The 144,179-nt window shown below is 39.3% G+C and overlaps 2 protein-coding genes across 2 annotated transcripts; one reads left to right on the top strand and one right to left on the bottom strand.

Annotated features, from left to right (window-relative positions):
* The first annotated feature begins 33,383 nt into the window (after window positions 1-33,383).
* LOC128741974 (protein 5NUC-like) lies at window positions 33,384-78,041 on the top strand. Its single transcript, XM_053838126.1, has 5 exons — window positions 33,384-33,690; window positions 75,577-75,909; window positions 76,186-76,336; window positions 76,406-76,662; window positions 76,726-78,041. Exons 2-5 carry the CDS (start codon window positions 75,668-75,670, stop codon window positions 77,930-77,932), a joined length of 1,857 nt encoding a protein of 618 aa, XP_053694101.1. The 5' UTR covers window positions 33,384-33,690; window positions 75,577-75,667; the 3' UTR covers window positions 77,933-78,041.
* Window positions 78,042-91,063: 13,022 nt separating this feature from the next.
* LOC128739513 (uncharacterized) lies at window positions 91,064-139,015 on the bottom strand. The gene is made up of 5 exons (XM_053835007.1): window positions 138,829-139,015; window positions 103,521-103,703; window positions 103,271-103,463; window positions 103,030-103,182; window positions 91,064-91,685 (listed from the first exon to the last, which is right to left on the bottom strand). Exons 1-5 carry the CDS (start codon window positions 139,013-139,015, stop codon window positions 91,064-91,066), a joined length of 1,338 nt encoding a protein of 445 aa, XP_053690982.1.
* Between the last annotated feature and the right edge of the window lie 5,164 nt (window positions 139,016-144,179).

The raw sequence follows: 144,179 nt of genomic DNA, 5'->3' as shown, positions 1-144,179 counted from the left end.
GAATGAATGTTTACAATTGCCATCCGAGTGGAATGCTCGTTTTTGAATAGCACCTCTTCAGTTTTCCCACGGAAACAGATCGACTTCCGCCAGTTCGAGCAGCTTCCAAATCCAGTGTCATAATCGTAACATTTTAGTGCCTTTTTGCGAATTCAACCGCACGCCATGTGCATTGTTTCGGTAGCTCAGTAGCTCGTCGACGGTTGGCACGGTTGATCCCGAAGGATGCAGCACCACGACATTCACGACAAACTTGTTTAATCTCTAACAGCTGTTACTGGTTTTGATCATGATACGGGTGCTTCTGGATCCGATTGCCGAGGCCGGTACGATAGGGTGGACGTTCGAATCCGAGCTGATGGCACCTTGTAGAGCAGCGCACGTAGTGGCACTACCGCATTGCACCCGTGCCAGTTTTAGATTATCAACTGAGCAGATTGGAATTGCAACCTCGGAATGGAATTCAAGCTGTGTCACGTTACGTTGGTCGGCGCTGCCGAAGAAAAACACTCTGTAGTGTAGTCAAGATGCTGCTGTTCCTGTGGAATGCATAGAGAGGAATTTTTACTGCTGCCAACTTGTAATGCATCTTAATGTTAGCAGCAGCCCATCACCAAGCTTTTATGCTAGAGATCGTTCACGTTTACATAAGTTTTATTTATTCCAATTTGTTGTTTCGTCAATTGAAGGATTGCTTTAACCTTTTACCGTTTTTGGTATCAAATAAAAATGTAAATTTATTATTTACTTTTATGATTTAGAAAGATTGTCGAGTCTCATTGCAATTGTAATTTGCTGGGTGTGTAGTGATCACTGTCAGTATGGTGCATTGTCACAAAAAACACTTGCATAAATTTTAATTTTGAGTATATTTCATGTAAAATATATCCATAACATTTGTTTTAAATTAGTCCAATTCAAATCTTTCTCCTTCTTTGCTTTAATTATACCAGTCACAGTCGTTGTTGAAAAGCGTTACAGCCGGCACGCTTGTTATCCTGAGGTATTTCATCCCAAATCTTCTCCAAACGTTGCTTGAAAGTATGCACAGTTATTAATTTAGTGCTCCCTAGTTTGCCCAGTACGTAACCCCATGCATAGAAGTTTAGAGGATTGAAATCAGCCGAGGAGGCAGGCCACTCTTTCGAAGAAATAAAATCCGGAAAATTGTTCTCGCACCAAGCCTGGGATAGCTTTCGCCTGGTGAGACGGTGCAAAATCTTGTTGGAAGCAATATGGTGCATTCTTGTGGTGTTTTTTGACGTCCAGTATGGCCCAAGGAATATCCAAAAGATGTGCTGCTTATAGCCGATCATTTTGTTGGTTGTGGTGATCCTGTAGTAGGAACATTTCTTCAAAAACAGAATTACACAATCGCTGTGCCGCTTGAGCGCCTGCCGACATCTTTCGACTATTGCAACTTTCTGCTTTTCAGTCAAACTGTGCACACGTTGTTTTTTGTATGGAGTCAATCGAAGATAATCTTTCAAAGTATTCTTCATGGTTGACTGCGAAATTCCCAGTTCTTTGGCCATCTTACGTCCCCGGGGCGGACTGGCCCACTGGGCAACCGGGCAAATGCCCGGTGGGCCCCAGTAAAAATTTCGTCGTTACACAAAATGTGATTTTCCAAAATTTTTATTTCAGTTAAACTCTTTCTACGACTCACGAATGTTCAATTGCTGGGGCCCCATGATTTATGAAACCATTTAAGTTGAGCTGTTGGGGTCCAAGCTCCGAAAATATTACCAGATTCAATTCTGAATATTTAAAAATAGAATTAGTATTTCATCCGCAGTTATTTGACTACTTATAAATATCGAACTGTCGGCTTAAGCTTCATACTTAGTTTACTTCAGAGGCGACGGTCCGTTAATGATCCTGCGCCGAATGAATTATGGTCCTCCAGTGCCTTTCTTCAAACCCCTCGAACACCAGCTGAACGTGCATCATCCTCGATAGCGCACATCTATCAGTGCGAAGTCTACTCCGAAGTCTACGGAAGGGGCCGGAAGTTCTATGCTTAAAACAATTTTGGTTACTCTTTCGTCGGGCATTCTAGACACGTAACCAGCCCAGCGCAGACTGTCACACTGTACTATCTTCATTATAATAGCATATTTACATTCTTAATACAGCTCGTGGTTCATGCGTCTGCGCTACACGCCATTTTGGATTGTGCAAAATTTTACGCTAAAACCCCAAGCATTCGTCGATCAGCTTCTTTTAGCGGCCATGATTCATGTCCGTAAAGGGCCACCGAGAGGATTAGTGTTCTCTAGAGCGTCAGTTTATGCGAATTTGCATGCTACGGGACTTCAGCTACAAAATGTAATGCCTGCGTAAAGGCCAATTCGCAGCTGCTGCAATTCGTTTTATTTTGCGACTTACATCGTTGTCACATATCACGAGCATATCAAAATATAGTCAGTTCCTCTTCGACACCAACACCATTTGGATTTCCACGCCATGTACTTCGTTTTGGCGGTGTTAATGGTAAGTCCCAATTTCTCAATAAATGACCTAAAGGCTTCTTTCGCTGCTCTTCTTTTGATTTCGGTGATATCGACGTCATCCGCAAAATCAAAAAGCACGTGAGGTCTCATTTGCTATTCTGACTCATAATTTTTACTCATCCAGCGTCACACGAATCAACGTAACTAGTTCTGTGGGAAAACCATGTCCTAGCGTTAACTGTCACAGCTCATTTCGTTTTACTGAATCGTATGCCACCTTGAAATCCATAAAAACATGATGAATCTGCAAGCTGTACTCCCGGAACTCGTCAGTTACTAGACGCAGGGTAAATATCTGATCCATCGTGAAGCGACCCTCATGAAAACCAGCTTGATACTCGCCGACGAAGAACTCAGCTAACGGCCACACACGATAGGGAGAGCACCTTATAGGCAAAATTGAGCAACGTAATGTCTCGATAGTTTTTACTCTCAAGTCGATGTCCGTTTTTATAATTATGGGAAATGAGGCCAATCAACCACTCGTTCGATATTTATTTTCCTCCCACATTCTGTTCCTGACAATGAGGTGGCGAATTGTTTCGTACAGCTGCTCGCTCCTCGCTTTTAGAAGTTCAGCCAGGATACCATCCTTTACAGCAACCTTACCGTTTTTCAGCTCACTGATTGCTCTTTTGACCTTTTCCTGTGTTGATGGCTCCACAGTTTGGCCGTCGCTCAAAATTTTTATCCTGTACCTGCTGATCTTCGTGTTTACTTCTCTATTCAACAGCGTGTGGAAATACTCTTCCATCTGGTTGCTACCGTCGTTTTGTCAGTAAGCAGATTGCCAGCACTATCATTGCACATCACAGGCATGGCAAAATCCTTGCACCTGACCGTTTTGTGTCGTTGTTGACTCCGTGTGTCGTTGCTGGCGAACCTCTCCTCTGGACTGGCGAGCACGTGCTCTTCGTACTGACATTTTTAAACGGTGGGTTCTTTCTTCCGCAGCTCTACCAGGACGAACCAAAAAGATTCGCGCAGAGTCTCGGGCATTCCTTACATTGGAATCGTGTGAAGTAATTCTGATGAAGTGGGAACCGATAAATAAGCGAATAATCGTTGCCAGATTCAGAACACGGGATAGGAACCTTACAGCAATCCAGTGCTATGCACCAACTATGCTGCCGACCTGCAGGAGAAAGAGAGTTTTTATAACCAGCTGAACAGCGTGGTTGAGAAAATCCCACAGGGGGACATCCAAATCCACTTGTGCGACTTCAACGTGAAGATTGGCTCAAACAACGCGGACCTTGAACGCGTCATGGGACGCCATGGCCTAGGAGAGATGAGCGAAAACGGGGAGCTGTTTTCAAAATTCTGTGGTAATAACAACATGGTCATTGGTGGATCGCTCTTCCTCCATAGACCAGTACATAAAGTCACGTGGGTTTCCCGCGACGGCCGAACAGAAAACCAAATCGATCACATCTGCATCAGCCGGAAATGGAGAAGGAGCCTTCTTGATGTACGCAACAAACGCAGCGCTGATATTGCATCCGACCATCATCTTGTTATCGATAATATACGGTTGCGAGTCGCACGTGTCCAACGACGGGAGCTGCCACCTGGTGGAACCGTCGAAGATCAATATACTGGCATCCAGAACGCCTTCATCACGACCAGTGATAAAACCCTCGGCAAAGCGCGCAGCGGGTGGAGGGAGTGGATTTCGGATGAAACTTGGAGGAAGATCGACGAGCGGAGAGAGTCGAAAGCCGGCATTGAGCGAGCGGGGACCAGATCGGCTAAGACAGCTGCCCGTCAACGAAACGCCGAACTGGAGAGGGCTGTTAAACGTGCGTGTAGGCGGGACAAGAGCGCCTGGACTAACTCCCTAGCCGAATAAGGAGAAACCGCCGCCGCCAATGGTGATATCCGTTTGTTGCACGGTATTTCTCGCCGCCTTAGTGGTGCCTGGATGAATACAAAGATGCCGCTAAAGGACAGAGGTGGTCAGCTACTGACTGACCGTTCAGAACAGCTTAAGCGATGGACTGAACATTTTGAACAACTCTTCCGAGTTTCAAATGTCAGAGACAATTCGTCAAATCGCGTCAACTCGAAAACGCCATCGCTGGATGAAATTGTAGCAGCCATCACGAGTATGAAATCCAATAGAGCGCCAGGGATAGACTGTATTGCAGCCGAAATGCTCCAAGCTGACCCATCTTTGTCAGCCCAGATGATACATCCGCTTTTCAGCAATAACTGGGAAACCACAACTTTTCCGGTGGACTGGATGCAGAGCATAATGGTCAAAGTCCCTAAGAAAGGAGACCTAACTGAATACGGTAACTGGCGTGGCATCACGTTGCTCTGTATTATTCTCAAAGTACTCTGTAAGGTAATCCTCAACCGGATCCAGGAGAAAATCAGCGCTACTATCCGGCGGCAGCAAGCTGGATTCCGTGCTGGCCGATCATGTGTAGATCATATTACAACGCTCTGCATTATATTGGAGCAGTTCAACGAATTCCAGGACTCTCTTCTGCTGGTGTTCGTTGACTTCGAAAAGGCGTTCGACCGACTCAACCACGAAAACATCTGGGGCGCACTTAGGCGTAGAGGAGTTCCAGATAAGCTAATTCATCTAATCGAGGCTGAGTACGAGGTGTTCTCTTGCAATGTTTTGCAAAACGGCGCCTTGTCCGACCCTATAAGGGTTACTGCTGGCGTGAGACAGGGCTGTATTTTCTCACCGGCTCTGTTTCTCATCATTAAGGATGAGATATTGGTTGGTGCAATTGACACTAAACCAAATCGGGGACTGCCTTGGACTCCCTTAACGAGGGGAGCAGCTAAATGACCTCGATCTAATCGACGACATTGTCTTGGTCGCACAACGCCAAAACGAGCTGGTGAGATGACCTTTTCGAGAACTGCCACACAGCAGCTCTTAAAATCAATGTAGCAAAAACTAAATCTACGGTAGTGAACACTGACAGGTGGACACCTTTCAATATCTTGGTAGCCAGACAACGCCCGATGGTGATACCAGGACTGATATAGTCACACGGATCTGGAAGGCCAGGGGCGCCTTTGCAGCTCTGCGAAACATTTGGCGCTCAAACTAGCTCACTCTTCATACGAAAACCGAATTTTCAACTCAAATGATAAATCCGTACTGCTGTATGCCTGCGAAAAGTGATGCCTCTCAGCGAAGACAACGCAAAAACTGCAGGTATTTAGTCGCTACTTGTAATATATCATTGGTGCCTGCTGTCCTAATCACTGGACAAATCCACCGAGGAACTTTATCGTCGATATCATCAACGGTCGGTAGCAACAGAAATTTGTGAACGTAGGTGGAAGTGGATCGGTCACACCTTAAGGAAAGAAGCGAACGAGATCTGCAGAGAAGCACTCGACTTCCGCGTTGTAGACAAGAACCAGTCCTGGCGACAGGTGAAGTTATGGCGGGCAGTCGTCGTTGGCAGCGAAGATCTCTGGTTGCATTCCTTTGTACTGCGGACGTCACCTGCAACACTCTATCGGTTCCAGCAATGAGGAGATGCCTGGAAGCTGGCCACTTCCCGGACAGATGGAAGCGACAGAACCTCGTGCTGTTGCCGAAGCCGGGAAAACCTCCGGGTGTTCCCTCGTCATATAGGCCGATCTGTCTGCTCGATACTGCCGGTAAGGTGCTGGAGAAGGTTATCCTTAACAGACTCGTACAGTACACGGAGGGTACAAACGGTCTGTCAAGGAATCAATTCGGCTTCCGAAAAGGCAAATCTACGGTGGATGCAATATTGTCTGTCACTAAGGCAGCCGTGGTGGCAATCCAGCGCAAGAGGGCAGGTATCCGCTATTGCGCAGTTGTCACGCTTGACGTGAGAAATGCGTTTAATAGCGCTAGCTGGGACTCCATAGCCAACTCGCTTCGGAACGTCCAGGTGCCGGTGTCGCTGTACAGGATCCTGGAAAATTATTTTCAGAATCGGGTGCTATGCTACAACACGGAAGAGGGTCAGAAGTCTGTTCCAATCACCGCAGGGGTTCCGCAAGGTTCCATACTGGGCCCGGTGTTGTGGAACGCCATGTATGACGAGGTGTTGAAGCTAAAGTTCCCGGTAGGGGTGGTAATAGTTGGCTTTGCGGACGATATCACCTTGGAAGTCTATGGTGAATCTATCAGAGAGGTTGAGTTGACGGCTGCCCACTCTATAAGCATTGTTGAAGATTGGAAGCGATCCAGGAAACTGGAGCTAGCGCATCATAAAACGGAGGTTATCGTGGTGAACAACCGCAAGTCGGTACAGCAAGCAAAGATCAGCGTCGGGGACTGCACTATTTCGTCAACGCGGTCCTTAAAACTTCTGGGAGTCATGGTCGACGACAAACTCAAGTTCGGGAGCCACGTCGACTATGCCTGCAAGAAGGCTTCCACAGCTATTTCGGCATTGTCTCGTATGATGTCTAATAGCTCTGCTGTATATGGCAGCAAGCGAAGGCTATTAGCCAACGTGGTCCAGTCTATACTTAGGTATGGCGGACCGGTGTGGTCATCGGCGTTAGGTACCAAAAGCTATCTAGCCAAGCTGGAAAGCACCTATCGTCTCATGTGCTTGAGAGTGGCGAGTGCGTATCGCACAGTTTCACATGACGCAATCTGCGTCTTAGCAGGTACGATGCCTATTGGCATTATCATCAGCGAAGACGTAGAGTGCTTCAACCAACGTGGAACTAGAGGCATACGGAGTACCACAAGATCGGCCTCGATGACCACATGGCAGCGGGCATGGTCTAATTCCACAAAAGGTCGGTGGACACATCGACTTATCCCGGAACTATCTGGGTGGGTCAACAGGCGCCACGGCGAAGTCAACTTCCACCTGACACAGATTCTGTCAGGGCATGGTTGCTTCAGACAGTATCTGCATAAGTTTGGGCATGCGGAGTCCCCCGCGTGTCCCGAATGCGTGGATGTTGAGGAAACGGCAGAACATGCTTTCTTCATATGCCCTCGTTTCGCGGGCGCGAGAAGCAGCATGATGGCAGTGAGCGGACAGGACACTACCCCGGATAACTTAGTCCAAAAGATGTGTTCCAGCTCGGACATCTGGGGAGCGGTCAATGCGGCTGCTACCCAGATTGTACTCGAGCTACAAAACCACTGGAGAGCCGATCAACGGCGAATAAACAGCCTAACTACCATAGTCCAGTAGTTATCTAAGCGAGTGCATTAAGCACAATAGCCCCTCCCTGAAGTAATACCGATAAGGTGGTGCCAGGGGGGATTGAGGCTGGAGACTCGAGTAGGGTTTTAGTGGGTCGGGATCCTCACGCCCCATTAGGGGGGTCGGGATACCTAAACCCCACTCCCTGAGTTATCTTCTCAGGTGTCTGATAGTACCGTATCTTCTAAGGTGCTCAGCAGATTTCCCAACTCGTAAAAAAAAAAAAAAACACTATCGGTTCTCCCAAAAGCATACATTTACATCTGTAATATTGTAAGGCGGTAAGAGTTCTAGCCAATTCATGGCAAAAATGTTATTAGTTTAGCATTTGGAAAGTGTCAGCGATGTGTCCGATTCGATAACCGGAGGACACCTGCCATTTACTTCAGTTTACTACATTTACTACATTTACTTCACTCTGCAAAAAATGCGATTAACTCTAGATCTCCAGTATCTTTATCAGACAACCCAAGCAACCCTTGAGCTACCACCTACCCTTTAGCTGCTTAGACCCACTATCAACAATGACAGCAAATGTTTCATCGCTGATGCCAGTGATGGAGCTGGAAAGTTATTGCTGGTCTTTTCATGAAACAAATACGATATTTCAACCCACTATCATTCACATCGGCAATAGCGGGGTTCTTTGAGACTAGACAACTTAATTGCGCTAGAGTGGCCCTTAGCGAAAACAGCTGATGTTCATCCGCCATGTGCCGACAGAGTTGAATGAGTCGAGTGGTCGTAATCCAGACAACAAAAGGAACATACCAACGCGCAAACGTGAACGGATGTCATAGACAATTTCAATAACTCCAGAGTTTGAAATAGCCAATAAGAGGATTTCAAGGCGTGTGTTGAGTTGAAGCTATTTCTTTCATATTTAAGTGGATTCAATCCACTTTAATGTGTTTTCAGTTTTTCACAATTCAGTTCTTTTTCTAAAAGTTTGAACTATCTTATTCAATTATGATAATGTAACTCCAAAATAATAAATTGAATATTTGTTAATCATTTTTCGATATATTTTTTTCAATTATTCTACAAAGTGCATTTCGGTTCGACAAATTAGTGAAGTCTTAGTTGTTGAAAAGCCGGTCAAGCAGGGCCCGGCATCGTCGAAACAAATAAATGAAACTGACTTTCTCTTACCTTCGCTTCTTACATGAAGTGACTTGCTTCGTTTGTTGAACTGAACGTTTCAAGCAAGCTTCAGTTAAAGTTGGTGGCTGTTTCAATTGACGACGGCAGAAAGTCAGGCACGATTTGTCGACATTGACAAGGTTAACTTTAATATGCGTTGCATTGTAGGAATTGTTACTCAAATTCAATTCATTTGCATTCATAGTTGCTGGTCTTCTTCTGAATATTTGATAGAAAAGTATTAATGAAAAGTTGAAACTGACCGTCATGACGAAGTGAAACCTGTTTTGCTGACGCTGACTGAAGCTAGTTTGAAACTGAAGCGGTGCTGCTTCTGTAGAAACCGAAGCTTCACTGCTTCATTTATGAGTTTTGAAGATGACGTTGAGCTGCCAAGTGCCAATTGAATATTACAGCTAATCTTTTATGTAGGATGAAATTAATCTCTGCTCTGCTAACGGAGGAGGACAATCACTAATTACTAAATTGTCCACATTTTGCGTCAAACGTTCATTTTTTGATCGAAAAGCGGCTGTCCAGCATCAATATTATTCATGATTTTTGGTAAAACACTTGATTAGACTAAGTTCAGAAGAGTTGAGTCCATTCGACCTATTTCCTCGCGGCGTCGCGACAACGTAACGCAGCCTTCTTCCGATTCTAGGGAAGGCTAGGTTTGTGGTATCAACTTAAACCCTAACAAACAAACAAAAATCGCGAAAAATTCTAGTTGACGTGTTTTTGTTTTTGCTAATCCCCCAACTTGAGTAAAGAGGAACAACAAGCTTTGCTTCAAGTCTCTCTTCTCTAATTTTCCGCTCTTCCTCCTTCACGTTTTGGCCCAATCTGTTTGGATGCTATCAACACTCCCGCTACAAAAAACAATTAAAACCTAGGCTGTAGATGAAATATAAATATTGAGTTTCAAACATACGGTTCAAATTTGACAGTTTTTACATGTATTTTACTGCAATAAGATTAATGTTCTTTATAACTTTATAAAAAGTCACAAATTAAAAATGTAAGAAATACGTGTGTTAATAATGAAATTTGTTGCAACAGACAGAGGATTTTTTTGCAATAAATTACTAATATGAGACACTGATTTAATCATAAGGAACAATAGAAACCGTTGCCTTTTAAACTCTTTATGGAACCGAAATGAAATAGCGTGGCTCCTGCTTTCCGCTAGTATTATCTAGAGGTAAAGAACCCTTTATTTTGTTTTGTTTTATTTCTCTTTCTCCCCCTAAGAGACCCGTCCTTCGTCCTTACTATCACATTTCCGACTGTAACCGTTAGTCATCACCCGTCGTTGTTGGGTTTGGTTTTGTTTTCAACTTTTCAACTTTTCCTTTTCGCTACGTTCGCCTTTCGTTCATTAGAATCCTCCGAGCTTCGACCATGTGTCAACAGTATGTAGGTATCAACACGCACCGCACCACAGCATAGCTTATTGGAATTAAAGATGCCAGAAAAGGCCAGAAGAGAAAAAGGAGGGCGAAAAAGGACGGTTGCTTAGTGCGGGAGAAGCCCATATTGTACGGGTGCACGAAACGGCTGCGCTGCTGGGGTTGACTGGCTAGAGAATGGATGGCCCTTGCCGACGACAACACAGTCCAATTTTGGAAATTGAATAACAAAGTCGTTCGGTGCACTTTTGATCCAGCAGCTCGGTCGCACAACAGCTGATCCAAGTGTGTTTGAAGCAATATAAACGGGCCAACTGGCGTAATCTTGAAGCTTTTCATTTGGCTTCAATTTTCGCTCCAGTTGCAAAAAGCAATTGAATTTCCGGCTGGTTTTGTTCTGCGTTTGCCACAAAAGCGAGCAAATTTTCTGATCAATATCGTCCGACCGACCAATCGGCTAGCGCGATGATACCACCGACCCATTCAGAGCAGTGCGACTACAACAGCACATTGCCATTATCGAGTGATGCTGATAGTTCAGAAGGATCAGCCAAAGCACCGAAGCCCCGGCCGCTGCTACTGCTGGCCCATCACATGCACGACCGGCTACAGCGGATGTCCGAGGAGCACAAATTGAATCTATCCGCAGAGGAAGTTTTAATCAGCGCTTATCTAGGGAGCAATTTGATCTACCGCCGAGAGACCGACGTTGCTGGAACCGCCATCACCACTGCCGCTGCCACCGCCGCCGAACGAGCACTGTGAGGACCCATCGAGACGGATCGACGCTTTCGTTCAGGAGCAGCTACGGAGATGCTCTTTGAGTGGTATGGTAAGTGTTTGCTCTTTGTTTATACTTGACATTGTTACCTGACTAACGATAGGCAGTGTGTCTGTTTTGTTGCAGATCTACTTAACGTGAACAAGGGAAGGAACACCTTTAAACACAAGAATGTTATTTGATATTTGAATGATTCAGCCGGTAGAAGCTAAATGAGATTATTTGCTGACATGAAAGAGCTTAGATAAATTATAATAGGCAAAGTTTATTCGATTCGATAGTTTCACAGAAGAGTAGCGTAAGTCTAGTCAGGCCATCAGACGATGATCTCGGAAAGTTTCAGTATCAATACCAAAGTTTAATAATTTAGTCAGTCAACCACAGAATAGTCTGATGTAGGCTTAGTTTTCACGTTTTGATATTATAATGGTGTGCATTTTTACCCAAAGATACTAAAATAATTTTAAAACTTCTTAATATAACTGATGTTTGTCTGTAATTTGAAATATACAACGCCAATCCATGGTAACCAGTAACAGTAAATGCCGTCAAGTTATCAAGAAAGAACTTTCAGAATAACACAATTATAATTCGCAGAAACGAACCATCCTGTTTGGAGAATCCCCTCCCAAAGAATCACCCAAAGCCGTAAGATATTTTCCAAATACACTGAAGTCGCTTTTTACGCGGTTTTTTTACGTGACTATTTTTAAGCGGTTTTCGGAATTTACGCAGTTTTTTTCCGCGGTTTTCGGAATTTACGCGGTTTTTTTACGCGGTTTTGATTTACGCGGGACGTATCCTTCGCGTAAAAAGCGACTTGAGTGTATCATCATCATCATCATCATCAACATTAACATCAACGTACAGCCAATGTTTGCCTTTGTTGTCTACATCCGGGCGATTTCCTGCACAAATTGACAAATTCGATATATGTGCCAGTAGAGCTCTGTGCATTGCATACACGTAGGCTTCTAGGTAAATGCGAACGCAACATGTTCGCTGCCATAGTGATTACACTATGGGCTAAGCGAAAATAATTTTAGATTATATTAGTTGATTACAACAATCTGATAATATTAATAATACCAGATTCATTAATCTGGTAATATAGAATTTCTGTAATAAAATCAAATTTCGACTTATGAAACAGTGCGACACAAAACGGCGACTCTAACCGATTTTTCACATTTTCATTAACAAATACAGTAATCCCGCACGGCAAGACAGAGGTGAAAATAACATTCACTCGTGAAATGACAAATGATCAACAAAGTTCATTTTTACCTGTCGATTTGTTTGCAGCTCACCAGCAATGAGTTATTTCAAGATTAATACTTTGCACGTCGATGAAAAATGTGAATTTCTCTTTATGGATTTGTAGCTTCCCTTGAGGAGTAAACAACGAAACCGATAGCAGCCGAATGTTTTTTGTCCTACTAATAGAAGAGCATACATTTTGTAGAAAAATGTATATGAACCTGTGAATTAATAAATGAACCTGGAATTTTGAAGACAAATTCAACTGGAAAAACTAAGCTGAACTAATTGGAACTCAAACCTGTAAAAGTCGCACTATTTGAAGAAAACCAAAAATAAAAGATAACTAAATTCAGCAACAATGGGATGAAGACTCCCAGTTGACCTCGAGGTATGATGCTGGCCTAATAAGCCAGTAGTCGTGCGTGCGAATCTCGACTGGGAAAGGCTGTTAAAGTCAATATGATCCGTAACAACTGGCCCTGAAATTGTCTTGTATTCTAACAGCGGACTGCGAAGTCTGTCGTATAAAAACAGAAGGTAATAATTTCGATAGTTTCGATAACGGAATGTAGAACATAGGCTTTGCTTTGAGATGAAGAAAATAAGAATTTTAATCTTCTAATTATTATTGCCATCAGGAAATGCAAGTACATCAAAATGTGACAAAAAGCGCTATACCTAATTCAAAAACACATATCTCATGAACCAAACAATGCTACGTAAAGCAAACAGTTTTGCCTTTCTACTATATAAATATATAGTATAAAGGTATAGAAATCACTTGGAAAACCGAAAATGGAAAGAAGGTCCTGCGGGCCGAATGTCATATACCATTCGACTCAGTTTCGAAAACTGAGCATTTTCTGTGTGTGTGTATGTATGTGTGTGTGTGTGTGTGTGTATGTGTGTGTGTGTGTATGTGACGCTTTTAATCTCACTCACTTTTCTCGGAGATGGCTGGACCGATTTTAATGTTCTTAGTGTCAAATGAAAGGTCTAGGTGTCCCATAGGTCGCTATTGAATTTCATACTGATCGGACTTTTAGTTCAAAAGTTATGTATAAAAATATGAAAAATATGGGACTTCATTATCTCATAGGTCCCTTAACCGATTTGAACAAAATTGATTGCATATGAAAGAGGAGCCTTGCAAACCCTTAGCTTCCAAATTTCATGATGATTGGGCTTGTAGTTTGAAAGTTACATAAAGAAATGTGAAAAAATAGTATTTAAAACATATTTTTGTAACATATAAGCATTAATTCAATGAAAAAAACATCACACATTTTATTATTATTTGAAAATAACTGCTGAGATCTATCAAACGAAACCGAGTTATTTAAAATCGGACGGTTCATTCAAAAGTTATTTAAACTTTAACACTTAAGCACCGTATATTAAACCGTTAAAACGTGTGAAATCAAAACAAATGTTGATTGTATTTAATGTGTGTGATGTATGTATGTATGTATGTATGTATGTATGTATGTATGTATGTATGTATGTATGTATGTATGTATGTATGTATGTATATATGTATGTATGTATGTATGTATGTATGTATGTATGTATGTGTGTATGTATGTATGTATGTATGTATGTATGTATGTATGTATGTATGTATGTATGTATGTGTGTATGTGATCCCAAGGAACAATGTGAATTTGATTGTACTCTTATGGTGGTTTTCATGACCAATTGTGGTCTTGAATGCTATCATAAGAGTGTAATAAAACTCAAATTGTTACTTGGGATGACAATTTGCAATTTTTAAATTTGCATTGAAATTCAAGAAAAGATGTTTCTCACTTTTCTGAATCAATTGTCTAAAGTTTTTGAAGCCTCTTACGGAATACGAAATTTGAAATTAAAGAAAAGAAAAAAATTTTACCGACTAAATTCCACTATTTAATATTTATTCGCGACAGATACGTATACGCTTTGAAATAAGACACTGATGAAGCCTGCACGTCGTAGGCGAACTACGTATCTGTTGCAAATAAATATTAAATAGTGGGATTCAATCGAAAAGCTTTTTCTTTTCTTTGATTTCAGATTTCAATTGTCATTTTGTTCACTTGCTGTTACTCACAATTGTACAAGAAAAGTAAACAGCGAAGAAAAGCAGTTAATTTAAGCATGTAGGTCTTTTTAATCAATAGATACTAGAGCTTAGAAATGTTATATGAAAAATAGGAAGTAAACGTTGCACGGTAGTAATTTTGTAAGATTTGTTTTCGTTGATGACATTTTAAAGGACAGATGTCTTATGTCATGTATCATGTTTCAACAAATAAATCAAAAATGACAAGCACTGGAAATCATATCGATCATATTTCCTATTCTCAAGCATGTTTAAGGCGCAGCTTGCACTATTTTTCGACCTCATCTTGTTTTCCTAGCCCTCTAACATTGTAAAAACGAAGCGATCAAGCTAATGACTATCTTTTCATGAAAGTACATTCAAAAGAAGCTTAAGTTTTGATTTTCATGCAAAAATAATTATCTGAAGGAGCGCCAGCTAAGAAAAAGTTCAATTTCTCTTTTTCATATCTAATGCTCTATTCAGTTATTTTTTCTAATTCAGATATATCGCAAAATTGAAGCCAAGCAAACTAATAGTAAAATTTTGAGATTAATCATTTTGATATCCTTTGTCTTCAAAAGCGAAGTATAATAATAATTTTTCTGAACTCTTGTTTTTCAAAGATGCTAACTTTTGAACGCATGGTATTAATTAATTATCAAAAAATCTGTTATGAACACATATTTCATATTGTCAATTCAAAACAAGTTTCGTATATGGCTCTGAAGCCCAAAAGTTAAGGCCGACCGATTATAAAACTAAATAAGGTTTTACAAGTATTTACGCACCCAAGGAAAGAAAATTTAATTATTCTACGCAATACGTGGGTAATTTTACTGGCAAATAAGGATTTTGAGGAATACGGAACGGATATTTAAAAATATAGTCAAGTTAATTATACATAGACGTTCCTGAGAAATTAAATAATGATTATTATGGCAGTAGAAAGGCTAGGTCACGCCGCTAGGTGGATTAATTCGGGTTTTTTATATAAATGCTAATAAATTTTCTTTAGGTATTCACAAATCGATATCCGATGGATCTAGAGATAGCCTGGATAGTCCATCTCCTGCTGCTCTCTAGAAAAAGAAGCAAAAAAATGAAAAATGAGAGAGAAGGAAAAGAGCACGAAGAAAAGCGTTGAAAAATTGAAGTAATAACGGTTTAAAAAGGGAAAAAGACGAGAAAGTAACGAATTAAACCCGACATTAAAACAGCAAAGTGAAAGAAAAAATTGTGACAGGATAGGTGGGAAAACGGGACACAAAAGGAAAGAAAAAAGAAACGAGACAAAAAAGTAAAAAACGGGTTAGAAACCGAGGAAAAGTAAAGGAGAAAATACGGGAGCATAGCAATGGAGAAACGAAAACAGTAAAGGAAGAAAAACGGGATAGAAAGTACAATTAAATGAAAAGAAGAAAATTAAAATATAAGACAAAAGGGATACAACTGGAAAGGAACTGGACGTGACAGAAAAGGAGGAAATGCAAGAAAGAATAAGAACGGAACAGACAAGCCAAAAAAACAATCGACTATCAAACAAAAAAACGAAATAAGAAGAGAGGTAAAAAGCGAACACAGACGAAAACCGGGACCGAAAAAAAGAAAAAATTGGAAACAGATTGAAAATTGACCAAACTCGTGACTTTAGTCATGACCTTGAAATGCGGTCAGGCATATATTAATATTTTGTTTTTTTTTTGAAACGATGGTTCTACAATTGATGAAGCATGAAGTAGTAATGAAGGATTTTTTTCTGGGAATGAAGGGGAAGGGTGGAAAGGAGGGGGGGGGGGTAAATAGGTAGCTATGCTTAACAAGTTGTCGTTGTGACTCCTATCTTTTGTCCAATGCTGGAAGGTGCATGGGTCGAACCAAGCTGTAATCAGAGATTATAACCGGATTTGAACCCACAACACCTGCCAGGGCGTGTCGCTCACTGGTACCCGTGTACCTTTGAACCACAGAGGCGCTGGACAAAAGAAGTCTGTAATATATGCCTAACCGCATTTCAAGGTCATGACTAAAGTCACGAGTTTGGTCAATTGTCATAGGAACGGAGCCTTTCTCCGAAGAACCGCGCTGAGAAACGCGGACTAACACGCTTTCGGACGAACAGCGTCACACGCAGTACCTTGCAAGTCTTAAGGGCCTGCACAGTGTCGTCGTCCTGAAAGTAAAAACATGTTAGATTTAAACTTCTCGGTCGGTGGTTTCTACAGTAGGTGAAGGAAGAGGCACAATTTGTGTCTAAAAATAGACCAACCCATGCCGCTATGGTTAATAAGGGGGGTTTTCCGGAGAAAATCATGTCACGTATTTATACATTTTTGCTTATAACTTTTAAACAAAATGTCGGATCGCAAAACAATTCAATAGTGATCTACAAGACGATAACATCTTTCAAATAAGCGTATTAGCAAACGAATCGGTTCAGCCATCTCCGAGAAAGAGACGACTAAAGTCAAGTGTCACACACACACACACACACACACACACACACACACACACACACACACACACACACACACACACACACACACACACACACACACACACACACACACACACACACACACACACACACACACACACACATACATTCCTCAATTCGTCGAACCTTATCGATTGGTATATGTGACGGCCGTCCGGGCCTCGGATCATCTTCGTGTTTTTCGACCAATTTATAAACCTTTGTTATAGTATAACAAAAGTAAAAAGAGGAAAAACAACACAAGAAAGGGTATACAAAACCAAAGACGAAACCAGAGAAAAGGGACAGAAAAAGAAGAAAAGAAAAACAAGAGAAATGACTAAAGAAAACCGGGTATGACTAAAGGCAAACCGGGAAAGAAAAAGACGAAAAACGGGAGATAAGCGAAGAGAATCGGACTGCAAAGGTGAAAAAGACAACCATAAACGGAATATAAAGACAGAAAAGAACAGAACAGAAAAGACAGAAAACGGAACATCAAATGAAGCAAAACGACACAGACAAAGACCAAAAATGAGAAATGAAGGAGTTAAAAAAGTTAAGAAAATGCGAAAACAAACAGCGAAAATAAAGAAAAAAGAGAAGATAATGGTCTGAAAACAGAAAACAAATACCAAAACCCGATTTAATCCACCTAGTGGTGAAAGGAACCTTTGTTATACGGTCTTACTTGGTATTTGAGATAGAAATCGACACGTTTTCGGAACATAATTCATCTATTGGTTAACGTTGCGTAATGCGTTGGTTTACATAAAAAATTTTTGAAAATTGAATAAGTTTACAAATTTTGAACAAAATAGGAACACTTTTAAATTTTGATAGATCCTTTTTTCATGTAATTGCTGAGTAAGGATTAGTAAGTTGTTATTAATTTGAGTAAGTGCAAATAAAAGTAAGTTGTAAGAGGAAATCTTATTCTTTAACATATACATTGCCTAGTAAAGGTCTAGTTTATAGATTTTTGAACTGTGCATAATTTCTTGTAATGCCATTCTATTTGATTAACATCAATAGAGTTTTCTTGAATAATTTTAATCAATTTTTATTAACCTTCGGTTACTCACGCTGTTGTATTTTGTACAACACGTGTAGGGTTTTCAACGCCATACTGTTATAAAGTTACAAATCGTTGTTTAACTAACGAATATTTTCAATAAACTTATTCTGAGCAAAATGTCATAATTATTCAATGCATTAATAATTTAAATTGTTTGAAAAATAGATCAGCATAAACCGCCATCACAGAAACGAAACAATCAGCATGCGAGGTGTACCGCAATTGACCCCAAGTGGAATTTTCTCTCGTTTCTTCATATGGAAAAATGGTGTCTGTATGCAGCAAAACTAGCCAATGTAAAATGTTTAAAATGTATCCGTCTGCTGGTAGTCGAGTAATTCGTAGTCAAAATTAAGGTATTTTTTATAATCAAAGTTCTACAGTTCCTAAACAAGCAAACATAGAGGTATACTATATAATAATATGCTCTATAACTTTGCAGAACACATCAATGTGTTATATTGACACTGAAGAAAAATATTTTATTTATTTCACTTTTAGGGGGATTAATCAAAATTTGAATTCAACCAAACGATAGAGCTTTTAATTTCAAGAAACTATTCTAAAGGTTCGATAAACCTAAAACCAAGTTTTCCCAGTCAAAACGCACGTTTTCTTTGGTTTGAGGCTATTGTGCGCGCGAGTAACTGTGTTGCAAAAGTTGGCGCGAGTGTTCGAGGGTTAATATCTTTTGACCGGTACAACCAATTCTTATGAAATTTTGCATATATATTCGTAGTGTCAAAACCTCTCGTTTGATATTAAAATAATTGAAATTAGGTAAATTATCTTGGTTAAAATCATTATAAATTATTGTTAATTTTGGTGTGGTGTATACGGTTGCTCATAACTTTCAAATTAAACGTCCAATCAAAAAACCATTCAATAGTGATCTATTAGGATATATTATCTTTCAAATGAGACTAATAGCGCATAAATCGCTTTGGCCGTCTCTAAGAAACAGGCGATAATTATTACCTTGTCAAAACAGGTTTTTTAAGCATAACTGTTAAACTACTTGTTTGTTTTCAATTAAAAATTTCTGAATAATTTAGCTTTAATAAGGGCTTTCATTTGATACTAAGAACGTTGAAATCGGTCATGTAGTTCTAGAGAAACCCGTGTCACGTATTTTTCACATTTTTGTTTATAACTTTTAAACGAAACGTCGTGTCACGAAGCAACTCAATAGTGATCTACTAGACAATAATACCTTTCAAACAAAAGTAATAGCGAACGATTCGGTTCAGCCATCTCTGAGAAACAGGCGATAGAAAAAATCATTACATACATACACACACACACACACACACACACAGACATTGCTCAAATCGTCGAACCCTATCGATTGGTATATGTGACTTGGCCCTCCGGGCCTCGGATCAATTTCGTGTTTTTCGACCAATTTTTAAACCTTTGTTATAGTATAACAAAGGTAAAAAACGAGTGAAAAGAGTGTGGAAAATGAAACTCGGTTCAAAGAAAAACGAAAGAAAAAGAAGGTGCACAGAAAGTGCCAAGAAAAAGGGAAAAAACGGAGCGAAAAGTGGGCTCATTTGTAAAAATGAAAAAGCGCAACAGAAAAGCGGTAAAACATGTGAGACAGTAGAATGAAAAATGTCAATTTTGATTTCAAATAAAAATTCGAGTTTATATTCCGTGTTCATGCCCGGTTTGTAGTAATGTTTCAAGTAAAAAGTCCAAATTCTAAATACAAGGTTAATGTCCAATGTCACGAATAATTTCTAGTTTAGTCCAATTTCAATTGTTAATTCCAATTTGTCTGTCTGTCTGTCTGTCTGTCTGTCTGTCTGTCTGTCTGTCTGTCTGTCTGTCTGTCTGTCTGTCTGTCTGTCTGTCTGTCTGTCTGTCTGTCTGTCTGTCTGTCTGTCTGTCTGTCTGTCTGTCTGTCTGTCTGTCTGTCTGTCTGTCTGTCTGTCTGTCTGTCTGTCTGTCTGTCTGTCTGTCTGTCTGTCTGTCTGTCTGTCTGTCTGTCTGTCTGTCTGTCTGTCTGTCTGTCTGTCTGTCTGTCTGTCTGTCTGTCTGTCTGTCTGTCTGTCTGTCTGTCTGTCTGTCTGTCTGTCTGTCTGTCTGTCTGTCTGTCTGTCTGTCTGTCTGTCTGTCTGTCTGTCTGTCTGTCTGTCTGTCTGTCTGTCTGTCTGTCTGTCTGTCTGTCTGTCTGTCTGTCTGTCTGTCTGTCTGTCTGTCTGTCTGTCTGTCTGTCTGTCTGTCTGTCTGTCTGTCTGTCTGTCTGTCTGTCTGTCTGTCTGTCTGTCTGTCTGTCTGTCTGTCTGTCTGTCTGTCTGTCTGTCTGTCTGTCTGTCTGTCTGTCTGTCTGTCTGTCTGTCTGTCTGTCTGTCTGTCTGTCTGTCTGTCTGTCTGTCTGTCTGTCTGTCTGTCTGTCTGTCTGTCTGTCTGTCTGTCTGTCTGTCTGTCTGTCTGTCTGTCTGTCTGTCTGTCTGTCTGTCTGTCTGTCTGTCTGTCTGTCTGTCTGTCTGTCTGTCTGTCTGTCTGTCTGTCTGTCTGTCTGTCTGTCTGTCTGTCTGTCTGTCTGTCTGTCTGTCTGTCTGTCTGTCTGTCTGTCTGTCTGTCTGTCTGTCTGTCTGTCTGTCTGTCTGTCTGTCTGTCTGTCTGTCTGTCTGTCTGTCTGTCTGTCTGTCTGTCTGTCTGTCTGTCTGTCTGTCTGTCTGTCTGTCTGTCTGTCTGTCTGTCTGTCTGTCTGTCTGTCTGTCTGTCTGTCTGTCTGTCTGTCTGTCTGTCTGTCTGTCTGTCTGTCTGTCTGTCTGTCTGTCTGTCTGTCTGTCTGTCTGTCTGTCTGTCTGTCTGTCTGTCTGTCTGTCTGTCTGTCTGTCTGTCTGTCTGTCTGTCTGTCTGTCTGTCTGTCTGTCTGTCTGTCTGTCTGTCTGTCTGTCTGTCTGTCTGTCTGTCTGTCTGTCTGTCTGTCTGTCTGTCTGTCTGTCTGTCTGTCTGTCTGTCTGTCTGTCTGTCTGTCTGTCTGTCTGTCTGTCTGTCTGTCTGTCTGTCTGTCTGTCTGTCTGTCTGTCTGTCTGTCTGTCTGTCTGTCTGTCTGTCTGTCTGTCTGTCTGTCTGTCTGTCTGTCTGTCTGTCTGTCTGTCTGTCTGTCTGTCTGTCTGTCTGTCTGTCTGTCTGTCTGTCTGTCTGTCTGTCTGTCTGTCTGTCTGTCTGTCTGTCTGTCTGTCTGTCTGTCTGTCTGTCTGTCTGTCTGTCTGTCTGTCTGTCTGTCTGTCTGTCTGTCTGTCTGTCTGTCTGTCTGTCTGTCTGTCTGTCTGTCTGTCTGTCTGTCTGTCTGTCTGTCTGTCTGTCTGTCTGTCTGTCTGTCTGTCTGTCTGTCTGTCTGTCTGTCTGTCTGTCTGTCTGTCTGTCTGTCTGTCTGTCTGTCTGTCTGTCTGTCTGTCTGTCTGTCTGTCTGTCTGTCTGTCTGTCTGTCTGTCTGTCTGTCTGACCGACCGACCGACCCCGACAATTCCGCTTTGTTTTAGCTACGCGCTACCGACAACTAGTTATATGATGTGTAAACCACACAAATTATACATTCCATGTAAATCATCTTGTATGGTATGTGTACCAGAATGCCACATTCTCCTCCTGCGTAAAATGTTTAATTTAATTTACGACAGTCTTTGTTGGTCAATCATAAATTATTTACATTGTTGGTGCAGTCATCAAATTAATCTTGTTTGTAATGTTAAAATTTGTTAACTTTCATACTTAGCCTGTAAAGAAATCGTTCTGTTTTATAATGTGACGACTAATATGTAAAATATTGTCCTAAATTCTTTGTTAGAACACGCATACCCAGCAAACCACAAATCGTATAATAATGTGTGAAAATCATCTTAAATATCGCTAAACAAACTCGAAGTCGTACATAAAGCTTAATAAAGCGTACGCTAGTTTATATTTATTCGTACAAAATGATAGTAACTGATTCACATACGATTTTCGTCACAGAATTGTATAACATTATGGAACTAGTCATGTTGAGTCGGATTTCATCGTATACAAATATTTATGAATGTGAATTGTTTTCATATAATTTGCAGTACGTATATCGCCTCCAAAACTGTACGCATATGCTGGTTTCGTGCATCGAATGCGATTTTTCTAGATATATATCGGTACATATATCATATTGTTACTTTGATATACGTACGAAAATGTTTGCTGGGTAATATCTACCATATCTTGTTATTGGTATAAGCGTCTGTGAACCTTATTTTCCGGAAGTCATTGGTCATGATATTCTACCTATCCATCGTTTTATGGTTTTCAGATCTTAGAATTGGCCTTTCAATTTCATTGGCCTTAGAATCATCTCAACTTAATCTTGACAGGTACTGGGTTTGGGGTTTTCCCGATTCAATCCTAACAAATGTTGGCTGTGGGATTTTCTCAACTTAATCTCAATTTGCTTTGACTATGGAGTTTTCTTGCCTCAAACGCAGTGGTTGGAGAATTCGCGAAAAAATGATTGTTTGAATCGATGAATATCCCTCATGAAAATATACTATTCGTCTGCCTCATTGATAATGTATACATCAGCATTAAATTTTATCACGAACATAACCTCAATGCGAACATCGGAATTCGTCGTTCAAAAATTGAATATTGCGTGTGGCCGATTTAACGGGTGTAGGAAGCCCGGGGACGACTAGACTAGACAAAAGAATGTTATAAAGTGGAGTTAGTTGCATTAGAAGCAGCAGAATGTGTTATTTCGCACTTTTGCTTTGCACACGATATTCGTATATTCAGCGATGATATGAAGTGTGAATGTATGTGGCTCATTAGTTATAGGCGAATTGAACCATTCGCGTCTCGGTTTTCTCATGATATAACCGGTTGCCGATTCTGGGCGTATATATTCATTTTACGAATTTTCCAACTTATGCTCTTTTATGATCTTTTCCCGGCTCGGTCTTAATTCACGTTCTAATCTACCTAATGGTAATTTTCTATACCACCCTACAGAAATTTTTGCCAGTGATCGCCAATGTAATGTTCTGTGATTCACTATCTCCACGAACAACTCTCGATTCTCTTTACGAGGGAAGCTATCAACAGACTCCGACACTTTCTCTCTGTTTCAGTTACATGTTACCGGCAATTACGCAAATAATGTGTAAATAATTCATATTTCACATTCCAGATAATTCCTCTAATATGGCATACATACCGGGATGTCACAATACCATGCTGAAGCGTTTTTAAATTGGGTACTTTTAATCCGCTAGTACGTGAGGCAACTAAGACAGGGTACAACTAGTATTCTATTAGGCACTTTTTTCAATTTTGGAATAACACAGTAATTAAATGAAAAGGCATTTGTTATGTTTTCGAAATTGGGTCAGCTACCTTATGAAATCAAACTCGCAATCTATCGGTGGAAACCGATTTCAATACCAGGATATACAAAACATTCACTTGCACTTTGCACTTACAGGTGCACCTAAACAATCGCATAATCAAACCAGATTGTATGAATGATAAGAGCAATCAGAACTGCAACAAATAAACACTGGAATGAGTGACGACGTGTGACCAAAAGACCGAAAGCCCAATCAAACATTTCTGGTGTTGACGTCGATCGAAGGCTCGAGTTGATAGCCCAACCGACAATGAAGCCTATCAATCATCGATTAAGTATAGAATCCACCGTAGAAGCCACTTAGCTGAACACACGATAGCTTTCAACGGCTAACAACGGGCAGCGATTGATTTATGGTCGTGCATACCTTGGAGGTGCAACAAAATCCATCACCAAGTGGAACGACATCGACATCGCGTCGCTTATCGTACATGAGAATCCTGTCCGATTGTTTACTCAATAGCAGCAGGCAGCAGGGGACGGATATGTGGTGAGATTGCTTTCCATCCTTTCAGGACACTTACATGATTGTGTGGTATTGTTTTCACTTACAAGGAGTATACCAAACGACCCAATGTATCGTCGTCGACGATGGTTTCAAACTGAAAAATAGTAACTGTCGAAAATTAGCAGCTGTGCTCTGTGGTCCATTTTAAATTACAGATAGAGCATGCGGGAGCTGACTGCAAAATGATATACTCACTACACAGTGTATAGATTGAAATGTTCCATTTTTAACTCTGTTTCGATTTTAAATTCCTCCCCTGAGGGGAAAAGGAAGTATTTCATCGAGAGCGGTTCGAGCGCCAGTGAAGGAAAGGCAGGTACATTTTCAATTGAATCTTGTTTTCAGCTACGAATGATTGAACGTGTTTTAATACAATTGCATTTTCCAACATGATCAATGGAAATGTGGAACGCTTTCTTTCATGCGAAATGTGCTTAGTCAATTGGAATAAGTATCATAGTAGTACAAGGAGCAACTTTCACGATACTGAATGTTATTAATATTAAATCCTCTATGTGATACGTCGATACGTCGAATGGTGTATTGAAAAATGCAGAGGGAAATAAGTAAAAATAAAAAAGGACACAGTACAAGTTCACGGGGAGCTCACCAACAGAATACCTCAAGCATCTTTTTGATAACTTGGAAAGCACGTTTTGTATCATATTTCTGTATTAGATTTAAAATTTAAATTCATTCAAAAAATCTTTCACCGACAAAATACTTACCGGTACTATAAGATTGAACTAAATGCTTAATCAAACTAATCTTCCACTAAAATTTTACAAACTGCTAAACCCATCTGCATTGCTGATTAAACCTGACTTGGTTACAGAGCGCTGAGCAGAGTATACAGCAGCAGATGTTAGAACTTGAACTTGAGTGGAGAGCATCATTGCGGCACCACCGTAAAATCTGCAACCATACAACCGTCATATTCAATTAGTTTGAGCTTTCACCAGGTGCCAGCTTGCTGTACATTTTTCAACCACCCCGGTACCGGTTTGCTTCTTCGACATGTGAAAATTTTGTTCCTTCCGAGCTCCTTCAGCAGGAGCTTTCTGCAGAGCGACAACCGACCGGTAGGAAACTGCAACTTTTCAATTCAATTACGGCCAAAGTTGGCCAAAGTACAACCGACTGCCACTCAGCAACATTGTTTTCCTCTTCTTTTCAAAACCGAAACTAGTTGCAGTACCTCTCCACTCAGTCGTCGTACCCTATATAGCACTTTCCCAGAATAGTGTCTCGTCTGGATGCTCCAGAGCCCGGGTCAGTAAGTTCGTAGTGAAAAGTTGGCGTGTGATTTCCGTTCCCAGCGCTCTGGTTCCGGTTCTAATGGTAACCGAGCAAGTTACCGAGATGAATCAAATGGAAAATCTTAGCTTCCGGGATAGTTTCTTCCCACTTCGGGCGGATGATCACGATAAATGCCGGGGTTGGTCGAAACGTTATTTATTGAGTTACTCACTTTTGCTTCGGAACATAATTCTAATTTAAAAGAATTCGATTACAGTTGCATGTGCAGAAAGTTGCGAAACAGTTATTGCCATATTTTAGTCCTGTGAATATTGATGCCAATCAAAAGTTTTCACTTTTTTAGAATGTTCTGGCAGGCCAATAGTTCACGAAAAGAAATATGTAGGGGAAAGTTTTCATTAACGACATTTTTGGTTGTTAGATGATCCATTTTTAACCTTTGCTATACTATAACATATAGCTGCTATTTCCAATACAGATCGAACTAAGCTGAAGTACAAGACGCGCTGGCAGTATGGATTGCGGAACTCAGCTGAAATCCGGAAGCTGAACCCGGTTTCGTCGCGTTTTAGCAATGGTGTGACTATAATGCTCCCGGAGCTCGATTGAATTGTTTTTTTTCCTCTTGAACATGATTACAGAGCATTTCGCCACACTGATAATCATGAAATTACGTTGGCACCAGTCGTTAAGCTTGTCAATAACTTTTTGTAACAGCAGACAGTCTGTTGGGGCACTGAAATGCATCACCCAATTTGACGCATAGTCGTCGAATAGTCTGATACGACTCAAACCAGCAGACAAGGTTTTAGGACACTCCCAGACGATAGAGTTTGACAAGCAGAATTGTGGGTGACGCTATTGTGGCCCAGCTGCTAAATTCTGTAATCGAAACTTGACTTTTTGTTTTTTTATACGACAGAGTTTGCAGCCGGCTGTTAAAGTGCAGGACAATTACGGGGCTAGTGCTATTGACTCTATTAGCAGCGCCGCCCAGCCTTGATTCGAACGTTGAAATGTTCGGTACGTTTATTGTTGAATAAAGTGTATGGTTCGGTACGACCATTGATATGTAAAATGAATCGGTACGTCCACAGTTAAATAAAAGATAAGGATTTGTAAGATCATAGATGAATGAAATGGCTGGATACGCATTGGTAAATGGTTTTATTCACTATGTTGGGTACATGAGTATGAAGTAATTTTACTGGTTTAAGCTATTGATTTATTTAGATTTTTGACAGCTAAAATGGTTGATCCATTAAGGGGAAGGTCGTCAGAGGCCAGCTGCTTTTTTACTGATTTCAGTACTTGTTGCCACTATCGTTAAGTTTATGCTGAGTTGCTAGTAGTAGGTAATAATCTGTTATGAACAATTATGAAACGTAGAATCGCGTATCTATTTTTGCTGTTTAACTAGACCCGACAGTAATTCTATCACATAAAATGTTGTTTACGGTGAATTTTATTATCAGCGAAGCTTATAAGTATATTATCGACGCACTACGACTCTTAATTTAACAGCGAAAATAATTGATCAATTTCACGCTCAAATGTTTACGTTGGCATCACTCCATATGTACGTTCGTTTCCTTGGCAACGTACAACAACGATGGTCATGGATTCGGAATTGCAATCGAAACGAAGTGAAGTTTTTCCTATCAATTCAAGTGAACAGATTGGACAAAATCATTATAATATCTTACTAAATAACTGTTCATTCAAGTTTTTTGTGCCTCAAGTTAAGTTTGGCGAGTGATGTGACGAATGGAACGGCCGACAAAAATTAATGAAAAGTCGACGGCGAAAAAGTGAAAATATTGTGATGAATTTTATTTGGGCCCAATCTCAGTATTTAGCAAGGTGAGTTAAAATAGGTGATCTAGTTTTCACAGTTTGTAGAACGTACGATTGGTTAGCAACCATCGACGTTGTTTATACACTCAACAGTTTCCGCATTGAACATTTCGGTGATCGTCAAGGGTAACCCAGCGGGGATGAAAAACAAATTAGAACATCAGAAAACCTCTCTTGACTAACCTTGGTATTTAGTATAATTTATGCCCCAAAAAGTAATAGAACCTATAGAATACAATGTTTAGTGCTTTGAGTTGCAAGGTCTTATTACGGCTAGCAGGTTAGTTGAACTAATTTTAATTTTTTGTGATGGTTTCCCGGGTCTATGGGAGCATGTTGGTACACTGGAGAAGGGAAAGGAAGGGTGATATTCGGTGCCATGCTGACTGCCTTAATGTACTCGGATGACCTTGTCGTTAAGGGGGCATAATGCTTTTTACACCATATTTTTAGCCTTATTTGATATTTTGTTCTCGATAACGCGGAAGGCGAATCGATTCGAGCTTTTTGCATTCTAAACATTGTATTTTATACTAATATTTACAATTTTGTTTACATATGGGAACCTCTTCCCCCCTCCCCTACGGCTCCTTGAGCATGATCATTCGAAAAAAAACATGAATTGTGGTACCATGGATTGGCGCTCGGGGGCTTATCCGAAATGAAAAATTCAAAAACGACATGAAAATACATATAATTATCTCGTCTTTGACTGATACTTTCTTTTAAATTCGAACGCATAACAAAATGTTGGACATTCAAACATAAAAGTCAGTTTTTAGCCAAAAAATTGACTTTAAACGTTTCTAAAAAATACATAAATTGCAATTATCGAAGAAAGGATGGGTCAAAGACAAGATAATTTTATAAGCTTTGAAACAAAAAGAGAAGCCTTGAGCCGTTCTTGAGATATTTATGGTACCGAAATGGTACCATAATTTATGGTACGGTTGAAAGCCCCATCAAATAGTAAATAAATAAATAAATAAAATATGCTAAACATGTTAATCTTTTGATATCTATACCTATAAAGAAGGATTTCTGTCTGTCTGTCTGTCTGTTTGTCTGTCTGTCTGTCCGTATGTTCCTTATAGAATCAAAAACTACTGATCCAATCGGCGTGAAAATTTGCATGTAGAGGTTTTTGGGGCCAGGAAAGGTTTCAGTGATGGTTAGAGACCCCTCCCCCCACTAAGAGGGGGGGCTCCCATACAAATGAAACACAAATTTCTGCATAACTCGAGAACTAATCAAGCAAATGGAACCAAATTTGGCATGTGAATGTTTTCGAGGACAAAAATATGTTCTAAGGTGAATTAGGACCCCTCCTCACTTTAAGAGCGGGGGCTCGTGTACAAATGAAAAACAATTTTCCGCATAACTCGAAAACTAATCAAGCAAATGGAACCAAATTTGGCACCTGGGTGTTTTTGGAGACAAAATTTTTTTCTATGATGAATTGGGACCCCTCCCCACTTTAGGAGGGGGGCTTCTATACAGATAAAATACAAATTTCTTCCTAACTCGAGAACTAATCAAGCAAATCGAACCAAATTTGGCATGTGAAAGTTTTCGAGGCAAAAATATTTTCTATGGTGAATTAGGACCCCTCTCCACTTTAAGAGGGGGGGCTTCTACACAAATGAAATACAAATTTCCTCCTAATTCGAGAACTAATCAAGCAAATGGAACCATATTTGGCATGTGGGTGTTTTTGGAGGCAACCATTTTTTCTATGATGAATTAGGACCCCTTACCTTTTTAGGAGGGAAACCCAGCAACCATCGAAGCTGAATTAAAATGCTACTGATTTCGTCACAGCTGATTTAACTCTGAATACAGGTGGTAGACGCTGAATAAATTTAAGCAAAGGCCTCTGTATTTTATAAGTGATTAAGCAGCCAACGAATGCGCTGTAAATCAGCTGCTTCACATAATAGTGCTGAATAGAGCTGAATTTATTTAACCTGTGGCTGAACTATGGTTTAGTATTAAAAATAAAAACCTTTTTTCAGCTCTTAAACATCTAAGTCAAGCTTCGGGCTTGCTAATAGCTGCTTTGAAGCTGTAATGTAGCTTAATAGAGGCTTTTGCGCATTTTTAAATGACCAATTTGCACAATGCTGGAAACAAGGCGCACAGAGGCGATATAACTGCTTAACAAGTGTTTTTCCGCCTCAAATAAAACAGGTTGTATAAGTTCTCCAATTTCGGCTGAATAAGTATTATACAGTTTACATAAATTTTACACGTTGCATATTCAGCTATGGCTGAATAATAATGGCTGCTAAAATGTTTATTCAGCTCATAAATGTTTCTTGGGAATACAACGAAATACAAATCTCCTCATAACTCTAGAACTAATCAAGCAAATGGAACCAAATTTAGCATGTGGGTGCTTTTGTAGGCAAGAATATTTTCTATGGTGAATTAGAACCCCTATTCACTTTAGGAGGGGGGGCTCCTATACAAATGATAATACAAATTTCCTCATAACTCGCGAATTGATCAATCAAATGGAACCAAATTTAACACGTAAGTGGTTTTGGAGGCAAGATTTTTTTCCATGATAAATTGAGACCCCTCTCCTCTTTAGAAAGCGAGTTATGACCCATCTCCCCTTTAAGAGGGTCGGCATCCATACAAATGGAATGCAAAATTCCTCATATTTCGAGAACTAATCAAGCAAATGGAACCAAATTTGGCATGTGGGGCTTTGAGGGGGCAGAAATTTTTTCTATGATGAATTAAGATCCCTCCCCTGTTTAGGAGGGGGGCTCCCATACAAATGAAATTCAAATTTCCTTATAATTTGAGAACTAATAAAGCAAATGGAACCAAATTTGGCGAATTTATTTTATGATAGTTAGAGACCTCTCACCCCTGTGGTAGGGGTATGTGGACTCTCATACAAATAAAACAGAATTTTTTGCGAAACTTAAGAACTAATCGAACTCGAGAAATTCGGGACTCTTCCATAAAACATTAGTCAATAACAAGACCACAAAAACTATGTATAGTAACACTACATCATTCAGGACGAGACGGCCGCGAGTGTTGCCGGCGACCCGCCGTCGGAAGCGCCGCCCACTGGGGGAAGGCAACTCCCCGCAGAAATCACTACTGTCTAGGTTTATTGGTTTTCCTAGGTCTACCTGGGTTTCCTGGAACGAGCGACAGCGAGTAAGGAGAGGATCGCGAAATGGTACTTCCCACAAAAAAATTTTCCGTGAAATGGCACATTCCGCTTAAGATTTTTCGCAAAATGATATTCGGCGAAATGTTCTACAATCATGGCGAATATTACTATCCGCTTTCTGGCTATGCAATGAGGGGACAGGGGAGTTGTTTTCTACTTTAGTGTGAGTGAAAATTGCAAATTTGTATATTAAACTACCCATTCCTGATAACTAATAAGCATTAACATAAGAAGCAAATCAGCGTATCTGGCATTTTATACTGCACGTTGTTGTATATTAGCTTTTTGACTGCATAGGTGTTGTAAATTGGCATCCAAAATAGTATTCAAATTATTCGTGTCGGTAATTAGCTGTAAATTAGCATCGTCAGCACTATAAGAAGGTTATCAGTAAAGTAGCTGTATATTTTTCCAAAATGGCATTTAAGTAGCATTTAAGGCGACTTAAATGCTTATTGGCCTACATTTGAATAGCATTGCTGATGCTTATTAGTTACCTGGGATGCTTTCATAGTTACGTAACTGCCAAAATGAACCATCTAAGGTTGAACTCCTCAGAAACTTGCAAAACTCGAGATTGTGACAAAGATCATCCGAGATTCATGATTGGTGTACAACACAGGTTAATTTGTGGCAATACGAAGTTTGCCGGGTCAGCTAGAAAACAATAAAAAGCCATAATACAGTGTCTGAAGAAATATTTACTTGACAGACTAGAAGGAAGGGTAAAGTTCCGCGTTACTGGAAAGACAAAAACAGTAGTTACGTGAAGTCCATGGTCCTCTCAGGCTTACCCCACGAGTCGACACATTGAGGATCCAAGTGACAATTCTAAAGCCATCTGGTTTTATATAAATTGGCAAATAATCTATAAAATGGCAGCATATTAGAAGATTTGCAATTGTAGAGATAGCGAACGGCAGGACATCACAGTCGAAACCACAACGAATATTGAATGGATTATTGAAGATAGCTAGTTTTAGAGTGACAATTACTTGCTTCTGGCGCTAGTGAGCAATTTAAGTACACATCTGGCTTCATAAGTCGGAAAACCGGCCGTTTTGCCGGATTGACCGGCTACCGGCTTTGCAAGTGAAAACCCGGTCGGGCCGACCAAAAACCGACCATTTTGCAACCCTACATTGGATAGAGACTTTTAACCCTACATTGCATATGTGTTCATCAATATTTCAAACAAAGCCAAAATCTTCTCTTTTATTACCATTTACCATCATTGAGGCCCATTCGTGACTATTTTACGTGGCTGTGCTAGTTATCACTGCACTGCACCGGTTGTAATTGTAGGGGAATTGTGTATAACGTGCCCCCCGTGGCCAATGTGCCCCCCCTTCGTTTTTCGCTAAACAAGCGAAATTAAAATGCAAAACCACCCAGAAACCATAGTATTTGATGGAACTAGCCTACTACGCAAGTATGACAGTTGCCACATGCTGTAAAAACAAAACAAAAATAAATTTGTTTTTGAGCAGCTTCCGATGTAACTTTTGACGTCATTTCCATAAGCTATTTTCTTGTCAAAATCTGTAAATAACCGGTTGTTGCGATTCGATTGCGTAAAGTGAACTTCAAAATGACATCCCTGCTAAAAATAACGGTATGAAACGCTAGATTTGCTTTAGCATTTAATATTGTTTCAAATAAGTAAAAGCAGACCAATATGCCCCACTTGCGGTGGTGCAATTTGCCCCCCTTGCAAATGTGGCTATAAACATAGGTAAACAGATCTAACTTGAAGTCAATTGCCATTATTTAATTCAATTAGTATTGTAGAGCAACCGTGGTGGGAATAATTTATTACCAACGTCCAAATTCTAGGTAATTCAACTACCCGGTACAAAACGCCACAGCTGCGGTATAATGTGCCCCATGCAGAAAAGAAAAAGTGCACCAGAAGGCCGAAACTAGGTTTATTTTACATAAAATAACGATATTTTGCAAAACAAAGGAAATAGTTTTACTTTCTACAAAATAGAGTTAGTCTGTCACTGGTAGAACTACTCAAATTACCGCATTGGGCATATTATACCGCAGGTGGGGCATTTTACCCCGCGCAGACGAGAAACACAACATTTAAGTGCTTTTATTAAATAATTCCTAGCATGTTTATTCCACAATACTAAATGAAATAAACAATTGCAATTGGTTGTCAGCTTAAGTACCAACATATACACGTAGTTGTAACGTTAATTTGGGGAAGTATAACGGAGATATATCCATTTATTCTTAGGGGGGGCACATTATACACTTTTCCCCTAAATCGAACGCCGATTCATGAAAATTGCCTTCTCGCTTCGCATGAACGGTTCTTTTCATTACCCTAAATGATTGTGTGCATCAAACAGTCGAACAGCAAATGCGTAATCTCAATTAGTTACAACTTACTGAACAAATAGCATCTCAATGGGACCTCGTCGGTACCTAAATGTTGGCTGCTATCAACTAGCCGCTTACAGCCAACAAAATAGCTGTTGTATTCGTTTAACTTTTGAAGTTTTTTTTAGAACCGACACTTCCCTTACGTAGCAGCGGCATCCGTAATTATCAACATCAATGATAACAATTAATGGAGTAGTTTTACCCACTAAAATTGGTATTCCTGATTAAGTTTTACCCATAAAAATTCTAAATTATAAACTAGATGACCCAGTTGGAAAGTTTTACATGACTAATTCCATTTTTGGTTATTTTCAGTTGAAATCCTCCGCAAGTCGCAAGGCACATACCTACTTAGGCTTCCAGCCAAAAGCAGGTAGCGATCGTTCGTTATTCGCAGTGGGAATTTCCGTGCAAAGTCGCAATCACTTCGCAATTTTATTGCTTCCCCGTCTGTCTACTGTCTACGAGCATGGCATGGCGCCTTGCATGCAAGTTGCGATCCAAGTTGCCGCCATCGAGGAGGTCATGGTACGGGAAATTCCAAGCAAGAAATCATTTGCAGTTTAAATGCAGCACGTGAGGACTGAGGATGAGTGAGCGTGAGAGCGAGAGAGCACACATGAGAAGTGAGTGCTGCAATTATGTGTCTGGCCTCTGGCGTATCGCGGTGTCGCGCCGCGCGCTGTGATAACGAGTTACGGAGAGCCCGCCGCCGCTGTGCGCAACTAGCGCGGCGAGGACGCGTCAGTCAGTTCTGCGCTCTGGCTGGCTCTCATTTGCGTTCTCTTTCCGTGCCGGTCGGTCGTACTATACTGCTGACGAACCAGAGAAGATAATAAGTAACAAGTATCTGCGTATAGTTTTGTGTATTGAATCGTGGGCTTCGTCGGGAAACAGGTGAGCTCGTCTCGGCGGTCACGCGTTCCGCATCCATCGAGCGAGACCCATTCAGTGTCATTTAAAACGCGATCCGGAGAAGCTAGTCGTACGCGTTTGCGTTCGCGTTCACGATTTTTGGGTGATCGTGCAGTTTTCGAGTTTTTTGTTTTGAGCTAAATTGGTGGAAAACCGAGTGACTTTACAGTGCAGTGCAGGCAAGAGTGCAACGTGTTGCTGAAGAAGACATCTAGTCGATCGTTCATGTAAGTGTCAATATCTACGCCAGCACATCAGCCAGCGCTCGGCCGCTGCAGGCAGACAATCGGCATTGGATATCAGCCGCACGGTGAATGATTAATGGCCAAAACAGAGTGATGAAATTATGTGATTGGAAGTGAGGGGTTTTGATAGCTTAGAAATATATCACATTTTGTTCTACAGTCTAATTGAAAGTTGTTGATAGGACTGAGAGTTACTGCAGATCCTCTGCTTGTGTTAATTGTTACCTTCAAGAAAGGCCTTCCGCCAATTTAACGCGGTTAAGAGCGATTAACGGCACGATCGAGAACATGGCCCAGTGCACCAGAAAATCCAGTGCAATGTTTTATCGTTATGCATCAGTAGTTCATAAATGGCGGTAGCTGTTTATATACGTTCTGTCCTTGTGGATTGCAGTCTAAAGTGCTTCCGAGCCGATTTGTTATGTCTCCATTACAACAGTGTATTCGCCTCTCTAATGGCTAATATCCACTAGGGGTTAATAGGAACATAATTATCTCCCGGGGATGACCGATTAAAGACGATAAGCCTGGTATGAGAAATCTTGACGAAATGCCACGTGCATTCTTGTTTGCAAATGCTGCAACCGATGCATGTCTCCTGTTCGATGTTATCGGAAAAATCGTGACAATTCCTTACTATGAGAATAACGGGTTCCCTCTTATTCTCAACAGTGACGGACAAGGAATTAACAACTAATTCTTTCAAAATGGTGATTCACTACGTATAGCATGTGATCATCATTCACTTTTTCGTGCAATTTTCTCACAATACACATTCATAACTCACACTTACACATAATTTTAGAGCGAATCTAGTACCGAGATAAGATTTTTGAAACATAGTACCTAATAAAATAAATACACACTTATGTAGCAAATCAAATTGTACCAAAATTCAAAACCAGACAACACTGTAGGCTAAAAGAATTTAGACAAAGACGATCAACACTTTGTAAGTAACAAACAAATTATAACTCAGACAACAGCTAATAAAAATACACATTATAGAAGCCCTGATGAAGATCCAAATCCGAGATCGAGACGCTGGCGTAAAAAGTAAAATTTAGCGTCTACTATAATTTAATGACTGAACGGCCAAAACCACAATCACTAGATAAGTACGCACTTTTTTTTGTGTGAAAAGTGCATATTTCCTGTTATCAAAAACGTAGGTGATATTTGGAATAAATAGTACAAGTTTTGTCATTCACCTTATTCACATAACGGGTGGCAACTAAAATTTTGGAATTTTTTTCTCGAGCTGTCAAAAAAAGACAAAGATACATGAAGAAGATCTGATTTACTGAAATTAAAGATACATTATCCATTGTTGAAAAAAAATTAGTGTACATTTGAAAACAGTCCGTAATCGGCTGTTCGGCGAAGCTTTCGTTTGACGTCGAAACAGGAGCGTTGGACGGCCTTCATGTCAACTTTGCGAATACATCTCTTGATGACCATGCTGCATCAAAATCCGGACGGTACCAATATCCGGACACCTTCACTAATTTATCCTTATTAAGTAATAATATGTACTATTATGAGGTGTAGCTATGTGGATTACTTTGCAAATATATCTAAGATCGTTGAAGCACAAGCGGTAATTAAGTAGGCTGTGCGAAGTAACTAAAATAAATCCAAACGTAACGAGTTTTTTCAGATTACAAAAAGTAGAGCTTTCGCGATTTAAGATTTTGGGAACTTATTATTACAAAGAATTCAACTTTTTAAGCTTAGTATCAATAAAGAAGGTTAGTTTTAATTAATTGAGACGGTGTCATTCATTGATGTGTTGAAATAAAGTGTATTTTTATAAATAATTACGCTGTCCAGATTTAAAACTTTCGACTCACGAGCCATGGAACCGTCAAAATATTTGGAAATCCAAAACACTTTAAGGCATTTAATGTAGCAGTACTTAATCACTTTCGTGCCCTGGTTAGGTAAGTGGGTCAGTGTAGTACTTAACTGAAATCGTACCGTTAATAACACCAAACTGGCATTAAAAGTAAAAAAATGTATAGAGAGATGATTATTTAATACTACATTTTACAAATGATAAGTTGTTTATAAATTTGTAGATAAGTTTGTTTATAGGCATACATTTCTTAGACAAAATAAGAGAAAGTTTTGCCTGTCCGGAAAACGATTCAAAAGTGTCCGGATATTGATTTACTGAGATGTGAAGTGTCCGGATTTATGAGCAAAACAAGTCTGTTTATTTCTCTTATTTTAATGTTTTTATAGAGTTTTCATTGAAATATTGATGTGTTATTGCAAATGTAAGCTTTATATTTGAATATAGTACAAAGCAATTACTAGACTGTTGCGAAATTATTGTTTACGGAGCATATTAAAAATATGACCTGCTTAAGTGTCCGGATATTGATGCAGCATGGTATACCAATCAACTGTTTGCAATTCGTGACTCTCCAGTTATTTTTGTACACCAAGGAACTCAAAATCCCGATTAAATGTTCGATTGGGCGCACTGAAACAGGTTTTTCGGGTCGTGGTTCTTGGGTAAAAATGGGATCGAATGGGTATTCAGGAACGATTGTGTTTTTTTGGCGTAATGCGATGATGCTCTATCCGGCCAAAACACGTGCTGTCCATCTGCATGATGTATTTGTAGAAACAAGATCAAAATTTTCTCCAAACATTCGTCTGGTGCATCATAATTGATAGCCAAACCAGAGGGCTCGTTGTTGAAGAAACGAAAAAAAGAACGATGCCCTTCTGCGTCCATAATTTTGGCTGGTCTTCCACTACCTTGCTTGCGAATAGTTGTTGGGCATCTTAGGATATGGTAAACAGTCGAAGCCGCAATATATTTGCTTTTTAAATGTTGTACCGTATACTTTTTGCCGAGATTTCTGTTGCAGTTCGTAGAAGTGTACAAGGCGCTCCAGAAATGCTTCTTGTTTCGGCACCATTTTTAGCAAAACTGGGTAAGCATAAACAAAACAAAAAATATTAACGAAAAGAAGAGAGAGATAGCTAACACATACATACTCTCATTTCTCTCTGAGCTCGTTTGTTGTTGAGTATAAGGGCCACAAGAAATTCCAAAATTTTAGTTGCCACCCGTTAAAACTGTTAAAATTTGAAAATTACAGAAATGTGTTCCACCTTCATAAAATCGTAAGTATCTCAGCAAGATTTGGATATACGTCCATGCTTTCCTCGGCATAAAATTTCCCATCTATACAATATAGTACCTTGTTTCACTTACTTTAACATTTCTAAAAATATTTTTTTTTAATTTAATCCTAAAAATGCCATTTTTTCATACAACTTAAATGTGCGGCCCCTAAATCGCGTCAACCAATGTTGACGCTATATAAAAGTTTCTTTGTGACACCCTAAGCTATCATTTAAGGGATGAGCCCCAAGGGTTTTCTGACATAGTGCTATTTTGGGACACTCTAATATCCAGGTTTTGAAGTTTTGATACCAATAGAACAGACCAAACTCGTATTTTTTAGTCTTTGACCTTGAAATGCGGTCAGGCAATAATATTAATATTTATTTGAAACGGTGGTTCTACAATTGATAGAATGACGGTAGGGGAAAGTAATGAAATGTTTTTGTGGTGGACTTAAGCACATTAAATTATTTATGTGATCCATTCTGCGGAAGTCGGTGAATTTTATTCGAAATCATATTACATCTCGATCGACAAATTTAAACGTAGGTATATACTTACTAACCTTCGATTGAGAATAACGGTCTAAAATCAAAACAAAATAAAGCTGCATGAAAAATCAACATGAAAAAGTTGGACTCCCTTCATTGTTAACGCTTCAAGAAAGAACCTCACATACTACTGGCTTTAAGTAATGTGAATTATATGTGAATGGCGAGCGATTCAATAGCAATTTAGGTACCACAAACACTCAATTTGAGCTCTGATTGTCATCCAAACCTTCCTACATTCGGTATGCAGCTCGCCTCAGTAACATGACGCCGGCTAACGTGCTCTAGAATGAGCCTTGCATATTATTTTTCATATTTATGTCTAGGCTTAGCGAAGCAGACTTAACCTTGTATTTTTGTAATGAAACAGAGGTGTTTATAGTATCTCTAGAACGGGACAAATTCTGCAGGAACCACAAAACGACAGAGGATAAAAAACAATGAACTACAAACCTTGTAGTGCTTCTTCAATGTACCTTCCGTCTGTCGTTTTGCGCTCATTTCCCTTCATAGCTCGTCCAGCCCTTTGTTTAATTACTTTCTTCTATCATTCCAATCGTCCATTTGGAAATACTACTGTCATAAAAATAATCAAAATTCATCTCGCATGCCTATTCTCTCATTACATCGCTGAAGACCAGCATGGCTTTACAGAACAACGTTCATCCACCGTTTATCTGTAATAATTGCCCATATAGCCTAACGTTGAAATCAATCATCAGATAACGTTAGCAAAACTTGAGTGCATTGAATTCTCGGGCTTCGATTTTTAGAGTGCAGTAAAATGTACTTACTTATCTAATCGGGTTGATGGCCATGAAAAGTGGTGATTTTCATTAAACATATTTTCAGTGATTTTCAGTTCCTCCGGGCAGGCACACTGGACCGCTAGTAGTTATTCAAATCAATTCATTGTGGTAATTGAAATAAAATTAAGTGTTTTATGCATCTCATATCCAAAGCAAAGCGTTGGTAGATTACCTACGGCAGCGACAGCGCAGTTTTGGCCAATTGTGCAAGGTAGCCAAAATACCGGATATCACATTAGCGATCCTGCCAATATAAACTTTCGGTGTGTTTGTGAACGGCTGGATACTGCATAACATCGGTATCTCGCGTACCTGCAGCCTCTTATCTAGCAACTCTTATCCCGACTTCCTCGTAGTTCCAGTCGCAATACGAGCAATTTTAGCGGGGATCGGCTAACCAACCTCGGTAGAAACTAAGGTGGTATACTTACAGGGTAATGGCATTGGCGTAGCTAGGAAATTTCCCTAGAGGGGGCCTAGGGATGCCTTCCAAAAAATTTTCATTGCGATCTTGTTACTCCAGCTGTCACCGATAGCACAAAGTTTTGTAGGAAAATACCAGACGGGCTTCATGAGGGCCCGCGCAATTACAGACTCGATGTTTACCATCTGACAGATCTTTCGGAAATGTCGGGGGTACAACGTATTCACGCATTGCAACTTTATTAATTTCAAATCAGTATACGATACAGTCGATCGAGACCAGTTATGGCAGATAATGCGCGAACACGGTTTTCCTCAACAACTGATCAGAGCTACATTGGATGTTTCGGGGACACTTTCGAGTTTCGAGCCTTGAGACAAGGTGACGGATTATTTTGCATGCTATTCAGCATCGCACTTGAGGGGGTGATTCGACGAAAGCAGAATCTAAGAGGAGTGAGTGTCGAATACCAAATACATAAAAAAAGAGACTCAAAGAAAACAAACACGTGCCTCCCGCGGACGGTAACTGTTGACGGCGCCGAACTAGAAGTGGCCAATGAATTCGTGTATTTGGGATCGCTGGTGACTACTGATAACAACGGATCCAGCGGCGCATTTAAGTGGGAAATCGGGCCTACTTTGCCCTTCCCAAATCGCTACGATCCAGAAGCATACGCCATCAAACCTAGAACAGTAGTTTTTATGGACTTGAAGCCGTGATACTGCGCACGGATGACATACGCGTCCTTGTCATGTTCGAGCGGAAGGTATTGCGAACGATATTTGGCGGAGTACAAAGTGAAAGCGGAAACGCATGAATCACGAGCTACAAGCACTCTTTGGAGAGATTGCCATTATCATCTGGCAAAAGTCAGTAGGCTACAGTGCGACGAAAAAATTTCTCTTTAACAACTGCACCAGCGTCAGGAATAGGGAGGCACAACGTGCAAGATAGCTTGACCAGGTTGAAAGTGATTTGCGATTTCTGAGACTGGGAAATTGGCGACGAGTGATCCAAGATGGAGTTAAATGGAGACGACTGCTTGAAATAGCATGAGCCGGGGTGGCTACTCGGCTACTAACTACGACGACAACTACTCGTTTGCGATGCCTAGTGAAAAAGAAGATATCTACGCAGCGAGAACATATATGTACACTGAATTTTTATTCGGTTTTTAAATTTCACAGGGGGAAAATTTCCGGAGGGGGCCTGCAGAATTCTGTAGGTGGCCTGGAACCCCAGGCACCCCCTCTAGCTACGCCAATGGGTAGCCAATTGCGAACGCAATGTAGCGACGAGAAAGCCTTGTCAGCTTTGAGCGTCTGTTCGCATGTCGGGGCGGCTCTTGATTCCCTGACGATTCCTCAGCCAAGTGAGCGGTTGTACTATACTCCAGGTTGGCAGCGTTTCACGACAGCGTTTGGTCCGAAGCGAGTGACTTAATTAGGAAACGTGGTGTTCCGGCACTAAAGCTAAGGTGGTAGCCCCATCACGAGACTCGGTAGTGTGGCCCTAGTAAGGCAGTCTATCTAAACCTACCTTACCATGAACATTCCAGCAAATGCGGAAAGGAATATTCGACATCGACCTAGACATTGAAACAAGAACAACGATTGAAAACTCAGTACTTGGACGTGCAGGCCGCTAGATGTCGCAGTTAGCGACCGGCTGCGGTACGAATAGTTTGAACCCCGCAATACGGATGCGATGGGCTGGAGGCGATCAAGGCGTAGATTTTTCTATCGAGGAAAGGGCTGTTTCTTCAATTACTGCATCATCAACGTGCACTGCCTACAGGAAGGTACACCCGACGATAAGAAGAAAGCGTTCTACACGTGACTGGGGGTAACCTAAGACACATCAAGATCGTCATAAACATACGTTCCCAACGGGGTGCGGGTATTGATTCCGACCATCATCTAGTAGAAGTATATGTGCGCTCAAAGCTGTCAACCGTGTAGCAGTCATTTCAAAGCAATTCTCCTTGGCTGAACATTAGGCAGCCAGATATCCCGCAATCTGCTTAGAGCTACGCGCGAATGCTTATTGAAGGATTGCCTTCTTCCGACGAGTCAGGTCCCTCGAAGTAGGGTAGGGCAGAATACGCTCGGCCGTCGGAAAGACCACTATTACGGTCCGTGGAACTATGCGTCGAAGACCAAATACATGAAAGCAAGAGGCTCAAAGGAAACAAACGCGCGTCTCCCACGGACGGTAACCGTTGACGGCGACAAACTAGAAGTGGTAGAGGAGTTCGTGTATTTGGGATCGCTGGTGACCGCGGACAACAACACTAGTAAGGAGATCCAGCGGCGCATCCAAGCGGGAAATCGGGCCTACTTTGCCCGTTGTAAAACGCTACGATCAGGAAGCATACGCCGCCGCACGAAGCTAACAATGTACAAAACCATTATTAGACCGGTAGTTCTTTATGGACTTGAAGCCGTAACGCTGCTCACGGAGGACATATGCGCCCTTGCCGTGTTCGAGCGGAAAGTGCTGCGGGCGATATTTGGCGGAGTACAAACTGAAAGCGGAGAGTGGCGTAGGCGTACGAATCACGAGCTACAGGCACTTCTTGGGGAGACTCTCATCGGACATCTAGCGAAAGTTAGCAGGCTACGATGGGCCGGACTCGTCGTAAGGATGCCGGACGACAGTGCTACGAAAATAGTCCTCTTCAACAACCCCACCACCGCCAGGAACAGGGGGCTCAACGTGCACGATGGCTCAACCAGGACGAAAGCGATTTGTGACTTCTGAGACGACTAGGAAATTGGCGACGAGTAGCCCAAGACCGAGTTGAATGGAGACGAGTGCTTGAAACAGCACGAGCCATCCCGGCTCTATGCTGAGGAAGAAGAAGAAGAACACTGTGGCGGTCCTAGAAGGAGAACCCGCAGTAAAGCCTGGCTAAAAGTTATTCTAGACGCATATTTAGAACAGTATAGAATTCGGGGCTGGAATTTCACAAAACGCAAAAACGTGAATGATCGTATTGCAGTATTTTTATTCAGCTTCAAGTTTTAAAATATAACATCATCGCATTACTCTGGTTCTGCTAAAATCTTTTTAGCACTCATTTCTAAAGCACTGTTAACTGTACCCTCGCTGCTGCATCGAAGTCGTTACATGACAATTACCTAAAATTTTTCAATGGGTCGAAGTTCCGGACATTTTGCAGGGTGATGCTCTTTTGGCACGAATTCATCATTACCCGAGCAGGAGCGAATAGCAAAATAATATAAAAACAATATCAAACTGTGTTATAATGGTATATTTTGTTATTGAATAGATATGAAGATACATTGATAACACATTTTGTTATTGAGTAGATATTTAAACCAGTGGTTGTAAGATGAGTTTAATAACTGATTTTGTTATCATATCTTATTTTGGCCTTAAAATGACATTCGATATATTTCATACAATTTTTTTAAATTGATTAAAGAGATTTAAGATTATAACTATTTTATAAAATGATTTTTTAATATCTCATATACTACTGCATTTGTTATTCAATATCTTAATAATACTAAAATATGTTATTCTAAACTCTGAATACAGTCATGTTATTGCTTTGTTATTTAAATAACACAAGTAGTTATACTTTGGCCTTAAAGGAGTAAAATTTTGATATTATTTTTTGTTATTTTACCAACTATGTCAGCCAAAACAAGACCAAATTTTGATATGAGTTATTCGATTTCCAATAACACATTTTGATATTATTTTGCTCTTCGCTCCTGCTCGGGTATTAAGTGCATTCCCCTTTAGCACCAGTTTAGTGTAATGAAAGCTAGCTAAATCAGATCAGAATATAATGTTGCCTTTCGTTATGCTTACGAATAAATGGCAAAATCTGTTTCTTGAAGCATCCTTCCATGTATATATTTGATGGTATTGTTGAAGAAGTGTTGAATAAGAGACTGAGCCTTTCAGCCTTCAATCCACAGCTACATATTCCTTGCTAGATCATGGCCTTCTTTGCGAATTTATCTGCGAACACGAACCTATACTTGCCTGATATAGCGCCACACCCAGTTGCAATGTAAAATTTTTATCCGGTTTAAGTTGCTTGAAATCCATTTTCACGTTTAAGTCTCGCCGTTCATCAAATACATCCGTTAAATTTTATAAAAACTTGCTCGTACAAACACGCCTGGCACGCTTCTTGGCAGTCAAAGTCTGCTTCAAGTGCCGACTCGGATGTTTACGTGCGAGGATATTCCGCGTGGTTTGATAGTTGGTATTGTACCGTCTACCTTACTTACCTTACTTCTACCTTCTAACGACTTACGACAAGGCCTACGCAGTTAAATTTTTTCAATCTGTTTCGGTCCATGGTAACTGATTACCAGTTCAGTGGGCACCCAGCGCTCGCCAGATTTCGCTCCAGCTGGTGCCATCTACCTACACCTTCCATATTCCGAATGGAAATGCCAGGATTGGACTTAGCGCACTTCAATATCTTTCGTCTCAGCTTCCGGTCCCTAGTTCCGATTTTCCAGTTGTTCGGCGTAAACCTGTGTCACATGGTTCCAGTTCCTTCCACAAGCGGCCTGCCGGTGACGCACCCGGTGCATCCAGATTTACTTTTAGTCGGACTTTAATATTTTGCAAATGGGACGTCCCTGGTGAATCAGCTGTTTTCTGAAATAGAAACAAGCAGCTGATCGAGCGGAAAACCCGTCTCAGTTTTAATACGACATGCGTTTGACTAATTTGGTCGTTTGTAGAGGATTTACGTTGGACGGATAGAATACCGACAGTGAGTAATGATAGGTACACAAGCAATTTACAGCTTCGATTTAACACGCTACAGTGTCAATAGATCTATCAGTTTTTGCTTCGCCTGGTATTTTGTTTTGAATTCGTAAATTAACGACCATGATGTGTGCTACCAAAGAGGTGCTAATTTCATTTCCGATCCATAATAGTGTGATTTAGGATTGACCCAGAAAGTATGACAACCGCAAGTCGGCTTTGATCTGGTCGAACTATCTAGCACGTTGGGCCCCTCTAATCCTAGTGCCGGTAGTGTTCTTGAGGCGAACGGATTTTACTGCACAGTCGTCCGGCATCCTTATAGTCATCCAACTTTCGCCAGGTCACGATGGGATTCTCTCCAAGTAGTGCCTGCAACTCGTGGCTCATACGCCTACGCCACTCTCCGCTATCCGATTGTCCTCCGTCAAAAAGAGTCCGCAACACCTTTCGTTTAAATACGGCAACTGCACGTATGTCTTCCGTAAGCAAAAGAGGAAATGCCGGTCTGATTAGCGTTTTACGGCGGCGTATGCTCCTTGAAACGTCTTGCAGAAGGAAAGTAGACTCGATTACCAGCATCAATGCGTCGTTGAATCTCCTTACTTGTATTATTGCCGGCGGTGACCAACCAGAGATCCCAAATATACGAATTCATCAACCACTTTCAGTTCATTGCCATCAATAGTCTCCGTTTTTAGATTGGCGTAGATTGCCTCTGCCCTCCCGATGTTTCTAGTAATGATGTCGAGCAAAAGCTCGAAGTTGGCTACTCTTGCTGAAAATTGTACCTCTCGTTTCGATGCCCGTTCACCGGATCACACCTTTAATGGCGATATTGAATAATATACAGGAAAGTCGATCCCCTTGCCGCAACCCTCTGCGCGATTCGAAAGGACTCGAGAGTGTCCTCGAAACGCGCACGTAGCACATCACTCGCTGCAGGGTAGCTATGATCCAATTCGTTTGTCCGAAAAACCGTGTTCGTTCATTATCTGACCTGATAAGGTTGCCCAATGAGGAATAGTGTGCTGTGCCAGGTATGCTTTTTCCAGCCATCATTTTGCAATTTTCATTGGTCCTGGTCAATAACGGAGTAACAGCACACGGGCGGCATCTTATGCTTATGCTTAAAACCGAATTCGTGCATTATCTGCCACAGCTGTTTGCGTTCAACTGTATCGTATGCTGCTCTGGAATCCACGAAAATATGATGCGTGGGCACGTTATATTTGCGTTGTTTCAGAAGGATTGGTCGGAGAGTAAAAATTTGGTCAATAGTAGCCAAGCATGGAAAAATTCATTCACTCACATTATTTTTGGTGAATATATTGCTTGCTTCGAAGTATTGCTTCCAATCATTCTCCCTCGCATGCAAGCTCTCGAATAGAACCCTACAGAGTTAATTCACCGATGAATCGCCGACCTACAGCAGGAAGAATGCGAATGATTCAAACAAGATCGGAACTTTTGTATCGGGGTTCATTTAGAATCATTTGAATCAAAAGATTGTGTTGGAAAGAATCATCTGCGAACTATGATTGCGAATCCAAATGAATGCGTTCAACGATCTTCTTACTGAACGAAATAGAAGAATGTTTGCTGTTGGTAAAACGCAAACCGCGCAATACGTAACTATGCAAGGAACATTCAATGCAGTTTTTCAACTAAGGCACTAACTGAAACTTATATTTTAGCAGATTTTGTAATGGTATTGACGGAATAATCCTGCCATTTTTGTTTTATGTTTTAAGTATCGCTCATCATTAACAGGCTAAATAAAAATGAAATGATGCAAATTAGTCGTGCGGGCTTTGTGTGACCAATCTAAAAATTAAATTATTTTATTTCATGTTATCATATTATCGATCGATGTTGGTCACGTATGGCATCAAGTAAAACAATTTTAAAGTGATTTTTGCTGGATAGCTGTGACGGTTAGAGGTACAGTAGACTCTCGGTAAAGTTAATCGATTGGGGATCGGGTCGATAAACTTTTTCGAAACACAGTAGGATTTCGAATTCGGTATGGTTCGATTTTGACATCAAAAGTATCCGTTTTTGGCAACACAAAATATTTCCCTAACAAAATATGGTTAAATATTAGTCAGTTTTTACGTACATGCTTTAAATGACGCAAAAATGATACCCTCAGTGTGTTCATGAAAAAAAGTTAGCTGTTATAGCTATAGAATGTTTCGAACAATAATATTTATATTGCCGTAGGACTACGTCTTACCGCAGGTTATCAAAAACTTACTTACACCGAACGGATAGCTCTTGGCAGACTTTTCAAGCATAAAATGATTGCAATCGTTGATTAATAATATTCACTCAATTTCTAACGCATTTACATTCAATTTTTTCATATCAAAAAAGGGTCTCGATTTTGACACGGTTTCGATTTTGGCAACATAGGCGACAGACATTTGTTGCCAAATTTTAAATCCAACTGTATTAATTATTTTTAGCAGTACAATGTCCGAAAACCGGAAATAATACTGCCGGTGTAGATAAGATAACAGACTCTAAATAAAATTAGCGGTTGCAAAAATTCGACTTTAAGATGCACAGAATATTCAATACACTATTCTCCATGCCTTTGTAACAAAATTGCCAGACACCCAAAATCTTCTCTCTGAATCTATCATCGTAGGACAGACTGTACACAAGGTATCGTAAAGCATATAGTCAAATACTTGTTCTTCAAATCTTTGTTTCGAAGTACAGTAGGATTTCGAATTTGGCAACAAATGCGTGTTGCCTATGTTGCCAAAATTGAAACCGTGCCAAAATCGAGACCCTTTTTGACGAGAAAAAATTGAATGTAAATGCTTTAGAAATTGACAAAAAGTCCGCCAAGAGCTATCCGTCCGGTACAAATAAGTTATTGACACTCTGCGGTAAGACGTAGTTCTACGGCAATAAAAATTTTATTGTTATGTTTTTTTTCATGAACATACTAAGGGCATCATTTTTCGTCATTTAAGGGATGTATGCGGAAACTGATTGATATTCAAGCATATTTTTGGAAGTGAAATATCTTGTATTGCCAAAAACGAATACTTTTGTTGCCAAAATCGAGGCATGCCAAAATCGAACCATGCCAAAATCAAAATCCAACTGTAAGTGAATTCATATGACCTATTTTTTTGGAATACGGGCCTAATCGAGTCCCTTCAAGCTGCCACTGCCTTGTGCTTCTGCAGGCCTTTCAAATTTTTCCTTCAGTTCTACTCGCATAACCAACGCTCGGCGGAGCCTTACCAACGATTTCGCCAATCTCGTTATATTGTTTTATTAAAACATTCCGCGCAGTTTCCAAAATTTGCAAAAATTATTACTCGTCTTTGTTTTTGTGGACGAATGTTAGAAAAATTGCATCATTGGTCGGTACCGAAACAACCTGTATTCTCCCGTGCCAGTACCGGTATTTCGGTATTGAAAAATCAGCCGATACTACCGGTTTTCCCGGTTCCGGTACGCCCGGTATCTCAACCCTATCCAGAACCGAATGACATATAATCACAATCTGTAGCGATTATGAAGAGAAAATTTCCAAATTTGGTGAAACAATATTGGAAAACACTAAAAATTACGATTATTTCATTTAATTTTGCGGGGCTTAAAAATGATGCCGACCGCATAGAGGGGTTAATAAATAACGAACGCACAAGAAACATTCGAACGATCGCGGAAGAAACATTCGAACGAATTTTTTTTGAACGATTCTTTGCGACTCAGTGAATGCATTCAAAAGCGAATCTTTTCCCAAGCGTTCGTAGTATAATGAACACACCACACGAAAGATCCATCGCGTGAACAAAACCACCAACGAACGCTGTCGCATATTTTCCTTTGCTTTGCTTGTTCTGCTTCGTTCGTATGAGTGCGTAATTTTGTACAGAGATGGTCAGTGCGATTGAAACCTTACGATGAGTAGGTTCGTCGATGATTTCAAAATGAATGCTGTTTGATGTGATTTTTTCCATGCTTGATAGTAGCACGGGCCCACATAAAGCCCGCCTGATACTGCCCCACGAATTCTCTTACTTTTGGGGATAGACAAACATCAGCACCTTGCAGGCGGCGTTGAGCAGCGTAATGCCGCGATGGTTACACAGCAATCTAGCCGGTCGCCCTTTTTGTAGATGGGACAGACTACACCTTCCATCCCACTCCTCCTGTAGTTTCTTCTCCTCCCAAATCCTTGAAATTGTGCAGTGAAAGGCTGTTGCTATTTTCGGATAAGACAGCAATTCTGCTTCGCGTTGAGAAAGGCTGCATTACGTCACATACACGAGCATTCTGTCAACCCTGTTTTCGTGCAAGACATCGGTTTGGAGTAAATTCTTGCAGTATATGGATGAAATCTGGCAAAGTAGCGGGTGGATCCTCATTTTCCCATAACAGTTCACTTTCAGGACATCAAATTGGTCTAGCTTCAATGCTCAAACGATTAAATCGGTTGAAAAGAAAGGAGTGTATTAACACTTTAGCAAAATTGTTCACTTTCAGGATATTAAATTGTTCTTTCTTTGATTGAAAAGAATAATCTCTGACGAGTATTGTTGGCTTAAAATTACTTTTTCCACTCTAGCAGCAATCAAATCGTTTTCATCGCACAACCTCTTATGAGGTTGTTTGTCGCGTATACCAATTTCGAGCTAATCTCTAATCGCTCTATCTTTAAAAGTTCCAAAGCCGCACTGCTCAGCCAAAACTTTTATCGCCAGTACAAAGTCTTCCAATTTTTCGTTCTGATCTAGTCTGCGTGTCCAAAATTTATAACTGTGAATCACTTCCTCCGAATCCACTTTGTCGCAACGCTTTTTTAATTAATCAGTGTTTATAAGTTGAATTTTTAACATCTTGACCGGGGAAAGGTAGTTTCAATTCTGACTAGACTTCCTGGCCACAAAGAGCAAGAAAAGAGGCTTTGTACAAATTATATTCTCCAGTTTTGTTGTGAAGAAGAATCCACTCCAGCCGTACGATATATTGCTAAAAAGGAATTGATCCAGGAAAATAGGATTCTATTGTTGTCGTCAAGTCCTTGGCTTTACAAAGGTAAACAAATATATGTTCTTCAAATCACTGCTGTTGTTCTTCAAATCACAGTTGTGGCAACCGAAATATGACTAATTTTAGCCATGAATAAGTTACTGCAACTAGAAGTACCAAAAATGTGCTGTTTTGGTTGTGGCAAATGTTCTAGCGAAACTCTATATAGATATAGAGCAGATGCAGCATCGGCCAAGAATAATAAAGACAAAGGTGGACCCAAGTTACTACCTAGAGGTACACAAGATTTATATTTGTAAACGGCGACGATAACCGGCGATCTAAATTTCACTAGCAGAACCCCATCACACAAATACGAGCGTAGCCATGTGACAAATTGTTGCGAGGCAATATGACTTGACAAATGGTCTCTTTTGACTTTTATTTTGACGAAGGACTACGTCTTTCAGGAAGGTAGCTGGTATAGGGGGTAATTCCAAAAAATCTTTCTCGAAAAGTGGTCAGGTTTTGAACGGTAATAGATTAGTGGTTTCCCGAACGATTTTCAATATTCTTGCATCAATCGATTGGAAAATCTTCTAAGAATTGGCTCAAATGAAGAAAAGTATGGATTCTTGATGTTGAACTATTGAAAAATTGTAAATAATGAACCTATGTTTTACCAGAATTCTCGCTTCGTGATTGGTTGGAAGATTCTTTACGATGATCTAAACCTACACCAATTTGATATCTGTGCTTGGGAAGTAAGCCAAAACAAAGTTTTCTTATTTCAGCAAGATTTCTTAACACCACGATTAAACCTAGACAATTTTGATGTCCTTGCTTGAGAAGTACGCCAGAAAGAGTGACAAAATCCCCTCGTGCCAACAGATTTCTTGCGAACGCGATTAAACCTAGTCCAATTTGATGTCTGTGTTGGGAAAGTGTGCCAGAAAAAAAACACAAGTTCGGCGTCGCAACAGATCGCAAATTCTTTACTGTGAGACGATTAAACCTAGGCGAATTTGATATCTGCGTTGGAAAAATGTGCTACAGCTGTAGTGTTCGGTTATAATATGACTCTGTATGAATACGCATGTTTGCCGTTTCATTAGAAGTGTAGTGAAAAGATGTGCTGTTGATAAAATAGGATTTAATTGGTAAAATCCCTTCAACGTGGGGAACCATGGGTAATAAAAACAATTTATAATTTCTGTAAGGTAGAAGCAATAGTTTGTGTTCTTGATTTTGAAAAATTGTTTCCAAATGCTCATAGAAATAACTTTGAAATCTTTTGAGAATTGAACGTATGCAATATTACGACTTTGATAAATGTTACATGCAACGCATGTAGCATGTATATATGTTGCATATAGCATGTATACATGAAGAATCGAATGATTACAAGCATTAGAACTACAAAGAGACTTACGTAGTCCAGCGTCACCTGTATATGCGGTCGTGTCTTGAACACAACCCCTCTGATTTTTTTGTAGTCAGTAAGCATGCTGTAAATAATAGTTCAAACGTAAGTTATAACCGTTGATTGCACTGCACAGTGGTCCAAGAGGGGGAAAAGAGGAACTTTTTTCTAGTGTCTTTTGCTTTCATTTTATCATTTATGGTCTTCAGCAGTTTTGTTCGTATGAATATTCCCCTTAATCTAAAACTGTCAAAAGTTAGTCACCTCTTACTATAATAAAAATAGAGATATAACTTTTTTGTGTTAGGAAATAAAGATATAGTTTCTTCGGCAAAGTTGTAAATATTGTAAAAATAAGCAACTTTACTGAATAAATAAAATTTCTATCCTTATCGAGTGCTGAACTTTAGGGCATATTCTTTAAAACTTCTTTAAAAATTGGTTTTTCATACTTAGCTTTTGTTAGTTGCATTTTACAAGAATACAATGTTCTAGGTAATTATCGAAGCTCTCAAAATACACGTTGCAGAAGACCGCAAATCTCTTGGACCTTTACTTGCTGCGTTATCGCATATTCAATCTTTAAATTTCCATAGCTTCACGTGTCTATCTACGAACACAAAAAAATGGACGTGTACCGAGCCTTTAGTGAACACGAAACACATAAAACGTATGCTTGCTGTACTCACATTTGGGTGAACTGAATGTACTCACATTTGAAGCACTGATTTCATAAATTCACTTGCCCCATTTTACCCCATAGGCTCGTGAAGCTACGTATATTTAAAGCTTGAATATTTGATGTCTTAGAAAGTGAAAGTCCCAGTTGCTGTCTTCTGCAAAAACGTGTGTTTTGAGAGCTGCAATAATAGCCTAGAATATTGTATTCTTATAAAACGGAACTAACGAAAGCTAAGAAAGAAAATTTTTTTTAAAGAAATTTCAAAGAATATGCGCTATAGTATAGCACTCGATAAAGATTAGAAATTTTATTTCTTGAACAAAGTTGCTTGCTTTTACAATATTTACAACTTCGCAATGACTAACTATGACAATAACTAGTAAGCAATGACTAACTTTTGACAGTTTTAAATTAAGGGGGATATTCATACGAACAAAAGTGCTGAAGACCATAAATGATAAAATGAAATCAAAAAACACTAGGAAAAAAGTTCCGCTTTTAGGTCTTTTGGATCACTGTGCGAAGGCTCTAAGGTTTTCAACTAGACTGATATTATTTCCATGAAAAGAAAAGCATTTAGAAACAAGTACTTTAATCGTCAAGCTGCTGCCGTTGGCCCTGAAAAGATACGCGAGCAGTATAAGAGCTGACTTTGGTATGCGGTTATTTAGCTACAAGATGTAGGTGCAAGTAATAATCGCATATCAGTCTCTTCCTTGTGTTTTCATTAAAACTTCTGACAAAATTGAAGCTATTAATTATAAATGATTTAGCTGTATTTTAAAGCGTTACAGTAAATACAGTTGAATAAACCATACGAACATGGCAAAATAACTAAAACAAGTGAAACAGACGTAAACATTGTTTTCTCGACTCAATAATTTTTCATATTCGACGGATATGCGACTATAGGCAGATTTTACACAATGTTGGGAGAGTCGTTGGTAAAGTGCAGATGGATCTCATTCCGAAGCAAAGCGTCGGTTATTCTCAACGGTAGCCATAGCGGAGTTTAGGTGAATTGTGCAAGGTGACCTTTTTTCCTGTATGGACTCATCACTGCGACCATTATGGTTAGATCTATTGTGATATCGCCCGGGTGTTTGTTGTATAACCCGCACTGCATTTATTTTGGCTATAGTCGCTATTGAGTGAGCGATATGCTTATTGAATTTTTTTTTTTATGCGTGCTTGTGTGTAATTGGGTACCCTTCTTTCAATACTTTACTCTACTTTACCCACCTCGTTCCACATGACAGCGCACAGTCCCCAATTATAGTCATCCCTGGCGTAGCAAAACCAGTGCATTTTTACTATAAGGGTCTCATTTTTGCACTGTCAATAGGCCATATCGGGATAATATAGAACTCAGCATGAAGGAAGGGCGATGAGGGGCCTGAGAATAAACCCATGCTAAAGTCACTTTGACATCGAATGGCCTGATTCTACTAAGATTCGAACCCATGACCATTCGCTTGTCAAAGCAGACTCGGTAACCTTGCGGCTACAGAGCCCCTTTAAGGTGACCTAAATAGGGAATATCACATTGGCGATCCTACCCATTATAATAAACCTATAATACTAACCTAAAGGCATTCGAACGTATCGATCACGGAATACTGTAATATTTCGCGACTTGAGGCTTCTTGTTGATTCATTGAATGATTAAGCTTCAACGCGGTAGAGTCGCACGCGTTAAGCTCAGTACTTCGCCATTTACTAATAATTCAGGGAGTTCCACACGGACGCAGCATGGGACCATTATTGTTCATGCTGTTTGTAACGTCGTTACTCTATTATTGACAACTGGTTAGAAATTAGTATATGCTGATAACTTTATTGGCTGGAGCCGGGGAAATTGGCTTCGTAATCAGCATCATAAAGTATGAAGTTATTAACCGTATTTAAAAGCCAGTTTTATTCGATTATTATGAAGAAGGACTGCAACTACAGTCTTCGGTGCTGTTTTCTCACCAGAGGGCCTTACTTCGATAGAGTCGAACTACGAAAGAAAGACTATCAATAAAAGAAGGTAACCAATCATTTATAAATGTGAATTTATTTACTTGTCTCGATCGATAGAGTATCGTAGATTGGCTGACTTCGGCAGCCTTTTCGGCAAAAGTAGAAGGATATTGAAAAGTATTCGCCTTTTTTTATATACGGATTATCACTGCGACCAGTATTTTGATCTAATGTGCAATCGTGCAGGTGATTTTTTAAATAAAAATTTACTAAGAAAATTACTTGCTTAATCTTCCACATCACCACGGTTCACGGTAGCACAGCTCTTCTATACCAGCTTCACGTTCGCATGCAATTATTATTATTGTCAATTCATGTTGTTCTGATGCAATCGAAATGTAATTACCAACGATGCGATGACGCCGCCAATCACGTCCGATTACCGGCGTAGTTTTTACACGCGACGTTAGTTTGTTCGTCTGCAATGTCTCTACTCTCGAGCAATCGTATGAATAGGGTAATTGGTAGTAGTACTACGTGGTGGTGATTTTTTGGCTGTTTTCCAGTCAATTTATACGATTTAATCTCACGGGCCCATACTGCATTCAAAACAAATCAGCACCATTGAGTGCAGGACAGCTGAGCAATTATGGTGGGTGGGACATCAGCAGGGCAAATCAGAAAAAAATTAAACATTTCTCTAATTATTTTGCTGATATTCTGCCAGACATTTTATTTGTTTAATCTTTACACAAAATATTCTATCTTGCTTAGTTTGAACAGCGAGAAAATTCACCGTTCATTGGTCACTCCTACAAAAATATGTAGGTGACTGTGACTGTCATTATCTGCTGGTTGAAATGTGGCCTTTTATACGTCGATTTCCGAAAACGGGGCGGGCGAGTTAACTATAGTGTCAATCAACATGATTGATGATTTTTCTAAATCAAAAACTCATAAATAAACTAAAAAACTAGAATTTTTCAGAATTGAAAATTTTCAAAAGTAATGTAGTTTAAAATGTTTCATAGATAGAGTAAGTCAGACAGACAAGCTCAGTGTGCGAACAAGTAGGTAAGTACGACTCTTGCTACACATCAACCTAAATTGGCAGTTATTTTTAGTCAATGGCGTTCCTATTTAGGATTATCCACAGTTCTCGTCTCATCAGTGCAGTTTTTGTCAAACTCTGACGAAGAACGCGACAGTTTTGTTATTTTCGGAAACAATTAGCACGCGACACTGTCCCTGTAAGAACGAACGTCGGATGCTTAGAGTACGCGTGATTTTTTTTGTTCGGAATGGTTCTGTTCGACGCGGGAAACTATTTTTGTATTACAGTTTTTGCTTATTGACTGTGAAAAACTAATTTTCAATAGTGTTACTGAGTTTTGCCAGCAAACAGAATCGATGTCATGAATGGCCTCACAAACGGATTTATCGCCACACAAAAGTTTGCCCTGCTCAGGTGAAAAAAACTTTATTTTCAAGTCATCCATCAAAGCTACTATTCAATTATATAAACTTTGCCTTCAGTCTAAGATAGTTTCATGCTCTCAAGTTCAAGCCAATTGAGCGTTTGTAATACAGACAAAAACAATCGATCAAGATAACACGTCAGGCACGACTGTTATCGGGCAACTGCGAAAAATCTCATGTTGTCTCCTACCACGTGCTTGTTTGAGGTGATTACCGGACCGACATGAATAATACCTACTTGAAATCAGTTAAAAGTGAACCGTTGAAATAATATAAAATACAGAATCAAAAGCTAGTGAGTTCCGATAATGGAGGCGGACAGTGATTTACCCATTCTCGATAGCAGGAATTATAGCTTTGAGCATTAAATTGGTGGTGGGTGGTCAGTGTAAAACAACTAACCCTAACGGGAAAAGCTGTTGAGTTGTCGATATTAAAATAAAGGGAAAAAAAACTTGTTTTCGCACAAGTTTCGGCGAAACGTCTGCCCTGACACGAATGCATATTTCGACTGTAAATTATTTACTTCCTTTCAACTGTTTACACCAAACAGAGCTAGCAGTTTGCTGGAAATTGAAATTAGCGCTGAATTTAGTTTTTCCACCCATCACTCTATTGTGTTGCGTTGCGTTGTGACAATTTGTTAACGCTCCAGTTGCTTCCGAGGGATTCCGAAAATATGCCATCGCCACTGGCTGTTTACAACTTTCTTCACTGAGCATCCGCATTGGTTTGTCTTGCGCTGAAAATATGGAAGCTAACTTTGAAGTAACAAGGGCTGTGGTTGGCAAAGTGGCTAGCTAAGTCAAGCAGCAACAGATTGTTTTATGATTTATGCACATCACGCGTTGTAATGATAGGTAAACGCAACCTTAAATTTTTTACTTTCAGCTTTTCTTTTTTACCTTTTTTTTAATTTTTACTTTTTATATTTGATTTCTTACTTCTTACTTCTTACTTCTTACTTCTTACTTTTTACTTCTTACTTCTTACTTTTTACTTCTTACTTCTTACTTCTTACTTCTTACTTCTTACTTCTTACTTCTTACTTCTTACTTCTTACTTCTTACTTCTTACTTCTTACTTCTTACTTCTTACTTCTTACTTCTTACTTCTTACTTCTTACTTCTTACTTCTTACTTCTTACTTCTTACTTCTTACTTCTTACTTCTTACTTCTTACTTCTTACTTCTTACTTCTTACTTCTTACTTCTTACTTCTTACTTCTTACTTCTTACTTCTTACTTCTTACTTCTTACTTCTTACTTCTTACTTCTTACTTCTTACTTCTTACTTCTTACTTCTTACTTCTTACTTCTTACTTCTTACTTCTTACTTCTTACTTCTTACTTCTTACTTCTTACTTCTTACTTCTTACTTCTTACTTCTTACTTCTTACTTCTTACTTCTTACTTCTTACTTCTTACTTCTTACTTCTTACTTCTTACTTCTTACTTCTTACTTCTTACTTCTTACTTCTTACTTCTTACTTCTTACTTCTTACTTCTTACTTCTTACTTCTTACTTCTTACTTCTTACTTCTTACTTCTTACTTCTTACTTCTTACTTCTTACTTCTTACTTCTTACTTCTTACTTCTTACTTCTTACTTCTTACTTCTTACTTCTTACTTCTTACTTCTTACTTCTTACTTCTTACTTCTTACTTCTTACTTCTTACTTCTTACTTCTTACTTCTTACTTCTTACTTCTTACTTCTTACTTCTTACTTCTTACTTCTTACTTCTTACTTCTTACTTCTTACTTCTTACTTCTTACTTCTTACTTCTTACTTCTTACTTCTTACTTCTTACTTCTTACTTCTTACTTCTTACTTCTTACTTCTTACTTCTTACTTCTTACTTCTTACTTCTTACTTCTTACTTCTTACTTCTTACTTCTTACTTCTTACTTCTTACTTCTTACTTCTTACTTCTTACTTCTTACTTCTTACTTCTTACTTCTTACTTCTTACTTCTTACTTCTTACTTCTTACTTCTTACTTCTTACTTCTTACTTCTTACTTCTTACTTCTTACTTCTTACTTCTTACTTCTTACTTCTTACTTCTTACTTCTTACTTCTTACTTCTTACTTCTTACTTCTTACTTCTTACTTCTTACTTCTTACTTCTTACTTCTTACTTCTTACTTCTTACTTCTTACTTCTTACTTCTTACTTCTTACTTCTTACTTCTTACTTCTTACTTCTTACTTCTTACTTCTTACTTCTTACTTCTTACTTCTTACTTCTTACTTCTTACTTCTTACTTCTTACTTCTTACTTCTTACTTCTTACTTCTTACTTCTTACTTCTTACTTCTTACTTCTTACTTCTTACTTCTTACTTCTTACTTCTTGCTTCTTACATATTACTTCTTGCTTCTTGCCTCTTACTTCTTGCTTCTCACGTTTATTTCTTACCTCAATTGTTTACTTCTTTTTTTATTTTTACTTCAATTTGTATCGTTAAATTTTTCACTCTAATTTTGTACTTAATTTTTTCGTAATATTTATTTGTTCTATCTTTTACTTATTACTTCAATTTTTCATTTAAATTTTAACGTAAAACTTAAATTTTTCACTCCAATTTTGCATGTTTTTGCACAGTTTTTGATTAATATAAACTGCCCAAAAATGGAAGACAGTCACATCTGCAAAAACGTGCAACTACGAAAAACGCTGTTGAAGCCACGACAGTTTTTCTTTAATTTTGAATCGATTTTGGAAACAAATCGTCCAAATCGTCATAAAATCAATTGAATGTACATAACAGAATACTTTTACAAGCAAGTTGTTCACAAGTGATCTAAAATTTGTTCCAAAACTTAGAAAAACTGCCGAAGTTACTGATATGCGTTTATTTGTGCTTGAATAAGCAAGAATAAACGCATAACAGTCACAGGCACAGGGCACAGCATGCCTTGATCCTTGCATTGTCGGTGACTCGGCAGTATTTTCAGGACCATGTGTCGTTTTTTTGATAATTCACGTACTCGTTCAATTCAATTGTTCAAAATGTCCTTTTTGGCTTAAATCTCTTCCTGGCCTTTTCTCCTTTTTATTGTAATTTGTTATCTTGGTTTTATAGCGAGGTCGCATGATGTGGTTTGTTTCACTCAGAAGCTGGTCGCTTTCTTGTGTGTCCGGAACACTCCCAGAACGTGTCCGAGTATGACCAATGTGAACCTGTACACTATATGTGACAACAAATGAAGTATTTCAAACTAGTTTTGCAATTTCGAGTACCGACTTAGAGATGTCACATGTTGTATTTTAGTTAAATTCAGAAACTGATCCTCGTAGAGGATTCCGGAACATTCACGGACATGTTTAGATGTGGCCAATGGCGTCTTGAACACTTTATATGACTACCAACAGTTTAGATTTGCAAACCCGTGTATTTATAGGTGTCACATGATGGGTTTGTTGTGATTCAAGGGGCTTCTATGTTCAAGTCCCATATATTCCGGAACTTGTTCCCACTGTAACTTCGGAATCGTACATCCGATCCAAATTCTGCTCAATAGTGTTCTTTTAGGCCATAAAATCGTTTGGAAGTTGCTACAGGTGAATCGGTCCAGGTATTTCCCAAAAACAGATGCTTATTGATATATTTTTACTACTGTGACTGTTATGCGTTTATTTGTAATATGGGACTGACATAGTTTGATATTTTTTTCAACATCTTGGGAACAAACATAACTTTTTTGTTTGAAATATTGAAAGAGCAGTTAATTTAAAGATGATTCCCAGGTTTATCTCAAAAGTGGTGAAAAGTCAGATGGGACTGTTATGCATTTATGGGCAGTAAAGTCAACTTAAATTAATCATTTCAATTTTGTTTAGCACTAAAAAAATTCAATTTTCGCTTAAATTTTTTACTTTAACTCTTTGGTTTTCACTTCAATTTCTCAATTCAATTTTTTACTTCAATTTTACACTTCAAACTTTGGCTTTTGACTTCTCATTTCAATTTTTACTTGATCTTTTATTTATTTTCAATTTTTCGATTCAATTTTTTACTTAAATTTTTCGCCCTAATTTTTAGCTTCATGTTTTTTGAAGTTAAACATACATTTTTCCCTCAATTTTGCACTTCAATTTTACGCTTTGCATTTTTCCTGCAATTTTTTACTTCAATTTTTCACTTCTGCAATTTAATTATACGTTTATCGTGGAATTAAACTTCAATTTTGTCGCGAACTTTAATTTGAATCTCAGTTTTTCGCTCTAATTGTTCACTGCAAATTTTTCCTCCATTTTTCGCTTTAATTTTTAACCTAGCACTACATCTATCAGGAAGCTAGCTGGTATACCAGGAGCAGTGAATCAAAATATCATTGTTCATACACAGAAATAACCGTCAAAAACGAAGAGCGATAAACCAGTTATTTTCTACCTATAAAACAAACATACGTAGCAACCAGAATGTTTCACCATAACAAAATAATACGACAAATGAATGTCCCTTCACACCAGTGAGAAGGATCACTTTCGGTGAGCATATATTTTGATACACACTCGCTCTCACAAGCGCTTATTGTTGGTGATGCAAGTATACAATAAAATATGTCTTTGTCGCAAGTCGACTGGTTAAAGACAATACTTTATCAGCAACTTGAACAAAAGGGACAAACAGCAAAAACCTTAGGAAAATGACTAGTTTGCTTTGACCTAAAGTCAGGCGTACAAAAGTTACCAACGTTATGCGTTGTACATAAATGACCTTTCCGGGCTATTACCGTTCGACACAAGACTATTTTATGCTGACGACACCAAAATTTACATGATCATTCGTACTGAAACGGACTGCTTAAGCCTACAAGAGCTGATCAATATGTTTGCTGAGTGGTGTGAGTGTAACAGTATGACGATTAGCATCCCTAAATGCTCCGTTATTAGTTGCTCCCGCAAAAAAAAACAAACATTAACCAACGACTACTGTCTATGTGGTCCGTCTTTGCAACGAAATAATGTTGTAACCGATCTCGGCATTGTGCTAGATGACCAATTGACCTTTAGACAACATTACGATAAGATTATCAACAAAGCCAATCGGCAACTCGGGTTCATCCTAAGGATCGGAATAGAGTTCCAGGATCCAGGCAGTCCTGACAAAGGGAGCGGGTACCGCTATAAGTACCTTAGCCCATGACCTCACTAACCGGTTAGACTTCCGGAAAGAAAAGTCAACCCAATATGGAGTACAGCTTAAGAAATAGAAGTATCATGCGATAGCCCGAGGAGGTGCTCCTACTGGAGCTGGTCCTGGAACGGGGCACAGAGTGAACGGCCAGCGACTGGAGGATGACCTGGTGCAAGAGCGACTTTCAAGTCAACGGGCTCAGCCCGTACACCGAATGCGAAACTGAAGAAGCAGCAACAGACACCACCAAGGCAATGCTGCACCTGCCTTTGTTGCTACGGCTGACCGTCATCAGTCGCTCACTTTGGCAGGCCTTTCAACGACAACGGATCATGTGGACGAGGAAGATGAACACGTATGTGATCCGCTGCTACTACGTTTGCACGAGGTTGGAGACGGATATGTTCGGCAGGCCTAGAATGCTGGACATGTTCAATGAGCGGTTCCCTCGATTTGCCAACCAGCTTGACCGGAATAAGCTGTACACCCGACGATGAGCAATATTGACGAACAACCTGCTCACTACCGCCGAGTTGGACAGCATCAAGCTGGAAGTGCAAAGGGAACTAGGGAGTACAGGGAACAGATCGAACGATGTGTCGTGTAGAAGTTCTGTTGGGCACGATGCAGCACGACGGGAATCGACTGCATCCATAAACATGTCAGTGGAGGAGCCATCATTGCGTGCTCCAGAATTAACAATGGACCAACAACGACAACAATTACTTGATGAACTAGCTTTCGAAATTAAAACAGCGGTTACACAATTTCGGGGAACAGACCCCTTATCCCGAAACCGGATACCAAAGCTGCAGTATTCCTTCCGGCTAACGAATACAGTAAGAATCCTTCACGAGGATATTTTACCACTGTATTCTGAAGCCGCCCAGAACCTTGAGGAACTACAGTGTATAGTGTATTCCGCAGCTGTAGCCGTTGTGAGAACTCTAAGATTACGGACCTTCCCCCTAGGTAATGGTGAGGTCCATGTACATCTCCAAACACGGAAACCCGCATGGATGCTACGACTAGAATCTAGGATAGCATCGTTGAGGGTGAAGCTGGCTCGGTTAACACACTACAAGAGGGGAAACTGATCAGGAAGACTGGTTCGTCAGGTGAAAGAAATCGTTAAACCTGCAGAGCTCCTAGATCTCAGTCAACTCAACATCACGGAGATCCTCTACACTCATGTACAACGCTTGAGTGCTCGCATGTTCGAAGCGGAAACAACAAAACCGGATGTTCAACACTAATGAAAGGGAGTTCTATAACCACATCAGCAATAACATAATCCATAATTGTGTGTGACCCATGATTGTGGACTGATTGTACATACTGGATCTGGATTAGGTTTTCCTGTGATCGAAGCCCATCGAATCAGTAAAAGCAATAGCAGAAAAGTTGTGCTACACTACTAGGTAGATACAAACTTAATTCCATAAAAAAATACTTCATAGAACTAATGATACTATTTTTCACTCATTACCGCTTATTTACTCTAATAAAAATGATTAACAATACTTTTGGCCAACTTTTCGGCTCAAATAAATACCCCTATGTGCAGTGCCTTGCGTGAGTTATTTTCATTTATGAATGACGGAAATTAAAATGATTAGTCGACATTTTCTTCTTCGTCGCACGAAAAAACGTAGGAAATTTGGCTGGTAGGACTTCTTTAATGAAAAAAAGCATTTAAATAGATCTCAGCTAACTTTGATTGATCGCGTATGAGAGGCAACAAACTGAAATATTAGGGAATAGGTAACTAATGTTGCACTGTGTGCCATAAAAATTGCTGATATTTTTAATAATTTGTGTTGGATAGGGCGGAAATAGGCAATTACGACGAAGCAGCAACATACCCTAGTTAAAATGAGAAAATCAAGTGATTACCGAAAAGAACCAACAGCGAGGTTGGTTTCAGAAATTAAAAAACAGGCTTTTTACGTTGAATTTTTGACATTTTACCCAAAACTGTCAAATTTTATTGCAAATGGTCAATTGTATTTGAGCTTAGAGCCTTGAATTGAATTGAAAAGTTCGAAATATTTGAAGCAATTTTTTGCGCTAATCTGACTTAGAAAGGAAAACGTGAGAATAAGAAATAAAACATGATAAAAAACCCGAATTAATCCACCTAGCGGCGTGACCTAGCCTTTCTACTGCCACAATAATCATTATTTAATTTCTCAGGAACATCTATGTATAATTAACTTGACTATATTTTTAAATATCCGTTCCGTATTCCTCAAAATCCTTATTTGCCAGTAAAATTCCCAACGTATTGCGTAGAATAATTAAATTTTCTTTCCTTGGGTGCGTAAATACTTGTAACACCTTATTTAGTTTTATAATCGGTCGGCCTTAACTTTCGGGCTTCAGAGCCACATACGAAACTTGTTTTGAATTGACAATATGAAATATGTGTTCATAGCAGATTTTTTGATATTTTGATATTAATACCATGCGTTCAAAAGTTAGCATCTTTGAAAAACAAGAGTTCAGAAAAATTATTATTATACTTCGCATTTGAAGAAAAAGGATATCGACAACAAAATGATTAATCTCAAAATTTTACTATTAGTTTGCTTGGCTTCAATTTTGCAATATATCTGAATTAGAAAAAATAACTAAAGATCATTAGATATGAAAAAGAGAAATTGAACTTTTTCTTAGCTGGCGCTCCTTCAGATAATTATTTTTGCATGAAAATCAAAACTTAAGCGTCTTTTGAATGTACTTTCATGAAAAGATAGTCATTAGTTTGATCGCATCGTTTTTACAATGTTAGAGGGTTAGGAAAACAAGATGAGTTCGAAAAGTAGTGCAAAAACTGCGCCATAAACATGCTTGAGAATGGGAAATATGATCGATATGATTTCCAGTGCTTGTCATTTTTGATTTATTTAGTAAAACATGATACATGACATAAGACATCTGCCCTTTAAAATGTCACTAACGAAAACAAATCTTACAAAGTTACTACCGTGCAACGTTTACTTCCTATTTTTCATATAACATTTCTAAGCTCTAGTATCTATTGATTAAAAAGAGCATCTATTAATGCGCAAAATTTGTTTGAAATTTGTATAAATTTATTTGGAAAAATCAACTCACTAGTATTTTTAATCCTACACACCACTACATGCTTAAATGAACTGCTTTTCTTCGCTTTTTGCTTTGCTTGTACAATTGTGAGTAACAGCAAGTGAACAAAATGACAATTGAAATCTGAAATCAAAGAAAAGAAAAAGCTTTTCGATTGAATCCCACTATTTAATATTTATTTGCGACAGATACGTAGTTCGCCTACGACGTGCAGGCTTCATCAGTGTCTTACTTCAAAGCGTATACGTATCTGTCGCGAATAAATATTAAATAGTGAAATTTAGTCGGTAAAAGTTTTTTCTTTTCTTTAATTTCAAATTTCGTATTCCACTAAGAGGCTTCAAAAACTTCCGACAATTGACATGTTTCTCACTTTTCTTGAATTTCAATGCAAATTTAAAAATTGCAAATTGTCATCAAATACACACACACGTACATACATACATACATACATACATATATACATATATGCATATATACATACATACACACATACATCACACACATTGCATACAATCAACATTTGTTTTGATTTCACACGTTTTAACGGTTTAATATACGGTGCTTAAGTGTTAAAGTTTAAATAACTTTTGAATGAACCGTCCGATTTTGGATAACTCGGTTTCGTTTGATAGATCTCAGCAGTAATTTTCAAATAATAATAAAATGTGTGATTTTTTTCATTAAATTAATGCTTATATGTTACAAAAATATGTTTTAAATACTATTTTTTCCCATTTCTTTATGTAACTTTCAAACTACAAGTCCAATCGTCATGAAATTTGGAAGTTAAGGGTTTGCAAGGCTCCTCTTTCATATGCAATCAAATTTGTTCAAATCGGTTAAGGGGCCTATGAGATAATGAAGTCCCATATTTTTCGGATTTTTATACATAACTTTTCAACTAAAAGTCCGATCAGTATGAAATTCAATAGCGACCTATGGGACACCTAGACCTTTCATTTGACACTAAGAACATTAAAATCGGTCCAGCCATCTCCGAGAAAAGTGAGTGAGATTAAAAGCGTCACATACACACACACATACACACACACACACACACACACACACACACACACACACACACACACACACACACACACACACACACACACACACACACACACACACACATATACATACATACACACACACAGAAAATGCTCAGTTTTCGAAACTGAGTCGAATGGTATATGACATTCGGCTCGCAGGACCTTCTTTCCATTTCCGGTTTTCCAAGTGATTTCTATACCTTTATACTATATATTTATATAGTAGAAAGGCAATAACACATATGTTTATGAAAATATTGAACAATATCGGAGTAAATTATTATCTTAAATTTTGCTTCGAACAACAACATCTCACTGTTGCCCGCCCCGCTGTAAATCTGAGCAACGTTCCATTGGCAACTGACTCCCGAGGCTGCGTTGCTCGTGTAGCTAGTCAGGAGGACAGGAGAGTTATCGAAACAAACATCGCATGGAAGCACAACACAAACAGCGATCAGGCAGGGAAAGACGGGATTGAAAACAGCAGCGGATCGAGAAGGTCCGCCGCCGCCACTCTCGGCTAAATTGTTGTTTCATTCCGATAAGATGTGCCATCGACGGTTGTAAGAAGCTTAAATGGATCACCTTCCCGTGCAACAATGAGCTGCTTCACAAAGTACAGACCTAGTACGAGTACCACACTTGAAGCCATGAGAAAGATAGTGAGCTGAGTTGAGGAGTGTGCTTTGGCTGGGTGCTTTTATGTAAACATCGTGATTACCACAATAGACCGACGGAATTGATATCAGTTTATTAGTTAGCCGGGCATCATTGCATTGTTGGGATGTTGGACGTCGTGTTTTACATTGACAACAGCTTAAAATCATGATAGATGAATTTCGAGCTGGCTTTGTAATTTGATTCTTACAGTTCTACTGCTGAGGCTGGCTGAGGACGCGGGACGTGGACGACAAACCATTTCGTTGCGTTGCTGGTATCGGCATCAGTATCAGTTCGTTTATCACGTCAGTTCATTAATGAAAGCAAAACCTGGTGGCCCGGTATTAGTGTGTCGGTATAAATCAGAGTAGATATTGCAATCTAATGCTGGGATAATTGTGGATTACGGCGCGGCAGCCGGAATGGTGGTCAATAATTGGACTGCTCAATCAGTGATACCTGCAAGTGGAAATGAAATTGCGTGTTTTAGCCTCAGATGTGATTGCTATTTCGATCCATGTAAATTGTCATGCACTGTACACGATTACGTTGTATCATTATTGCGTTGATTGCGGTTTCTCTAAATGAGGAATAGGACCGTAGGACCGTTTGCAAGTGAGCCTGATTATGTTTATCCCTTTTACTTGATGAATTTTATTATGCCTGAAAGGCACAATATTTGAAGATGTTCAATTTAATCGAATTAGTAGATGATTCCACCTCAGAAATCGCACCTATACCTGAAGGACTTTAATTTATTTTTTCACTGTCAAATATGTTGTCCGAACCATAATTGGAAACACCACTCACGTGCAAACATATGAGTATTGAATGCAGAAAAATGTGATATGAATTTTAGAGCGATTTGCGAATGAACAGAAGTGGTCTATTTAATCACCCTATTTGTCACAACATTGGTATTATAATTAACAGGCGGAAGCCTGTGGGCTTCGGAAGCTCAACTGAGCTGGAAGCTGTAAATACCGTCAATCTCGACAGTAATAATATTTGACAGTTAATGAGTTGATCAGGATCGCAACTGATTCGAAAACATTGTCCATCAGAAATTCTTCGAATTTCTGCTTTCATATCCCGCATCCGCTTGGAGTGCAAACATTGTAACTGCAATATTCGACTGAGTCAAGGACGAATGCTTCCACTGACTGGCGCGGGCGAATGTAATTAATAAACTTACGCAAAAATAGAGCGTGGGTTCGCCCAAACAGATCGGGGAAAGTTATTTCAACCATATCATAGCGCTTTCGGAAAACTCGCTTCTGCTATACAACTAGATAAAATACGAAGCAATAAATCATTGTGCTGAGCATTATACTAGAGCAAAAACTCGTCCTCTGTAGTTTTATTAGCTTGACGGTTGATTGGACCTTCAGCGAATATCCGTTCTATCTCGACAGCCATCGGTTCATCGAAACAGTATGCTTGAATTCCATTCGTTGATATCAAACGAGGATTCTTAGCAGAACGTTACCCAACGTAGCGATGTTGTAGGAGTTATCAATATTCAATCGGGCAAGCATCTCTAGATATATTTCTCCTCGGATGCTTCTATGTAGGATGCGACATATTTCTGCTAAAAAGTATTTCTCAACCTATACTCTACCAGTTATTATCGTTTGATTGAAACATATACAAGGAATTAATTTGATCGTTTATCGGTGCTGAAGGTCATAAGACGAAAGACGAAACTCTGAAGTTTTCGGAGCGTCTTAGTGGAATAGTTCATTACAGAAATTTTCCGTGATCACCATTTTAAATTGTCATTTAGAAAGCGCGTGCAACGTATTTGGGCCTAAGTTCGGTTCGATGAATGTTGTACTTTGGGGGCATTTATGTCTGTAAGTATAACATAAACAAGTCCCGCGCGAATCCCCAGCACAGTACATTAAAACCACGTATTCTAATTCGTTTACGAGACGTTACATTAAAAACTTCAACGCGCCGCGAATTTACCGTTGCATAACAACAATCATGCGGGACTTCCTGTATTCCTGAGTCAAACATCATTGTAAATTACAACACAAACTGATAATCAAAATTATTGGCTCGAATTTAAAACTGCAGCTTCGGAAATGTTGTCGTCAAAATTTTTGCAACGAACGAGGCACGATGCTGTTTCCTTTGCAAAATACTTAAAACCTGACCACCGCAGCACCACTAACGAAAACTGAGAATAATAATTTGCTTCATTAATGAACATAATTTAATTAAGAATATAGACCACTGCGTAACAATTTCAAATTCTCGGTGATTTTTATAAATTTTTATGAAAAAACCAGCAACAGCGAAACCAATGATGCACGTCTTGAAGCATATAGCCCCTAAGTTGATAAGCATTTCCTCTTACGAAGGCAAATATGTGGAGAAATAGTGCCCTACACGCTCTGAACAAGTAAAATTATTAAAAAGTAAAATTAAAAACATTAGAATCATAATCATCAAACATATCAGAAGGTCAGAAAGTTAAAAGGCCAATAACTAAAAGTATAAATTAAAGTAAAAGGATCAGAATTTAAGAAGAAGAAATAAAAGTTATGTAAAGGTCAATTTATGGAAAAAAATATAAAAATCAATACTGAAGAAATCAAAATTCAATGGAAAATTTAAGAAATGAAAAATCGAGAAAAAATTAATTTAATTTAATGAAAAGTTTAAGAAAGTAGAATTTAAAACTTAAAACTTTTAAAAAGTAATACCTGGAAATTAGAATCAATCATTAAATTTCAAGATCTAAAAAAAAGAAGTTTAACTTCGAAATGCAAAACGTTAAGAAATAAAGATTCAAGAAGCAAAAATTCGACATGTGAATCCTTTGAAAAATAAGTTGAATTAAATTGACAGTTCAAGTAAAATGTTCAAGTGAATATACCACAAAATAAAATAATGTAGAAAACTTAGCCACTTTTGAGTAAAAAATATATAGAAATTTTATAAATTTACTAAAAATAAGTGAAAATTTGCTCACAAATTTAGACAAAAATTGATATACCTACATAGGCTATCAGCAGCATCTTTGACTCGAGCAGCACGTTCCTCACAATCATGTGGAAGATTTGTGCCTTAAGCTAAGGTATATAAAATATAAAAAATAATTTTGTATAAAAAATTCAACGTAAAAATTCATAGTAAAATTCAAGTGAAAAATTAAGTAAAAATTCATCGCAAAAATAATTTATGATTAGTATATATAAAATCATTACTTAAAAATTGTGTCTCACAGTACCGAATTGATCTTCAACTGGTTTCCTTGTTTTTTTTTCATATTTAAGATAACCGGTTCGGTATAAGTGATGTTTTCTTTCTTCTTAATCACTTTTTTTGGAAAGCCTTGATTTCATTCAAGAATTTAACTGAACCAAGCAAAGCATTTTGTTGTCCGGTATTGGAGGACGGCTCGGTGTCCGGTACTGGGTGACGGGAATTACTGAGTATAATTTATATTTTTTAACGAATTGAATAACTTTGTGGAAAAATGAGCTATGGAGCTTGAAAAATATTTAATAAAAGATATTTTATGCATGAAAAATGAAATTTTATGCGACCGAATAATACTGTAATGCTGAGCCGAAAATTAGCCGAAACATAACAATTCGATCGGCGGTAAATAAAAGCTAACAAATCTCTGTTTTCTTGAATGATTCTGAGCAAAAGGGTACGGGAGGGTATTTCCAGCCCATTAAGCGGTAGCCTGAACAATATTCAGGAATTACGTTGAAAGTATATTTATTCGAGACAAGATTTTTATACCAGTTGATAGAATAATATTTACTGAATATCGGAGTGTATTTTGGTCTTAATAAAACGCTACTGAATTTGAGTTATAGTCGCGAGAAATGATGAAGTCGCTGCGTCTAAATTGAGCCCATTTTCTTTAATGGTGTCTGTGTTTTTTGAATCCGACCGGCCGAAATAGCCAGTAGAGCAATTAAATGCTTTTCAAAAACAAATCAAAAGAGAGACCGAAGGATAACTTATCGCTATTGCTTACATTCCGGACTCATTAAAGATAATTAGTTTTGCAGTGACAACAGCTTGCTGTTGGCGCTAGTGTATCATTGAATCGTTCATATACGTTAGCGCCAGTTGTCACTCAAATACCGGCTATGTTCTGTGATAGCATATTCACAGTTGTTTAGTTTTTAGAATAAGTAACCGTAATCATAAATGTGTGTTTTCCAAACCATCAACAAGAGCGGATACGCGTAAGCGATTGCTGCTGGTTTTTTCAGCCTGGTTACGTGCTGGTGAAAACAGTGGTTTTGATCTTTATTGAATAAAATTTAGCAAATCAACTAAACTAAAAACATTGTTTACGAACAAGTTTTGTCTTGAAGTGAGATGAATGGAATGACAGGTTTGTTGTATCCATGGAAGAAACAGTGTTGCAACTTTTACTTTTTTTTATTAGGATAGCATGTAATACTAAACTAATAAATAAATAAAAAGCTGTGTTTAGAAAAGTACAATAACAAAACTATTCATTTCCTATGAGTGGGTGGCTATTGTTAAAAGCGGAAGGTTTAAATAGGAAAAATGGCTTTGTTTGTCTTTCTTTATAGAGTTTTATAGGGATTTCCGCAAAGAAAACAGATGTGCAGGTGGCCGGGTAGACAAAAGAAGGGGAACTGACAAATGGGGAGGAACGTCCGAAAGAGGAAAAAGCGTTGTATTTTTGTATTATAAGCATTTCGGTTACAATAACCGATGTACAAGTGGCTGTGGAACAAAGGCTCCCCGAGTAAGATCGGGCACTCAGCTAGATTTGTCTGTAGCGAAAACCAGGTTTCCGAAAGGACGTCATAAGACGCTTATCAGTAATTAAAAACAAGCTCCTGACAGGACGTCTTGTTTTCGTAGTTTTTGTAGGACGTCATGTTTTCTATATTCTCAGTCACCTCACTGGCCGATTGCTGGACTGCTCAATTGCTCAACTTGTTGACTAGACTGCTCGACTTAACTGGTCGATTAGAATGCTCGATTTGATTGCCCGACTGGACTGCTCAACTGAACTGCTCGCCTGAACTGTTCGATTCGACTGCTCGACTCAACTGCTTGATTGGACAGATCGACTTGACTGCTTGACTGAACAGCTCGATTTAACTGCTCGAGTGGACTACTCGACTCAACTGCTCGATTCGACTGCTTAACACGTTTGTTGGGCTTATTACTCGATCCGACTACTTGACTTAACTGCACGATTGAACTGCTCGACTTGACAGCTCGATTCAGCTGCTATACTGGACTACTCGACTCAACTACTTGATTGGACTATTCGATTGGACTTAACTACTGAGCTCGATTGCTCGATTCAACTGCTTGACTAGACTACTCGACTTAACTACTCGACCTGACCGCTCAATTCAACTGACGACTGGACAGGTTGATTCATATGCTCGACTTGATTTCTCGACTTAGCCACTCGACCTCAACTGATTGATTTAACGGTTCGATTCGACTGCTCGATTTAACTGCTCGATTCAACTGGACTACTCGACTGTATTGCTCGATTCTACTGCTCGACTCGACTCGACTGTTCGATTTCACTGCGAAACCTAACTACTCAACTGAACCGCTTGATCCGACTGCTCGACTAGACTGCTTGACTAAATTGTATGATACGACTGCTCGACCAGACTATTCGACTCAACTGCTTGATTAAACTGTTCGACTGGACTACTGGATTCAATTACTCGACTTGACCGCTCGATTCAACTGCTAGACTGAGCTGTTCGAAATCTCTGGTCGACTCAACTGCTTAACTTAACTGTTCGATTCGACTGCTCGACTCAACTGCTCGACTTGACTCAACTGCTTGAATAAATAACTCGACTCAACTGCTTGACTCAACTACTCGACTTGACTATTCGAATCGGCTGCTCGACTCAGCTGCTGTACTCGATTGCTCGACTCAACTGCTCGACTAGACTACTCGATTTAACTGCTTGACTGGACTACTCGACTGAACTACTAGACTCTAGTGCTAAAATTCAACGGTTCGATTTCACTGCGAAACTTAACTGCTCGACTGAAATACTTGACCCAACTGCTCGACTAAACTATTTGATGAGTGTGATGACTGCTTGATTCAACTGCTCGTTTCAACTGCTCGACTAGACTACGCGGTTCAACTGCTCGGCTGGATTACTCGCCTCAACTGCTCGATTAGATTATTCGACTGGATTAAGCTGCTCGACTTGACTGCTCGATTCTACTTAGCTGCTCGGCTCGTCTGCTCGATATCAACTGCTCGACTGGACTGCTTGACTCGACTGCTTGATTCGACTGCTCGACTCGCCTGCTCAATTCGATTGCTTTCCGTGATATCATATAATCGGTATTAAATCAGACCGTACCAAGTCGCAAATTTTTTTAAAAAAAAGTTAATGACTGCAAACGATTAAGAATTTTTAAAGCAACTTACTTACTTTACTTTAGTGGCAACGGTCCGTTACCGATCCTACGTAGAACGAATTATGGTCCTGCAGTACCGTCGGTTCTGGGCTGCCGTTCTCCAATCCTCACGAACACCAGCTGAACGTGCACCGTCTTCGACAGCAAACACCCACCGGGTGCGGGGTCTGCCTCGGAGTCTACGGCCTCTTCCTGGTTTTCTGCTGAAAATAGTTTTGGCTACTCTTTCGTCGGGCATTGTGGCCACGTGTCCAGCCCGCCGCAGCCTGTCACATTGCACTACCTTCACTATATCAGCATATTTGTATACTTGGTACAGCTCGTGATTCATGCGTCTGCGCCACACTCCATTTTCCATTTTGCCACCAAGTATAGATCGCAGAATTTTACGCTCAAAAACCCCAAGTACTCGTCGATCAATTTCCTTTAGCGTCCATTATTCGTGTCCGTAAAGAGCCACCGGGAGGATTAGTGTTCTGTAAAGCGCCAGGCGCCAGTTTTGTGCGAATTTGCAAACTACGGGACTTTAGCTGGCTACGTAATCCGTAGAAAGCCCGACTCGCGGCTGCAACTCGTCGTTTCACTTCGCGGCTTACATCGTTGTCACATGTCACGAGTGTGCCAAGGTATATAAATTCCTCCACTACTTCATATCGTTCCCCATCTAACTCTACCTCGGCACCAACACCACTTGGGCTCCCACGTTCTTCGTTTTGGCGGCGTTAATGGTAAGTCCCAATCTCGCCGCTTCCCTTTTAAAGGGCCTGAAGGCCTCTTGCACTGCTCTTTGGTTGAATCCGATGATATCGACGTCATCCGCAAAACCAAGAAGCATGTGAGATTTCGTGATGATAGTTCCATTCCTTTCCACGTCTGCCCTTCGTAATGCACCTTCCAAGGCAATGTTGAATAGCATGTTAGAGAGTGCATCCCCTTGCTTCAGTCCATCCAACGTCACGAAAGCAGCTGAGGTCTCACCCGCTATTCTAACGCATGATTTGGATCCGTCCAGCGTTGCACGAATCAGCGTAACTAGTTTCGTCGGAAAACCATGTTCTAGCATTATCTGCCACAGCTCATTTCGTTTAACTGAATCCTACGCCGCTTTAAAGTCCACAAACAGATGGTGTGTCTGCAAGTTGTACTCCCGAAACTTGTCTAGCAACTGACGCAGGGTAAACATCTGATCCGTCGTGGAGCGACCCTCACGAAAACAAGGTTGGTACTCGCCGACGAAGGACTCCGCTAACGGTCTCAGTCTGCCGAACAGGATACGGGAAAGCACCTTGTAGGCAGAATTGAGCAATGTAATTCCTCGATAGTTTTTACACTAAAGTCGATGTCCCTTTTTGAAAATTGGGCAAATGAGGCCATTCAACCACTTCTCCGGCATTTGTTCTTCCTTCCAGATCCTGACAATGATCCGGTGGATTGCTTCGTACAGCCGCTCGCTCCCCGCTTTTAGAAGTTCAGCAGGGATACCGTCCTTCCCAGCAGCCTTACCGTTTTTCGGCTCACTAATTGCCTTTTTAACATCCTCTTGTGTTTGTGGCTCCACAACTTGACCATCGCTTACAATTCCTATGCTGTCCCTGCTGATCTCCGCGTTTACCTCTCCATTCAACAGTGTCTGGAACTGCTCCTTCTACCTGGCTGCTACCGCCGTTTTGTCTGTAAGCAGGTTGCCAGCACTATCATTGCACATCACAGGCATGGCAAAATTCCTGCATCTCACCATTTTATAGAAACTCAGTGTGTCGTTACTGGCGTATCGCTCCTCTGCGCCGGCGAGCACGTGCTCCTCGAACTCGCGTTTCTTTAGAGTTAGACGATGGATTTTTTTCCGCAGCTCAAGTCTCTCTGTACCTCTCTCTGTTTTGACGCGTTGCCGCAGTGAGCATGCGACTACTGGCCTGGTTCTTTTCATCTGTCACTCTCTGACATTAGGCATCATACCAGCTGTTACGCTGTCTTCCACGCGTCGTGCCTACTACCTCTCTCGCAGCTGTTTCGATGGCACCATGGATGTTCCTCCACAGCCCATTTATATCTTCTCCTTCTACCTGCTGTTCTGCGATTCGTTGGTCAAGCTTCCTGGCGTACTCCACTGCGACGCCGTCTGCCGTTAACCGCTGGATGTTGAAACGCAGTTGGAGTTCACACCTCCTAGCTTAGCTGCTTCAGTAAGTACACGAAGCATTTCCGGGTAAGGCCATCGACCGTCATTATTTGACTTAGATCTACGTGGAGGCGCCAGGTGGGAGCTTGAGAGAACCAGAGCTAAGTTTGACGCTCCTTCCAGGTAACTCTCTCCATTTCATACCCGTTCTAAGCAACAACTCTAATCAGACTACATAAATGTTGCAAACAGCCAGAGTTTTGAGATGATTTCGAACGATTGATAGCTAATACCCACACGGAGCAGCAAACTTTGAGTGCGTTTTTTTCGAAGTCAGAATTTTGTCATTTGGTTCTGCCTGACTTAACACCGATTAACTCACACAATAGATCCGTTTTGCCCACCTATAGAATCAGCACAGTGGAGATAATGTTTTTATTCACTTAAATAAAATCCAGCGCGAGCATACAAACTATTTGTTTCAGTTTCCGGCTTAGACTCTTTTATGTACAATATCTTAGAGCTATATTATGCAATATAAGAACTCAAAGAACTAATACAAAAATTAAACATCTTCGCAAACACTGGCCAATGGAATGTATCCGCAGTTTTTTGAACAGACATTTATATTTTCCGGATCGTAAGATTCGGCTCAACATCTGGTTTAATTTAATTCCAATTTATGTTCGACTCAAAGTCAAATTCAATTTTTAGTTCAATTTTAATCCAATTTTGGATAAAAACGTCAAGTCCGAATTCAAATCCAATCTCAAAGTCAAATTCCTACTCAAAGTCTAATATCTAATCTAAAGATCAATTTTAAGTTTAATTTCAAACCCAATTTCACGGTCATGAGCTCAGACTGGAACCCCGGGATGTGTGTTCTCTATATAATTTAAGGTAAAAAATCCAAATAGTGGAATTCCAAACTTTCGAGTTGTTAGCCTAATCGACCGGAATTTTGGCGATAAATAAATCAATTACGTATACGTAATTTGTAAAAAAAAGATCCAGTATCTTACGATTACTTGGGTAATTTTTTGTCTAAAACTGACTTTTGAAAGGTCGGTGTTCCACCTTCTGTTTAGGTGTGGGAATGCCAGTGCGCCGTCATAGCCACTCGCACACGCGACGTGACACTAGCCGCAGATGTCGACTGCTGCTGGCTTTTCTTAAGGTGAAACGGTACGGAAGCCAACATGACCGAATCGATAGCACCAATATGCTCACATAGACGCCACTTATTCAGCCATGTTGGGATTCAGTACTGTATCACCTTAACACGATTATTTTGCATATATTGCGGCAGTCCAGATGTTTGATATTCGCGTGGACCCTTGCATCAAAGTACTCCCAGCGCATACAAAAGTCAAGGGCGAAACAGGACGCTGCCACATTCGTCAGCGTCAGTTTCACAGTAAACTCATGGGAAAACTGTCAGAATACCGCTGACGGACGCCTTAACGCACCATTCTGTTTGGCCCTTTATATTTTATCATTGTCATCACGCGGACGGTGCTCTAGAAAAGGCAGCAATCTCATCTGTAGGTACTCCATTCGATAAATTTCTTGGTCATGGTTCCAAAAGTTACTTGAACGTTGTATTCACAGTCCGCAGTTGCAGATTAGAACGCAGAACTTTTTCGGGAACTGAGACTTTTTTATTTTGTAGTCTTTCGAATCACGCTACCAATCGAATGAGGTATGAAACTCTTGCGCAGGAATTTGTCCAAAGATGATCTAACCTAATGATCCAATCCTGTTTTTTGTAGTTTCTGAGAACGTTTCAGAATTTGCTTCACGTTACGATCCGGTACAATCTTTGCGTTCTGGACCAAGGAAACCTAACTTTTTTGGTCTCATCTTCCAACGAGGTACGTTAGATGATGTAATCCATCTTCAAGCTTCAAGGTTCAGAAGGCTCCGACAGAATACGGTCGCGAAAAGTCGTGCCCAGGAATTATACGGAATTATACGACCAGTACATCACTACTCAAGATAAACTTGATGTTCCAGGGAACCTTCGAAACCAGAAGATGTCGAAGTTAGCCAAGAAGTTCTTGATTTGACAGTCAATACGTTCATGTGGAAAGTGGAGTGCGCCTTTCGTGACCACCAGGTATCATGGATATCATGGATGGACAAGTGTATTTGAAAGAGTGTCTCCAAAATCGACTTTTTTCTTTTCTGAAGTCTCACAATTATTGTCCTACGATCTTCTAGCCAGATTTAGCTTAATACCATTATGCAAAGGACGTGCTGGAGTGGAATAAGACAAATAATGTCCAAATTTGATGGCAATCGGATAAAAACTCAAATTTTGCGAATTAATTTTGTGTGTCGCAATTTTACCGTGGACACCCTTTAAAATGTGAACAGATCAAATTATCCCAATAACAAATGTCTGCTATCATTCTATACGTAATGTAATTCAGTGAAATTATGAAATCTACTACAATGTTTTTCGATTTTATATAAAAAGACAATATAATTGCGTCTCAAGTGCAGAATAAGTGTACACGTAACCACGGATTACTTTACTGATTGGTTGCTAATTCGCTTAATGGTCCTGCCTGCGCGATAAGCGATAAAAGAGGTCATAAATCCTTCTCTTTGCGCTATCAACCTAACTTAATACCGAAAAAACACACTTTGACATCAAACTCGTGTCTGGCTTGGCTGGGAAAGTACTGGGTACTAGCTATAACAAGAAACCCTTGCGTATTGTGGCGAATCTATGTTGTGCTTAATCATCATAACCTTAATATCGATTGCCGCCATGATAGCTGAAGGTATTTGATTGATCGCAGTAATTTGTTTTCGCGGCTTCTTCGGTTAGCTACCGAAATAGTGGCCGATTGATGCGCCACAGAAGTATTATTATTTGAAACATTTGATTGATTTGTCTGTGCCTGAGACGAAATTAAACGATGCACAGAACTGTCACACTCCTGTCAATGGGTATGAAGATTTATACCCATCTAAAAGTTGTCGAAACAAACATGTATTAATAGCTCACTTTCATTTAAATTTTCCAATGAAACACTGACTAACTGTCACAATATTTCCATTTCCCATGTCCCATGGGCTTTTCCAGGTGCCATCCATAATTCATCGGAATCAATTCCCAAGAAAGCGAGCAGAGTGCACAGTTCCCTGTTCCCGTGACACGCCACCACCCGAGCCCCATGACTGTCTTCAGGATACGATGGCTTCAGTGGCAGCTGATGCCGATACTGATGTTGCTGATGGCACTATCGATGCCATCGGTTCATGCCGCACCGAAGAGCGATAATTTCCGGTTGGTTATCTTGCACAATAATGACATGCACGCGCGCTTCGAACAGATCGGTGCCTACGGGAACGACTGCCAGCCGGAGGACGTGGCCAACAACCGATGCTACGGAGGGTTCGCCCGGGTGGCACACAAGTGAGTATATTTGAAGTTCAGCTGAAATCATTAGCCAGCCAGTTTCAGGTTTCTATTTAATTGTTAAGCTTTGATAATTGAAAGTAGAACTATTAATTAGACGTTCCTGCGAACAGTTTAATTCTAACAAGTTCGTAATTAAATGAAATGAATGGTATAAATGCCATATTTTCAAACCTTTAAGCTACAGTTTAGTCTATGAACAGCACCGTTAAAAGATAAGACATTGGAATATAATTTTCATTAATCATAAATTCAAACGTATTTCTGTTTTAGAGTTCGCGAATTCCGTCAAACGGAAGCCAGCGGAGGATTACCGGTATTGTATCTAAATGCCGGAGATAGCTACACTGGAACACCGTGGTTTACCGTGTTTAAAGACAACATCACCGCCGCATTCCTGAACATATTAAAGCCTGATGCAATTGTAAGTTTTTCAAATACCATTTTTGAGTCGAATCAAACAGTTCTCTGAATCATCTTCTCCGCTTTACAGTCCCTCGGTAATCACGAGTTCGACCTGGGCGTGGAAGGTCTGGTGCCGTTCCTGAACGAAGTAGACTTCCCAGTGTTGGCGGCCAACCTTGATCTGTCCAACACGCCCAGCATGCAGAGCACCAAATCGCTACAGAACTCGATCGTGTTCGTCAAGGAAGGCGTCAAGATCGGCGTAATCGGTTATCTCACTCCGGAAACGAAACAGCTTGCACCGACCAACACGGTTCTGTACAAGGATGAGATTGAGGCTATCAAGTAGGATCGAATCAAAATTCGAACAATTGTTAGGAAAATTACCAACCTTTTTTTTTGTTTCAGTAAGGAGGCCACCGCACTGAAAGCTCAAGGAGTTAACATTTTGATAGCCCTGGGACATAGTGGTTTGGATCGGGATAAGGAGATTGCGGCAGGTTGCCCTGACATCGATCTCGTAATCGGTGGGCATTCGCATACTTTCCTCTTCAGTGGAACACCGCCGGATATTGATAAACCGGAAGGACCGTATCCGGTCGAAATTACCAATTCTGCTGGTCAAATCGTTCCGGTGGTTCAAGCGTACGCTTACACCAAATATTTGGGTCATTTGAATCTTGAGTTCGATCCCAGCGGTAAACTGGTGTCCTACGATGGCAAGCCCATACTGTTGAACGGCGCTGTCGAACGAGCCTCCGATGTTTTGGCATTGTTAGACGTCTACCGACCAGGAATCCTGACATTAGATATAGTCATAGGACAAACACTGGTGCTGCTAGATGCCACAAGATGTCGCTTTGAAGAGTGCAACATTGGAAACTTGATCGCCGATTCGATGGTTATGACCCACGCAGCATCTCGTGAAGAAAACTCCGAATACTGGACGGATGCGGCAATTGCTTTCGTGCAAGGCGGAGGAATCCGAGCGTCCATCGAACCGGGAGCCGATGGAAACATCACCAAAAGGGATTTACTGACGGTGCTTCCCTTCGGAAATGCGATCATACTCGCGGAAGTTACCGGAGAAACTATCCGGCAAATGTTGGAACATAGCGTGGTTCGATACGATGGTTCGCAAGGTTACGGCGAATTTCTACAGATGTCGGGAGTTCACGTCGTGTACGACCTGAGTAAGCCGCCTGGTCAACGAGTGGCGAGCGTGGAGGTTCGTTGTGCTAACTGCAAGACTCCAACTTTTGCCCCACTGTACGATTACGATCGGCACAAGATCCTTGTTAGCCAGTTCCTGTGGGAAGGTGGTGACGGCTATACGATGTTTAGCGGTAGGAATTTCCAGGTGCTTACCTGGGGGGACTTCGAAATCACCGAGGAGTATTTGATGCAATCCTCACCCGTATACCCGGCTATCGAGTGGAGAATTACGATGCAGGGACAGGTGAATCCGGACCACACGGAAGCCACGACGATCGGTCCGGGTACGACGACACCGGGCACAGACGGCGACGGTGGTGCTGCCGGAGAACTGAAAGCTACGATGGCGGCTGTCGTAGTGCTTGCATTTATTAGCATTTCTCGACGAATGTTATTCTGATGTGTGTCTAAGTATTGTTTAGATGTTCCTACGTTTACGGCTGGAAAATACTTATTCTGAGACGCGGAAAGTATTTCTAGAAAGTGTACAAAATAAACATATTTGTTGTCATTTTCATGCTGTTTTGTATGCTCTGTGTTAACCGGTCCTTGTCACAGCCGTGCAAAGGGTAGAATTAAGCAAAGGGTAGAATTCTAAAAGGTTACAGTTACAGGTTTGAGTTCACAAAACCAATTTTCATCTTCGAAAGTAGGGTGTTATTACAAACGATCTAAAAATGCGAGCGCAAAGTTTTAGGTTTTGAGCAGTAAGAACTCAGTGGATTTGAGATCGATTTTCAATATTTTTGCACTGATCAATCCGAAAATCTTCTACGTGTCGACACCATCGAAACAATATTAATTTTTAGGTGAGCGCTTTTAAAAGCCTCCATGTCTGATTTCTGTCATTTTTAGTATATTTATTCAAAAAACGGGGTGTTTTACTAGCACAGACATCAGTTTGACCATTGTCAGGGCAAGTGCGGGTGCCTTCGCCTTGCTTGTTTGCAAGATTACAAGATTGGGTACGTCTGGTATGCGATAAGTCTTTTTTTTGCAACTGTTTTACTCAAATCCTAAGCAATTGAACTGATTCATATTATCTCTTCTTTTGATTGCTCCAGATATGTATTACCGCAATTTTTGTCCACAAAATTGTGTTAATTCGGTGTTTATTATAGTTAATATCTAGACCAAGTTCCTTTTGTTTCGGATAGTATTTCAAAACAAGTTGAATTGTTACCGCATTACACCCTCGGCGATATCATGCATAGCATCTAATACAAAATTATAAATTACGTGGAAATCCACTTTCCGGCACTTCCTCATATTCAAATATCTGCGGATCTGATCTGCTCAAGGTTTGATTCATAACTTTGACAGAAGGGCAATCTTTTCAAAAGCAAGCGTCGCAGCTAGTGTATCTCCGCAAAAAAGAGTGCCAGTAGCACATTTTTTGCCTCCACCTTGTAATACTTCATAAGTTCCAAATGCTTTTGTGGTCCGCGACCAATGGTTGTAATCTTATGGCCTTAAATCTTATCAACTATTTCCCGTCTAGTATGTGACAATATACAGGGTGTTAGGAAGCTTAGTGCAAATATTTCAGGGGGTGATAGCGGATCATATTTGACGAAAAAAATCTTTCTACGCATATGGCCAAATCTCAATCGTTATAGAATTACTAGTTGAGCTCGAATCTTACGATCCGGAAAATATGAATGCCTATTCAGAATTCCGAAAACTGCGGATACATTCCATTGGCCAGTGTTTGCAAAGATGTTTAATCTTTGTATTAGTTCTATGAGTTCTTATATTGCATAATATAGCTCTAGGATGTTGTACATAAAAAAATCAGAGGGGTTGTGTACAAGACACGACCGCATATATAGGTGACGCAGGACTACGTAAGTCTCTTTGTATAGTGATAGTAGCATGTATTCATGCTTGTAATCATTCGATTCTTCATGTATACATGCTATATGTAACATATATACATGCTACATGCGTTGTATGTAACATTTATCAAAGTAGTAACATTGCATACGTTCAATTCTCAAAAGATTGTGCATTTGAAAACAATTTAACAAAATCAAGAACACAAACTATTGCTTTCCTGCTACCTTACTGAAATTAAAGATTGTTTTTATTATCCATGGTTTCCCACGTTGAAGGGATTTTACAAATTCAATCCTATTTTATCAACAGCACATCTTTTCACTACACTTCTAATGAAACGGTAAGCATGCGTATTCATACAGAGTCATATTGTAACAAAATACTACAGCTGTAGCACATTTTTCCAACACAGATTTCAAAATCGCCTAGGTTTAATCGTCTCGCAGTTAAGAATTTGCGATCTATTGCGACAACGAACTTGTGTCATTTTTTATGGCACACTTCCCTAACACAGACATCAAATTGGACTAAGTTTAATCGCGTTTGTAAGAAATCTGTTGGCACGAGGGGCTTTGTCGCTCTCTCTGGCGTACTTCCCAAGCAAGGACATCAAAATGGTCTAGGCTGAACCGCGGTGTTAAGAAATCTTGTTGAAATAAGGAAGCTTTGTCACTTGTTTTGGCTTACTTCCCAAGCACAGATATCAAATTGGTATAGGTTTAGATCATCGTATAGAATCTTCCAACCAATCACGAAGCGAGAATTCTGGTAAAACATAGGTTCATTATTTTCAATTTTTCAATAGTTCAACATCAAGAATCCATACTTTTCTTCATTTGAGTCAATTCTTAGAAGATTTTCCGATCGATTGGAGTAAGAATATTGAAAATCGATCGGAAAACCGCTGAGCTATTAGCGCTCAAAACCTTTCATTTTTCGTGACGCTCGCATTTTGCGATTTTTTGGAATGACACCCTATCTCAAAACTTGCCGTAAGACGTAGTCCTACGTCAAAAGTCATAGCCGGAAACTGTAACAAATAGTGTTTATGGCCGTATCGGATTTTATCTAACTGAATAAAAACTTCTGGGTGTTTGCAACATTTATGTAGTCTGATTAGAGTAAAATGTTGCTTAGAAAATTTTTGATCGTTTGCTATCATTCGCCTCGATTCTGCATTCCGTTCAGACTCGTTCCGAAAAGAAACGTCCCGATCGACGTGTGTTATAGCATACGATGTATTCCGATCGAAGCGCAATTTCTGATCCGATCCGGCTGCGATCGGTATGTAGAATAGAGCCGATCAACTAAGCTTTTAAAATTTTGCGACTTGGTCCGGTCTGATTTAACACCAACCATATGATCTCGAGACAAGCAATCGAATTGAGCTGGCGAGTAGTGCAGTCGTATCAAGCAATCGAGTCAAGCAGCTGGGTCGAGCAGTCGAGTCGAACAGTCAAGTCAAGCAGTTGAGTCGAGCAGTCGGGTTGAGAGGCTAAGTTAGGCAATTAAGTCGAGCTGTTAAATCAAGCTGTCAGTTGAGTCGAGCAATCAAATCGAGTAGTCTAATCGAGCAGTTGATTCAAGCAATCGGGTTGAGCAGTTGAGTCGAGCAGCCGATTCGAATAGTCCAATCGAGTAGTTGAGTCAAGCAGTTCATTCAAGCAGTCGAGTCGAGCAGTTGAGTCGAGTAGTTCAGTCGAGCAGTGCAATAAAGAAGTTGAGTCGAGCGTCGAATCAAACAGTTGAGTCGAGTAGTCTAGTTGAGCAGATAAATCATGCTGTCCAGTCACAGTCCAGTCGAGCAGTCGAATCGAACAGTCCAGTCGAGCAGTTCAATCGTGCAGTTAAGACAAGCAGTTTAATCGAGTAGTTATGTCGAGTAGTCCACTCGAGCAGTTAAATCGAGCTGTTCAGTCAAGGAGTCAAGTCGATCTGTCCAATCAAACAATTGAATCGAGCAGTCGAATCGAACAGTTCAGTTGAGCAGTCCAGTCGAGCAATAAAATCGAGCAGTCTAATCGACCAGTCCAGTCGAGCAGTCCAGTCAACCAGTTGATCAATCGAGCATTCCAGCAGTCCAGTGAGGTGAGTGAGAATACAACCCATTGCTACGAAAGCATGACGTCCTGTCAGGGACCTGTTTTTAGTTACCGATAAGCCTCTTATGACGTCTTGTCAGAGGCCTGGTTTTCGGTACAGACAAACTTTTTATATCAATAGATTGAACATTTTTAGTTTTCGGTTCTGTTTACCTTCAATTAGCTCTGGTACAAATTTTCACATATTATGGTAACATATGATGTTACTGTATCGTCACATGAAGATTTTTTCAAATTTGACGAGTGAAGGTATTAAAAATAGCATATATTTAATTTAAAAAATTTTTTTGGGATAAGACGATAGCTGAAAAGTAAACCACTGTTCTTTTCAGCTCACCTCAGACAACACAGTGAATAGATAAACTATGGTCATCGGACGATACAGGTTTCCATATGGGAGCTGTCAAAAGCTCGGTCAAAATGAAGAGCTCTATCAGAAAGATAGAAGAGAGGGAGAGAATTTCTGACATCATTTCAAGCAATCAGCTTGGTTGATATCTGTCAAACAGCAAACCATTCTATTTTTGATTTTTATTAATTTTTTCATTAAATATTGACTTAGTTGAAATAAAAAAAGAACTGTCAGATTCAGAAAACGACGGGCTTTCAAATAAGGTGAAAAAATCCACTTTTTTGGGGAAATTTAAATACCCAATTGTTGGTAACTCGCACTCATACTAACCAGTTTACGTGCGATCCCGGTAAATTTTATCAATTTTCCTATTAACTGGTAAGTTCACGTAAGTTGCTGTACAGAAGTTTACATGATTTTTCACGTGGATGCGACATATCGATTATATTGAGTGTGGCCATTCGTGATTCGGCCATTTTTGTTTCTGCCATTCGTAGGTAATCCGTATATGAAACATTCAAAACTATTCTCGGATAACAGAGTCGCTGATTTTCCTCGCCTTGAGAATTTCTGCGCTACGTCACATGCAAAAATATTCTTTCAGCCCTGTTTCCGTGTAAGACAACATTTCCGGACAAATTATTGCAGTACCTATAATTGGCAAAAGCAAAGAATTACCGCCCACTGTTCTATGTCGTTCCACATTCAGGACATCAATTTGGATTAGATTCAATGTATAAAGATAAACTCCGTTGAAAGATAGGGGTGGTTTTATACTTTAACAAAATTGTTTACCTTCAGGACATCACTAGGTTAAAACTAGGTTAAATGTTCAAACGACAACATCGGTTGAAGAGGGGTAGTTCTTCACAATGGCCTACTTCCCAAGCACAGATTTCAAATTGGACTAGGTTTAATCGCGTTCGTAAAGAATTTTGTTGGAACGAGGGGACTTTGTCACTCTTTCTGGCGTACTTCTCAAGCACAGATATCAGATTGGTCTAGGTTCAATCGTCGTAAAGAAACTTCGACCTGTTGGGACGGGGAGATTTTGTCACTTTTTTTCTAAAAATACGTTAAAACTATGATGACGTCTTTTGCAACCAATCACGAAGTGAGGGTTTCCAGCTGAACAATGCTTCATTATTTTCAATTTTTCATCAATGCGTATTTGAAATCAATAGGTTTGTTTGTTGGGAATGATGCGTAGAAGATTTTCCGATCGATTGGTTCAAAAATGTTGAAAATCGATCGGAAAATCACTAAGCTATTAGCGCTCAAAACCTGTCATTTTTCGTGACGCTCACATTTTTCGATTTTTTGGATTTACCCCCTATACCAGCTACCTGCCTGAAAAACGTAATCCTACGTCAAAAACATTTTCGGGTTGAGGGTGAGTTACTGTGTTAGTATGTGCGAGCTGCTTGCTACAGGCAGTTGTCATTCGCTTCACTTTGTTTTTGTTTTGATTTGCTTGTCTTACCGGTTACTGTTAGTCTTCGTCCTTTTATTTTAAAAGTTTCTATGCAATCAAGTAAATGCTTGTTCCGTGTTCAAAATGGACTCAAACTTTATCAACTTAACAGATTACAAACCTGCAGTGGATGACGCCGGTAGAATTATCTTGAAAGACGATTTCATCCGTCTGGAGCATGTTGCAAGTAAGTAAAGTAAAGTAAAAAAGTCTCACTCATTTCAATCAAAACAAAAATAAAAGCAAAGTACAGGTACCCTTTACCCCCTATTTTATATGAAAATATTACCCTTACAAATGGAAATATCGTCAGAACCAGATTTGACGAGGTAGCAGACACGTTTGGTCTTCAACGAGAACATGCAATCGATGCAATCGATTCATACGCAAGCAACGAGAGTCCTCCGCCATCGCAGCAATGCAAGATCGTAAAATCGTGGACTGAAGAGCAAACCCATTTGCTATTATCGCTTTATCGAAGCAAGATGGAGGACATTGGACCTTTAAAGCGATATCTGACAAAGAAAAACAAATGTGGAAGTGTATTTCAAAAGAGCTTCAGTTGCCACTAAACGTCGCGTTTACTCCATCGCAAGTGTAAAACCGCTTCAAGAATGTTTCGAAAACAACCAAGAATGCCATGAAGAATAATCGTACCTCCGGTAGTTCCATCATCGAAACTGCTTACGACAAGGAGATGTCTCAAATAGCGGCTATAGACGATTCAATTGAGCCAGAAATCAATGTCACCGACATTCATAAAAAGAAAGTTAGCAAGTGATACCGTAACGGAAGGGAAACGACGAAGAGTTGAACCGGGCTCGTCCGAACAAACTATTGATAATGACGAAGATAGTTTAAGACCAACACTGTCAACGTCGTAGGCAAAACGAGCTAACGCGAACGATTCAAACACACATTTGCTATACGAGTACCGAGAAGAATGCGTGCGAAAAGCTGAGAGGGAGCAGCAAAAAGCGATTCGTCTTCAGGAAAAGATGGAGAAGTTAGACCTCTTAATTAATATTCTAACAGAACTTTCGAAAAATTCAAATAATACCAATTAATGTTAATCTAGTCGTAGTCTAAGACTAGTTCGCTTAAAAAGGTGAATGAACTTTGTCTGTGATGGCTTATTTTGTCATGTCTATTTTGTCGAATAAATGGACTGTATAAATGAATTTATTGTTTTCTCACAGACATTCCGAAAGACACAAGGAAAGCAACTTTCTATCTCATCACTGGTCTGAGTTATAACCAAAGTTGTACAGTTTTTGACGTAGGACTACGTCTTACGGCAAGGTTTGGCTGGGTAGGATGTCATTCCAAAAAATCTTTCTCGAAAAGTGGAATAGGTCGAAGATTCTTTACGGCGCTTAAACCTATACCGGTTTGATATCTGTGCTTGGGAAGTACCAAAACCACTCCTCTTCTTCAACCGGTGATATCGTTTCAGCATTAAACCTAGTCTAATGTGATGTCCTGAAGGTGAGAAATTTTCTTAAAGTATAAAAGCATCCCCTTTCTTCAACCGCCATTAACATTTTAGATTGAAATTAGTCCAAATTAATGTCCTGAAGGTGAAACGTCATCGAAAAGTGAGCCTTTCCTTTTGCCAGATTGTATCCATATAGTTACTGCAAGAATTTGTTCGAAACTGTCTTGCATTTGTGCATGTGATGTGACGCAGATTTCTAAAAGCGAGGAAAATCAGCGACTCTCTTATCCGTGAATAGTTTTGAATGTTTCATTTGCTGCTTTGCATCAGTTAGTTGCTGGCAATTCTTTACATAGGGTATGTTGCTACATCGTCATAATTGCCTATTCCCGTCTTATCCAACACAAATTATTAAAAATATCAGCATTTTTATGACACACAATGCAAAACTAGTTATTCCCTAATATTTTAGTTTGTTGTCTATCACATGCGATCAATCAAAGTGAGCTGAGATCTATTTAAATGCTTTTTATCATTAAAGAAGTCCTACCAGCAAATTTCCTGCGTTTTTTCGTGCGACGAAGAAGACAATGTCGACTAATCGTTTTAATTTCCGTCATTCATAAATGAAAATAACTCACGCAAGGCATGGTCGTTATTATACAGCCAGGAAAACTTGCCTGACCTGCAGAAATTTTGTAGAATAACATTTGTCATGCCGTCCTACACAAAATACATGCGCGTTAGCTTCGTAAACATTGTTGTGATTTTTAGTTCGGACGATGAAAAATTTTGATGGACGGATTAAAAAACGGTACGACGAATTTTAGCAATAAAGTCAGTTGCGTAATTTCAATAATATGCTTTAATAGTCGCTTTTCCGTGATTTTAAAGTTCACGGATCGGAAGGTAAGTGTGTTTTAGTCAACTCAGCACAAGAACTTTTCGAGTATTCATTAAATCCATCCAACAAATGATGAAAATTAGAATGGCTTTACTTATTACGACGGGAATTAGAAAAAAAAACCTAGTTTCCATTTGGAAAAAAATTGGATTTCTCAAACTGCAGCACAACCAAACCATTTTAACATAACAATTTTTTGATATCATCAAATCAAATACATAAATACATATATGTCTAACTAAATAGTGCTTGATGTTGAAGTAAGATTTGAGGCGCTACCGTGCTGCATCACTTTCCGGACACTTAAGTAGGTCACATTTTTAATTTGCTCCGCTTTGCTAAAAACTAATAGCGCACTACTTCGATATTTGCTTTGTGCTATAGTCAAATTTAACCGCCCAGCTAGCTTTGAGGTACGATGCTGGTCTAACAAGCCAGTCGAATCTCGGCTAGGCGGTGCTTGCTAGTTAGAGTCAGTAGGATTGTTGCACTGAAAGAAGGGTAATGTCTAAAGACGGTATAAACCCATGGCTTTGCTTTTTTTATAGTCAAATTTAAAGTTTGAACTTTCAGTAATACATCAATTTAATGATAGAAACTCAATAAAATTCATTAAAATAAGCGAAATAAAATGGCTTGTCATGTTCATAAATCCGGACACCTCAATCTGGTTGAATCAAAATCCGGACATTTTGGAATCAATTTCCGGACAAGTAAAATTTTCTCATATTGTGGTTAACAAATTAATACCTACAAGTAAAAACGCATTAATTGAAACAATAAGCGTTTAATAATTACTTTTATTTACTTTTTTACCTTTAACAACACTCTTGTGTCGTTAACAAGGATGAAAAAACGCTTCTAGCAATGATGAACATACGAGCGATCTGATTCAGTTTCATTGACATTGTAAGCCATAAACAATTTGTCGTAATCTGTACAGAATATGACAAATTTCACAGTAGATCTTGTTTATTGCTTGATCGCAGTGAAAAATAATAGACAATCGTTTGAGTGTAGTGCGTGCTTTTCGATTCAAGCAGTGCGGTAATCCTTTTTATCGCAACTAGGTGAGATGTAACTCTAATCGACTGCTGAGAGTTGTCAAGAGAACAAAATCTGATCAATGCTAAAGATTTACTGGCTGTCATGAACTGTACAGATCTGTGCATGTGGGGATAACTTACAGATTAGATCAAAATCACGGATTTTCCATCCATGGTTGTTGGAAAATACCTTCCTTCCTAGAACGATGGTGATTAACGATTCCAAAGTTAAATAACTTAAAGCATTTAATAGAAAGCGTATTCTACAGTGAATGAATTCGGTAGAAAGTTTCAGACTTTTAGTTAGTTTATTTAGAGTTATTAGTTAGTTTATTTAGATTTATAACATTTTTTTAAATATTAGATTGTTTACTCATAATCGCCTCCATCTTGGCTCTTTGCGTCTTCTGTCTTTCTTCGATCTTTCTGAGTTTCTCCTGTTCCCTTCTAATCTGCTTCGAATGCCTTTTCTCAATTTTCATTCTCTTTAAATTTTCTTGTTGCTGCTTCTCATTGGCTTCGGCTTGATACATCTTCATCCATTCGTCGCTAGCAGCTACTGCTGGAAACGCACGCCATTTACGGTGTCTCTTACCTATCTTCGGAGGTAAACTCGTACTAGTTTTTGTAACATTTGAAGGAGCAATGTCAGCCTGTTGAAGCTCAGATAACGATGATGTATTCCAATACGATTTTCTCTTCATCGTTTGCAAGGGCAGGCTGAATACCCTTTCGATTTCCAGCATATCTCGATTTCACCTTGTCCTCCAGCGTACTCTTTGGAATTGCATATTTATTAGCTGTTCCACGGATAGAAGCTCCTGTTCGTACTGCAGTTACTGCTTGGTTCAATATCTCCTCACGCATTGCTTTAGTAAAAAAGTTACTATCAATAGTTAAGCTGTCCAGATTTAAAAACATCTTGATATCTTGGTTGAAAATCCGCACAATGTAATTAATCATTAAAATACACTTTATTTCAGCATTTTAATGAATGATACTTTCTCAATTGATTAAAACTTACTATTTATATTAATTCTAAGCTTAAGAAACTGTTCTAATAGTGATAAAAAGTTCACAAAACCGCTAAAACTGAAAGCACTACTTCTTAATAATCCGAAACAACTCGAAGAAAAAAGACACTGTTTGACAGCAACGTTACGTTTTGATTTATTTTAATTATGTAGCGCAGCCTACTTAACTTCCGCTTATATTTAAACGATCTTAGAGAAATTTGAAAAGCTCTCCACATAATTACACCTCATAAATAGCATAAATTTCTATAGTAATTAAGATAAATTGGTGAAGGTGTCCGGATATTTGTACCGTCCGGATTTTGATGCAGCATGGTATTAACATTCATTCGAAAATAATTGAATATTCTCAATCTGCAGTGTCAGCAAACCCTGTATATGCTGCAAGTAGCATGTATACATGACGAATCGTATTCTTACATGTATGGAAACATGCTACTATCACTACAAAGAGACTTACATAGTCCTGCGTCATTTATGCGGTCGTGTCTTGTGCATAACCCCTCTGATTTTTTATGACAATTAAACCTAGGCCAATTTGATGTCTGTGTTGAGGAAGTGGACTACTCGCTTGTAATATAATTCTATATGTAAGCGCACGTTGCGATTTCAGTGGAAGAAATGTCAAAAGAGAATGTTTTGTATTATGGCAAGGGTGCTACAGAAAATGAAAATGTAATGAAAACAATCCTGTATTTCTGTAAGGCCGTTGTTTTGTTCTTGATTTTTTTTTTAAATAACCTACCGCTGGGGACTCGGAATTCGCTACACTTCAGGAGGATCTGCCGCAGGGTGAAGATTTGGTCCGTCCGACCCTCCATGAAGCCTGGTAGCTTTCCTCAAATCTATTGGTTATTGGAGATAGTCTTTGGAAGATGACTTGGGACAGCACTTTGAAGGCGCCTTTCAGGATAGTAATCGCTTGGTATTTCTCACAATCCCGAATCTTGACTATCAGTTGATTCAGACCGCCGGCCAATTTGTCAGGGCCCGTTTTAATAAGTTCCGTTTCAATGCTATCCTTTCCCGCTGCTTTGTTGTTCTTCAGCCGCTGGATGGCTTCTTTAACTTCCCTTATCGATGGAGGTGGCATAGCTTCGGTGCTTGCTACACCAACGTGGTCACTTCCTCCGCTCCGCATGGTCGTCAGTGAAGATACCTCCATCTTTATCTCCTACACATTTCGGCCCGCGGCCGAAATCTATAGACACGAATGTATCAAAGATTCGTTGAATCTTTGATAGAACTTCCATGTGTCGTGAAAGCAGTACAGCTGCTCGAATTATTCGCACTCCTTCTCCTCTTGGTGGCGCTTCTTCTCCTTGAAGAGTCGGGTTTGCTGTCTCCGTTTCTATTTGTATCGCTCCACATTCTGACGGATGGCTCTACGCAGCACTTGCATCCGCACTGCGTTCTTCTCAGCCAATATCTGCTGGCATTCTACGTCAAACCATTCGTTACGTCGAATCGGTGCCACAGGGCCTAGGACATTTTCCGCTACGCTGTTAATGGCTATTTTTACGGTATTCCAACAGTCCTTAAGAGGGGCTTCATCCAGCTCACCCTCTTCCGGCAGCGCGGTTTCGAGAGATAACGCGTACTTTTCGGTGATATCCGGTCGCTTCAGTTGCGCTAGATTATACCGTGGTGGGCGCCGGAACCGTATGTTGTTCACAACAGACAGTTCACTAGGTCCAAGTCAACGATAGCGCTTCGATAGGGTTTGACGTCGATAATGTCTGAGAAGTGCCGAAAGTCGTTCTTAACGTGGTCGATCTGTAATTCTGTCTGATTTGGTGAACTCAAGGGGGTATTTGTAAAGGAGGCTGTGCTGGAAGAAGGTACTACGCACGGCCCTGTTACAAAACATTGCAAAAGTGAATGATTTCTCTACGGGGTATGTATGAGAGTTAACGAATTTCAATATAACAAACAAGAATAATTTGAAGACTGTACTAACAATGTATATAATCTATAACGGACCAGGCATAATATGATATATTGAATTGTTCTTTTTATGCAGGGGTAGAGAGAATGTGGTATCCTGGTATTTATAGCATATTAGAGGATTTGCCTGGAGAGATAAAGTGTCGGAGTCTTCCAGCGTAAAAGGGATAAGTAGTAAAAGGGATTATTTTTGTCAAAAAATTATTGGACATTTCCTTTTCTATTTCGATCCACAGTGAGGCAGTGTACCCTTGGATAGTTAAAAATCAAGTACAGCTTTTATTTTTTCTGTGTTTTCATAAAACTGTCATTACATATTCCGGTTCTATTTAAGTATCACTGTTCTGATAAGTTTCGCCGTCTTTTTTTGCTTCTTTCACTTTATGTTATTCTCTACAAACTAAGCTTCAATACAGTCTAAACCTCTTGGAAACTGTTCCATTCTTCAGTTTTTTTTTTTTTGCTTTTAGTTTTTTTGTTGCTTTTTTACTTTTGTCACTTTCGTGAATAATAACTTCTTACGCTTTCTGCAGTTAAATTAAGTAGTCCGCTTAAACAATTAGGCTCCCCTCTCACGATATTGTCTCTTAAATTAGTTCCACTTATCTACGCTAACGTGTTTTTGATTTTTGTTCGTGCAAGTTTGTCCGTGCAGATAATGATTATTATTTTTCCCGGGGTGATTTTGACACGGTTAATGAAAGAACTGTCACCATCGAATTGATTCTTTTGCTTTCTCTCTCCAATTAATTTCTAGCTCACAAAGTGTTGGGGTGATTTTACGCTTGTTAATTATGTTATGATTTGACGGTGATGGGATGGGGGTGGCGTTGTTTTCAATGATAATAATGAACCGATTGTGGAGCTGGATGATGACTGAAAAAAGGACAATGAGAGTGAATTTGCTGGGCTGCAAATGATTGATGAGTGCTTGTGTGCTTTTTAATGAGTTTTCCATTAGATGTGACTGATGTGGTTACTGCTGTGCGGTTCGGGCATGAAAATGACGCGACGCGGTGTGAATCTGCGCGGGGTGTTTTCGGGAAGTTCACCAGAGGTTAGGGTTTTGTGCTCGTCCGCTAGGTGGGAGCACTCGACGACGACGACGACGACGACGACGGCTGACGCAACGGCGAGTGACGCAAGACTTTGTCAATGCGGATGAATTCAAAAAACCGGCTTGCTGGTGTAGTCCCTCGGAAAACGCCTCCTACATGGCAGTGGACGATGATGATGTTGATGATGATGTTGGTGATGGTGATGTTGATGATGGTGATTACAATGAAGATGATGAGTTTGCAAAGGCTTACTAAGATTAGATGAACTGTAAAAACGTTCGGATTGTGTGGTGAGCGATGGAGGAATGTGGTGATTCTACGATTCTAAACTCGAAACTTAAATCTTAGCTGATCGACTTTCACCGTGAGTAATGGTTTCGCCGAGGACGTGCATCGTGTTCGAATAGGAAGAATCGATCTGAGGAATAACCTTCTCGGCGGGGCGGATGTTTTTGATCAGATCGGATAACGAAAGGAAACTCTGGCGTCCGTTGTCGACGTCTCGATCGGATGCGTGCGACATTTCTTCGATTTCCCGTGTGATCTGTTTGAGTTTCTGTTCCACAGGGATGTCGTGCTGTTTCATGGTTTGCTCCTCCGATTGATGCTGTTCTTGTTGGTGATGCTCTTCGATGCCGGCCGAGTCGGTGTCGTCCTGCTGGGAACGTCCCTCGGAATCATCCTCATCCTCCAGCTCGTGTTCTTCGTCATCATGCTCTTCCTCTTCGTCGAGAATGGCTTCTTCGTCGCTACGCGATTCGAGGCTGCCATCGGATTCTGAATCGGCAGGCAGGGGATTTCCGCTTAGCAAGGCTGCCAGAGGTGATGTTTGCTCCACCGGCAGGGTTGCCGGAGTGGTTGACGAGTGAATTACCGGAGCTGGAGTAGTTTGAATTCGGACTGTCGAATGACTCTGGGAGAATGCAGCCGAAGTGGTCGAAGTACTTGCAATTGGACGGCTGCAATTCCACAAGGAAAATTAAACATAAATCGATTAGTTCATCGCAAAACGCACTTCATCAACTACATAGAACATCAAAATCAAAGTATACAAGAGAAGGAAAAGCGACACCTACAAGCCGAGAGAACAACTACGATTTCTGTGTACCAGTTTTTTTGTTTAATAACGGTCGGAACCATCTATCAGTGTTCGTTCTACAAATTAATTATCGCAAGACGGACCGAGCACTGGGGAAGCTTCCGTTTTCTGGCGACCAATTAGACACTCGCACAACTGCTCGCCGCGGAAGGGCCATTCAGAAACTTCCCTCATGTTCGCCACCGTTCGGCGCTGTTAGGATCCCTGCCGCTATCGCTAGAGTATAATGCTGTTGGATTTATTTGTTTATCTGTGTAATGAACTAACTCCAACCCCACCAACCAATGTTAGCTAATATAATTGAATTTGTGGTTTCTGGATTTGGGTTAGTGAATTTTACTTCCTCCCCCCGGGGGTTAGAGCAGCGGTGGTAAGCAAAGATTGTGCAATGAAAATGTGTGTGTGAGTATGTGTAGGTGTCTTTGTGTGGAAGGTGAATAATGTGTACATTTCAGCTGAAATAGTAATCCTCTCGGGAAGGATTCTGCCGTGAGTTCGCAATCCGACAGTCAGAGGACGGGTGGAAAGTGTCGGCTGTCATGTTTCTGCAGGGAGAAATACACTGCCGTGTCATACGGAATGGAAGCAACTTGGTGAAAATTAATATCTATGTAGGATATACTTCCAGGCAGCACAGCGGCTGGATTCGAGGCTATAAAAGAGTAGGTGGTTAGCAAGGATGAGTATTAAATTGCTGTTGCCGTGCGAATTATGCCGGATTTATGCGATAACGGTGAAGCTATTTTCGCTTCAACTACCTCAGACGACGGTTTTACTACGGGACGCGCTGCCTGAAACATACGTGTAATGAAAGGCTGCAAACCGAGCTGCTTGGTACGGTTTTGTGAAAGCTTTGTTGTTTATTCACAGCCTTAAGGGAACGCATCAAACGAATAATTTAATGATTGTAAACTTACAACTCAATAGAAACTTTTAACGGTTAACTTATTTAAGTTTTTAAAGTCGAGAATTTTATTGGCAAAAACTAAACCCAATTAAATAAATAAAATCAATAATAAAACTGTCCATGAAAATGGAAACAATTTAATCACGTAAGTTTTCACGTTTGCTCAGCCAAGAGAAATTTATAGTCAGACAGTTAAACACTTAATCTTTTATTTCCTATACACATGCGGTTGGCTTCCTATATCCGATCTGGTAGGCGATAAAAATTACAGCCCATAACCAACGGCGGGTGTTGCAGAGCAAACAATTTGACGTAGGACGAGGGTAATATTTTCGGCTTCCGATAGTTTAGTAGCTTGCTAGCGACTGAATTGCTTTTGTTCTATGGGACAAATATTATGTCGCTAATAAATTCTGCCTATCTAACGATATGGCTTTCGTAACCAAGAAATACAGACTCAAACTCTGCCTAATAAATAAATATGAATTCAAATATTCGATTCAAACAGTGGCTTGTAAACAAAACGCTTCCTTAAACTGTAATCAATCTTTTGGCGCCATTCTCCACTGTTTCTATGAAAATTTTACAGCAATATTTAATATTTGTGCAACTCCCGGGCACCACCAGATGGCCACCAGATTCCACTCAGTTGCTTACTGGCCCGAAAAGACCAAAATCCTTCTCGCAGACGAATCTTTCTGATGGTGCTTTGGCTGCCGTTGAATTTCGTGACAATATCATTATCAGACAGCCCTGGGTTTGCCTTAATCGTTTTCAACGCCTTCAAATGCAGCTTCCGATTCAAGGTTCTAAGCTATAGTTCCACTACGACGCTTGCTATGGTCTTACCAATAGATTATGTTTGGCTCGCCGCTCACGGAAAAAAGGAGTATCAAATCACTGGAAAGAAAAACAAAATCTTTTTTGAACCTCTTCCTTGCCAATGACCGCCCCACAACCTTAGAGCCGAGGTAGTACCGATTCCGGATGTTTCAAAATGTCCAGATCGGCTTAAAATGCATCCAAATGTCCACTAAAGAGCACGCGTTGAAAAATCCTGTCTTTTGTTACCCCATTTGCCATATTTTCGAAGAGAATTCCAAATGACCACTTTTGAGTTCCGGTAGAACCGACAACGGATGTTCCGGAAGTGTGGGGCGTAAGCCAGCGCTCTACAGGATAGTGTAAAATTCATTATTAGTGACTACAAATAAAATTGATAACTTTTGCGCAGTCAATTAAGCAGATTTCTAGTTTTATTTCATCTGCTACTTTTGACGTCAAAAAAATCCCACCGTGATCTGGACTATCTCCGGGAAAATTGAATCAAAATTTACCAGCATATTTTTTTTATTAAAGGCCAATCTAATGTGGTTCTTTTAACAGTAGTTGCATAAAAATCGATTGAAAATCACTGGAGATAGAGCCAAAAGCGTAACTGAAAGTACCTTCATTTTTGATGCCGGGGACCTGAAGGTTAATAGGAAACTAATCAACGAGTTGGAACAAACATTTTTTTTAGTTTTGTAGGTAGAAGATTGGAAAAAAGACTTTCATACCTTTTAATCTTTGTAAAAGAAACATAACTAGAGAAAAAAGAAAAAGAAAAGATGATTGGAATAATAAAAGATGAGAAAATACGGGAGCAGGAGAAACGAAACGAGAAAAATGAGAAAATTGAGAGTAAAAATGAAAACCGAAGACAAAAGGGAACGGAAAAGAAAAAAAGAACGTGAGAGAAAAGAAAGAACGGAACAACTTATAAAATAAAATCTGAATTAATCCGCCTAGCGGCGTGACCTGGCCTTTTTACTGTAACAAAAAAATTCTTAATATCTCAGGATCATTTATAATTAAATTGACTATATTTTTAATTATCAGTTTTATTTAAAAAAATATAACAATGTTGATTTTCCCAGCGCTAGTCTCTTTTTATGGCATGAGGGATCCTATTTTCTGCACTAAATTTGTTTGAATTTTGTATAAATTCATATGGGACAATCAAGTTTTAATAGAATTTTCAAATCTAGACGCCACAATATATGCTTAACTTTTAGCTAAGCATGCTAAAACAGAACAGAATTTACTCGAATACCTGCGCTACTTGGCGAAAAACTTATGATATCTTGGTCTGCGGATCAACCTTGCTGAAAACAGTAGTTTTCTTTATTGCCAAAGTCACGAGATATACAGAGACCTATTAAATAGGGGTGGGGTCCTAATTTACCATAGAAAAAAATTCTGCCTTCTAAAACCCTCACATGCCAAATTTGGTTCCATTTGCTTGATTCTCAAGTTCTCAAGTTATAAGGAAATTTGTATATCATTTGTACGGGAGCCCCACTCTCTCAAACAGGGGAGGGGTCCTGATTCATAAAAAAAATTCTTGCTTCCAAAAACCCCCACATGTCAAATTTGTTTGCTCTGGTAAAAAGCTAAATTAGTCCACCAGCTTTGCCAATTTGAAAATAGTTCCATGAGCAGAAAAGTTAAAGTTTTACTGTCAGATCATCCTGATCGATTTGGTTTATAGCGACCATAATAAAGTATTCCATAGAATAATTTATAAACTTTCAGCAGTTTCCGTTGATTTGCAGCATATGCGCATTAAATTTTATCGTGCATATTGAATTGATGGGTAGCTAGATAAAACCAACGCGCCATCGAAATTTTACAATTTTCGAAAACTGGTTGTTTCAACAAATTAAATATATTCAGTTAGTTAGGTCAGGGTTATGAGGAGGGTTAAGGCAAGGGGGTCCCGAGGAGATATTAAAAAAGGTTTTGTTTCTCTTCCGTTATGGGGATTTTTAGAGAGCAACAGATGCATAATTGACAACGTGACTGAAGGGGCAGCTCACACGAAGGGAGTCAAAAGGGGGAGGGGGGGTTGATGGGGAACGTGAGTACAAATGTATGCTCCGCCATAACTCCGAACCGGCTGGACAGTTCTTTATCAAACTTGGCTCAACTGTTCCTTGACATCGAAGAATCGTTGCATGGGGATTGTCAAAAGGGGAGTGTTCCCTAACAAAGGGGGAGGTCCAAATGAGTAAAAGGTGTTGCATTTCTCGTGCATTTGGAACGATAGCAGTTGTACAATAAACAACGTCCAGCAGTGCCTGGACGACAGGAGGAGATTTCTGAAAGGGGAAAATGTGGTGTCCATTGACAAGGTGAGGTTCAAAAACCTAAAAAATGCTTTGTCTCGCTTTATGGGGATTATCAAAAAGAAGACAGATGTACAAGTGGCGGGGGGACAACAGGAGGGGGAGCTGACAAAGAATAGACACATTCAAATAAAGAGAAACAGTTTTGATTCTTCCAATATGAGAATTTTCGTTACAATCTATACCTATAAAAATGGATTTCTGTCTGTCTGGCTGTCTGTCGGCATGTTCCTTATAGAATCGAAAGCTACTGAGCCAATTGGCGTGGAAATTTACATGTAGAGGTTTTTGGGGCCAGGGAAGGTTCTTATGATGGTTAGAGACCCCTCCCCCCACTAAGAGGGGGCTCCCATACAAATGAAACACAAATTTCTGCATAATTCGAGAGCTAATCAAGCAATTGGAACCAAATTTGGCATGTGGGTATTTTTGTAGGCAAATTTTTTTTCTATGGTAAATTGAAACCCCTCCCCTCTTTAGGAGGGGAATTATGACCCTTCATCCCCCTTCAATAGTGGGGGGACTCCTATGCAAATGAAATACAAATATCCTCATAACTAGAGAACTAATCAAGCAAATGGAACCAAATTTGGCATGTGGGGGTTTTTGGAGGCAAGAATTTTTTTATGATGGTTTGATACCCCTCACCAGGGCTGTCATTCGCTCACACTATGCGCCCAATGTTCCAATATTATGCCTTGTCGCACAGAGCGATTCGGCAACACACCTCTACAGCTAATATGCACACAGCGTACGAGCGAAAGCGGAGTGGGAGCGAACCACAGCACTCGGTGAAAATCGCCCAGTGAGTGATCATCCAAACAGCACTTGGTGCTGCCCTTTGCCACACTCCGTGCGGAATTAACGCAAAAAAATTGTTTTGTATTTACAAATTTTCTGCCCTTTTAAAAGTGAAAATACACGCTGCACTGAACAACTAATACGGTCTATGTTAAGTTAGTACGGATCAGGCGACGCAACAGTAAAAATGTTTTTTTCAATCACACCACTTCAACTGACCCAGCGCAGGGTGTACAATCCAGCCGCGCAGAGTGCGGCTCTTGGTGTGGTAACGCACGCTGCAAATTTATCACTCTGCGTTTGCGACTGCCTTTTCCTGGTGCGCGTAAAACACGAAAGAGCGTGTTTAGCAAAAGAGACACTGAAGGGAATTCTTGTGCGAACAAGAATTCACCTCTATCTAGGTTTATTTATTTTCCTAGATCTACTGACCTCTATTACTTTCCTTCAGTTGGGTCACCCCTGCGAAATGGTACTTTCTACGAAAAGATTTTCAATGAAATGGTACATCCCAGGTAAGGTATTTCGCGAAATGGTATTCCACGAAAGTTTATATTCCGCAAAATGGTATTCGGCGAAATGGTTTGTAATGATGGCGAATATTTAAATGCTATCCGCTTTATTTTATCAGGGTAAGCAATGGGGGAGTTGTTTTCTATTTTACTATGAGAAAAATTTCTATATTAAAACACCCATGAACTCCTCAGAAACTTGCAAAACAAGAGATTGTGGTAAAGGTCATCCGAGATTCAAGATTTATGTACAACACAGTTTAATTTGTGGCAATGCGAAGTTTGTCGGGTCAGCTAGTAACAGATACACAAGAGGCTGAGAGTCAAAGGGGCCCGAGTAAGCTCGGGCCATAAGCTAGTAGCTGTATAAAATTAACAGTTTTATTGCAGTTTCACAAGCAACCGTAATAAGATCAATTTTGATTGGTGCACCGTATTGTACTGCTACGTCACACGTATGGTAAGTTTATAGGTGACGTCCGGTAGCCAACTAGTTTTATCGTGGTAATAACTACAATAAATTTGTTTTATTAACATTTTTATTTTTAAAGCTAGCTGTTTAAAGTGTGGTTTGACTCGTATCTTTTTGGTATTGCGTAATACCGTAATAGGTAGTGGTAGAGGTAGTGATTAATATCGCAATGAAACCTTTGTAAAATACAAGTAAAACCAAGTAACTTTAAATTTGTTACTTGGGAAGAAAGGGAAAACGAAACAGAAAACAGGTAAAAAATAATAGCTAGAGACAAAAAAGCAACACGATATAGGAAACCATAAAAACGGGAAAAGAGATCAAACTGAATATAAAAGGAAAAAGAAGGGAGGAAAAATGGGACAGAAAAAAAAATTAAAAACAGTATTTTTTCCAAAGAGTCAAAGAAAAGGGTAAAAAGAGAAAAAACAGAAGATACTAAAGAAAAACCATAAAGCAAAAGAAAAAATGGAAGCCAAAAATATAACAAACGTTACAGAAAAGAAGGAAACACGGGGCATCCAAAAGAGAAAACGGGAAGGAAAGGGGATAAAAAGAGTTAGAACAGACACTGAGGAAGCCTGCAAGTCATAGGCGATATACGTATCTGTCGTGAATAAAATATACATAGTAGAATTAAATTGGATAAGTTTTATTTTTTATTAATTTAAGGATTCGTATTTTACTAAGACGCTGCAAAAACTTCAGAGTTAGAATAGACAAAAACTGAAAACGAAAAAAAGGGGAAGTGAAAAGAGCGAAAATAGAAAAGAAAACAAAAAAAATAACGAGTGAAAGCCAAGAGGTAAAACAGGATTGAAAATAAAAAAAAATTGGGATAGAAAACGAAGAAAAATGAAACAACGAAACGAGAAATATGGGACAGAAAAGGGAAAAACGAAAGATAAATAGAAAAATGAAAGGAAAAGGAAGAAAAGTGATAGCAGACCCAAAATAATAGTGCCCTACCTTTCTATAAAATTTAATGTCAACAATAATAGCTTGAGTTATAACCAGGAAGTCCAATTTTAAGTCGAATTATAAGTTCAATTTCAAGTCTAAATTCAAGTCTAGCTTCAAGTAAAATATCAAGCTCATTTTAAGCAAAGTCAAATCCAATTGCATAGCCCAATACAAGTCCCATTTTATTTTTAACTTCGTCCAATTGATTTATTTATTATTTATTTCCTCTTTAATGGGGCTTTCAACCGGCAGACCGCCGGCGGCAGTTGGTTCGTCCGAAACTTCGTCCAAATTGAAATCTAAATTCAAGTCCCAATCCCAGTTCAATTTGAAGTAAAGCTTCAAGTCTCAACTGATACAAATTTAAGCTCAATGTCATTTCAAATTGCATGCCAATTTGAAGTAGAATTTCACATCCAATTGCAATTTCTATTTCAATTCTAGCTTCAAGTAAAATTTCAAAATCTATTTTAAGTCTCATTTCTACTTAAATTTCAAGTTCAAGTAAGAGTTCAATTTGAGGTAAAACTTAAAGTCTAAATTGGTCCAAAATTATGTCCAATTACATGCTGACTTCAAGTTAGTAAGTATAATTTGAAGTAAGTTTAATTTAAGTCCTATTTCAGTGGAATTCAAATCTAGTTAGAGTTCAACTTCAAGTCCAATTTCACGTCTAATTTAAATCCTATTTAGTGTTCGACATCGGGACGAAAATTGAGGTCCGGGTTCCGGTCCGGTAAAAATCGACACGAATTTTCTTATTCCGACTTTATTCCGGTCCGATTTGGCTCTGTTCCGGTTCCGGAATCTGAACAGAGCCAAATCGGACCGGATTAATAATCTTTATAGTCGGAATAACGAAGTTCGTGCCGCCTTTAAACCGGACCGGAACCCGGACTTCAATTTTCGTTCCGATGTCGAACACTAATCCTATTTAAGTCTTATTCCAAGTCCAATTTCACGTCTAATGTCCAAGTCTAATTTCAATACGAATTTGTAGTCCAAATTCAAGTTCAAAGTCCAATTTACAGTTTAATTTGAGGTTAGGCTTCAAGCCTAAAATAGCTAAGATTTAACCGAATTTCAATCCAATTTAAGGCCGTAATTCAAGAAAAGTCCACGCTCAAGTCCGAACCCAAGCTCAAATTTAAACCTGGAAATTAAAAAAAAGAGGTTTCGTATTCTACTAAGACGCTCTCAAAAACTTCAATCTTCACTCAAATTTAAGTCCAAATTCTAATCTAATGGGAAGGGGCCATTCATAAAGTACGTCACGCTTATAGGGGGGAGAGGGTCGACAAAATCGTGAAGATTTGTGATGTAGGGAGGAGGGGGAGTATATAGTTGTGTGACGTCACAAGAAAAAATTTTCGAGTTGAAAATTCATTCGGGTAATTATAATTAAGCTTTCATTTTAACATACAACTATTGAAGGTAATTTTTGTTATTTGACGAAATGATTAAAGTGAATTGAATTTAGGATATGTTGCTGCTTCATTGTAATTGCATATTCCCGTCCTATTCAAACAAATTATTAAAAATATCAGCATTTTTATGACACACAATGCAAAACTAGTTTTCCCTAATATTTTAGTTTGTTGTCTATCATACGCGATCAATCAAAGTGAGCTGAGATCTATTTAAATGCTTTTTATCATTAAAGAAGTCCTACCAGCCAAATTTCCTACGTTTGTTCGTGCGACGAAGAAGAGAATGTCGACTAATCGTTTTAATTTCCGTCATTCATAAATGAAAATCACGCAAGACATTGTCGTTATTCTACAGCCAGGAAAACTTGCCTGACCTGCAGAAATTTTGCAGAATAACATTTGTCATGCCGTCCTACACAAATACATGCGCGATAGCTTCGTAAACATTGTTGTGATTTTTAGTGCGGACGATAAAAAATTTTGATGGACGGATTTTAAAACGGTACGACGAATTTAAGAAATAAAGTCAGTTGCGTAATTTCAATAATATGCTTTAATAATCGCTTTTCAGTGATTTCAAAGTACACGGATCGGAAGGCAAGTGTGTTTTAGTCAAATCAGCACAAGCACTTTTGGAGTATTCATTAAATCCATCCAACAAATGATGAAAATTAGAATGGCTTTACTTACTACGACGGGAATTAGAAATAAACCCTATAACTTGAAATAAAAAGATTGAAATGTATATTTAGCTTTTTCGTTGTGAAGGTTAGGGGGGGAAGGTTGACGTGACGTGAAGTACTTTTTCAGGGGGGGTCATTCAGGTGTGACAAACAGGGACAAACGGGAGAGGGGGGTTGATTTTGGGTGAAATTTGCTTGACGTACTAAATGGATGTCGCCGAAGTCCAATTTTAGGTCTAATTGCAAACTGGTTTCAAATCCTCCGGAGTGCCCTGGCTGCGCCACATGTGCCGCATATTCTACGAAATTAATTGTAAAAAATCCTCATGGTAGAACATGGAACTCCGGTGCGCCGGATCTGCCGGTCTCTTTGCAATAAGAAAAATAATTGCGCGAAAATAAATTCGCCATCCTACGATTATTTGATATTCTCAGGACAAAAATTGCTTCTGAAATGTCGGTACCCCATCTCTTAACAACTGGCCATACCAATAATGTGGCACCGTTTTCGGATAGAAACCATACGAGCGAGGGTGGCCGCGAAAGGATAGACGGCAAGTTGGCCGCGCTCCCCGTATCATTGCACGTCTCAATAGGTCAAGAAACAGTGCAAAGGCACATCCTCCTCCCGAAGTAATATTTGACTAATTTCCCCGGAAGAGCAAGGAATAACACGGAGGAGAAAAAATTTTTCGTCTTCGAAATTAATCGATCAGTGATATGTCATTCGGTCCTCCAGAGCGCCGATAAATTTTGCCTTTTTTTCGACATTTTTATGAATATTTTTTATGAACGCTTAGCGGCCACAAGGGGGACATATTTTATGATATAACGTAAGACGTAAGTCATTTTGATTATAAGCACTCTTGATTATGCTGTTTGATTTAAACTTCTAAAACTCGACTATGTAGGTACTTTCGAGAGGTTTCGAGAGGTTGAAATTGGGAGCGGATCGGAATTACGTGCGTTCACGGTGTCTGCCCAAACGTGGAGAAGGTTCAGTCATTTTGGGTCGTTTCAAACAACAATCGGGTCGATTTAGGAAGGAAATCCCTGCAGGGTTTGCTGTGTTGTCGTCCTACAATCACAGCTGCTTGTAAGAAGGAAAATAAATATTTGTATTTGATTGATTTATTTAGGTTTTTTTTTTCTTGAAATATTATCAGTAAAAAGTTTTTAAATTCATAAGGCAGTTCACGCAACGAGCAGGTATAGGACCTATTGAATTCATGTCTAGTGTATGGTACTTACTGCCGGTTGGAATTGATAGACTGACAAAATAATTACATTGAAACCTAGAGCTTTCGAGTTTCGATTGGCACTAGGTCTAAACATGTGCGACATGTGGGAGGATTCTGGATTTAATGGATTGAACAGCAATTGGGGGGGGGGGATGGTGGTGGTTGATGTCGGTTAGTAGTCAGTCTGCGTTACCAACAGCAGCGCCAGCACGTTGGCAGCAGTACAGCGGTAATGGCTTGTGAACGTGAGTGAGTGAGTAGGTGTTAATCCACGATGTTTTGAGACACGGTGGCGTTAGTTTATAATTGGAAATCAACTGTAAAAGCGTGTTGATGATGACGGTGGATGACGGTAATGAAATGATGCTTGAAGGTTTTTGAAGGATATGAAGGTGTGATGATAATGATGATGATGATGGTGAGGTGCACCGTTCCCGGGAAAAGAAGGAAAATTAATGCGACAACAAACAGATAAAAGATAACAGTAGCAATAACATATAGATGGTGGAAATGGCGTTAGCTCACCTATCGGTGGTGGTAGTTGATCATTGTTTTTTGCTAGCGGAAATATCTCTACAAGACTGCTGTTTATGTTTTTTCGAAATCGTACGAAATGTTTGCTTTTAGCGATTGCCTTTGCTCTCTATACATAGGATTTTATCGGTTTTTTATTTTCTCTGGGCTCATGCCGATTGGGATCCTGGGGCAAACGGCTATTGTTTGTTTAGATTTTGTTTTGTTTTGTGTTTTTTTAAATATCTTTCCAAACACTCGACGATCGGAGAGCGCTGGTTTCGTGTCTATGTTTGTTCAACTATTTTTTTTTGTCTCTTTGAGGAAAGATGAGTGGGTGGTTGGTACTGTGTGTGCTTTCGCTTCCACAGTGGGTGGATTATCAATTTCGCTGTTAGTGACGTGGTTGATTGTTTCGTAGGCTGATGCGATTGTGAGCATTTTTTGATTTCAAAAGTTGTTTTTTCTGTTTTGTTTTGTTTGTTTGAATGAATAATTGGAACTATATTTACCCCTGCGCCGATGAAACCGGGATACTACCGTAGTTGTAGTAGTAGCATCTGGTCTGCTCGCAGATGAAATCTTTCACCGCCAGACAGTCCTCGGGTTCCCACCGTAGCGAGGGGGCTTTCAGGTGAACGCAAGCTCGCTCGAGACCGCTGCTGCTGCAATGGGAAGGTAGAAGAGGAAAACAGGGGCAAGTTGGAGCGCGTTTGAATGACACTTCTGGCTGGCAAACGAGAGTGTACTTACCTGTCACGGGCGGTGCGCTGAGGCGAGGTGTTGCTATTGTGATCTAGTGGGTCCAAACCGGCGGCTGATGCATCCGTGGTTGTGGATTCGAAATAGTCGAAGGTCGCATTGAACGGCAAGCCAGTGCTCATCCAGAGGAACATTCCCGTGCCGAGCCGGTTGCCCGACGTCCAGAAGTTGTACTTGCTGTAACCTGCCAAAAAATATATGTCATTCGAATCTTACATCCCAGAAGGCAGCAATTACTTACCGGCATTGGCGAGGTATTGAGTCATCGATTCTACCTTTTCCTTCGTTTCAAATGATGCCAATTGGAGCCCCAGCGAGCGGCAGTACTGGTAGGCGAGGAAATAGTTCAGCTCCGGTGAGTAGGGATTCATCCGACTGACAAAGTACTGGACCCCATCAAGCTGGATTGTAGTAATGCGTTGTCCTGGTACGGGGAAAATCGAGAAAAATAAACAAGGTTTAGCTGTGCTGAACAAATGCCAAATATGTTTTGTCAGTTTTTATGAAAAAAAAAACAAAAAAAAAACAAATACTCCCAGTGAATCCCTGGGATTTTGTTGCTAGGCAGCCACGTTTTTGATGCCTACATGCAAGCATTTGCATTTGTCTGTATGTTGTGTTGGCACATGGGTATTATTTGCAAATCTTTGCAAATAAACCGGCATTTGATTTAAATCTCGGTTGGGTCATTTTATAGCTTCATTTTAAAAATTTATAGGCGAACTTTTGACGAATTAATACCATGCTGCATCAATATCCGGACACTTAAGCAGGTCATATTTTAATATGCTCCGTAAACAATATTTTCGCAACATTCTAGTAATTGCTTTGTACTATAATCAAATATAAAGCTTAAATTCGCAATAACACGTCAATGTTACAATGAAAACCCAATAAAAACATTAAAATAAGAGAAATAAACAGGCTTGTCTTGTTCATAAATCCGGACACCTGACATCTCAGTGAATCAATATCCGGACACTTTTGAATCATTTTCCGGACAGGCAAAACTTTTTCATATTTTGTCTAAGAAATGTATGCCTATAAGTAAACAACCTGTCACTTGTAGTATTAAATAATCATCTCTCTATACATTTTTTTTACTTTTAATGCCATTAACAGTACGATTTTAGTCAAGTACTACACTGACCCACGTACCTAACCAGAGAACGAAAGTGATTAAATACTTCTACATTAATTGCTTTGAAGTATTTTGCATTTCCAAATATTTTGACGATTCCATGGATCGAGACTCCTTCTCTTACCACACCTTCTGCCTGGTTCAGTGTGTCCTTTCGCATTTTCTAAGAAAAACAGTAGGTAGTTACCATCAATAATCAAACATGTCCGGATTTAAAAACATGGTTTTAATTCCGGACAGCGTAATTATTTATAACAATACACTTTATTTCGACACATTAATGAATGACACCGTCTCAATTATTGAAAACTAACCTTCTTTGTTGATACTAAGCCTAAAAAGTTGGTTTCTTTGTAATAATAAACTCCCAAAACCTTAAATCGCGAAAACACTGCTGTTTAGTAATCTAAAAAAACTCGCAGAAAAAAGACACTGTTCGACACCAACGTTACGTTTGGATTTATTTAAGTTATTTCGCGCAGCCTACTTAACCACTGACTATGTTTAAACGATCTTACGATATATTTGCAGAGTAATCCACGCCGCTACACCTCATAATTTGTACATATTATTACTTAATAAGGATAAATTAGTGAAGGTGTCCGGATATTGGTACTGTCCGGATTTTGATGCAGCATGGTATCCATCTAAATTCCAAATGTCAATCCACAAACCATGTTAATTCAGTTGGTGACGTAAAAATCATTTGGAATCCTATGGGTAATAGCTCCGTCCTAATGAACCATCAATAGTCGTCATTTAAATGAATTTCTAAGTAGAAACAATAAAAAAAAGCTCGAACCGAGATTGTGAGCAAAGCAAATTTAAGTATCTATACTCAATACTCGTATTTACTGTCCATTCATTTCAACAATGATGCTTTCCGGTAAGTTAATTACGTCCAGTCTATCAGAACAGAGTAAATCGTCGTCGTTAACGTGATTCCTTGGTAATGAGGGAACAAATGAGCTCAAGGGCGAGAATAAAATGGAAAAACCTTGATTGAAGATGAAAATAGGAGATGGAAACTTGTCCTATAGGACAACCGCACCAGATCTTTTTCCGAACCAAACAACGAATGGAAAATAAATAATCTAATTTGAAACGACCAAATTTACGAACGCGAATTTCAGCCTTCTTATAATGTCCTGCTAACAATAAATCTTTTCCCGAGAAGAATCTTTCGTGACTAAATAATGATGCTGCTCGAGCAGTGTACTTAAACTTTTCAACGGACAACGTTGTTAAATGCGTCAAAGCAATTGCCCGGATTTTTGATTCCCCACCCTCCTCCCTTCCTTGGGGGGGGGGGGGGGGGTTATTTCGCGTCCCGTCCCGTTGTTGTATGACCACGAAAAGATGGATGCGATGCTCTTCAGCTAGAGCTAAATAACGGAGCTAATTGTACCGTTCAACTGCAGCAGCAGCAGCAGGCAGCAGCTTCGTACGCCGCCGTCGTCGAGCCAAGTTTTGCACATCAATCAAGAAAGAAAGAAAAGAATTTCATTTCGCTGGAAATGATGAAAAGGCCCTCCGGAAAGGAGGCGAACACATCTGCTGCGCGCCGAAAATTCAAGGCGGTTTTCACTGATGATGATACTTTCATAAGGCAATTTGCATTTTGTTCATTTGTTTTCTGTGTTGCGTGATGATGAGGATGTGGGACAAGCGAAGTTCAAAGTGAGAACCCGAAGCGACACTCCTAGAGCGCTGACTGACTGACTGACTGGTTTTGTTTAAAGATAGGAAATCAAAACCGAGAAATTGGAATGATACATCGGCGATGATGCTAATTGAGATATTAATGGTGTGTTATGGTATTACCTTGGGAACAGATATAATACGGCGAACAACCGAATCGAACTCTCAAAAATATCTAACCAAGACGATAGACTTTATTTATAGCCTTTAGCTATTCCATATAGACACACAATTTTCATGTGAAGAAAAGCCCCAAGCATTATTAATGGAGTGGAACTAACTATATCGTAAAATAAGAACAATAACTTTATTTCCTGTTGAGAAATTGAGTAGCATAGCCATATAATGCAATAACCTTCTACCATACAGAAAGCTTTGACTCGACCCCAGATTCGAGGCGATAAATTAGTATTATTTATTGATTTATACGCCAAAACAGCCTGCATGCTCTTGCAGGAGAAAACACGAACTTGTGGTTCGAGTTTCCTCTGTAAAAGTTTGGTGCCTCTTTGAATCTGAGGTCACGATGAGAGCCTCTACAAAACTCTCCTAAAATGATTATTCTTTTACTCGTTCTCGTTTCTAGTTTTCTTTAAATGATTGAACATTTAAAAAAACATTTGTTATACAGTTTTACCGGATAGATTGTGGTATTACACCATGCGCCTCCATTGCATTAATTACATTATCGAAACTAAATTTCTTTAAAAATCTATATCTTAAAACCAATAATAATATGTAAAACTTTGGTGTACGCCGCTTTTCGAAGGCAATACAAAAACAAACAAATAATGGAAAAAGAGTCGCTCAACCCTCATGAACTTAAACTTTAGTTTAATTGCATGCAGCGAACCAGCAATCTTGAGTTTCTTGTATCTTCAGTTTTCTAACTTGCATTGTCTATTTTCCAGTTTCGGTTTTGGAATTTAGATTTTCGCTTTTCAGCGTTGAATCGATACGATTTTCGATTTTTTATTTCGACTTCCGATCTTCGATTTTCGGTTACGATCTTGGATTTCGGTTTTCAATTTTCGATTTGTAATCCCTGATTTTTGATTTTCGGCGTTGGTTTCTTAATTTGCAACTTTTAATTTTCGATTTTCGATTTTCGATTTTCAATCGTCGATTTTTGATTTCGAATTTCGATTTTTGATTTCTACCTCCGATCTTGAATTTTTAATTTATGATTTTCGGTTTCGGTCTTTGATTTTCAGTTTTCAATTTTCGAATTGCGGCGTCCGATTTACGATATTTGGTTTTCGATTCTCAATTTTAGATCTTCGATTCTCGGTTTTTGCGCTTTGATTTTTAATTTTCGATCTTCAGTTTTCGATTTGCAATTTCTATATCCGATTTTCAGTTTTCAATTTCTGATTTTTGGCCTTTGATTTTTGGTTTGAGGCTTTTGAATTGAAATTTTCGATTTCAGACTTTTGGTTCACGATTTGTAATTTTTGATCTCGATTTTCGATTTTTAATTTTCGATATTTGATTTTCGATTTTTTATTTTTTATTTTAATTTTTGAGTTACGATTTTCAATTTTTAATTTATGACTTTGGTTTTGGCGTTTGGATTTCGATTTGCAGTTTTTGCAGATTTCCGTTTTCGGTCTGTTTAGCGTTTCTTGTTTTCCCATTTTCGCTTTCTGTTTTCGAATTTTAATTTCAGATTTTCGATCTTCGATTTTTGATTTTCGGTTTCTGATTTCAAATTTTGCTTTTCGATTTTTCATTTTTCATTTTTCGATTTCGGTTTTCGATTTTTAATTCTCGTTTTTTTGTTGTCGGCTTTTGTAACCGGTTGTCGGTTGCAATTTTTGATTTTAAATTTCCGATTTTCACTTTTTGATCTTCGATTTTCTATGTTTGATTCCCGATTTTTGTTTTTATTTTTTTTTTTTCATTTGTAGTTTTTGCTTTTAAATTTTTGATTTTCGATTATTCTGTTTTTTAGGTTTAAATATAGACTCTTGATTTCTAATTTTTAATTCTCGATTTTTGGCTTTTGGTTCATGATTTGTAATTTTTAGCTTTTAATTTTCGATCAGATTTTCGATTTTTGATCTTTGACTTTCATCTTGGTGAAGGAGGTGAAGAGCGGAAAGGAATCCTTCCAGCATTGAACAAAAGGTAGGAGTCAAAATGGCTATTTGTCAAGCGTAGCTACCAATATCACCCCCCCCCCTCCTTTCCTTTCCGCTCTTCTCCTCCTTCATCAAAAATTTTCACTTCTTTCCCCTACCTTCCCTTCATCAATTGTAGAACCATCGTTTCAAAAACTCTATACCTATAAAGAAGGATGTCTGTCTGTCTGTCTGTCCGTATGTTCCTTATAGAATCGAAAACTACTGAACCAATCGGCATGAAAGTATGCATGTAGAGGTTTTTTGGGGCCAGGAAAGGTTTTAGTGATGGTTAGAAACCCCTCCCCCCACTAAGAGGGGGGGCTCCCATACAAATGAAACACAAATTTCTGCATAACTCGACAGCTAATCAAGCAAATAGAACAAAATTTGGCATGTGGGTGTTTTCGGTGACAAGAATTTATTCTATGGTAAATTGAGACCCCTCCCCTCTTTATAAGGGGAATTATAATTCCTCTCCTCTTTAAAAGGGGGGGCTTCCATATAAATTTCCTCATAACTCGAGAACTAATCAAGCAAATGGAACCAAATTTGGCATGTGAAGGTTTTCGAGGGCAAGAATATTTTCTATTGTAAATTAGGACCCGTCCCCACTTTAAGAGGGGGGGCTCCTGTACCAAAGAAACACAATTTTCCTCATAACTCGAGAAGTAATTAAGCAAATGGAACCAAATTTGGCATGTGGGTGTTTTTGGAGACAAAAATTTTTTCTATGATGAATTGGGACCCCTCCCCGTTTTAGGAGGGGGATTCCTATACACATAACATACAAATTTCCTCATAACTGAAGAACTAATCAAGCAAATGGAACAAAATTTGGCATGTGAAAATTTTCGAGGGCGAAAATATTTTCTATGGTGAATAAGGACCCCTTCCCACTTTAAGAGGGGAGGCTCTTATACAAACGAAATACAAATTTCCTCATAACTCGAGAACTAATCAAGCAAATGGAACAAAATTTGGCACGTGGGTGTTTTTGGAGGCAAAATTTTTTTCTATGATGAATTGGGACCCCTCCCCACTTTAGGAAGGGGGGCTCCTATACAAATGAAATGAAAATTTCCTCATAACTCGAGAATTAATCAAGCAAATGGAACCAAATTTGGCATGTGAAAGTTTTCTAGGGCATGAATATTTTCTATGGTGAATTAGAACCCCTCCCCACTTTAAGAGGGGGGGCTCCTATACAAACGAAATACAAATTTCCTCATAACTCGAGAACTAATCAAGCAAATGGAACCAAATTTGACACGTGGGTGTTTTTGGAGACAAAATTTTTTTCTGTGATGAATTGGGACCCCTACCCACTTTAGGAGGGGGGGCTCCTATACAAATGAAATTCAAATTTCCACATAACTCGAGAACTAATCAAGCAAATAGAACCAAATTTGGCATGTGGAGGTTTCTGGAGGCAAAAATATTTTCTATGGTGAATTAGGACCCCTCCCAACTTTAAGAGGGGGTGCTTCTACACAAATGAAATACAAATTTCCTCATAATTCGAGAACTAATCAAGCAAATGGAACCAAATTTGGCATGTGGGAGATTTTGGAGTCTTGAATTTATTTTACGATAGTTAGAGACCTCTCACCCCTGTGGTAGTGGGATATGGACTCTCATACAAATAAAACAGAAATTTTTGCGAAACTCAAAAACTAATCGAACTCGAGAAATTCGAGACTCTTCCATAAAACATTAGTCAATACAAGACCACAAAAACTATCTATAGTAACACTAGATCATTCAGGACGAGACGGTCGCGAGTGTTGCCGGTGACCCGCCGTCGGAAGCGCCGCCCACTGGGGGGCTTGCAAAACTCGAGATTGTGACAAAGATCATCCGAGATTCATGATTTATGTACAACAATTTAATTTGTGGCAATACGAAGTTTATCGGGTCAGCTAGTATTAATATATATGTATGACCGCATTCCAAGGTCAAGACTAAGAACTTGAGATTAGTCTATTTCGGTTTTTGATTTTCGATTTTTGATTTTTGATTTTCGGTGTTTGATCGTCAATTCTCGATCTTGGTTTTTCAATTTTTGAGTTTCGATTTTCAATTTTTAATTTACGATTTTCGCCTTTGGCTTTTGGTTCACGATTTGTAATTTTTGATCTCGATTTTGGATTATTAATTTTCGATTTTCAATTTCCGATTTTCAGTTTTCGATTGCCGATTTTTGGTTTTTGGCTTTCGCAGCTTTTGTTTACAAATTTTCGATTTCTGCTTTCGGTTTTATTTGCGTTTCTCGTCTTTTGATTTTCCGTTTCTAAGTTCGATTTTTAATTTTCGATTTCTGTCATCGATTTTTGATTTTCGATTTTCGATTTTCAATTCTCGTTTTGTTTATTGTTGTTGTTCTTCTTTGACTTTCCATGTTTGATTATCGATTTCTAATTTTTTATTTTTGACATTTAGTTTTTGTTTTTAGATTTTTGATTTTTGAATAACGATTTGTTTTAGAGTTTCGATTTCCGATTTTTAATTTCTAATTTTCAATACTCGACTTTTGGCTTTTAGTACATGATTTATAATGTTTGGTTTTTGATTTTTGATCTTCGATATTCGGTTTCTGATTTTTGATTTTTAATTTTCGGTCTTTGATCGTCAATTTTCGATCTTCGATTCCTAATTTTTGATTTTCTATTTTTGAGTTTCGACTTTTCATTTTCGGTTAATTTTTAATTTTTGATTTTGGGCTTTCGATTTGCGATTTTTAATACAGTAATGTTCCGATTTTGACAGCCCCATGTTGAATTTTGGGGTGACAAAATGGGGAAACTGACAAAATCGAGATTTATTTTTCGAAAAAAATTTCAAAATTCAAGACTTAAGACCGTGCAATATCGAAGACTTCTACTAAAAATTCAATTTTAACCTTCAGTTGGTCAACCGAAAGCTCAATGAACCGGGCACAGCACACTGGTCCAGAACCTTTTTTGGTTGCGCATTAGCTTTGAGCGGGAAAACTTGGTTTCAGGTTGAAAGACTTTCTTAAAATTAAAAGTTCTATCGTCCAGCGGAATTCAAATTTTGATTAATCCCCCTAAAAGTGCAATAAAAAATTTATTTTTCCTCAGTTTCAATACAACACATTGATGTGTTCTTCAAAGTTTTATAGCATATTATTACAAGAAATTTTGTTGAAGACAGTAACCTTCTATCTCTTCAGCAAAGATAGAAAAATCCTATTTCTCATAAATGAAAAATCGTTAAAATCAGTTTTTCTAGTTTAGCTGTTTTTGTAGTTGTTGTATGGTTGTTTCCTATTTTACAAACTTGTACAAATAGTAAAAATACACAACATTGCTAAATATAGTATACCTCTATCTTTGCTTGTTTAGGAGCTATAGAACTTTTACTACAAAAATACCCTAAGTTTGACCCCGAATTACTCGCAAGAAGGCATCATTTTTTTCAAAAACTCTCCCCAGAGACACAGAATAGTTTCAAGCAGGCTGAAAAGTTTTATAAATTATGTTTCAAAGCACAAAAGTAAAACAAAATCTATTGGCTGACAAAATCGGGATAAAAAGCTGATAAAATCGGTGCTAGACAAAAGCGGAGGAAGACAAAATCGGGAGCTGACAAAATCGGAACATTACTGTATTCAATTTTTGGTTTTCAACTTTTGAATTCCGGCTTTTGGTTTTCGCTTTACAGCTGTTGTTTTTAAATTTTCGATTTTCAGTCCTTGATCTTTGATTTTCTATTTTGAGTTCCCAGTTTTTTAACTTTTGGTTTTCGATTTTCGGTTTTCGATCTTTGATTTTCGATATATGAGTTTCGCATACAATTTTTAATTACCAATTCCTATTTTGAATCTTCGATTTTCGAGTTTTGATTTCAGATTTTCGATTTCTAACTTCAATTTTCGAGTTTTGATTTTCGATTCCTGATTTTTGGTTTTAGATTTTTAATTTTCAGCCTACGATTTGTGATTTTTAATTTTTAATTTTCGGTTTTCAATTTTTGATTTGCGGTTTTCAGTTTTCAATTTGCAGCTTTTGGTTTAAAATTATCAATTTCCGGTTTTTTATTTTTGATTTTCGACTTTCGGTTTATTATTTCTGATTTTCGATTTTTAAGTTTCGGTTTTAAATTTTAGGTTTTCAAATTATAGCTTTCATTTTTGATTTTTGATTTTCGAGTTTTGATTTCCGGTTTTTGGTTTTCGATTTTCGATTTCAGATTCTCGATTTTTGATTTTTGGCTTTTGATTTTCGCTTTGCAATTTTTATTATAAATTTTCAATTTACAGTTTTTAGTCTTTGATTTTCGATCTTCGAGTTTTAATTTCTGAGTTTCGATCTTGGATTTCCGATTTTTGGGTTTTTGATTTTGAGCTTTTGACTTTCGGTTTTCGATGTTTGATTCCTAATTTACAGTTTTTGGTTTTTCATTTACCATTTTTGATTTGAGATTTTCAGTTTTTTATCTTCGTTTCACGATTTTAGAATTTCTACATTTTCAATTTCGTTTTCAAATTTAAATTGACTTTGGCAATTTTTTATTTTCGATTTATGACTCTCCATTTCCGATTATCTGTTTTTGGTTTTCGATTTGCAGTTTTTCATTTTCGATTTTGGATTTTCGATTTTGGTTTTCGAGTTTCAATTTTGGATTTTCAGTTTCAGCCTTTCGGCTTTCGATTTACAGCTTTTGTTTCTAACTTTTCGATTTTCGGGTTTCAATCTATGGTTTTCGATGTTTGATTTCTGATTTTCGATCCATGGAAAATCGCAGTTAAAAAATCAAAAACCAAAAATTAAAACTTGCAAACCGAAAACTGAAAGTAACAAATCCAAAAACGAGAATCAAAACTGAAAATTGAAATCGAAATATAAAAAACAATAATCGAAAATCGTAGATCGAAAATAGAAAACCAAATATCGTAAACATCGAAAATCGCAAATCAGAAACTGAAAATCAAAAATTTTTGATTTATGTATTTCGATTGCAATTTTCTTGTTTTCCAATTTCGATTTTTAATGTTTAGTTTTTGGATTTCGACTTGCAAATTTTAATTTTGGGTTTTTAACTTTTGATTTCTGAGTTTCGGTTGTTGATTTATCATTTATGATTTATGATTTATGATTTATGATTTATGATTTATGATTTATGATTTATGATTTATGATTTATGATTTATGATTTATGATTTATGATTTATGATTTATGATTTATGATTTATGATTTATGATTTATGATTTATGATTTATGATTTATGATTTATGATTTATGATTTATGATTTATGATTTATGATTTATGATTTATGATTTATGATTTATGATTTATGATTTATGATTTATGATTTATGATTTATGATTTATGATTCATGCTGTATGGTTTTCTGTTTTAGATTTTTCATTCGGTTTTTGATTTTCGTTATTCGATTTTCCTTTTTCCATTTTCATTTTTGGTGCTCGATTTGCTATTTTCATATTTTGGAACTCGATTCTTGATTTTCAATATTTGTTTTTTGATATTTAATTTTCAGTTTCCATACATTTCTCATATCATATTTCACTGAACCAAGTGTTGTAGAGTAAAAAATTTCACATAAAGATACCAATCCAGGAAAAATGTTGGAATATGGAAAAGGTTTTTCATGAAATTTTTCACAGTGGTACCAAAAAAAAATAGAAAACTACAGGGAAAGCGCTTTTCTTTCTACCGTTCCCTCCGTCAAATGTAAAAACTGCCGTTATAAAAACTTATTTGATGAATATTTCAGCAGTGGTGCAAAAACTAGCACAGAGTCGAAAAACTAGATCCTTTACCCTATTCTATTTTACAGAAAATGTTTAAAATATTATGTTCTGGTTCGATAATTCATAATCTTCCAGTGATTGCAATTTCACGATACCGTAATGTTTGTGTTGTTGTATTGAAAGATTAATAAATAGCTCCATAAAATCCAGAAAATGGGATTCGGTAAATATTTTATGAGAAAATGCGGAACGTAAACGAAAGAGACTGGACAATAACAAAGCATCGCAGTACGTTTCAGTACGTTCGAACATGAGATCACATGAAGATGGCATGAAAATATTCGATTCTTATAAATTATGTATAGCTATATGGCGCATGAACTCCCGGAAGCTAACATCGATTGTCGAACATGGGTTAGCAAATATGGATAGCAAAAAAAAACAATCGGGTTTGGAGGAAAATCTTTTCACAAAGCAAAGATAATCGGTAACGGAAATGCTATCAACTTGGCATCCACTTGTACCCACATCGTTTTGAAGCTATTTTGCCCAAAGCTTAAAAAGGAACCAGTTCCCGGTTAGAATGAGGGAGTTTCTTTATAGTAGCAATTTTCGTTTTTCGAGTAACGACTTTGCACTTGTAGGGGAGAGTTTCTAAACATGTACTGTTATTGAAAAATGAAATGAAACATAAATAAAATTTATTATGAAGGATTACTCTCAATTGCACTTCATCTGAATTAGGCTCGAATCAACGAACACGATTAAGTCATCAAGTGTATTATAAGAAACATGAACTGAATAGAATAATTAGTCGAGCAAAACCTTGTTTCAGTGAAACATTGCATTCTGTACGACTCTGCCCTGTCAAACTCGCCTGCAGCCTGATCGTCTTAAGTACCGACTTTTTTCATGTAAAATCATTGTCGGCACCTGTTCGATTTCCCAACAACACCGTCTATATGGTGAGTCTTTTTATCGGGACTAGCGAAGCCATCAGGCTGGCGCCTGTCGCGTTTGATGTTTTCTTTTTTTTTTTTTGTGCAGCTCCGATACTGGAGATTGGCGCGTCTGTTAAATGCACGATTTACAATTATGTTGCTTATAAAAAGCGAATCAGGCGAAATGAGAAGCCGATTAAGTTCATAATTTAAAAAATAGCAAAACCAATAAAAGTTTTTTTGCTGGTAGACTTCGCAGCTGCGGATGCTGAACGTGGTACAGAATGGTTTGCCAGAGTTCTAGTTCATTTATCACTGGAAATTACTACTGTAAAAAGTAATTATTTTCTGTCTGTTCTGGGGAAAAAAACTTCCACTGCTACAAGTGCTCGCAGCTAACCTCTATATACAACGCTGCCTGATAGGGTTGAACATACGAGTGTCGTTCGGTGCTGCCGACGATGCAAGTTCAAATGATTTGACAGTGCATAATCCGGAGAGCTTTCTGCATCGTTTTCGTACATTGTAACTACGTACGATTGCGGATGTTGTGGGAATGTTCGCACCATAGCCGAGGGCGAGACCCATTTCTCTAACAGGCAATCCATTCATCTAGACGATCCGAGCGGAGACCTTTATGAAGCTGCAACTAGGAGGATACTCGACAGTTTGGGAGTCACCCCAAGCCATGTTTTAACCACAGTTGCATCGGCAGTTGCAAAAAAACGAATGGAGAAGTACTTTCGTTCAATAAACCTCTGTTCGTAGTAGATTCATGTCTAAAAAACGAATGAGTTGATAGAAAAGTTGGGAACTGAATGCTATCAATAGCATACAGGGTGAATAGTAGTAACTGTCAGCGTTTTTTGTTCATGTTTAATCAAAAATGAGATAATCACAGAAATAGCTGCGTAATTTTCATTAAGAGTGTATTCAAATGTCAACACAGTTTAAAAGTTGCGGTAATCATAGTCGCAATAAGGCAACTTATCACAGTACATTTTTGAAAAATTTTCGACCGTGTGATATTTTAAAGAAGTTAAAGATTAAACTTGGTGTTAAAATTAACTCTAAATATTACGTCGATAATGTTTTGAAGAACCATTTACTTCCCATCGTCAAGAAGCATTACAGGAATGCACCATACTGCTTCCAACAAGATTCTGCACCGTCTCACCAAGCGAAAGCTACACTGGCTTAGTGTGAGGACAATTTTGCAGATTTCCTTTCTTCGAAAGAGTGGCCTGCCTCTTCGCCCTTTTCAGGGATGGAAAAAATCGCTTTTAACAATCAAGAACATAGGAGCAATCAGATTCAGATTAATTGAAATCACTACTTGTAAGCGATTAATACTTTTTCACGATCTGTACAGATTATGACCAACATCAGATCAGATCATGTTCATTGCTTGATTGCGTTGAGAAATATAACAAATACAGACGATCAGTTGTGTGCAGTGCGTGAATCTCAATACAAACAACACGGGTAACACTTTTTCTCACAGGTGAATGGTAACGCTGTGATCGACTGATGAGAATTGATTAGAGAACAAAATCTTTACAGCTAAAGATTCACGGTTTGTCATTAGCTGTACAGATCATGATCTGCGCGTGTGACGCTAGCTCACAGGTTTGATCAAAATTACTGATTTTCCGTCCCCCCGGTGAGTTTAACATCAAAATCATTTATTTATGCGAGGCCATATTGCCGTTTTCTAGCATTTTTTGGTCGCCAAACAACAATTTATCAATGCAAACAGTGAGTTGCAGTGAGGAAGTTATTATTAATCGATTAATCGATCATATCAGAATGCAACTAGAATGACTTTGCTAGACACAGTTGGAAAAACTGATTTTTAAAAATTGCAAAATTTTGTTGGCGCGCTCATTTTAACCACTCACATATTCACGATAAAATTTTATGCGCGTGTGCTGAACAACTACGGCAATTGCTGAAAATTTATTATATATTGTTTCAGTTATTTTATTTTGGTCGCAGTAAATCGAATCGATCGGGATGATCTGACACAGTAAAGCTTTACTTTTTCTGCTCACGGCTATATATTTTCAAGTTAATAAAGCTGCCTGGGTGACTTAGTTTGTTACGCGGCAAGCTGTATGTTTAATAGCTTTGTGGAACAAAGCGAAAACCTTTGTTGAATTATGGTGGTTGCCATCTAGGAGCGAAAACCATAATCGGTTTATTGCTACTTTCAGCGAAGCGTAATAAACCTTGTTTGAGTTTAAGTCCCGACTCTTCAAGAGGTCATAAAAACCTTCTGAAGAGTGTGCCTCTTGATCGGGAGGAAGTTTTCTTGCGGTCACCAAGACGTTCTAGTGGATAGTTTCATAAGAGGTTGAATGAAATTGGTCATGTAAACCACTAACGGAACGTAATAAAGCTTAAATTGCTGCTTGGGTTAATCCGCACCATGCCTACAACTAGGTACCCCTATCCTGGCCTAATTAAAAATGAAAAATATGAAATCAAGATTCGGAAAATTACCAATATCAAAACTCAAAGATAAACAATCAAAAATAAAAAATCAGATATAAAAAGACATAAATTCAGTATCATAAATCAGAGATCAGAAATGAAAAATAATAAAAGGTAAAGAACCAGAAATAAGAATTAAAAATCGCAGGTCAACAGTCAGAAAACAAAAAATCAAAATCAAAAAGAGCAAAGAGCAAAGGTAGAATTAAAACCAAAAATTAACAATCAAAGGTTCACAGACAGAAATTAAAAAATCAAATATCAAACCTTAAAAAATAAAAATGCTCCAGCCATCTCTGAAACTCAGCACGGTTTCATGAGAAACCGCTCAACAACTACTAATCTGATGAGCTACGTCTCTACTTTATCAAGAGTAGTCGTAACAAAACGGCAAATGGGCTCAGTGTACATCGATTTTGCAAAAGCTTTCGACACTGCACCACACATTCTGATCATCGACAAGTTGAAGCATATAGACCTTCCGGATTGGATTACTGAATGGTTGATGGCTCTGTTCATATCTGACGAACCGCACAGCATTCGTTGTAGTGAATCCCCCTTCGCTCTCGAACGTTTCTTATTCCTTCCCAAGGAAGCGTACTCGGACCATTGCTGGTCAATCTTTTCGTACACGACTTGAGCGCACTTCCCAGCTAACATTTTCGTACGTATATCAAAGTAAAAAATGAGAAATAAGTACCGATATATATCTTGAAAAATCGTACTGGATGCACGAAACCAGCATATGCGTACTATATCGGAGGCGATATACGCACTGCAGATTATATTTGTAAACAATTCATATTCATAAGTATTTGTATACGATGAGATTCGACTCAACATGATTAATTCCATGATGCTATACAATTCTGTGATGAAAATCGTATGTAAATCAGTCGTCATAACTTTGAACGATTGAATATAAACTAGGGTGCGATTTAATAAGCCTTGTGTACGATTTCGATTTTATTTAGAGACATTTGAGATGATTTTCAGATATTGATATACGATTTGTGGCTGGCTTGGGGTTATGTCATCTCCCGTACTTTCGTTCGCCGATGATTTGAAAATTTTTCGAGCAATAATGTCGGTCTCGGATTGCATGGAACTGCAAGAGGATTTAAACAATCTATTAATTTGGTGTGACAAAAAAAAGTATCATACACTCGATGCAATAACGCTTTCCACCATCAATAGGGGAATGTCATCGTAGTTGGGCCACGTTTTGGCATTCGCGCATAACTTCCGTTTAGAATCGAATTTTAGCAAACGTAATACATCGTTGCAAAGGTCGAAAAACATGTACAATAATTATAGACAGTGACATGAAACAAACCAATTATATGCAGCACTGATCAAAATACGAAAAAACAACAACTTTTTATTAACTTTAGCGAAATTTTTCGTGAAAATATCGTAGTTAATTGTAAATAATGAATCACTTTTTAGATGTTTTGCTTGAATAAGGCTTTTCTAGTCCTTTTTTGGATGGACGACCTCGTTTTTCGGTGTTTTCGTCGCGTTTGGTGCAGTATTTATAACATCTGCACTTCGTTGCTTCTCGCGCAAATCACAGATGACTTCCGGCGAAGTCAGAATAGAGCTGGCCATGGAGTGTCGTCCACGATTTGACGAAAAACTTTTTCTGTGTGCTTTTAAAAAATGTGTTCAGAGCACGTGGTTCGCATACACAATGGGATCTCACAATGTTGTGAAAAGTTTGCTGTCACAGAGGGAAGACTTTCAGTGCTCGCACATAGATGGCACTAGTTACTGAAACTTGGTTGGTAAACGGCTGGATAATGCGGAATATAGGCCCCATAGTGGTCGTTAGCCTCTTATCCAGCAACTCCGATCCCGATCTCCTCGTGGTACCAGCCGGAATACAAGCAACCTTAGCGGAGATCGGGTAACCAACCCCGGTGGAAACTAAGGTCGTATACTAACCGGGAAGGAGGTATAGTGCGTCTCGGCACTATGAGATGGCAGCCCCATCGCGAGACTCGGTAGTGTTGCCCCAGTACGGCTACACACCTAAATTAAATTAAAACTAACAACATTCAAGCATATCCGGAGCGGAATATTCGGCATCGATCTAGGCGACGGAACAAGGACGACGAATGGAGACTCGGTACTTGGAACTGCAGATCGCTAAATTTCGCAGGTTGCGAGCGGGTGCTGATTGAACAGCTTGAACCCCGCAAACTCGGCATCGTCGCTCTGCAGGAAATCTGTCGGAAAGGAGAGAAGGTATGGAAGATCCGTGCCGGAAAGGCCCAGTTTTACCAGAGCGGTGGCGCTACCAACGAACTGGGAACGGGCTTTGTAGTGCTGGGCGGAATGCAGAATGTGTTTATTGAGGATAAAGGGCCGTTTCTTCAATTATAGCATCATTAACGTGCACTGCCCACACGAAGGTAGACCCGACGATGAGAAAGAAGCGTTATACGCGAGGCTGGAGGCAACGTACGACAGCTGCTCATCACAGGACATCAAGATCGTCATCGGGGATATGAACGCCCAGGTCAGTAGGGAAGAAATGTATAGACCGGTGGTAGGACCCCATAGCCTGCACACCGACACAAACGATAACGGTCAACGATGTATAAACTTCGCAGCTTCCCGAGGCCTGGTGATCCGAAGCACCTTTTTTCCGCGCAAGGATATCCACAAAGCCACCTGGAGATCACCTGACCAACGTACAATGAACCAAATTGGCCACGTTCTCATTGAGGGCCGATTTTTCTCTAACACCACGAACGTACGCTCCCGTCGGGGTGCGGATATTGATCCTGACCGTTACCTAGCTAGGAACGAGCTAGGAGCCAGTTGACCACGATCCTAAGGAGGACAGAGATCGTGAAGAATTAGAACAACTATTCCGAGCTAATGACACGCGCAAGTTTTATGAGAAGGTGAACCAAACTCGGAAGGGCTACACACCGAAACCTGACATGTGTAGAGACGAGGAAGGGAATCTAATTACAAACGAGCGCGAGATGGTCGACATATGGAATCAGTTCTTCGATAAACACCTTAATGAGCGCCCATGGAAGATTGTAATGCCCTAGCACCTGAATCTCCAAGAAGTCAAACGAGAAATCTGGCTGCTGAATACCAATAAAGCCGCTGTGAAGGACCGCCTACCGGCAGAGCTTTATAAACATGGCGGAGTAACGCTAGCAAAGGCTCTACACTGGCTTATTTCGAGGATTTGGGAGGAGCAAAAGCTACCGGAGGAATGGATGGAAGGAGTGGTTTGTCCCATCTACAAAAAGGGTGATCGGCTAGACTGCTGCAATATCGTGGTATTACGCTGGTACACGCCGCCTACAAGGTACTCTCCCAGATCCTGTTACGCCGGCTGGCACCGATTGCACAAGGGTTCGTAGGGAATTATCAAGCGGATTTCATGGGGGCTCGCGCAACTACGGACCAAATTTTTACTATCCGACAGATCTTGCAGAAATGTCGGGAGTACAACGTGCCCACGCATCACATCTTTATTGATTTCAAAGCAGCATACGATACAATCGATCGAGACAAGCTATGGCAGATAATGCACGAATACGGTTTTCCGGACAAACTGACGCGACTGATCAGAGCTCTACATTGGATCGAGTGATGTGTTTCGTACGCATCTCTAGGACAGTCTCGAGTCCCTTCGAGACGCGACGAGGGTTGAGACAAGGTGACGGTATATCCTGCATGCTGTTCAACATCGCTCTTGAGGGGGTGATCCGACGAGCGGGCATCGAAACGATTTTTACCAAGAGTAGCCAACTTCTAGGCTTTGCAGATTACTTCGATATCATTGCCAGGAGCTTTGCGACGGCGGAAGCAATCTACGCCAGACTAAAAGCGGAGTCTAGGAGAATTGGGCTAAAAATAAATACGTCTAAGACCAAATACATGAAAGGAAGAGGCTCAAAAGAAACAAACGCACGCCTCCCACGGACGGTAACTGTTGACGGCGACGAATTAGAAGTGGAAGAGGAGTTCGTGTATTTGGGATCGCTGGTGACCGCAGACAACAACACTAGTAAGGAGATCCAGCGGCGCATCCAAGCGGGAAATCGGACCAACTTTGCCCTTCGTAAAACGCTACGATAAGGAAGCATACGCCGCCGCACGAAGCTAACAATGTACAATACCATTATTAGACCGGTAGTTCTTTATGGACTTGAAGCCGTGGCGCTGCTTACGGAGAACACACGCGCCCTTGCCGTGTTTGAGCGGAAAGTGCTGCGGACGATATTTGGCGGAGTACAAACTGAAAGCAGAGAGTGGCGTAGGCGTATGAATCACGAGCTACAGGCACTGCTTGGGGAGACTCCCATCGTACGTCTAGCGAAAGTTAGCAGGCTACGGTGGGCCGGACACGTTGTAAGGATGCCGGACGACAGTGCGACGAAAATAGTCCTCTTCAACAACCCCACCGGCACCAGGAACAGGGGGGCCCAAAGTGCACGATGACTCGACCAGGTCGAAAGCGATTTGCGACTTCTGAGACAACTAGGAAATTGGCGACGAGTGGCCCAAGACCGAGTTGAATGGAGACGAGTGCTTGAGACATCACGAGCCACCCCGGCTCTATGCTGCTGAAGAAGATGAAGAAGAAGAAGAAGAAGTACTGAAACTAAATAATTGGGGTGGCCCACCCCAACAGTGGTACAACGATAACGACATTACCCTACTCATTGGGGTTAGATATTGTCGATCGCGTTTACTCAATTTGCGACTTGGGCGTCACAATTGACTCGAAAGTCGGCTTCAATGAGCATATCGGAATTAGCACCGCAAAAGCATTCTCCATACTGGGATTCATCCGTCGTCATGCCTCCAGCTTTACCGATATTTACGCACTCAAAACACTGCACTGCTCATTGTTGGGTAGCATCTTGGAGTACACTTCTACCGTTTGGTGCCCGTCAAAACAATGCCCTAAACTCGTGTATTCGGGCCTTCAACGATGTGTGTGACATTTTTGACTTCGACATGTCAAGGTCAGTTTTTAAAAAACAAATTAGTGAAATATCATAGTACAACATACTTTATAAGTATACTAGCTGACCCGACAAACTTCGTATTGCCACAAATTAAACTGTGTTGTACATAAATCCTGAATCTCGGATGACCTTTGTCACAATCTCGAGTTTTGCAAGTTTCTGGGGAGTTCATGGGTGTTTTAATATACAAATTTTTCTCACTGTAAAGTAGAAAACAACTCCCCCCATTGCTTAGCTTGATAAAATAAAGCACATAGCATTTAAATATTCGCCATCATTACAAACCATTTCGCCGAATACCATTTTGCGAAACACCAATTCTCGGTTGACCATAACTCGGAATATAGAGTTTCGCGGAATACCATTTCGCGAAAAACCTTACGCGGGATGTACCATTTCATGGAAAATCTTTTCGTAGAACCATTTACCATTTCCAGTATCATTTCGCAGGGGTGACCCAACTGAAGGAAAGTAATAGAGGTCAGTAGATCTAGGAAAATAAATAAACCTAGATAGAGGTGATTTCTACGGGGGGCTGACCCCCCTTCTTAAAGTGGAAAGGGATCCTAGTTCACCATAGAAAAAATTCTCGTCTCCTAAAACACCCACCCAACACCCAAAAACACTCGAATTATGCAAAAATTTGTATTTCATTTGTATGAGAGCCCCTCCTTCCTCTTAGATTTCAATTTTAAATTAATTCTTTGCTCGACTACTATCTCTGAAGTCTGGAGATACTACTAGACAACTTCAAATGATATAATCAATATGTGCTCGATCGTTGTCGTACAGCAAAACCACTTTGTTATGCCGTTGCTTGTTTGTATTGCGATGATTTTTCGGTAATATTCATCTCAAAGGTATCAGTTATGTTCAATAGCAAGCAGCTGTCATTGATTCACCCAGGTATAACGGCCCATAATATCACGCTGTACCCTACGTTATATATAACATATTATCGACCAAAGTATCATTTACAAATGAAAAAAAAACTTTCCAGATACATGCCAAACAAATGCTTTAGAAAAGAAAACAATTATTGTAAACCTTTCCAATATTTTTATAAATACAAATTGTGAGTCATTTTAACATTAGCTGCTAATATCTGTTTAAATATCGCCTAATGATTGATCAAATTATTTTGCTACTTATGAGTAACAATTTTATCATTCAATTAGTATAATATTCACCCATCAATCGGCAGATAAAGCTATAACGACCCATAATTGTGTATGACCTACGATTGTGGACTGACTGTATATGATGCAAAGAATATTTTTATAGCCATCAATATTGGCCCAGTTTCAAAACGTCGTCAGTTTCACAAGCAAATAGAGGCTAGCAATGAACAAACAAATGTGAAGAAAACCCATTTTTCTCCATCATTGCTTTAGACGCGGGTGGACGGACGGCATTCGTTCTACATGCAAAAGCTATTTGCTGTCACGAAACGGCAAATCCGGCATCACGGAACGGTATTTAATTCTTCGTATCTTCTGGCCTACCCTACGTTTCTACCTGGGAAGCAACTGTCAACAGTGATGTTTCGGAAATTGGATTTTTTCTTAGCATCTCAATGACCGACCGACCGACCGACTCACCGACCGACCGAAAGCTGCCCCGTTCTTAAGTCTAGGTATCTTACAAATTAACACTCTTGACGTTAGTCGAGTGGACCGTTAGGCATATATTTTGTTTTTTCGTCAAAGTAAATACAAACGATTTGGGGAATTCGATGCTTATTACGGCTTCAAAGTGAATGTTTACCATATCGATCTATTCGTCTTCTTATGCGGAGATTGTAATCTTGCTTTCCTGGTTCTGATTTGCAATGCAAACAAATTCCAAAAGATAACCATAAACCAGCAAGTTACAGGTTACTAAAAGAATCAGAAATATTTTCTATCCTGTCAATTCGCATTTTCTAGCTTGACGTTTCACCGGCTTTATTAAAAAAAAAGGGGGAGAAACACCTGTTCCAGCGTGCCCCGCCCGCCCTAGGCACTCAATTGCGTACAGCCTATCGGAGTAAAGTGAGTAGGTACATTAAAACCAAGTGGCAAGTTGTCCATCGTCGGAAGTTTCCGGCACCGGTAAAGCTTCCTTGAGTAGTTAAAATTAAACATTGTCATTCAACTTGGCTGACACGCATCATAATGCGGTTTCTATTATTCATAATAGAAGAGGAAAAAATCCAACGAAACCTCAAACGGGATTCCGACGACGGGACTGCTGGCTCGCCTGGCTACGTACGAATTCTATCAGCCTAGTCTATAAAAACAGTAATGCTCAATAGGCAAACCTTCCGTTCGCCAGTCGGTCTTCCTTCGATTCTGGCCGATTCTTTACCGCCCACCAACTAGCCGCCAACCGGTCGCCAATAACGAAATAATGAAATTCATTCCGCTTTGTTTTTCATCTATCTCTTCATGTTGTTGTTGTTGCTGTTCCGGTCGTTTCTGATTCATCATATTTTAATTAACGGCTTCGGATCGGGGCCGGGTTTTGATTTGCTTTGAATGGGCTTGCGGTGAATGAGTTTTCTAGAAAGAAAACGACGGAAAGAAGACCGACCGACCGACCGATTCAACCGCGCTGAAGAACGGTTCTTGTCTTGCATCCTTTTACCAGTAAGCCAGTCCGAAGTTTAATTGTGAAATGGAAGTAATTGGCATAAAGTTAATGTTTTCATCACGCCGGATCGTTAGCCGCCGGTGACGATTTTCGGTGCAAATTGGATATGTTTTCCGGAGTGGTGCTCTCCAGTAGAGATTTGCTTTTGGAGAGAATATAATTGGTTATTTCTTTAAAATGAATTCAATTTTAATTTTTAAAATGGATGACAATTATTTTGATAAACCTTGATCAGTTGTAGAAAAAATGGTCATCAATAACCTTGTTATCGAATTTTACATACATTTGAAAAAATGCCACTTTCCCCGCAGAGACAACTGAAAACACATTTGTCACTTCAATTCACACTGTGGTTTGTATCGTATTTTTTATTGCATTTCGCGCAAAACGAGCAGAAAAAAAAATCGCACATATGATACCAGAAACTTCTACCGCTGCTGCTGCTGCTGCAGCCCGTTGGCTGCTGTTGGCCGTTATTGATTCAGCTGGAGGCAAAAGTTTAGCCCGGCTTCTGCTGCTGTGCTGCCCATATCCATGGAACGGCGAACGCCACGCTGTGCCGCGGGCAGACTGAGAGGCAGTTACGGTAAAAAGCGAAAAAATACGTATAATCATCAATAATTACTTTCGCTCCGCTGAAGTTGCATCGGATACGGATTGCCGGTTCAAGCGCGCGCGAAGGCCGGTAGTTCGCCCGATCCGGGCTGTTGTAGGTACCTACAAACCGGACAAACCCTCTCGAGCGACCGGGACCGACCGACCGAACCAGCATCTCGCGAAGGAAAATTGCGTTTTCACCTGTGTCCGCTATGTTGTCGACGATGACGACAGCGTTCTACTCAGGTGACAGCAGCAGCACGGTGCCGGTGTGCTGCTGCAAATCGCACCGTCGACGACGACCGGAGAAAGGTGTTCCGTTGGATCACTCGCGATAACGAGAGTGGTTGGTACGAAGTATGAAAAAAATGCTAATGAGAATATAAACTACAACCGTTGTCAGATTTGGAATTCCATTCTCTGCACAGTGCAGTAGAAAGTATGAGATGCGGAATAATATAGAGGATACATTCCTTGGATAGTTTAAAGTGGTGGAGTATTCTATTATGGTGACTTCGAATGGAATTTAAACCGTAAAAAGAAATTGAAGTAGTTTATAAAATGTAATACCTTCTATAAGATCATATGATAGACGTCTTTTTTGCGAAACAAAATCATTCAATTCTTTTGATTAAATTATACCGAATAGAACTGTTGAACAACTTTTACAACATCAATTGAAAGAATTTTACCTCATCTTTGCTTGGATCGTGAAATCCATTTTGAACGATTTAGCATTTTTGGTAACAATCGTAAAATTAAATTTTGCAAATAGTCCAATTTTCTATTGCAAAAATTAAATTATTTTTCTCATCAAAGTTTATTTTGTACAAAATATAAGAAGAATAATCAGCTTAGTTTTCTGTTAACCGAACCCAAAATGCCGGACTTTTTTCGTTCAACTCCTGGCGTTAGATTCAGTATAGCCAGCTCGTCCGCTTTGTTCGCTGCAGAACGTCATTTTGCTTCTCGCTTTCAACAGTTGTTTGGGGTTTCTTCAGATTTCGCTTGACAAATGTCTAATGTTTTTTCTGGATTGAGCAGAGCTCTGGCGTGATTGAAAGGTTCTCGTTTTTGAACATCGCCCGCAGAATCACGCATTTCGAGCTTTGTCAGTATCGTAGTGTACACCTTCCGGGATCGTGTTTGTACCGTTTAGATTTTTTTGTTTAACGTAGCGATAAAAATCGTGATATAACTAAATAGGCCGGCTCATTTTTAACTCGATGCGCGGTTGTGAACGACAGGACGATACTGCTAGTCAGCTTGAGACATCTAGGGCTAAGATTTGGGGGTTCTGCATGATTGCGATGGCATATCAATCTCGTTCAAGAACTGATGCTGAATGGCCTGCGCCAGCGTGAAATTTTTACCGAATTCTTGTATTCAGCTCAATTCTGTATTCAATCAGATTCAATCAGAATTGTTGAATTTAGTATGATGACCATACCCAGGAAAGGACCTTTCTTCCTTCGTTTTTACGCCCTTACAAAACAATATATGAACTTTTGAGTTCGAAGACAAAAATACGAGCTTGAGTTTAATACAAAAACTGGCAATGTAACCATAGTACACTGTTTGGTGCGGACCAGTGGTATGGCTGTTTATAGGACTGGTTTTCCAAATACGGATACGACCGCCATGTTACTGTCAAAGGAACTGGCTAAACTATCAGTTGATAATTACGGACATTTTTTGCTCCAAACCCTTACCAATAATCCAGGGTTCCTGCTTTCAGAAGCTCTAGGATTCCTATTTTAAAGCAAACGCAATTCATTTACCAGTTATACATATCCCGGGGATTCCAACCATTGCACAATGGGCTCGTAATCCCAAGAATTAGAAGCCGCTGGTTTGAAATCTTACAAGATACCTATTTCTATGTAAAAGATGCAGCAATTCGATTGGTGATGGTTTCATCCTGCGCAGACTTCGGGAAGTGATCCATTTTGGCCTATTTTCCTTAAAAATCATGATAAAAGCTAATTAAACAGTATAAAAACGTGATTGCCACCCGTGAAACGAACTCTAATAGCTTCCAAATTTTGTCAAAACAACAGAAGAATCAAATTTCATCCATTCCATACTGTGCGAAATACAAGAATATTCCATCTTGCCCAATTCACCCACATATACCTAGATAACCAAATTAAAGCGATTAAAACTAACTCAAAGGTAAAAACAGTCATAAAAAAATGTGTATTTTATCATACTGAATAACTTTGGAGAACAGTTGAAAGCTATAAATTGGTTGTATGCGGTTATTGTGTTATTGTGCAGAATTGATATTTAAGTGTACTTTTTAAATAAATCATTATATCTCGCAACTAGCAAAAGATAGATAGCTACTATATTCAGCCAAGTTGCTCATTTTAGTATGTTCTATAGTTTTTCTGAAGAAAAAATTTTCTTTGGACGTATTCAAAAAAGCAAAAGTTTGTATCACCCTGATAGATGAAGATAAGATCACTTTGATAGAAAAGATGCGCTGTATTTTATTGATAAACTTCTCCAAAGACACAATCGTTGAAAAATTACGATTTTTTACGCAATAACAAATGAACGTGTTTTTGTAGATCTATAAGAGAGAATCAGGCAAACGATCCGATTGTGAATTCATCACGGTACTAAATCTATGACAATCAACTCTCCTGATATCTTTCGAGTAAATAGGTCCTATTCGAGATTATTACCCTGACTTTGAATTAGTTTTAATCGCTCTAATTAGGTTTTACTATGTATTTTGGGGTGAATTGGGAAAAATGGACTATACCTGCATTTCGCACGGTGTAGAATGGATGGAATTTGATCCTTCTGATGTTTTAATAAAATTTGGAAGTTATTTGAGTTCGTTTCACGGGCGGCAATTAAGTTTTTATACTGTTTAATTAGCTTTTAACATGATTTTTGGCGAAAATAGGGCAAAATGGACCACTTCCCGAAGTCTGCGCAGGATGAAACCATCACCAATCGATTTCCTGCCTTTTTTACGTTAGAATAGGTATCTTGTAAGATTCCAGCAGATTCTAATTCTTGGGATTACGAGCTCGTTTTTGCCAATTGTGCATTGGATTCTATCACAAAAATGTCCGAATCTTGTGTGATTCCTATGCGAAGAATGCAGAAGATTCTGTGAGAGTTTTTGTTTTGTTCGTCCTGGAATGCAAGCATTGCATCCAGCTGATATATGGTTTCAACGAGACGGCATTACTTGCCACACAGCACGCGGAACAATGAGCCAATTGAGAGACGAGTTTGGTAAACAAATGATCTCCCCTTTCTGATTTGTAAATTAGCCGCCTAGATAAATAGTGTGATTTGAACCCTCGTTACTCCCCCTACTAGCACGGTTGTTACAAATTAGTTGTGGTAACCGGATTATGACTAATTTCAGTCATAATCCGGTTGCTACAACTAAATGGACCTAAAGTGTGCTACTTGGGCCCCCCTTCCTGTCGGCAACCTCCTGTCATCAGCTCCCTCTTTTGTCCCACCGTCACTTAAAGAAGAACCGTCCAAACATTTCGGAGTCTTCCCCTTGTTACTCGTTTGTTAACCCCTTCAGTTCTGATTCCCTGATGTCAAGGAACATGTGTACCAAGTTTGATAAAGAACGATCAAGGTGTTTCGGAGTTATGCCCCCGCCCTATTAGGGACCCTCCCTCCTATCAGGAAACATCCCTCCCTCGTTTTTGTTAACCCCTCAGTGCTGATTCTCTTATGTCAAGGAACATGTGTGCCAAGTTTGGTGGAGATCGGTCAAGGCGTTCTGGAGTTATGTTGGAACATACAAACATACAAACATACTCACGCTCACTTTTATGTACAGGGATACCTCGATATAAGACAATTTATAATTTCTAAAAGTTGTCTTATATCGAAATTGTCTTATATCGAAACATGGTTTTTTCAAAAAAAATTTGCATTAGCAGTCGCCAGTTTTGCTCTGTGTTATGTTAACACTATTTGAACTATTTATTATTGTTTGGACTATTAGTTTTTTACTATTTTTGGGGTTATTTTGAAATAATGAACATCTTCATGGCACCGATTTCAGAATGAAAAATCAGCTCTGTTATCGTTATCAGCTATGTCAAAGGGATTTGTTTCGATATAAGACAAAATTGTCTTATATGGAATTGTCTTATATCGAGGTTGTTTTATAACGAGACTGTCTTATATCGAAGTATCCCTGTATATAGATTTCGACACTCTACGACCGTTAATTTAATAGCGTAAATTATTGGTCAATTTCGTGCTCAACGTAAATATGGCATCACTCCACATAAACACCCGTTTCCTTGGTAACGTACAACAACGACGGTCGCGGATTCGGAATTGCAATCGAAACAAAGTTAAGTTTTCCATATCAATCCAAGTGAACAGTTTGGGCAAAATCATTATAATATCCTACCAAATAACTGTTTGGGTGGTAAATTAAAGTTTTCTGTGTCTTAAGTTAAGTTTCGCGAGTGATGTGACGACTGGAACGACCAGAGCCGTAGCGTGGCATTGTGACGCCCATGGCGAAAATCCATTTTGGCGCCCACTTATTTCCAAGATCAGTATTTCTTCCAAATTTATCATTTTTTCGTATTCGCCCTGTATCCAATACTTTGCCACTTAACGTATGTATTGAAAAAAATTCGGATTTTGGATGGCTATGAAAAAAATACAAGAGAGAATGCAATGAAACAAATTATCCATAAATCCTACGTTTATTAAGCCTTCTATATAAATGCTTTGACGCCCTGGCAGGTGGCTTTACGGCGGTTCACTGGAAACTTCTTGGTGGCCAATCACAAAATTCAACTCTTTCGTGCCCTAGGCGGTCAGCTCCTTCTCAATTTTGGTCACAAAATTATTGGAGTAAATGCTCCGTTCGAGCTTCGCTTAATCATTTTTGATTGGTAGCAGTTGGAGAACGTTCGGAGAGTTGATGATCGTCGGTACAACGTTTATCTTTAGCCGGTCCATCCCCTCTAGTGATGATGGACCAAGGCCAGAGCCAGCCAAAAGACGTATCTCCTTGTTCACCGTAAACTCCGAAAAAACAACAGCGGCTTGAACATTCTCTTCTCGCTGATCGTCAGCCACAGAAGGATCTTCTTTGGAAAGATTTTCTTGACGTCAGCGCTTATTTTCTTGGTGGGGGATGTAAAGTACTCGGTCCAGTCGATGCCGCTCAACGTCAAGTACTTTTCGTCACCCATTATGAACGCGACATTGTGCTTCGTCGGAAAGATGTTTTTCACCAGCACCTTAAGCCGTTTTCTGGATGATTGCATGCTGCTCAGACATAACCAGCATTGACTGACGGTTTCGCAAAAAAATGTCCATTTTGGCCCAGTACTTCACTGTTTAACCGGTTGCTCCGTCCCCCCGGCCCAAGGCGCGAAACTATGAGACCACCTTGTTCTTGATCTTCAGCTTCTGATGCACGTTAACGTCGTGCAGCACTATCGGGTGGCCGGAACCAGATTTCCGTTTAATGCTTTCACCTGTCTCGCGGGGAATGATGCTTTGCTAGATTGCATTTATTCAGCGGATGCAAAGTGCTCCACCATGTTCAACTTTTTCATTACGGGGTGAAGCTGGCAGTACGAACAAAGCATCGAGCGTAATTGTTTTACTTTTTGCCATGGCTGCTGCATGCAAATCAACTGGTAGCGTGGCATGAAAATTCGCTCAGCCCAGCTTTTAATGCATATGTTATTGCTAATGGTTTACTGAAACGCATGCCCTTTTTTGTGCCCTCAAGAGCTAGCGCCCTTGGCGGGGGTCAGTCTGGCCAACCGCACGCTACGGCGCTGGGAACGAGCAAAAAAATTATTGAAAAATCGACGGCGAAAAAGTGAAAATATAATGATGAATTTTAATTGAGTACAATTCTCAGTATTTGCTTGAATGCATGTAAAAAAACAAGCAGTCTTATTGGCGCATTTCAAATGCACTGGCATATGTGTTATAGGGTATTGAATTTTTGCTAAACCTAAATGAATCCTGCTGGCATAAAGATTCATTATACCCCAATTGAAGAAATGCATGATCATTTAAGTAGAAAATAATTGAATTTCTAGATGTTTCACAACCGGTGAACTCGACTGTTTCATAACCATATTGTGGCCATATTCCAAAAAAATATATAATAATTTTTCAGTCAATTATTTCTTCTAAAATTTGTCTGTGTGTTGAAATAGAGGTCCAAAACTAAGCTTATATGCCTTTATTAGACCTTTTTTATTTCATTTGGTACACATAATAATCTATTGCAAAACATGCGAAAAAACTTTTTTGGGTATTTTTTGAAAACACTTTTCCTACAAAGCATTGTAAATGTTAAAGTTTGACCGCTGTTTGCTCAAACGTTATACAGTAATGTTCCGACAGTGGCAGCTTCCGATTTTGTCAGCCTATAAATTTTGTTTAACTTTTGTGCTTTTAAACTTGATTTATAAAACTTTTCAGTCTGCTTGAAGCTATTCTGATTCCCTGGGGAGAGTTTTTGAATAAAATTATGCTTTCTTGCGAGTAATTCGGGGTCAAAATTAGGGTATTTTTATATTAAAAGTTCTACAGTTCCTAAATAAGTGAAGATAGAGGTATACTATATTCAGCAATGATGTGTATTTTTACTATTTGTACAACTTTGTAAAACATCAAAAAGCCATACCACAACTTCAAAAACAGCTAAAATAGACAAACTGATTTTAACGATTTTTCGTATATAAGAAATAGAATTTTTCTCTCTTTTCTGAAGAGATAGAAGGTTACTGTCTTTAGCAAAATTACTGTATTACTATGAGACTTGACGTTGGTAGTAACTTAACAGCACTAGGATAATAAAAACGCTAAAAATTACGGGTGTTTCACAACCGGAGCCGTTTCACAACAGGGGACAACCCCCTACATATTTGAAACTGCCCTATAAATTTTGCTCCGATCCGATAGGTACAAGAGTGAAATTCCGTTAGTAAAATTACTGTGTAGCAATAATTTCGTGTTTGCGCTTTGACTGGCTAACTGACTTCCATCTGACAGCAAATTTCAAAAACATGCTCAAGGATAAAAGAGTCGGTTCCAACAATACTTATTTTGGGAGACCAAAGACAATTTGTTCTATCCAGGTATCGAATTATCACAATCTTTACTCGCTAAAAAATGTTGACTTCTAAAAAAATATTCGTTTAGAATCTTTAGATGATTTTTGATAACAAATATTCACAGAAAACAAGTGTATAACACTTGCTTGTGTTTAAATAACTGGTAAACATAAATCAATTAATATCTAGAAATAAGTGGCGATTTACATAAAAAATTCATTTTATGTCGGTACAACATAGATTCATCACTATTCGCCGGGGTGACAAAGTGCGTCAGCCAATCCGGATAGGAGAGGACGAAGCGTGGCCGCTGTATTTTAGGACACGAATGAATAGTCGTCGCCCATCAGCCTTCTAACAAACGCACAGTGGGATCATTCTGGAAAAAGACGGTCAAAAGTATTTTCTCGCTTTTCCTGACGTTTGAGCTTAGGTATCTTCGGAGAAGTTTATTAAAAAAGTATTCTCCATCTGTTGACATTTTCATACAAATAGATATTAAGGGGATAACCTTTTTGAAAAAAAATCACTTTTTATAGGAACTGGATAGCATATTCATGTGTTCAGCAAAGTTGTAGAACTTTGAATTTCATTAAACTTTGCCGAAGATACTAAGCATCTGCATCATATGGTTTGCGAGATATAATTGACTTTCTGTCATGACCCCCTTAAAATCAGTTTAATAAACTTTTTGTACACAAAACTTCATCTAACAGGTTTGGCATGTTCTACAAACTTTTAGATACTATCAAAATACGTAACTTTCTAGAAGGTGTAAATATCGTGTGTTGCTTTATTTGCCTTAAACATTGATTTGAAGCATCAATTTTACCGTTTCTACAAGTATTTTTTTCCGTAAATAGGCACCTACTGGCAGCTAAAGTCAGCACCGCTTGAACCGCCATAGCACGTAGTATAAGTGTGCCAAACATCACGGCCGGGTCTGCTCGGGCATTTCGAGTTTTGCTTTAATCGTTTTGGTTATTTCATTTATGAATTGACATATGAGTTTACCGGATTTATTTGAAAATATAATTGCACCGAGCTTTCCGTTCGCTTGGATATCCTATTGCATTCAGTGTACAGCAAGTGCCAGAAACACGACTGTCATCGCGTCTGTTTACATTAAATCCAGTAGAATGTTGTCGATATTGCCAGTTTTAGAATTTATTGCTATGATACAGCCATGAAATATGTTTAACTATACAGTTGGTATTATATGCCACAATCGGTACGTCGAATTTTAATTCACGGTGCAGAAATAATAGATGCAGCTGTTCTACCGGTCGGTCGACTTTCGGAAGAACCGCTGGAGTGCCGTATGTATGTAATTTATAATTGAAATATCCAAAATGCCCGACCAGACCCGGCCGAGATTTTTGGCACATTTATACTATATTCTATGGCGGTTCAAGCGATGCTAACTTTAGCTGCCAGTGGGTGCATATTTACGGAAAAAATACTTGTAAAAACGGTAAAATTTATTTAAAATTTTAAACAAATAAAGCAACATACGATATTTACACCTTCTAGAAAGTTACGTATTTTGATAGTATCAAAAAGTTTGTAGAACATGTCGAACCTGTTAGATGAGGTTTAGTATACAAAAAGTTTAATAAACTGATTTTAATGGGGTCACGACAGAAAGTCAATTATATCTCGTAAACCATAGGATGCAGATAATTAGTATCTTCGGCAAAGTTTAATGAAATTCAAAGATCTACAACTTTGCCGAACACATGAACATGCTATTTAGTTCCGATAAAAAGTTAATTTTCTCTAATGTGTTATCCCCTTAATATCTAATTTTATAAAAATGTCAATAGATGCACAATACTTTTTTAAGGAACTTCTCCGAAGACACCTAAGCTCCATGCGCCCTCCATGCTCACCAGATTTGGCTCCAACTAATTTATACTGGTTCAAAACTAGGCTCAAGAAAGAAATATTCAGCTTAATTTTTTGCCTAACGATAAATTGTTCTGTAACTTGTTTTCGTTCGATACCGAAAGGTTAAAACAATTAATTTCGAGAAAATTGATTAAAAAAATCTTTTTGCATCTAAAGATGTTTTGTGGTGGCAAAACAGGCAAAGCGAAGTCTTGGCGCTACGCAACGAAAAAATAATGATATAATGCTTGCTTGTCTGGTTATCTACAAAAGAGAAATCAATTAAGTCATAAATTATGTTTCGATCTAAAAGGAGCTTGGCAGTAAATATAGATTACTGCTAATCCCCGCTATAAAAAATCACAGTGCAATCAAGTGAATTATAAAAAATAAAAGCGATAATTTTTACTAAACAATATTTTAACATTCGCAAAAGAAGTAAATTTGAAAATTTGAACATACAACAAGCACTAAATTTAGGAATTTGAATAAGCGAAAAGTGTGTGCGGAGTAAAGAAGAATAGTGAATTCGATTTCGTTCACTAATTAGATTTTCATGACTGGCCCAGATTCGCTTAAAAGTTATTTAATTTGAAAATGTGATTTTTTAACAAAGATTTAATGGAATCCAGCTTCTAGATATTACATATTCGATAATTGTCCGTAACAAAAACAACAGGAACGTATAAAATAGAAAATTAATTTAAAACGAAACAAAGCATTGTATTTTAAATTAACATGCCATCAGTAGTTTTGGGAAAAGCTCACCGCCTGGTCTCGAAGCTATATGAATGATATTTTGGAAGAACAATGCACAGAGATTCGTCAGAATTTTACTCCCAATTAAGCAGCATTCATCATTATCGCCTAATTTGGGGAAAGCATTAAAACATTTCCATAACAGTGACAGTGAATGCAGTCGATCATCGACAGAAGAAAATAATACCATTTTCCTTTGCAACTCGACCGGATGGCGGATGCGAGTTGCAGCAATTTCCAATCAGCCACTAATAATCACCAACAGCGAGACCATTATATTCGAAGACCATACAACGAACAGTGATGCAACTAAAAATAGACCGCCTTTCGCGAGGATTAAATTCCTGATCACTCGAATCTATTCTTGGAATCGTAAATCTAGAGCTTTTAAAAAAATTATTCTGCCTTTGTGCAGCTCCTCCTATTATTCTCACATTCAACCTTGCGGTGGAATTTATTGCAACAATTTTATTCTGCATTCATCCATCATACGATGCACCATGATGATGATGTTGATGATGACGACGATATGTATGTAGGTAATTCGTATCCTGCCATTAGCAGCCAGTCATCAAAACTAAACCTGCTCCATTTCGTCTTTGTTTGATACTGCGGGCACCGCACTCTCTGAAGTGGAACGATAATATCAGTCAGTTTTTTTTATTGAGATGAGCACTTTAAGTGTCGTCTATCAAGCAGCTAATTCACTCGTAATTGAAACGCATTCGTTTATTTTTCGAATCGTAAAACCTGGTAAAGCTTTCAAAGCGTCGTTATTGAAAAGGATTTTTCATGTTATCTTCTCGCGAACTGTTCCTATCATCATTCGCATAATTTAGAAGCGAAACATCCTGGCCTGGCCTGACCAGGCCTGGCTTTATTGCACTGGAATTTTATTCTGCATTCAGCCAACAATTGTGTAATTTCTACCCATCGCCATTAGCGCAGGCAGAGCGTCTTCAAACAACAACGTTGTGTTGTCTATCAGAATGGAATGGAAACTGTTTGCAACTCATAGTAGAATCACGGACATAAAAAAAGCCTTGGCAATGGCATTGATTTGCTCTGAACGATTTCAAGTTCAAACAACACCAGCTTGAAAGGCTTTCAAGTGCAATCGATTATTTTTTTCTTCTAATAGAATGGTGGCTATATAAAAACCTACGACCGTATCGATAAATCAGCATAATGTGAACGTGTTTGGTGCAAAATAAGACAGCTATATAGCCAGCACTTAACAGTGACTTGATCATTAAGCTGCGAACCCGTTTTTCAATCGATTCAAATCAAACGAACTTTGTTCGAAAATTAATTCCGAATGGGTTGGAAAATTTTCAACTTAAAAAAACAATTTTTTGTGTAGAGCGTGATTTAAGCACTCGAGAAAAATTCGTTAATCATCAAATGAATTTCATGTAGATTTTTTTGAATTTTTAAAGCTCACGTTATCACATAAATTGCATCTTAAACTTAGGTACAAAGTGGTTTAATGTTAACATCAAAGATAATCTCTCCTATCAAAGGCAACGGCATCGCTCATAACACGCTTCACAAAGCGAACCATCAAATATTTGCTTAAGGCTCGAAAATCATCCTTCATTTTTCTTCTTTCATTTTGCCATATGTCATCCTCAAAGGCGCCGCCAAACGTCGGGGAAACCTACCTGCAACGCACGCCAGCACGAACGAGACACAAAAAATTATCGACTTCATGATTAGACAGTAGTTGTGTTTGTAGCGTTTACGTTCTTCCCAGCTCCGGTTGTTCCGATTGTCACGTTAAACCTCCTTCAGTCAACTTTTCTTGTAATTCACCCGTCACTCAAGTTGCACTCAGAATTTCACTGGCCCAAACAACTCTGTTTAACACAAATCTTTGCTTTCCTTTCGATAGAGATCACAGAAAATGACGTCAGGTGATCGATCGATCACCAGATAATGCAAGCTAAAATCTTCTACTTCCTTAGAAACTCCACAGTCTTCCAGAAATTTTCACTTTGCTTACACAGTTGTCACGAATCGACAAATAAAGAAACAAACTCCACAAAGTTACTTTCCTGCAAAGCCACAATTACTAGAAGACAAAAAAAACTGTCAGAACAAATTGGATCTCAGTCTGCAGTACCAGGCAGCTAGTTCAAATCCAACATATTTCTTCGAGCGATCTTGCACAACTGATCGACGACCTGGACTGCTAGCGACGATTAACTTTCCTCGACCGGATCTCTTCTGTGCACACGCAAAACCCGAATCCGAGGGAACAACGCCGCCCGACCGCACGCCAGCAGCTGTCTCGCTTGCTCCCGCTCGCACAACATTAGCTCTTCCTCCGCATCGCCGCATCGCATAGCATCGCATCGCATCGCCCGCCCGGCCGGGCGGTGTCATGAACATGACGATCGCATCGGGATCGCATCGCACTACCTTTCTTTCGACGGTCTTGCTCTTGGTTGGTGGCTCTTCCACTCTAACGCTTTCGGTCGCGCGAAGCCTAACCGTGCACAGCACCGAGTTCAGTTCCTTTCCAGACGTCAAAATTTATCCTGTTGCTCTTGCGATGCAAGCTGAACCCAAAAGCTGTGCCTGTATGATCGTCCCGTAGGGACGTAAGGACTCACAGCCGAACCAAAGTAGGCTAGAGCAGCACCCCAAATCTTTCGCTACTTTTTTACCGCGCATTCTTCCAAACAGCAAGCCAGTCTTTGTTCCCTCTTTTCGCGCATTTCTTCTTCCACCTCCACGTGATGACGACGACGACGACGAGCGACGACCATCCGATTCGATCCTCAGCCTCACACCGCCCGCCACCGGTGGCCACCACCACCGCCACACAGTAACAAGTGGTGATCGCATCATCACACAACACAGAGCAAGCGCAAATCGCTCCGAGCTTTTCCGTTCTCTGTGTGTACCTATTCTCCGGTTGCTTTTTTCCTTCTTTCTTTCTCAAGCAATCCTTTACGTACCATTACCTTTCCTGGCCTGGCAGGGCCAGGCCGTAGCCCGCGATCACCCGATCACCCCCGCAGGGCAGGCGCAACAGCCGCGTCAGCGCAGCGCAGGCGCAGAGACGAGCGGCATTTTAACTCTTCTTCATTTCGCGTTTTGTCCCGACCGTCCGTCCGTCCGTCGCAACCCTCGACGGTGATCATTTCCCATCCCCGCCGTCCGTCCTGCTGCTGTGATAGCAGGCAGTCAGTGAGGGCAAGTCATCGCTCACCATTTTCACTGACGACTGATAGACGACGGTCCTCGACCGACAAGCCGAGTTGGCCAAAGCAGCCAAAGCAACAGCAGCAGCAGACTCCTTTCCGACCGGGGTTTCTCCGGTCGATCGATCCAGTGTATGTATAATTTATGACCATTGGGTATTCCTTGGCAGGATTTAACCGCGGTTCACCACACCACCACCCTCACCGTTTCGACTCAGCAGCCGTCGTCGCCAGAGGATCTCGCATTCTTTTCGACTCGTGTCTCGCTTTGTGTTCGTGTCGGTGTGTGGCGATGTGTCCGTGTGCACATCCACGGCACGGCACGGCACATTCTGCATTGTCTTCCGTTCCTGGCAGGCACCGGCGCGATCATTGCCTACCTGGCCTGGCATTGCATTGCGAAGATTCACCGGATTTGAAAAGGCTGAGCAGCGAGGTGCCACCATACCATACCACTCTAGGGGGTACAACTAGCTATCGCGCCCGCCGAGGAGCGGCCGGCCCCGTGTCCCGAGGGAGTTCAATGCATAGTTTATGTAGTCAAAATCACAGTGTACGTAAGTTTACGATGAACAGCGAATGTCTGCGGTTATAAATTTTCTCGATAAAAGGGTAGAATTATACGATCATTAATTTTCTATGAATGAAATAACTGTTCATAAATTAAACGATAATTATCTGAAGGGTGCAATAATGGGAATAAAATATAGTGTTTTGCATGGCTTGATGCCTGCACAACGTCCGTTTTCGGTAAACAGTAACACGGGGTTTTGCTACTAAAGCGTGCCGGAATGAACCAGAAGAATCACCGGAGAAGGTGCGTATGCAAAACTTGCCTGCCTAGCTTTTATAGCTAGTGGAACTGCATTATCAGAGCCTGAGCTTCTGCATGCCTGTTAACGAGCAGGACACTCGCTCCCAGACGAGATTCGAACATACGCCGGCTGACTGGTTTGTTGGATCAGTGTTTAGAATTTAATTTTGATCATCTCGAATGGATGGTAACACACTTAATTTATTTTTACGGGCTTCTAATGGAATGGTTTAGAAGAAGTACCCAAACCATTATCCAAAGACTGAGTCCGGCTATAACGAACGTTGTGCCGACCACGGAAGCCGGTCAGCAGCAGCGCTGGTCATTCACACCTGTTGTGCTGTGCGATGAGAGGCTTGTCATTTTATTTCGTGAGTGCGAGTGCTGGCTGGTTGGATATGATGTTGAGGATATGAAGCACTCGAATTTGCATACTTGAGAAAGTGTACCTACTCGCCCAATTTAAGGGGGTTCGTTAGCGGCTATGAACAACTGTGTGATTATACCTGTGTTACTTGTCTTTGTCGCTTGTCCGCTTGCTGGTGTGTGGGATTTTGGCGTGAAGTGCCAAATAAACGAGCGATAATTTACTGTTCGTCTATTGTAGCGCAACTAAAAACATACATTTGGAGTTGGAATTTAAGTGGCATTTTATTTGGTTACTTATTGTTATAGCACGACAGTCCAATTAACGGTAGATTTATGTGTCCGAGGATAAGAATAAAATATGAACCTTGAATCATAGCAGGCGTGAAAGAAACACTATAATAAATTATTCAATTCTGGCAGGTACACTTTATTCTGTTTGATTTATTTAATTAATTTATTTTTATTAATTTTCCAATCTATGCACCTATCGTTCATTTACCTTCACCGATTCCATTTAAAATTTCTTTGGATTGGTCGAACATCAAAATATCAGTTTGCTCATTTGTCCAGTCACGTATTAGTTCTATTTTTGACTTTTGACTCTTGACATTTCACTTTTGACTTTGGACTATTGACTGTTGATTCTTGACTGTTGACTGTTAATATGGACTTTTGACTTTTGACTTTGACTTTTGACTTTTATTTTTTGACATTTGACCTTTAATTTTGGTTTTTGGTTTTTGACGTTCGTTTTTTTAAATTTCAAAATTTCACCTTTTAAAATTTGACTTTAAATTTAAACTTTTTGCTTGTAACTTTTGAATTTTTACTTTTGATTTTGACTTTTGACTTTCAACTAAAGTTCAAACTTTGGTGTTTTCGTCTTTTGGCTTTAACGGCTTTAACTTTAATTTACCACCCGAACAGTTATTTAATAAAATATCACAATGATTTTGCCCAAACTGTTCCCTTGAATTGATAGGAAAAACTTTACTTCGTTTCGATTGCAATTCGGAATTCACGACCGTCGTTGTTGTACGTTACCAAGGGAACGGGCGTATATCTTCAGTGATGCCAACGTAAACATTTGAGCATGACATTGACCAATTATTTTCGCTGTTAAGGTGAAGGTCGTCAGAGTCCAGCTACTTTTTTACTGATTTCAGTACTTGTTGCCACTATCGTTTCGTTTCTGCTATGGCACTTTTTGCAGGAGAACAGAGTTGCTAGTAGTAGGAAATAATATGTTATGAACAATTATGAAACGTAGAATCACAGAGAACAGCTCAAGTTTATATTCTATCGTTTCTAATGCTAGTAACTGGCAAACATACGATTTTCAGCACAAATTCGTATAGCTGCATGCAGCTGGTCGCGCTTAACCGGATTTTATCGTATTGAAATACTTATATAAGTATATCGCTCAAAATTATTCCTCAGTGCGAATATTTGGACAAAATCATTTTAATAATATCTAACTAAATATCTGTTCAGGTGATAAATTAAAGTTTTCTGTGCCTCTAGTTAAGTTTCGCGAGTACTGTGACGAACGGCCAAAAAAATTTAGTGAAAAATCGACGCACACTATGTCCGAAGGCACTTATTATTTAACTTACATGCACCTCAGATTTCTCTTCACAACAGGTTAGTAGTAATCAAAACAATTCATTTAGAAAAGGTCTTAAAATATTCTATCGTGGGTTTTTTGAAAAATTCAATTTTCAAGGTTATTTAGGGGTCATCCCCTCTCAAGTGATCATATCTATTGTATTCGGCCACCTCCAATTTCAACCAAATTTGGTATAATCGCTCATTCCGACCCCAAATTCATTTTCCCAAAGTTTTGTATGGCCAGCCCAATCTCCTACCTAGTGCCTCCATGCGGCCATACCCGGCAATACTCTATTGAGTGGCTAAGCTAGGAGGTGCGATGCCGCGTGGTTCCCAGATACCTGATCTCAAAAATGAAAACTTTGCTCGTAATAAGTTTAAATAATGCACATGGATATCAGAACGAAAAATTAAATTATTGGATATTAGATGAACTGATGGAAATTCAAATGACGCAATTATGTTTCACTCACTGGATTGTTGGTGAGATTGTTCTATTTTTGGCTATTTATACTCATTATATACTATATATACATGCTTTATTATTAAAGCCTCATGATCCTTATTGTTTACCTTGCCCTACTAACACGATATCCTCTGTTTTCCTGCAACATCTATGAAAGTAGTATGGGTTCCCTGCACTTTCAAAAGTAGGTGCTATCACTAACATTCCTACCCACTTCCCCTGCGGTTGTTCGGACGTAGCCAGGTATAAAATGCGATTATATAACCATCTACGATGTGTGCAACCCCATATGCTAATCCTAATGCTAATGCTAATGCTAGAATTACTGTCGGATCTAGTTCAACAACAAAAATAGATACGCGATTCTACGTTTCACAATTGTTCATAACAGATTATTAACGGGTGGCAACTAAAATTTTGGAATTCTTTCGCCGCCATTATGCTCAACAACAAACTAGCTCAGAGAGAAATGAGAGTATGTATGTGTTAGCTCTCTTTCTCTCTTCTTTTTGTTAATATTTTTTGTTTTGTTTATGCTTGCCCAGTTTTGCTAAAAATGGCGTCGAAACAAGAAGCATTTCGGGAGCGCATTGTACATTTCTACGAACTGCAACATAAATCTCGGCAAAAAGTACAGGAGAGTGTCGTCGTGGTTGGGCCACGTTTTTGGAATTCGCCCATAACTTTCGTTTCAAAAGGAATTTTGGAAATCTAAATACATCGCTGCAAAGGTCTAATAATAAGCTATATTTCCGGAAAGTTTTGAACCGATTGCTTGAAAAATAAAAAAGTTATATGCATTTACGTGAAGACAAAAAATGTTGTCATAGTCGGGCCATGTTGTACAGGTTGGGCCATCAAAGAAAATCTAAGTCATACGAATTGAAATTCTATATAGAGACATGAAAAGAATGAATTCCGTGAACAACGGCTCATAAAGATACAAATACCCTATTTTTAATTGCATTTTTGCGAAATTTTGGCGATCTTGTAAAATCAATATTGCTGCAATCGCCTTTTCCGAAGTGTACAACTACAATTAAAAGAACAACAAAAATCTAGGTTTTTATCGTATTAATTTTACTTTATTTCATCACATTTTACGTGACTGACATTCTGTAGCGATTATTGCGTTTCTGCGCTTAAAATTATGGTGGCCCAACCATGACTTATCAAGTGGCCCGACCTTTACAAATAGCGCTATTCTAGTATTTCACCTTAGCCTTCCCAAACACTTTACTGGAGGAAATTTTTCTATAGTCTTCGTGTGCAGCACAACACACTTCATACATTTTCAACACTTATCTCGATAATTGCATTTCATGAATCATTTCTTGAAGAAAAGTTCATTGCGCCTGGAAAACTTTTTTTGTAAGATTTAGTCACTGAATTCAGTACGTGTGTTTTGAATACACGATTGAAACTCACAATATTGTGAAAAGTTAGCTATCACAGTAAGAAGTTTTACAATGGTTGTATCAGAGATATCATGAGTTACTAAAACTGCAAAATCGTGATGGCCCGACCATAACAGTGGCCCGACGATAACGACAATACCCTACCGTACAACATTTAAAAACCAAAGATGTTGCGGCTTCGACTGTTTACCATATCCTGAGATGCCCAAAAACTATTCACAAGCAAGGTAGTGGAAGACCAGCCAAAATTATGGACGCAGAAGGACATCGTTCTCTTTCTCGTTTCTTCAACAACAAGCCCTCTGGTTTGGCTATCAATTAAGATGTACCAGCAGATGTTTGAAAAAAATTTTTGATCCCGTTTCTACAAACACATCATGCAGATGGACAATACGTGTTTTGGCCGGAGAGCATCATCACATTACGCCAAAAAAACACAATCGTTCCTGAGTATCCATTCGATCCCATTTGTATCCAAAAACTACAACCCGTAAAATCTATCTCAGTGCGCCCAATTGAAGATTTCTTCGGGATTTTGACTTTCTTGGTGTACAAAAATAACTGGAGAGCCACCAATTGCAAACAGTTGATTGGTAGAATCAAGAGATGCATTCGCAAAGTTGACACGACAGCCGTACAACGCTCCTGTTCCGACATCAAACAGAAGCTTCGCCGCCGATTACGGACCGTTTTCAAATGTACACTAATTTTTTTTCAACAATGGATAATGTATCTTTAATTTCGGTAAATCAGATCTTCTTCATGCATCTTTGTCTTGTTTTGACATCTTGAGAAAAACATTCCAAAAGTTGCCAGTGGCAACTTGCCACCCGTTATTTACTACTAGTTTAGTTGCCACCCGTTAGCTACGACTAGCA

Source organism: Sabethes cyaneus, chromosome 3 (assembly GCF_943734655.1).
Source record: "Sabethes cyaneus chromosome 3, idSabCyanKW18_F2, whole genome shotgun sequence".
Lineage (NCBI taxonomy): Eukaryota > Metazoa > Arthropoda > Insecta > Diptera > Culicidae > Sabethes > Sabethes cyaneus.
This window is presented reverse-complemented; position numbering and strand designations above follow the sequence as displayed.

Coding starts and splice junctions, on each gene's coding strand:
- LOC128741974 (XM_053838126.1), top strand. CDS start 75,668: ATGACTGTCTTCAGGATACGATGGCTTCAGTGGCAGCTGATGCCGATA. Junction 75,910..76,185: donor TTCGCCCGGGTGGCACACAA/GTGAGTATATTT, acceptor TTTCTGTTTTAG/AGTTCGCGAATTCCGTCAAA. Junction 76,337..76,405: donor TATTAAAGCCTGATGCAATT/GTAAGTTTTTCA, acceptor TCCGCTTTACAG/TCCCTCGGTAATCACGAGTT.
- LOC128739513 (XM_053835007.1), bottom strand. CDS start 139,015: ATGCCAGGCCAGGTAGGCAATGATCGCGCCGGTGCCTGCCAGGAACGG. Junction 103,464..103,520: donor TCAATACCTCGCCAATGCCG/GTAAGTAATTGC, acceptor ATTTTTTGGCAG/GTTACAGCAAGTACAACTTC. Junction 103,183..103,270: donor CAGCGCACCGCCCGTGACAG/GTAAGTACACTC, acceptor TTCCCATTGCAG/CAGCAGCGGTCTCGAGCGAG.